A 130,000-nucleotide genomic window follows, 5' to 3' on the forward strand; every position below is an offset into this window, starting at 1 on the left:
CTGTCTGTCACCCTGTTCTGTCTGTCACCCTGTTCTGTCTGTCACCCTGTTCTGTCTGTCTGTCTGTCTGTCACCCTGTTCTGTCTGTCACCCGTTTCTGTCTGTCACCCTTCTATCTGTCTGTCACCCTTCTATCTGTCTGTCACCCTGTTCTGTCTGTCACCCTGTTCTGTCTGTCGTCCTGATCTGTCTGTCACCCTGTTCTGTCTGTCACCCTGTTCTCCTGTTCTGTCTGTCACCCTGTTCTGTCTGTCACCCTGTTCTGTCTGTCACCCTTCTATCTGTCTGTCATCCTGATCTGTCTGTCACCGTGTTCTGTCTGTCGCCCTGATCTGTCTGTCGCCCTGTTCTGTCTGTCGTCCTGATCTGTCTGTCACCCTGTTCTGTCTGTCACCCTGTTCTGTCTGTCACCCTGTTCTGTCTGTCACCGTGTTCTGTCTGTCACCCTGTTCTGTCTGTCGCCCTGTTCTGTCTGTCAACCTGTTCTGTCTGTCACCCTTCTATCTGTCTGTCACCCTTCTATCTGTCTGTCACCCTGTTCTGTCTGTCACCCTGTTCTGTCTGTCGTCCTGATCTGTCTGTCACCCTGTTCTGTCTGTCACCCTGTTCTCCTATTCTGTATGTCACCCTGTTCTGTTTGTCACCCTGTTCTGTCTGTCACCCTTCTATCTGTCTGTCACCCTGTTCTGTCTGTTGTCCTGATTTGTCTGTCACCGTGTTCTGTCTGTCAACCTGTTTGTTCTGTCACCCTGTTCTGTCTGTCACCGTGTTCTGTCTGTCACCCTGTTTGTTCTGTCACCCTGTTCTGTCTGTCACCGTGTTCTGCCTGTCACCCTGTTTGTTCTGTCACCCTGTTTATTCTGTCACCCTGCTTGTTCTGTACCCTGTTCCGTCTGTCACCCTGTTCTGTCTGTCACTCTGTTCTGTCTGTCACCCTGTTCTGTCTGTCACCCTTCTATCTGTCTGTCACCCTGTTCTGTCTGTCGCCCTGTTCTGTCTGTCGCCCTGTTCTGTCTATCACCGTGTTCTGTCTGTCACCCTGTTTGTTCTGTCACCCTGTTTTGTCTGTCACCCTGATCTGTCTGTCACCCTGTTCGTTCTGTCATCCTGTTCTGTCTGTCACCCTGATCTGTCTGTCGCCCTGTTCTGTCTGTCGCCCTGATCTGTCTGTCACCCTGTTCTGTCTGTCACCCTGTTTGTTCTGTCACCTTGTTCTGTCTGGCACCCTGTTCTGTCTGTTACCCTGTTCTGTCTGTCGCCCTGTTCTGTCTGTCGCCCTGTTCTGTCTGTCGTCCTGATCTGTCTATCACTGTGTTCTGTCTGTCGCCCTGTTCTGTCTGTCACCCTGTTCTGTTTGTCACCCTGTTCTGTCTGTCACCGTGTTCTGTCTGTCACCCTGTTCTGTCTGTCGCCCTGTTCTGTCTGTCACCTTGTTTGTTCTGTCACCCTGTTCCGTCTGTCGCCCTGTTCTGTCTGTCACCCTGTTTGTTCTGTCACCCTGTTCTGTCTGTCACCCTGTTCCGTCTGTCACCCTGTTCTGTCTGTCACCGTGTTCTGTCTGTCACCGTGTTCTGTCTGTCACCCTGTTTGTTCTGTCACCCTGTTCTGTCTATCGTCCTGATCTGTCTGTCACCCTGTTCTGTCTGTCACCCTGTTCTGTCTGTCACCCTGTTCTGTCTGTCACCCTGTTTGTTCTGTAACCCTGTTCTGTCTGTCGTCCTGATCTGTCTGTCACCCTGTTCTGTCTGTCACCCTGTTTGTTCTGTCACCGTGTTCTGCCTGTCACCCTGTTTGTTCTGTCACCCTGTTTATTCTGTAACCCTGTTTGTTCTGTCACCCTGTTCTGTCTGTCACCCTGTTCTGTCTGTCACCCTGTTCTGTCTGTCACCCTTCTATCTGTCTGTCACCCTGTTCTGTCTGTCGCCCTGTTCTGTCTGTCGTCCTGATCTATCTGTCACCGTGTTCTGTCTGTCACCCTGTTTGTTCTGTCACCCTGTTTTGTCTGTCACCCTGATCTGTCTGTCACCCTGTTCGTTCTGTCACCCTTTTCTGTCTGTCGCCCTGTTCTGTCTGTCGCCCTGTTCTGTCTGTCACCCTGTTCTGTCTATCGCCCTGTTTGTTCTGTCACCCTGTTTGTTCTGTCACCCTGTTCTGTCTATCACCCTGTTCTGTCTGTCGCCCTGTTCTGTCTGTCGCCCTGTTCTGTCTGTCGCCCTGTTCTGTCTGTCGTCCTGATCTGTCTGTCACCGTGTTCTGTCTGTCGCCCTGTTCTGTCTGTCACCCTGTTCTGTCTGTCACCCTGTTTGTTCTGTCACCCTGATCTGTCTGTCACCGTGTTCTGTCTGTCACCCTGTTAGTTCTGTCACCCTGTTCTGTCTATCGTCCTGATCTGTCTGTCACTATGTTCTGTCTGTCACTGTGTTCTGTCTGTCACCTGTCCTGTCTGTCACCCTGACCTGTCTGTCACCCTGTTCTGTCTGTCACTGTGTTTGTTCTTGCACCCTGTTCTGTCTGTCACCCTGTTCTATCTGTCACCCTGTTCTGTATGTCACCCTGTTCTGTATGTCACCCTGTTTGTTCTGTCACCCTGTTCTGTCTGTCACCCTGTTCTGTATGTCACCCTGTTCGTTCGGTCACTGTGTTCATCCTGTTCTGTCTGTCACCCTGTTTGTTCTGTCACCCTGTTTGTTCTGTCACCCTGTTCTGTCTGTCACCCTGTTCTGTCTGTCACCCTGATCTGTCTGTCACCCTGTTCTGTCTGTCACCCTGTTTGTTCTGTCACCCTGTTCTGTCTGTCACCCTGTTCTGTCTGTCACCCTGATCTGTCTGTCACCCTGTTCTGTCTGTCACCCTGTTTGTTCTGTCACCCTGTTTGTTCTGTCACCCTGTTTGTTCTGTCACCCTGATCTGTCTGTCACCCTATTCGTTCTGTCACCCTGTTCTGTCTGTCACCCTGTTCTGTCTGTTGCCCTGATCTGTCTGTCGCCCTGTTTGTTCTGTCACCCTGTTTGTTCTGTCACCCTGTTTGTTCTGTCACCCTGTTCTGTCTGTCACCCTGTTTGTTCTGTCACCCTGTTTGTTCTGTCACCCTGTTCTGTCACCCTGTTCTGTCTGTCACCCTGTTCTGTCTGTCGCCCTGTTCTGTCTGTCACCCTGTTCTGTCTGTCACCCTGTTTGTTCTGTCACCCCGTTCTGTCTGTCACGCTGTTCTGTCACCCTGTTCTGTCTGTCACCCTGTTCTGTCACCCTGTTCTGTCTGTCACCCTGTTCTGTCTGTCACCCTGTTTGTTCTGTCACCCTGTTCTGTCTGTCACCCTGTTCTGTCTGTCACCCTGTTTGTTCTGTCACCCTGTTTGTTCTGTCACCCTGTTCTGTCTGTCACCCTGTTCTGTCTGTCACCCTGTTTGTTCTGTCACCCTGTTCTGTCTGTCACCCTTTTTGTTCTGTCACCCTTTTTGTTCTGTCACCCTGTTCAGTCTGTCACCATGTTTGTTCTGTCTGTCACCTGATCTGTCTGTCACCCTGTTCTGTCTGTCACCCTGTTCTGTCTGTCACCGTGTTCTGTCTGTCACCGTGTTCTGTCTGTCACCCTGTTCTATCTGTCACCCTGTTCTGTATGTCACCCTGTTCTGTATGTCACCCTGTTCGTTCGGTCACTGTGTTCATCCTGTTCTGTCTGGCACCCTGTTCTGTCTGTCACTCTGTTCTGTATGTCACCCTGTTCTGTCTGGCACCCTGTTCTGTCTGTCACTCTGTTCTGTATGTCACCCTGTTCTGTCTGTCACCCTGTTCTATCTGTCACCCTGTTCTGTATGTCATCCTGTTCTGTATGTCACCCTGTTTTTTCTGTCACCCTGTTCTGTCTGTCACCCTGTTCTGTATGTCACCCTGTTCTGTATGTCACCCTGTTTGTTCTGTCACCCTGTTCTGTCTGTCACCCTGTTCTGTCTGTCACCCTGATCTGTCTGTCACCCTGTTCTGTCTGTCACCCTGTTTGTTCTGTCACCCTGTTCTGTCTGTCATCCTGTTCTGTCTGTCACCCTGTTCTGTCTGTCATCCTGTTCTGTCTGTCACCCTGTTCTGTCTGTCACCCTGATCTGTCTGTCACCCTGTTCTGTCTGTCACCCTGTTTGTTCTGTCACCCTGTTCTGTCTGTCATCCTGTTCTGTCTGTCACCCTGTTCTGTCTGTCACCCTGTTTGTTCTGTCACCCTGTTCTGTCTGTCACCCTGATCTGTCTGTCACCCTGTTCTGTCTGTCACCCTGTTTGTTCTGTCACCCTGTTCTGTCTGTCACCCTGTTCTGTCTGTCATCCTGTTCGTTCGGTCACTGTGTTCAGTCTGGTCTGTCTGTCTGTCTGTCTGTCTGTCTGTCTGTCTGTCTGTCTGTCTGTCTGTCTGTCTGTCTGTCTGTCTGGTCTGTATGTCTGGTCTTTCAGATCTGTCTGGTCTGGTCTTTCAGATCTGTCTGGTCTGGTCTTTCAGATCTGTCTGGTCTGTCTGGTCTGTTGTCATGGCAGAAGAGAAGACCTGGAACATTCAGAATCAGCTGCAGATGGTTGTCAAGGAAACAGTGGGGCTGAAACTTCTCTTGTCTTCACGTAGTTTTTCTCCCTCCCTGCGTCTGTCTGTGTCCTATCTCTTTTTGGACTTTTTGGTGTAGATAGCATGTTTGGATAACAATGAGCTACTACTGTGTGTGTGTGTGTGTGTGTGTGTGTGTGTGTGTGTGTGTGTGTGTGTGTGTGTGTGTGTGTGTGTGTGTGTGTGTGTGTGTGTGTGTGTGTGTGTGTGTGTGTGTGTGTGTGTGTGTGTGTGTGTGTGTGTGTGTGTGTTGGATGGAGCCATGTTATCAGCCTCACACCGTCCCCAGATCACATGTGGAAACCAATTATATTGATATTTGTTACAGAATAAACGTGTCCACTGGACTGAGGAAGAGTCCATTTGGGATAGTGCTTAAACTAGTGCAACAGTGTGACATAGAACCTGTGGGAAAATACTGAAATATTGATCATCACATATCAATCATCACATATTGATCATCACATATCAATCATCACATATTGATCATCACATATTGATCATCACATATTGATCATCACATATTGATCATCACATATCAATCATCACATATTGATCATCACATATCAATCATCACATATTGATCATCACATATTGATCATCACATATTGATCATCACATATCGATCATCACATATTGATCACCACATATTGATCACCACATATTGATCATCACATATCGATCATCACATATTGATCATATTGATCACATATTGATCACCACATATTGATCATCACATATTTTACAGTGAAACAGTGAATTTTCATCACATATGTAGTTTATCATTACATAATGCATAAGACTGACTGAGTCTCGTGTGAGTCTGTTTGTGAGTCTGTTTGTGAGTCTGTTTGTGAGTCTGTTTGTGAGTCTGTTTGTGAGTCTGTTTGTGAGTCTGTTTGTGAGTCTGTTTGTGAGTCTGTTTTTGAGCCTGTTTGTGAGTCTGTTTGTGAGTCTGTTTGTGAGTCTGTTTGTGAGTCTGTTTGTGAGTCTGTTTGTGAGTCTGTTTGTGAGTCTGTTTGTGAGTCTGTTTGTGAGCCTCGTATGAGTCTGTTTGTGAGCCATGCGGGCTCCAATTAGCCTGTAGAGGAGAGAGAGACAGAGAGCCACAGTTAAAGGGCATGGTATTAGTGCAGAACCAGCTCAGAGGTCACTGGTGACCCAGGGGAGAAAGCTTTCACTTACTGTACCCATCAGTCCCTTCTGCTACTGTCAACAAACGCTGCCTCTCTCAACAACAGACTGGTTATGACCCAAATGAAACCCTATTCCCTATTTAGTGCACTACTTTAGACCAGGAGCCCTGGTTAGTACACTACTTTAGACCAGGGACCCTGGTAGTACACTACTTTAGACCAGGGACCCTGGTAGTACACTACTTTAGACAGGGACCCTGTTAGGGCACTACTTTAGACCAGGGACCCTGGTTAGTACACTACTTTACACCAGGGGCCCTGGTTAGTACACTACTGTACACCAGGGGCCCTGGTTAGTACACTAAATAGGGAATAGGGTGCCATTTGGGATGCAGACAATCATTTCCTTAAAATAAAAGTGTACTTGTCATATGCTCCGAATACAACAAGTGTAGACCTTACCGTGAAATGCTCACTTCCTTGGCGTCCACATCACCAACAAACTAGAAAAAGAGAGTTGTGAAGAGGGCACTATGCACTAAATAGGGTTCGTACACTGAGCCCTCTTCACAACTCTCTTGTTGGTGACGTGGACGCCAAGGAACTTGAAGCCCTCAACCTGCTCTACTCCAGCCTCATCAATGAGAATGAGGGTGTGCCCGGCCCTGCTTTCACTGTGGTCCACGAACATCTCCTTTTTCTTGATCATATTGAGGGAGAGGTTGTTGTCCTGGCACCACACTGCCAGGTCTCTGACCTCCCTATAGGCTTCCTCATTGTTGAGGGAGAGGGTGTTGTCCTGGCACCACACTGCCAGATCTCTGACCTCCCTATAGGCTTCCTCATTGTTGAGGGAGAGGTTGTTGTCCTGGCACCACACTGCCAGGTCTCTGACCTCCCTATGTTGTTGTTTATATGTTGTTATGTTGTTGTTTATATGTTGTTATGTTGTTGTTTATATGTTGTTATGTTGTTGTTTATGTGTTGTTATGTTGTTGTTTATATGTTGTTATGTTGTTGTTTATGTGTTGTTATGTTGTTGTTTATATGTTGTTATGTTGTTGTTTATATGTTGTTCTGTAATGGGTCTGTAAGGGCTATGGCCATTCTAGTGGTTGTATTTCTATTTCTGTCTAATATACTCTGTCCTCTGCCCTCTGTCCCCTGTCCTGTATGTCCTCTGTCCCCTGCTCTGTCTGTCCCCTGCCCTGTCTGTCCCCTGCCCTGTTTGTCCCCTGCCCTGTCTGTCCCCTGCCCTGTCTGTCCCCTGCTCTGTCTGTCCCCTGCCCTGTCTGTCCCCTGCCCTGTCTGTCCCCTGCTCTGTCTGTCCCCTGCCATGTCTGTCCCCTGCCCTGTCTGTCCCCTGCTCTGTCTGTCCCCTGCCCTGTCTGTCCCCTGTCCTCTGTTCTGTCTGTCCCCTGCCCTGTCTGTCTGTCCCCTCCCCTGCCCTGTCTGTCCCCTGCTCTGTCTGTCCCCTGCCCTGTCTGTCCCCTGCCCTGTCTGTCCCCTGCCCTGTCTGTCCCCTGCCCTGTCTGTCCCCTGCTCTGTCTGTCCCCTGCCCTGTCTGTCCCCTGCTCTGTCTGTCCCCTGCCATGTCTGTCCCCTGCCCTGTCTGTCCCCTGCCCTGTCTGTCCCCTGCTCTGTCTGTCCCCTGCCCTGTCTGTCCCCTGCTCTGTCTGTCCCCTGCCCTGTCTGTCCCCTGTCCTCTGTCCTGTCTGTCCCCTGCCCTGTCTGTCCCCTGCCCTGTCTGTCCCCTGCTCTGTCTGTCCCCTGCCCTGTCTGTCCCCTGCCCTGTCTGTCCCCTGCCCTGTCTGTCCCCTGCTCTGTCTGTCCCCTGCCCTGTCTGTCCCCTGCCCTGTCTGTCCCCTGCCCTGTCTGTCCCCTGCTCTGTCTGTCCCCTGCCCTGTCTGTCCCCTGCTCTGTCTGTCCCCTGCTCTGTCTGTCCCCTGTCCTCTGCCCTGTCTGTCCCCTCCCAGCACATCCTGATAGTCCAGAGACAGCTGAATGTGTTGGAGGAGGAGCTGGAGGAGTTCCGCCTGGCTCTCAGGCAGTACATGGAGTGTGCCTGCGCCCAGACGGGCTGTCTGCAGTAAGAGCTCATACACTACAACTCTGTGTTTGCATAACAACTTCCTGTAATAAATATAAAGAGTTTAGTTTTTCAGAGCCATTAAACCTCATACTGGGGTTTAAAAGCCTGTTTAATAGCTTGGTGGGTGTTTATATGCTACTTCACACGTGTACATTGTAAATGTGTTTTTTCATATCCCAACTCCACCTGAGACACAAAGCAACAGATTCTTTTCACCTTGTTTGGCTCGGGGATTCAAACTAGCGACCTTTGGGTTACTGGCCGGACACCCCTCGTCGGTACACTCAGAGAGATACGTGGTGTTTAAACAGTAAAGGTGAGCAGAGGACAGCGTGCTGCTTCTCACTGATCAGTGGGAGAGTATGTATAGTATAATCTGTGTATAGAGGAGGCAGGAGAGAGGGGAAATACAGATGGGATGTGTTGTGTTGTATAGCCACAGAGCCTTTAGAAAAGCCATGAGGCACAGCAGGGTGACTCAGTCTCACTGACAGGCATCTCTCTCTCTACTGCACCTGCTGTCTCAAACTCTGAACGCTCGGCTTTGAAAAGCCAACTGACATTTACTCTTGAGGTGCTGACCTGTTACATCCTCTACAACCACTGTGATTATTATTATTTGACCCTGCTGGTCATCTATGAACGTCTGAACATCTTGAAGAATGAGGACTGGCCGTTCCTCATAGCCTGGTTGCTCTCTAGGTTTCTATCCTAGGTTCTGGCCTTTCTAGGGAGTTTTTCCTAGCCACCGTGCTTCTACACCTGCATTGCTTGCTGTTTGGGGTTTTAGGCTGGGTTTCTGTACAGCACTTTGAGATATCAGCTGATGTAAAATGTTGATTGATTGAGAGAGAGAGAGAGAGAGAGCGCATGTAGAGGTCTGTAAAATATTTGTTTGTGATTTTCTGGATTTTTGTTTTAGATTCCGTCTCTCACAGTTGAAGTGTACCTATGATAAAAAAATTACAGACCTCTACATGCTTTGTAAGTAGGAAAACCTGCAAAATCGGCATTGTATCAAATACTTGTTCTCCCCACTGTATATATATATATATATATAGAGAGAGAGAGACACACAGAGACACACAGAGACACACAGACACACAGAGACACACAGAGAGACACAGAGACACACAGAGAGACAGAGACACACAGAGACACACAGAGACACACAGAGACACAGAGAGACACACAGAGACACACAGAGACACACACAGAGACACACACAGAGACGCAGCGAGAGACACACAGAGACACACTGAGACACACAGAGAGACACACAGAGACACACAGAGACACACAGAGACACACAGAGACACACAGAGACACACAGAGAGACAGACTGTGAGTGAGTAGCCTACAGGATGGAATGACATTAAAGAAGTCTTGTCATTAACAACAAGAATCCTGCCAATGTTTCAATCGGTAGTTTGAGTAAATCTAATGAATAAAACACTGGAAGGAACCTGGAAGGAAAACATAGTTGATGAACATGTTGACAGATCTACTTAGTACCTGAACAAAGAAGCTAAGTGTTCTTAAAGGTACAGGCTGTATAACCGTTACATATATATATATATATATATATATATATATATATATATATATATATATATATGTTCTTAAAGGTACAGGCTGTATAACCGTTACATATATATATATATATATATATATATATATATATATATATATATATATATATATATATATATATATATATGTTCTTAAAGGTACAGGCTGTATAACCGTTACATATATATATATATATATATATGTTCTTAAAGGTACAGGCTGTATAACCGTTACATATATATATATATATATATATATATATATATGTTATTAAAGGTACAGGCTGTATAACCGTTACATATATTTACATTTACATTTAAGTCATTTAGCAGACGCTCTTGTCCAGAGCGACTTACAAATTGGTGCATTCACCTTATGACATCCAGTGGAACAGCCACTTTACAATAGTGCATCTAAATCTATTAGGGGGGGGTGAGAAGGATTACTTTATCCTATGCTAGGTATTCCTTAAAGAGGTGGGGTTTCTTAAAGGTACAGGCTGTATAACCGTTACATATATATATATATATATATATATATATGTTATTAAAGGTACAGGCTGTATAACCGTTACATATATATATATATATATGTTATTAAAGGTACAGGCTGTATAACCGTTACATATATATATATATATATATATGTTCTTAAAGGTACAGGCTGTATAACCGTTACATATATATATATATATATATGTTCTTAAAGGTACAGGCTGTATAACCGTTACATATATATATATATATATATATATATATATGTTCTTAAAGGTACAGGCTGTATAACCGTTACATATATATATATATATATATATATATATATATATATATATATATATATATATATATATATATATATGTTCTTAAAGCCTGTACAGGTAACTTATACAGCCTGTACAGGTACAGGCTGTATAACCGTTACATATATATATATATATATATATATATATATATATATATATATATATATATATATATATATATATATATATATATATATATATGTTCTTAAAGGTACAGGCTGTATAACCGTTACATATATGTCACTTACTTGCTAATTAGACACATTTTATTTTTGTTGTTGCTTTTGTTAGCGTGGCAGTTCAGCGACTGGCTAATGAGTCCCGTTTCATCCTGTACGAGTTCTGGGAACACAACCACGTGTGGAAGAAGTAAGTTTCTGTCTGGCTGACAATCATTATCAGTGGAAACTAAATTAGATCACTTGACGTGTTTTGACTCTCCAGCTTTTGTCCCCAACTGTGACACTTCCTCTGAGGAAGAGGAAGGCATCATTTGAAGTTGAAACATCAGTTCAACTGCTCATTAAATAAAACCTGAGATAAGAACATATGTCTCTCGGCTCCAACTTGTTTACCAGGAATTCATCCTTTTTTTTTGGGGGGGGGTTGTTATTGGGTAAACCCTAAACCCTATGACTTGAATGTAAAAGCACTTGGAAAATGGAAGTGTGTTTCTGTCTTTTCTATGTGCAGCCATCTCCAGACAAACTACAGTAAGACTTTCCAGAGAGGGAACGTGGACTTCCTGGAGACACCAGAGCTCATGACCACCATGCTGGTGCCTGGTACGTCAATCAATAACACACCTGGGGTTTCACACACACACACACACACACACACACACACACACACACACACACACACACACACACACACACACACACACACACACACACACACACACACACACACACACACACACACACACACACACACACACACACACACACACACACACACACACACACACACACACACACTTCACATGTTCTGAACATTGTCTTAAAGGTCCAATGCATCAGTTTTTACATCAATATCAAATCCTTTTTTGACAATTTAGTTCCTTATTACCCAGATATCCATCCAACCATTTCATGTGGCCGGCTACCTGACGAAACAATGTTACGACTGGGGCTGATGGAAACATGAAAGGCCGGTACAATTATATTACAAGCCTGACAATTTGTTCATTTGACACGATGGAATCTTTTTGTGTCGGTACAATGAATTAGTCGTAATTAATGCGTAAATATTGATATAATAACCATCAAAATCAAAGGAAACTTGGAGTCACTAAGACTTGGGATGCAGATGATTAGATTACAGAGGAAATAAATGATGACCTTCCCAGGGTGGTGAAAGGTGATGAGCTTGATGCTTCCAATAAATATTGAGAGTCTTATTCTGGTGACAGGATGATGAATTGCTTGGCTGCCATTTTGACAAATACAAATAATATCGCTCTCATCCATAATAATGTCATAGTGTGGAATCCTGAGTGGGCACAAAATCTTTGTGACAAAACTAGAGGAAACCCATCTAAATTCTGTTTTTAATTTGGTACATGGGCAATGCAAAAAGTTATTTTATGTGTATCACAGCCTTTTATCTGCAAAAAGTCAGTTTGATGGATACCCATCTCTGGTGGGAAGATTCGCATATTTTTGAATATTCGCATGAAAATCTGTCGCATATTATATGGAACCTAGCTACCCTAATATTTTTCCATTAAAACTGGACAAAATATATTTTTAGCAAAATACTATTTCTCAAGTAAGAATTTTGCTAGGACTGTGGGGAGCGAAAAAACTGAACGTTAGCTGTTATTGGCAGAGAGGTTTGGAACTCTCTTTGTTATTGGCAGAGAGGTTTAGAACTCTCTTTGTTATTGGCAGAGAGGTTTAGAACTCTCTTTGTTATTGGCAGAGAGGTTTGGAACTCTCTTTGTTATTGGCAGAGAGGTTTAGAACTCTCTTTGTTATTGGCAGAGAGGTTTGGAACTCTCTTTGTTATTGGCAGAGAGGTTTAGAACTCTCTTTGTTATTGGCAGAGAGGTTTGGAACTCTCTTTGTTATTGGCAGAGAGGTTTAGAACTCTCTTTGTTATTGGCAGAGCAGAACTCTCTTTGTTATTGGCAGAGTTTAGAACTCTCTTTGTTATTGGCAGAGAGGTTTGGAACTCTCTTTGTTATTGGCAGAGAGGTTTGGAACTCTCTTTGTTATTGGCAGAGAGGTTTGGAACTCTCTTTGTTATTGGCAGAGAGGTTTGGAACTCTCTTTGTTATTGGCAGAGAGGTTTGGAACTCTCTTTGTTATTGGCAGAGAGGTTTGGAACTCTCTTTGTTATTGGCAGAGAGGTTTAGAACTCTCTTTGTTATTGGCAGAGAGGTTTGGAACTCTCTTTGTTATTGGCAGAGAGGTTTAGAACTCTCTTTGTTATTGGCAGAGAGGTTTGGAACTCTCTTTGTTATTGGCAGAGAGGTTTAGAACTCTCTTTGTTATTGGCAGAGAGGTTTGGAACTCTCTTTGTTATTGGCAGAGAGGTTTGGAACTCTCTTTGTTATTGGCAGAGAGGTTTGGAACTCTCTTTGTTATTGGCAGAAAGGTTTGGAACTCTCTTTGTTATTGGCAGAGAGGTTTGGAACTCATTTACATTTACATTTAAGTCATTTAGCAGACGCTCTTATCCAGAGCGACTTACAAATTGGTGCATTCACCTTATGACATCCAGTGGGACAGTCACTTAACAATAGAGCATCTAAAACTTAGGGGGGGTGGGGTGAGAGGGATTACTTAACCTATCCTAGGTATTCCTTAAAGAGGTGGGGTTTCAGGTGTCTCCGGAAGGTGGTGATTGACTCCGCTGTCCTGGCGTCGTGAGGGAGTTTGTTCCACCATTGGGGGGCCAGGGCAGCGAACAGTTTTGACTGGGCTGAGCGGGAGCTGTACTTCCTCAGTGGTAGGGAGGCGAGCAGGCCAGAGGTGGATGAACGCAGTGCCCTTGTTTGGGTGTAGGGCCTGATCAGAGCCTGGAGGTACTGAGGTGCCGTTCCCCTCACAGCTCCGTAGGCAAGCACCATGGTCTTGTAGCGGATGCGAGCTTCAACTGGAAGCCAGTGGAGAGAACGGAGGAGCGGGGTGACGTGAGAGAACTTGGGAAGGTTGAACACCAGACGGGCTGCGGCGTTCTGGATGAGTTGAAGGGGTTTAATGGCACAGGCAGGGAGCCCAGCCAACAGCGAGTTGCAGTAATCCAGACGGGAGATGACAAGTGCCTGGATTAGGACCTGTGCCGCTTCCTGTGTGAGGCAGGGTCGTACTCTGCGGATGTTGTAGAGCATGAACCTACAGGAACGGGCCACCGCCTTGATGTTAGTTGAGAACGACAGGGTGTTATCCAGGATCACGCCAAGGTTCTTGGCGCTCTGGGAGGAGGACACAATGGAGTTGTCAACCGTGATGGCGAGATCATGGAACGGGCAGTCCTTCCCCGGGAGGAAGAGCAGCTCCGTCTTGCCGAGGTTCAGCTTGAGGTGGTGATCCGTCATCCACACTGATATGTCTGCCAGACATGCAGAGATGCGATTCGCCACCTGGTCATCAGAAGGGGGAAAGGAGAAGATTAATTGTGTGTCGTCTGCATAGCAATGATAAGAGAGACCATGTGAGGTTATGACAGAGCCAAGTGACTTGGTGTATAGCGAGAATAGGAGAGGGCCAAGAACAGAGCCCTGGGGACACCAGTGGTGAGAGCGCGTGGTGAGGAGACAGATTCTCGCCACGCCACCTGGTAGGAGCGACCTGTCAGGTAGGACGCAATCCAAGCGTGGGCCGCGCCGGAGATGCCCAACTCGGAGAGGGTGGAGAGGAGGATCTGATGGTTCACAGTATCGAAGGCAGCCGATAGATCTAGAAGGATGAGAGCAGAGGAGAGAGAGTTAGCTTTAGCAGTGCGGAGCGCCTCCGTGATACAGAGGAGAGCAGTCTCAGTTGAATGACTAGTCTTGAAACCTGACTGATTTGGATCAAGAAGGTCATTCAGAGAGAGATAGCGGGAGAGCTGGCCAAGGACGGCACGTTCAAGAGTTTTGGAGAGAAAAGAAAGAAGGGATACTGGTCTGTAATTGTTGACATCGGAGGGATCGAGTGTAGGTTTTTTCAGAAGGGGTGCAACTCTCGCTCTCTTGAAGACGGAAGGGACGTAGCCAACGGTCAGGGATGAGTTGATGAGCGAGGTGAGGTAAGGGAGAAGGTCTCCGGAAATGGTCTGGAGAAGAGAGGAGGGGATAGGGTCAAGCGGGCAGGTTGTTGGGCGGCCGGCCGTCACAAGACGCGAGATTTCATCTGGAGAGAGAGGGGAGAAAGAGGTCAGAGCACAGGGTAGGGCAGTGTGAGCAGAACCAGCGGTGTCGTTTGACTTAGCAAACGAGGATCGGATGTCGTCGACCTTCTTTTCAAAATGGTTGACGAAGTCATCTGCAGAGAGGGAGGAGGGGGGAGGGGGCGGAGGATTCAGGAGGGAGGAGAAGGTGGCAAAGAGCTTCCTAGGGTTAGAGGCAGATGCTTGGAATTTAGCGTGGTAGAAAGTGGCTTTAGCAGCAGAGACAGAGGAGGAAAATGTAGAGAGGAGGGAGTGAAAGGATGCCAGGTCCGCAGGGAGGCGAGTTTTCCTCCATTTCCGCTCGGCTGCCCGGAGCCCTGTTCTGTGAGCTCGCAATGAGTCATCGAGCCACGGAGCGGGAGGGGAGGACCGAGCCGGCCTGGAGGATAGGGGACATAGAGAGTCAAGGGATGCAGAGAGGGAGGAGAGGAGGGTTGAGGAGGCAGAATCAGGAGATAGGTGGGAGAAGGTTTGAGCGGAGGGAAGAGATGATAGGATGGAAGAGGAGAGAGTAGCGGGGGAGAGAGAGCGAAGGTTGGGACGGCGCGATACCATCCGAGTAGGGGCAGTGTGGGAGGAGTTGGATGAGAGCGAGAGGGAAAAGGATACAAGGCAGTGGTCGGAGACTTGGAGGGGAGTTGCAGTGAGGTTAGTGGAAGAACAGCATCTAGTAAAGATGAGGTCGAGCGTATTGCCTGCCTTGTGAGTAGGGGGAAGGTGAGAGGGTGAGGTCAAAAGAGGAGAGGAGTGGAAAGAAGGAGGCAGAGAGGAAAGAGTCAAAGGTAGACGTGGGGAGGTTAAAGTCGCCCAGAACTGTGAGAGGTGAGCCGTCCTCAGGAAAGGAGCTTATCAAGGCATCAAGCTCATTGATGAACTCTCCGAGGGAACCTGGAGGGCGATAAATGATAAGGATGTTAAGCTTGAAAGGGCTAGTAACTGTGACAGCATGGAATTCAAAGGAGGCGATAGACAGATGGGTAAGGGGAGAAAGAGAGAATGACCACTTGGGAGAGATGAGGATCCCGGTGCCACCACCCCGCTGACCAGACGCTCTCGGGGTGTGCGAGAACACGTGGGCGGACGAAGAGAGAGCAGTAGGAGTAGCAGTGTTGTCTGTGGTGATCCATGTTTCCGTCAGTGCCAAGAAGTCGAGGGACTGGAGGGAGGCATAGGCTGAGATGAACTCTGCCTTGTTGACCGCAGATTGGCAGTTCCAGAGGCTACCGGAGACCTGGAACTCCACGTGGGTCGTGCGCGCTGGGACCACCAGAGTAGGGTGGCCGCGGCCACGCGGTGAGGAGCGTTTGTATGGTCTGTGCAGAGAGGAGAGAACAGGGATAAACAGACACATAGTTGACAGGCTACAGAAGAGGCTACGCTAATGCAAAGGAGATTGGAATGACAAGTGGACTACACGTCTCGAATGTTCAGAAAGTTAAGCTACGTAGCAAGAATCTTATTGACTAAAATGATTAAAATGATACAGTACTGCTGAAGTAGGCCAGCTGGCAGTGGGTGCGTTGTTGACACTACACTAATCAAGTCGTTCCGTTGAGTGTAATAGTTTCTGCAGTGTTGCTATTCGGGGGCTAGCAGGCTAGCTAGCAGTGTTGATTACGTTACGTTGCGTTAAAAGAACGACAATAGATGGCTAGCGAACCTAGAAAATCGCTCTAGACTCTCTTTGTTATTGGCAGAGAGGTTTGGAACTCTCTTTGTTATTGGCAGAGAGGTTTGGAACTCTCTTTGTTATTGGCAGAGAGGTTTGGAACTCTCTTTGTTATTGGCAGAGAGGTTTGGAACTCTCTTTGTTATTGGCAGAAAGGTTTGGAACTCTCTTTGTTATTGGCAGAAAGGTTTAGAACTCTCTTTGTTATTGGCAGAGAGGTTTGGAACTCTCTTTGTTATTGGCAGAGAGGTTTGGAACTCTCTTTGTTATTGGCAGAAAGGTTTAGAACTCTCTTTGTTATTGGCAGAGAGGTTTGGAACTCTCTTTGTTATTGGCAGAAAGGTTTAGAACTCTCTTTGTTATTGGCAGAGAGGTTTGGAACTCTCTTTGTTATTGGCAGAGAGGTTTGGAACTCTCTTTGTTATTGGCAGAAAGGTTTAGAACTCTCTTTGTTATTGGCAGAGAGGTTTGGAACTCTCTTTGTTATTGGCAGAAAGGTTTAGAACTCTGTTATTGGCAGAGAGATTTAGAACTCTCTTTGTTATTGGCAGAGAGGTTTGGAACTCTCTTTGTTATTGGCAGAAAGGTTTGGAACTCTCTTTGTTATTGGCAGAGAGGTTTGGAACTCTCTTTGTTATTGGCAGAGAGGTTTGGAACTCTCTTTGTTATTGGCAGAGAGGTTTGGAACTCTCTTTGTTATTGGCAGAAAGGTTTAGAACTCTCTTTGTTATTGGCAGAGAGGTTTGGAACTCTCTTTGTTATTGGCAGAAAGGTTTAGAACTCTCTTTGTTATTGGCAGAGAGGTTTGGAACTCTCTTTGTTATTGGCAGAGAGGTTTGGAACTCTCTTTGTTATTGGCAGAGAGGTTTGGAACTCTTTGTTATTGGCAGAGAGGTTTGGAACTCTTTGTTATTGGCAGAGAGGTTTGGAACTCTCTTTGTTATTGGCAGAGAGGTTTGGAACTCTTTGTTATTGGCAGAGAGGTTTGGAACTCTCTTTGTTATTGGCAGAGAGGTTTGGAACTCTCTTTGTTATTGGCAGAGAGGTTTGGAACTCTCTTTGTTATTGGCAGAGAGGTTTGGAACTCTCTTTGTTATTGGCAGAGAGGTTTGGAACTCTCTTTGTTATTGGCAGAGAGGTTTGGAACTCTTTGTTATTGGCAGAGAGGTTTGGAACTCTTTGTTATTGGCAGAGAGGTTTGGAACTCTCTTTGTTATTGGCAGAGAGGTTTGGAACTCTTTGTTATTGGCAGAGAGGTTTGGAACTCTCTTTGTTATTGGCAGAAAGGTTTGGAACTCTCTTTGTTATTGGCAGAGAGGTTTGGAACTCTCTTTGTTATTGGCAGAGAGGTTTGGAACTCTCTTTGTTATTGGCAGAGAGGTTTGGAACTCTCTTTGTTATTGGCAGAGAGGTTTGGAACTCTCTTTGTTATTGGCAGAGAGGTTTGGAACTCTTTGTTATTGGCAGAGAGGTTTAGAACTCTCTTTGTTATTGGCAGAGAGGTTTAGAACTCTCTTTGTTATTGGCAGAGAGGTTTGGAACTCTCTTTGTTATTGGCAGAGAGGTTTAGAACTCTCTTTGTTATTGGCAGAGAGGTTTAGAACTCTCTTTGTTATTGGCAGAGAGGTTTAGAACTCTCTTTGTTATTGGCAGAGTGGTTTAGAACTCTGTTATTGGCAGAGAGGTTTAGAACTCTCTTTGTTATTGGCAGAGAGGTTTAGAACTCTCTTTGTTATTGGCAGAGAGGTTTAGAACTCTCTTTGTTATTGGCAGAGAGGTTTGGAACTCTCTTTGCTATTGGTCTATTAACCAATTTACCGCATGATGATGTCACCAGGCAAACTGTAACTCCCGCCCCATGTAAACCTGCTGATTAGAAGGTCCTGAGTAGATTGTATTTTCAACCAATCAACTATCAGGAAATAAACACTAATCAAATGTTTTCACACTTTTACAGTGTTTAGTTTTATCAGCTGTTGTACAATATGGACTGCAATTGAACGTTAAGCCTGCCTGGGGTATCATGTTGATTGAGTTAGCACTTCTGGGACAAATATTGGAAGTGAGCGACCTGGCTCTACGTTTTAGACTGGTTTGTGAATAAAACAGCCTAAGAATTAACACACAGGAAGTTAATTTAAACACACTGAGGAAGATGAACATGGGGATGAAGTATTCTCACACATCTTATGTACAAAACAACAAACAGTTCTGGGCAATATTTACTCCCTTTGAGAGCCTGGGTCAGGCTGGCTAGCCAATCAGGACCTGGAGAGACTGCATGGCTAGAGTGTGCACAGGGGTGGAGACACATGGCTATTGACTAACTATATGCCATTAACCAGACACTTTTATACAAAGCAAGTTCCAGGGAATTGAACCCACTACTCTGGCATTTCAAGTGCCATCCTCTACCTACTGAGCTACAGAGGACCTCCATTGGTTCCATCTTGCCAGCTCAATCAATATAGTCTTTTCTTTTCTTGAACACGATCTCCTTCGCCCTCCGGCCTCCCAGGGAGTTGATTCTGAGGAGGACAATGTAGACCTGTTGATCTGGAAGTGGTTTATTATGTAATGGATCAGTGTTTGTGAGTTAGTGTGTCTTTTCTCCCTCTTTTCTCTCCCTCTCTTCTCACTTCTCTCCCTCCCTCCTCTCCCTATTTTCTCTCTTCTCTCCCTCCTCTCTCTCTCTTCTCTCCATCCCTACTCTCCCTCTCTTCTCTCCCTCCTCTCTCTCTCTTCTCTCCATCCCTACTCTCCCTCTCTTCTCTCCCTCCCTCCTCTCCCTATTTTCTCTCTTCTCTCCCTCTTTTCTCTCCCTCTCTTCTCTCTTCTCTCCCTCCCTCCTCTCCCTATTTTCTCTCTTCTCTCCCTCCTCTCTCTCTCTTCTCTCCATCCCTACTCTCCCTCTCTTCTCTCCCTCCTCTCTCTCTCTTCTCTCCCTCCCTTCTCTCTTATCTGCATCCCTCCTCTCCCTATTTTCTCTCCCTCTCTTCTCTCCCTCCTCTCTCTCTCTTCTCTCCCTCTCTTCTCTCTTCTCTCCCTCCTCTCTCTCTCTTCTCTCCCTCTATTCTCAGCCTCCTGGTGGGTCCTAAACAACAACTAAATGACATCACGCCAGGCCGACTGAGGACCGCTATCGATCAGAAACGTAGTTTGTAGTCTATCGTCTATCATTAGCATTGGGAAGAAGTGCACACACACACACACACACACACACACACACACACACACACACACACACACACACACACACACACACACACACACACACACACACACACACACACACACACACACACACACACACACACACACACACACACACACACACACACACACTGTCAACTTGTACTGTGAAGTCATTCTGAATTATTATGTATCAGACCTTTGTGTCCCTTCCTCATTAGCTGTGTTTTGATGATGCTGTTCATGCTCCTAGATGTTCACTGTTAGGATGATGCTGTGTCATGCTCCTAGATGTTCACTGTTAGGATGATGCTGTGTCATGCTCCTAGATGTTCACCCTGTTAGGATGATGCTGTTTCATGCTCCTAGATGTTTACCATGTTAGGATGATGCTGTTTCATGCTCCTAGATGTTCACCCTGTTAGGATGATGCTGTTTCATGCTCCTAGATGTTTACCATGTTAGGATGATGCTGTGTCATGCTCCTAGATGTTTACCCTGTTTTGATGATGCTGTGTCATGCTCCTAGATGTTCACTGTTAGGATGATGCTGTTCCACGCTCCTAGATGTTCACCCTGTTAGGATGATGCTGTTTCATGCTCCTAGATGTTTACCATGTTAGGATGATGCTGTTTCATGCTCCTAGATGTTTACCATGTTAGGATGATGCTGTGTCATGCTCCTAGATGTTTACCCTGTTAGGAGGATGCTGTTTCATGCTCCTAGATGTTTACCCTGTTAGGATGATGCTGTTTCATGCTCCTAGATGTTTACCATGTTAGGATGATGCTGTGTCATGCTCCTAGATGTTTACCCTGTTAGGATGATGCTGTTTCATGCTCTGAGATGTTTACATCAGCAGAGATTCCAGGCATGTGTCTCAAATGGCACCCTATTCCCTATATAGTGCACTACTTTAGACCAGAGCCCTATAGAGCCCTATTCCCTATATAGTGCACTACTTTGGACCAGAGCCCTATAGAGCCATATTCCCTATATAGTGCACTACTTTAGACCAGAGCCCTATAGAGCCCTATTCCCAATATAGTGCACTACTTTAGACCAGAGCCCTATTCCCTATATACTGCACTACTTTAGACCAGTACTGGCACCCTATTCCCTATATAGTGCACTACTTTAGACCAGAGGCCTTCCTCTGCAGGGAATATTGTGTCATTTGGAATGCATGCCACCTGTCAGTAGTAGTATGTCCTCCACACTACCGGTCACAAGTTTTAGAAAACAACGGGGTTTTCTTTATTTTTACTATTTTCTACATTGTAGAATAATAGTGAAGACATCAAAACTATGAAATAACACATATAGAATCATGTAGTAACCAAGAATGTGGTAAATTAAAATATATTTTGTATTTAAGACTCTTCAAAGTAGCCACCTTTTGCCTTGATGACAGAGTTGCACAATCGTGGCATTCTCTCAACCAGATTCATGAGGTAATCACCTGGAATGCATTTCAATTAACAGGTGTGACTTCTTAAAAGTGAATTTGTGGAATTTATTTCCTTCTTAATGCATTTGAGCCAATCAGTTGAGTTGTGACAAGTTAGGGGTGGTATACAGAACATAACCCTATTTGGTAAAAGACCAAGTTCATATTATGGCAAAAACAGCTCAAATAAGCAAAGAGAAACAACAGTCTATCATTACTTTAAGACATGAAGGTCAGTCAATCCGGAACATTTCAAGAACTTTGAACGTTTCTTCAAGTGCAGTCGCAAAAACCACCAAGCGCCACAGGAAAGGAAAACCCAGTTCATTAGAGTTACCTCTGCTGCAGAGGGTAAGTTCATTAGAGTTACCTCTGCTGCAGAGGATAAGTTCATTAGAGTTAACTGGCTCTCATGAGGACCACCACAGGAAAGGAAGACCCAGAGTTACCTCTGATGCAGAGGATAAGTTCATTAGAGATAACTGGCTCTCATGAGGACCGCCACAGCAAAGGAAGACCCAGAGTTACCTCTGCTGCAGAGGATAAGTTCATTAGAGTTAACTGGCTCTCATGAGGACCACCACAGGAAAGAAAGACCCAGAGTTACCTCTGCTGCAGAGGATAAGTTCATTAGTTACCTCTGCTGCAGAGGATAAGTTCATTAGAGTTACCAGCCTCAGAAATGGCAAAATAAAATAAATGCTTCAGAGAGTTTATTAAGTAACAGACACATCTCCATCTGTTCAGAGGAGACTGTGTGAATCAGGCCTTCTTGGTCAAATTGCTGCAAGGAAACCACTACTAAAGGACACCAACAGGAAGAAGAGACTTGCTTGGGCCAAGAAACATAAGCATGGATATTAGACCGGTGGAAATGTGTCTTTTGGTCTGGAGTCCAAATTGGAGATTTTTGGTTCCAACCGCCGTGTCTTTGTGAGACACGATGTGGGTGAACGGACGGTCTCCGCGTGTGTTTTTCCCACCGTAAAGCATGGCGGAGGAGGTGTTATGGTGTGATGGTGTGGGGGTGTGATGGTGCCACTGTCTGTGATTTATTTAGAATTCAAGGAATACTTAACCAGCATGGCTATTCTGCAGGGATACGCCATCCTATCTGGTTTGTGTTTAGTAGGACTATCATTTGTTTTTCAACAGGACAATGACCCAACACATCTCCAGGCTGTGTAAGGGCTATTTGACCAAGGAGAGTGATGGAGTGCTGCATCAGATGACCTGGCCTCCACAATCACCCAACCTCAACACAATTGAGATGGTTTGGGATGAGTTGGATTGCAGAGTGAAGGAAAAGCAGCCAACAAGTGCTCAGCATATGAGGGAACTCCTGTTGGAAAAGCATTCCAGCTGAATATGGTTAATAGAACGCCAAAGCTGTCATCAAGGCAAAGGGCGGCTATTTGAAGATTAAAAAAAAAATGTTACCTTTATTTATTAACCAGGTAAGCTGGTTGAGAACCAGTTCTCATTTACAACTGCGGCCTGGCCAAGATAAAGCAAAGCAGTGCGACACAAACAACAACACAGAGTTACACATGGAGTAAAGAAGCGTACAGTCAACAACACAATAGAAAAGTAGAAAGTCCATATATAGTGTGTATAACATATAGTTTGACACTTTTTTGGTTACTAATGATTCCATATGTGTTATTTCATTGTTTTGATGTCTTCACTATTATTCTACAATGTAGAAATTAGTAAAAATAAAGAAAAACCCGTGAACGAGTAGGTGCTGTAACACTTTTGACTGGTACTGGACATGGCTGTACTGTACAGTGAGGGTTTGTGTCTGTGGGTTTTTCTCTGCGTGTGTGTCCGTGTGTGTCTGTGTGTTAGAGGCTATCCCTGTGTAGTATCAGTGCTTGGGAGGATGAGAACAACCCAAGCTAACCAACAGGTCACCGTACATTTCTGGACAAGATGGATTCTATAGTTATTGGATGTATTTTAATGTGTGTAAATCATTCAGTGGTAAGAAATAAAGATAATATATTGTTGTCTGTCTCTGTATCTTATTTCAATCAGGTTGTACAATGCTCATACTGTCACTGAGAGTTAACCTACCGTTAGCCTGAAATGATCTGTCACTGAGAGTTAACCTACCGTTAGCCTGAAATGACCTGTCACTGAGAGTTAACCTACCGTTAGCCTGAAATGACCTGTCACTGAGAGTTAACCTACCGTTAGCCTGAAATGACCTGTCACTGAGAGTTAACCTACCGTTAGCCTGAAATGACCTGTCACTGAGAGTTAACCTACCGTTAGCCTGAAATGACCTGTCACTGAGAGTTAACCTACCGTTAGCCTGAAATGACCTGTCACTGAGAGTTAACCTACCGTTAGCCTGAAATTACCTGTCACTGAGAGTTAACCTACCGTTAGCCTGAAATGACCTGTCACTGAGAGTTAACCTACCGTTAGCCTGAAATGACCTGTCACTGAGAGTTATCCTACCGTTAGCCTGAAATGACCTGTCACTGAGAGTTAACCTACCGTTAGCCTGAAATGACCTGTCACTGAGAGTTAACCTACCGTTAGCCTGAAATGACCTGTCACTGAGAGTTAACCTACCGTTAGCCTGAAATGACCTGTCACTGAGAGTTAACCTACCGTTAGCCTGAAATGACCTGTCACTGAGAGTTACCGTTAGCCTGAAATGACCTGTCACCCTTGAAATGACCTGTCACTGAGAGTTAACTGAAATGACCTGTCACTGAGAGTTAACCTACCGTTAGCCTGAAATGACCTGTCACTGAGAGTTAACCTACCGTTAGCCTGAAATGACCTGTCACTGAGAGTTAACCTACCGTTAGCCTGAAATGACCTGTCACTGAGAGTTATCCTACCGTTAGCCTGAAATGACCTGTCACTGAGAGTTATCCTACCGTTAGCCTGAAATGACCTGTCACTGAGAGTTAACCTACCGTTAGCCTGAAATGACCTGTCACTGAGAGTTATCCTACCGTTAGCCTGAAATGACCTGTCACTGAGAGTTATCCTACCGTTAGCCTGAAATGACCTGTCACTGAGAGTTATCCTACCGTTAGCCTGAAATGACCTGTCACTGAGAGTTATCCTACCGTTAGCCTGAAATGACCTGTCACTGAGAGTTATCCTACCGTTAGCCTGAAATGACCTGTCACTGAGAGTTATCCTACCGTTAGCCTGAAATGACCTGTCACTGAGAGTTATCCTACCGTTAGCCTGAAATGACCTGTCACTGAGAGTTAACCTACCGTTAGCCTGAAATGACCTGTCACTGAGAGTTATCCTACCGTTAGCCTGAAATGACCTGTCACTGAGAGTTATCCTACCGTTAGCCTGAAATGACCTGTCACTGAGAGTTAACCTACCGTTAGCCTGAAATGACCTGTCACTGAGAGTTATCCTACCGTTAGCCTGAAATGACCTGTCACTGAAATGACCTGTCACTGAGAGTTATCCTACCGTTAGCCTGAAATGACCTGTCACTGAGAGTTATCCTACCGTTAGCCTGAAATGACCTGTCACTGAGAGTTATCCTACCGTTAGCCTGAAATGACCTGTCACTGAGAGTTATCCTACCGTTAGCCTGAAATGACCTGTCACTGAGAGTTAACCTACCGTTAGCCTGACCTGTCACTGAATTACCTGTGACCTGTCACTGAGTTATCCTACCGTTAGCCTGAAATGACCTGTCACTGAGAGTTATCCTACCGTTAGCCTGAAATGACCTGTCAAATGACCTGTCACTGAGAGTTATCCTACCGTTAGCCTGAAATGACCTGTCACTGAGAGTTATCCTACCGTTAGCCTGAAATGACCTGTCACTGAGAGTTAACCTACCGTTAGCCTGAAATGACCTGTCACTGAGAGTTATCCTACCGTTAGCCTGAAATGACCTGTCACTGAGAGTTAACCTACCGTTAGCCTGAAATGACCTGTCACTGAGAGTTAACCTACCGTTAGCCTGAAATGACCTGTCACTGAGAGTTATCCTACCGTTAGCCTGAAATGACCTGTCACTGAGAGTTAACCTACCGTTAGCCTGAAATGACCTGTCACTGAGAGTTATCCTACCGTTAGCCTGAAATGACCTGTCACTGAGAGTTATCCTACCGTTAGCCTGAAATGACCTGTCACTGAGAGTTAACCTACCGTTAGCCTGAAATGACCTGTCACTGAGAGTTATCCTACCGTTAGCCTGAAATGACCTGTCACTGAGAGTTAACCTACCGTGACCTAGCCTTAGCCTGAAATGACCTGTCACTGAGAGTTAACCTACCGTTAGCCTGAAATGACCTGTCACTGAGAGTTAACCTACCTAGCCTGTGACCTGTCACTGCCTGAAATGACCTGTCACTGAGAGTTAACCTACCGTTAGCCTGAAATGACCTGTCACTGAGAGTTAACCTCCTAGCCTTAGCCTGAAATGACCTGTCACTGAGAGTTAACCTACCGTTAGCCTGAAATGACCTGTCACTGAGAGTTAACCTACCGTTAGCCTGAAATGACCTGTCACTGAGAGTTAACCTACCGTTAGCCTGAAATGACCTGTCACTGAGAGTTATCCTACCGTTAGCCTGAAATGACCTGTCACTGAGAGTTATCCTACCGTTAGCCTGAAATGACCTGTCACTGAGAGTTAACCTACCGTTAGCCTGAAATGACCTGTCACTGAGAGTTAACCTACCGTTAGCCTGAAATGACCTGTCACTGAGAGTTAACCTACCGTTAGCCTGAAATGACCTGTCACTGAGAGTTAACCTACCGTTAGCCTGAAATGACCTGTCACTGAGAGTTAACCTACCGTTAGCCTGAAATGACCTGTCACTGAGAGTTAACCTACCGTTAGCCTGAAATGACCTGTCACTGAGAGTTAACCTACCGTTAGCCTGAAATGACCTGTCACTGAGAGTTAACCTACCGTTAGCCTGAAATGACCTGTCACTGAGAGTTAACCTACCGTTAGCCTGAAATGACCTGTCACTGAGAGTTAACCTACCGTTAGCCTGAAATGACCTGTCACTGAGAGTTAACCTACCGTTAGCCTGAAATGACCTGTCACTGAGAGTTAACCTACCGTTAGCCTGAAATGACCTGTCACTGAGAGTTAACCTACCGTTAGCCTGAAATGACCTGTCACTGAGAGTTATCCTACCGTTAGCCTGAAATGACCTGTCACTGAGAGTTATCCTACCGTTAGCCTGAAATGACCTGTCACTGAGAGTTATCCTACCGTTAGCCTGAAATGACCTGTCACTGAGAGTTATCCTACCGTTAGCCTGAAATGACCTGTCACTGAGAGTTATCCTACCGTTAGCCTGAAATGACCTGTCACTGAGAGTTATCCTACCGTTAGCCTGAAATGACCTGTCACTGAGAGTTATCCTACCGTTAGCCTGAAATGACCTGTCACTGAGAGTTATCCTACCGTTAGCCTGAAATGACCTGTCACTGAGAGTTATCCTACCGTTAGCCTGAAATGACCTGTCACTGAGAGTTATCCTACCGTTAGCCTGAAATGACCTGTCACTGAGAGTTAACCTACCGTTAGCCTGAAATGACCTGTCACTGAGAGTTAACCTACCGTTAGCCTGAAATGACCTGTCACTGAGAGTTAACCTACCGTTAGCCTGAAATGACCTGTCACTGAGAGTTAACCTACCGTTAGCCTGAAATGACCTGTCACTGAGAGTTATCCTACCGTTAGCCTGAAATGACCTGTCACTGAGAGTTATCCTACCGTTAGCCTGAAATGACCTGTCACTGAGAGTTATCCTACCGTTAGCCTGAAATGACCTGTCACTGAGAGTTATCCTAAATGACCTGTTAGCCTGAAATGACCTGTCACTGAGAGTTAACCTACCGTTAGCCTGAAATGACCTGTCACTGAGAGTTATCCTACCGTTAGCCTGAAATGACCTGTCACTGAGAGTTATCCTACCGTTAGCCTGAAATGACCTGTCACTGAGAGTTAACCTACCGTTAGCCTGAAATGACCTGTCACTGAGAGTTAACCTACCGTTAGCCTGAAATGACCTGTCACTGAGAGTTAACCTACCGTTAGCCTGAAATGACCTGTCACTGAGAGTTAACCTACCGTTAGCCTGAAATGACCTGTCACTGAGAGTTAACCTACCGTTAGCCTGAAATGACCTGTCACTGAGAGTTAACCTACCGTTAGCCTGAAATGACCTGTCACTGAGAGTTAACCTACCGTTAGCCTGAAATGACCTGTCACTGAGAGTTAACCTACCGTTAGCCTGAAATGACCTGTCACTGAGAGTTATCCTACCGTTAGCCTGAAATGACCTGTCACTGAGTTAGTTATCCTACCGTTAGCCTGAAATGACCTGTCACTGAGAGTTATCCTACCGTTAGCCTGAAATGACCTGTCACTGAGAGTTATCCTACCGTTAGCCTGAAATGACCTGTCACTGAGAGTTATCCTACCGTTAGCCTGAAATGACCTGTCACTGAGAGTTATCCTACCGTTAGCCTGAAATGACCTGTCACTGAGAGTTATCCTACCGTTAGCCTGAAATGACCTGTCACTGAGAGTTATCCTACCGTTAGCCTGAAATGACCTGTCACTGAGAGTTATCCTAAATGACCGTTAGCCTGAAATGACCTGTCACTGAGAGTTAACCTACCGTTAGCCTGAAATGACCTGTCACTGAGAGTTAACCTACCGTTAGCCTGAAATGACCTGTCACTGAGAGTTAACCTACCGTTAGCCTGAAATGACCTGTCACTGAGAGTTAACCTACCGTTAGCCTGAAATGACCTGTCACTGAGAGTTAACCTACCGTTAGCCTGAAATGACCTGTCACTGAGAGTTATCCTACCGTTAGCCTGAAATGACCTGTCACTGAGAGTTATCCTACCGTTAGCCTGAAATGACCTGTCACTGAGAGTTATCCTACCGTTAGCCTGAAATGACCTGTCACTGAGAGTTATCCTACCGTTAGCCTGAAATGACCTGTCACTGAGAGTTATCCTACCGTTAGCCTGAAATGACCTGTCACTGAGAGTTATCCTACCGTTACCTGTCACTGAGAGTTATCCTACCGTTAGCCTGAAATGACCTGTCACTGAGAGTTATCCTACCGTTAGCCTGAAATGACCTGTCACTGAGAGTTATCCTACCGTTAGCCTGAAATGACCTGTCACTGAGAGTTAACCTACCGTTAGCCTGAAATGACCTGTCACTGAGAGTTAACCTACCGTTAGCCTGAAATGACCTGTCACTGAGAGTTAACCTACCGTTAGCCTGAAATGACCTGTCACTGAGAGTTAACCTACCGTTAGCCTGAAATGACCTGTCACTGAGAGTTAACCTACCGTTAGCCTGAAATGACCTGTCACTGAGAGTTAACCTACCGTTAGCCTGAAATGACCTGTCACTGAGAGTTAACCTACCGTTAGCCTGAAATGACCTGTCACTGAGAGTTATCCTACCGTTAGCCTGAAATGACCTGTCACTGAGAGTTATCCTACCGTTAGCCTGAAATGACCTGTCACTGAGAGTTATCCTACCGTTAGCCTGAAATGACCTGTCACTGAGAGTTAACCTACCGTTAGCCTGAAATGACCTGTCACTGAGAGTTAACCTACCGTTAGCCTGAAATTACCTGTCACTGAGAGTTATCCTACCGTTAGCCTGAAATGACCTGTCACTGAGAGTTAACCTACCGTTAGCCTGAAATGACCTGTCACTGAGAGTTAACCTACCGTTAGCCTGAAATGACCTGTCACTGAGAGTTAACCTACCGTTAGCCTGAAATGACCTGTCACTGAGAGTTAACCCCCAAAATGACCTGTTGAGCACTTACCCCAAATGACCTGTCACTGAGAGTTAACCTACCCCAAAATGACCTGTCACTGAGAGTTAACCTGACCTGTTAGCCTGAAATTACCTGTCACTGAGAGTTATCCTACCGTTAGCCTGAAATGACCTGTCACAGAGTTATCAATCCCAGCCTGAAATGACCTGTCACTGAGAGTTATCCTACCTGTCACTAGCCTGAAATGACCTGTCACTGAGAGTTAACCTACCGTTAGCCTGAAATGACCTGTCACTGAGAGTTATCCTGACCGTTAGCCTCCCCAAATGACCTGTCACTGAGAGTTAACCTACCCCCTGAAATGACCTGTCACTGAGAGTTAACCTACCCCCTGAAATGACCTGTCACTGAGAGTCACATTACCCCAAAAATGACCTGTCACTGAGCGTCACATTACCCCAAAAATGACCTGTCACTGAGAGTTATCCTACCGTTAGCCTGAAATTACCTGTCACTGAGAGTTAACCTACCGTTAGCCCGAAATTACCTGTCACTGAGAGTTAACCTACCGTTAGCCTGAAATTACCTGTCACTGAGAGTTAACCTACCGTTAGCCCGAAATTACCTGTCCCTGAGAGTTACGTTAGCCTGAAATGACCTGTCACTGAGAGTTATCCTACCGCTACCCCCAAAATGACCTGACACTGAGAGTCAGATTACCCCAAAAATTACCTGTCACTGAGAGTCACAATCCCCCAAAATGACCTGTCACTGAGAGTCACAATCCCCAAAATGACCTGTCACTGAGAGTCACATTACCCCAAAATGTCCTGTCACTGAGAGTCACATTACCCCAAAATGACCTGTCACTGAGAGTCACATTATCCCCAAATGACCTGTCACTGAGAGTCACATTATCCCAAAATGACCTGTCACTGAGAGTCACATTACCCCAAAATGTCCTGTCACTGAGAGTCACAATCCCCCAAAATGACCTGTCACTGAGATTCACAATCCCCCAAAATGACCTGTCACTGAGAGTCACAATCCCCCAAAATGACCTGTCACTGAGAGTCACAATCCCCCATATGACCTGTCACTGAGAGTCACAATCCCCCAAATGACCTGTCACTGAGAGTCACATTATCCCCAAATGACCTGTCACTGAGAGTCACATTACCCCAAAATGACCTGTCACTGAGAGTCACATTACCCCAAAATGTTGGGTTATCCCATTATCCCCAAATCCAAACATTGGTGAATTAGGACACAGAACCATTGGTGAATTAGGACACAGAACCATTGGTGAATTAGGACACAGAACCATTGGTGAATTAGGACACAGAACCATTGGTGAATTAGGACACAGAACCATTGGTGAATTAGGACACAGAACCATTGGTGAATTAGGACACAGAACCATTGGTGAATTAGGACACAGAACCATTGGTGAATTAGGACACAGAACCATTGGTGAATTAGGACACAGAACCATTGGTGAATTAGGACACAGAACCATTGGTGAATTAGGACACAGAACCATTGGATTCTGATGATTGAACACTTATTATGTATAATCCTCAACATGTCATTTCATATGATGCCAAAGGTGATAGGTTAAGTGTTACATTCCATTTCATATGATGCCAAAGGTGATAGGTTAAGTGTTACATTCCATTTCATATGATGCCAAAGGTGATAGGTTAAGTGTTACATTCCATTTCATATGATGCCAAAGGTGATAGGTTAAGTGTTACATTCCATTTCATATGATGCCAAAGGTGATAGGTTAAGTGTTACATTCCATTTCCTATGATGCCAAAGGTGATAGGTTAAGTGTTACATTCCATTTCATATGATGCCAAAGGTGATAGGTTAAGTGTTACATTCCATTTTGATGATGTCTGGTAATATGTATTTTAGGAAGTATTGTTATGTAAACATCGTCTGTGTGTTGGTGTCGGCTCACCACTCAGATGTCATTTTGACTCGCCGAGCCAAAATGTTTGGGAACCCCTTCTGTGGGCTACAACGTGAGACTTAGTGAAAGGCTTGGGAATTGCTCTTCCTCCATTTTCTAAGAGTGATCTAGCTAGCTACCACTTTGTCACACCGTAATGTTATGGCCAGTTGTAGGAGCTGTTCCATGTCCTCTCAAATGTTACATAAAGCCTGTTCAAACATGAGTCATTCAGTCACTGACAGGGCAGGCGTCATTCAAAAAGAGATCCCTCACTGCCACCTGGTGGACACTGGAAATACAACACCCACTAATGGCAAGGACAGACTGCCTAATGTTTATATTCAGCACAAGCAGTCAAGGCGTGCAGTGATATTTAGTAACGGGTAAATACTGTACATTACCAAAAGGTAAATGAATATCAAGATAATGTTGTTAAGACAGACTGATAAGAGAACATCTTGGCTTGTGATAATGGGACATTTAGTGATTTCCATGTCTGTCTGATATTTAATGTAGCAAACTGAATACATGTTGAAATACAGATAATATTTCAGAAGTCAAAATAATGACATGCAGCATTTCTTCACTCTGTCCTCTCTACCTCTTTTCATTAGAATAAACCTTCATGGCACGGCCCTTCACTGGTGTCTATTAATAATAATAATATAATAATAATAATAATAATAATAATAATAATAATATAATAATAATAATAATATATGCCATTTAAACCCTAACCCTTCACTGGTGTCTAGACGCTTTTATCCAATTATAGCGACTTACAGTTATGTGTGCATACATTCTACGGTGTCTATGGGTGGTCCCCTTCACTGGGTCTATTATAGATCGAACCCACTTCCCTGGCGTAGAGCTACACTGGTGTCTATTATAGCGCCATGCTCTACCAACTGAGCTACAGGTATTATAAACCCTTCACTGGTGTCTATTATAGAGAGATAGGGCTGGTATTATAAACCCTTCACTGGTGTCTATTATAGAGAGATAGGGCTGGTATTATAAACCCTTCACTGGTGTCCATTATAGAGAGATAGAGCTGGTATTATAAACCCTTCACTGGTGTCTATTATAGAGATAGAGCTGGTTCATTATAAACCCTTCACTGGTGTCTATTATTAGAGAGATAGAGCTGGTATTATAAACCCTTCACTGGTGTCTATTATAGAGAGATAGGGCTGGTATTATAAACCCTTCACTGGTGTCTATTATAGAGATAGAGCTGGTATTATAAACCCTTCACTGGTGTCTATTATAGAGATAGAGCTGGTATTATAAACCCTTCACTGGTGTCTATTATAGAGAGATAGAGCTGGTATTATAAACCCTTCACTGGTGTCTATTATAGAGAGATAGGGCTGGTATTATAAACCCTTCACTGGTGTCTATTATAGAGATAGAGCTGGTATTATAAACCCTTCACTGGTGTCTATTATAGAGATAGAGCTGGTATTATAAACCCTTCACTTCACTGGTGTCTATTATAGAGAGATAGAGCTGGTATTATAAACCCTTCACTGGTGTCTATTATAGAGATAGAGCTGGTATTATAAACCCTTCACTGGTGTCTATTATAGAGATAGAGCTGGTATTATAAACCCTAACCCTTCACTGGTGTCTATTATAGAGAGATAGGGCTGGTATTATAAACCCTAACCCTTCACTGGTGTCTATTATAGAGAGATAGGGCTGGTATTATAAACCCTTCACTGGTGTCTATTATAGAGATAGAGCTGGTATTATAAACCCACTGTCACTGGTGTCTATTATAGAGATAGAGCTGGTATTATAAACCCTTCACTGGTGTCTATTATAGAGAGATAGAGCTGGTATTATAAACCCTTCACTGGTGTCTATTATAGAGAGATAGAGCTGGTATTATAAACCCTTCACTGGTGTCTATTATAGAGATAGAGCTGGTATTATAAACCCTTCACTGGTGTCTATTATAGAGAGATAGAGCTGGTATTATAAACCCTTCACTGGTGTCTAAACTGGTATTATAAACCTTCACTGGTGTCTATTATAGAGATAGAGCTGGTATTATAAACCCTTCACTGGTGTCTATTATAGAGAGATAGAGCTGGTATTATAAACCCTTCACTGGTGTCTATTATAGAGATAGAGCTGGTATTATAAACCCTTCACTGGTGTCTATTATAGAGAGATAGAGCTGGTATTATAAACCCTTCACTGGTGTCTATTATAGAGATAGAGCTGGTATTATAAACCCTTCACTGGTGTCTATTATAGAGAGATAGAGCTGGTATTATAAACCCTAACCCTTCACTGGTGTCTATTATAGAGATAGAGCTGGTATTATAAACCCTTCACTGGTGTCTATTATAGAGATAGAGCTGGTATTATAAACCCTAACCCTTCACTGGTGTCTATTATAGAGAGATAGGGCTGGTATTATAAACCCTAACCCTTCACTGGTGTCTATTATAGAGAGATAGGGCTGGTATTATAAACCCTTCACTGGTGTCTATTATAGAGATAGAGCTGGTATTATAAACCCTTCACTGGTGTCTATTATAGAGATAGGGCTGGTATTATAAACCCTTCACTGGTGTCTATTATAGAGAGATAGAGCTGGTATTATAAACCCTTCACTGGTGTCTATTATAGAGAGATAGAGCTGGTATTATAAACCCTTCACTGGTGTCTATTATAGAGATAGAGCTGGTATTATAAACCCTTCACTGGTGTCTATTATAGAGAGATAGAGCTGGTATTATAAACCCTTCACTGGTGTCTATTATAGAGATAGAGCTGGTATTATAAACACTTCACTGGTGTCTATTATAGAGAGATAGAGCTGGCATTATAAACCCTTCACTGGTGTCTATTATAGAGATAGAGCTGGTATTATAAACCCTTCACTGGTGTCTATTATAGAGAGATAGAGCTGGTATTATAAACCCTTCACTGGTGTCTATTATAGAGATAGAGCTGGTATTATAAACCCTTCACTGGTGTCTATTATAGAGATAGAGCTGGTATTATAAACCCTTCACTGGTGTCTATTATAGAGATAGAGCTGGTATTATAAACCCTTCACTGGTGTCTATTATAGAGATAGAGCTGGTATTATAAACCCTTCACTGGTGTCTATTATAGAGATAGAGCTGGTATTATAAACCCTTCACTGGTGTCTATTATAGAGATAGGGCTGGTATTATAAACCCTTCACTGGTGTCTATTATAGAGATAGAGCTGGTATTATAAACCCTAACCCTTCACTGGTGTCTATTATAGAGAGATAGAGCTGGTATTATAAACCCTTCACTGGTGTCTATTATAGAGAGATAGAGCTGGTATTATAAACCCTTCACTGGTGTCTATTATAGAGATAGAGCTGGTATTATAAACCCTTCACTGGTGTCTATTATAGAGATAGAGCTGGTATTATAAACCCTAACCCTTCACTGGTGTCTATTATAGAGATAGAGCTGGTATTATAAACCCTTCACTGGTGTCTATTATAGAGATAGAGCTGGTATTATAAACCCTTCACTGGTGTCTATTATAGAGATAGAGCTGGTATTATAAACCCTTCACTGGTGTCTATTATAGAGATAGAGCTGGTATTATAAACCCTTCACTGGTGTCTATTATAGAGATAGAGCTGGTATTATAAACCCTTCACTGGTGTCTATTATAGAGAGATAGAGCTGGTATTATAAACCCTTCACTGGTGTCTATTATAGAGATAGAGCTGGTATTATAAACCCTTCACTGGTGTCTATTATAGAGATAAAGCTGGTATTATAAACCCTTCACTGGTGTCTATTATAGAGAGATAGAGCTGGTATTATAAACCCTAACCCTTCACTGGTGTCTATTATAGAGAGATAGAGCTGGTATTATAAACCCTTCACTGGTGTCTATTATAGAGATAGAGCTGGTATTATAAACCCTTCACTGGTGTCTATTATAGAGATAGAGCTGGTATTATAAACCCTTCACTGGTGTCTATTATAGAGAGATAGAGCTGGTATTATAAACCCTTCACTGGTGTCTATTATAGAGAGATAGAGCTGGTATTATAAACCCTTCACTGGTGTCTATTATAGAGATAGAGCTGGTATTATAAACCCTAACCCTTCACTGGTGTCTATTATAGAGATAGAGCTGGTATTATAAACCCTTCACTGGTGTCTATTATAGAGATAGAGCTGGTATTTTAGTTTGTGCCAAAAACAATGAGCCATCAGAAACAGAAACGGAGAATGAGTTTAACATTTGTTAATTTTATTGATAAATTATGTTTTTTAAATGTTTTATTATTCCAAGCCTCAGTTTCAATGCGCTGAATTAACTATGTACAAGAAGAGACTTCTGTTTCATCATCACATTCAGAACAAGATTAGTTAAAGAGATTTTTATTATTTTGTCTAGACAGGATTGCATATATACCGCAACACTAGCTAGGTTTCACTGGCTTCAGGAAACAATCAGGCAATAAGCAGGAAGTCAGCGACATTCTAGGAGCAGAGAGCTGGACAGGTAAGGAGAACGATAAGGGGCCAGGTTTACCAAAAGCATCCTATGGTTCTAACCATGAACTAAATCCTTAGGGTGTTTTTGGGCCCAGAATCTTTCAACAGTACCTTTCCTTTCTGAATCAGACACCTAATGTAAAACTAGAACATGTATAGTGTGTTTAAAACAACATCTCACGATGAGAACAGCCAATGATGAGAAGGCTATTGACGATGGTGAAGAAGTAGTGAGGTATGCTGTGAAACACTAGGACAGTAACAGTATAGTGAAGGCAGACTGAAACACTAGGACATGATAACAGTATAGTGAAGGTAGAGTGAAACACTAGGACATGATAACAGTATAGTGAAGGTAGAGTGAAACACTAGGACCTGATAACAGTATAGTGAAGGTAGAGTGAAACACTAGGACATGATAACAGTATAGTGAAGGCAGACTGAAACACTAGGACATGATAACAGTATAGTGAAGGTAGAGTGGAACACTAGGACATGATAACAGTATAGTGAAGGTAGAGTGAAACACTAGGACATGATAACAGTATAGTGAAGGTAGAGTGAAACACTAGGACCTGATAACAGTATAGTGAAGGTAAAGACTGAAACACTAGGACATGATAACAGTATAGTGAAGGTAGAGTGAAACACTAGGACATGATAACAGTATAGTGAAGGTAGAGTGAAACACTAGGACATGATAACAGTATAGTGAAGGTAAAGCAGAGTGAAACACTAGGACATGATAACAGTATAGTGAAGGTAAAACACTAGGACATGATAACAGTATAGTGAAGGTAAAGCAGAGTGAAACACTAGGACCTGATAACAGTATAGTGAAGGTAAAGAGTGAAACACTAGGACATGATAACAGTATAGTGAAGGTAGAGTGAAACACTAGGACATGATAACAGTATAGTGAAGGTAAAGCAGAGTGAAACACTAGGACATGATAACAGTATAGTGAAGGTAGAGTGAAACACTAGGACATGATAACAGTATAGTGAAGGTAGAGTGAAACACTAGGACATGATAACAGTATAGTGAAGGTAGAGTGAAACACTAGGACCTGATAACAGTATAGTGAAGGTAGACTGAAACACTAGGACCTGATAACAGTATAGTGAAGGTAGACTGAAACACTAGGACATGATAACAGTATAGAGAAGGTAGAGTGAAACACTAGGACCTGATAACAGTATAGTGAAGGTAGACTGAAACACTAGGACATGATAACAGTATAGTGAAGGTAAAGCAGAGTGAAACACTAGGACATGATAACAGTATAGTGAAGGTAGAGTGAAACACTAGGACATGATAACAGTATAGTGAAGGTAGAGTGAAACACTAGGACATGATAACAGTATAGTGAAGGTAGACTGAAACACTAGGACATGATAACAGTATAGTGAAGGTAGAGTGGAACACTAGGACATGATAACAGTATAGTGAAGGTAGAGTGAAACACTAGGACAGTAACAGTATAGTGAAGGTAGACTGAAACACTAGGACCTGATAACAGTATAGTGAAGGTAGAGTGAAACACTAGGACATGATAACAGTATAGTGAAGGTAGACTGAAACACTAGGACATGATAACAGTATAGTGAAGGTAGACTGAAACACTAGGACCTGATAACAGTATAGTGAAGGTAGAGTGAAACACTAGGACATGATAACAGTATAGTGAAGGTAGACTGAAACACTAGGACATGATAACAGTATAGTGAAGTTAGAGTGAAACACTAGGACATGATAACAGTATAGTGAAGGTAGACTGAAACACTAGGACATGATAACAGTATAGTGAAGGTAGACTGAAACACTAGGACATGATAACAGTATAGTGAAGGTAGAGTGAAACACTAGGACCTGATAACAGTATAGTGAAGGTAGAGTGAAACACTAGGACATGATAACAGTATAGTGAAGGTAGACTGAAACACTAGGACATGATAACAGTATAGTGAAGGTAGACTGAAACACTAGGACATGATAACAGTATAGTGAAGGTAGAGTGAAACACTAGGACATGATAACAGTATAGTGAAGGCAGACTGAAACACTAGGACATGATAACAGTATAGTGAAGGTAGACTGAAACACTAGGACATGATAACAGTATAGTGAAGGTAGACTGAAACACTAGGACATGATAACAGTATAGTGAAGGTAGAGTGAAACACTAGGACATGATAACAGTATAGTGAAGGTAAAGCAGAGTGAAACACTAGGACATGATAACAGTATAGTGAAGGTAGACTTAAACACTAGGACCTGATAACAGTATAGTGAAGGTAGAGTGAAACACTAGGACATGATAACAGTATAGAGAAGGTAGAGTGAAACACTAGGACATGATAACAGTATAGTGAAGGTAGAGTGAAACACTAGGACCTGATAACAGTATAGTGAAGGTAGAGTGAAACACTAGGACATGATAACAGTATAGTGAAGGTAAAGCAGAGTGAAACACTAGGACAGTAACAGTATAGTGAAGGTAGAGTGAAACACTAGGACCTGATAACAGTATAGTGAAGGTAGACTGAAACACTAGGACCTGATAACAGTATAGTGAAGGTAGACTGAAACACTAGGACCTGATAACAGTATAGTGAAGGTAGAGTGAAACACTAGGACCTGATAACAGTATAGAGAAGGTAGACTGAAACACTAGGACATGATAACAGTATAATGAAGGTAGAGTGAAACACTAGGACCTGATAACAGTATAGTGAAGGTAGACTGAAACACTAGGACCTGATAACAGTATAGTGAAGGTAGAGTGAAACACTAGGACCTGATAACAGTATAGTGAAGGTAGACTGAAACACTAGGACATGATAACAGTATAGTGAAGGTAGACTGAAACACTAGGACATGATAACAGTATAGTGAAGGCAGACTGAAACACTAGGACATGATAACAGTATAGTGAAGGCAGACTGAAACACTAGGACATGATAACAGTATAGTGAAGGCAGACTGAAACACTAGGACCTGATAACAGTATAGTGAAGGTAGACTGAAACACTAGGACCTGATAACAGTATAGTGAAGGTAGACTGAAACACTAGGACCTGATAACAGTATAGTGAAGGTAAAGCAGAGTGAAACACTAGGACATGATAACAGTATAGTGAAGGTAGAGTGAAACACTAGGACATGATAACAGTATAGTGAAGGTAGACTGAAACACTAGGACATGATAACAGTATAGTGAAGGTAGAGTGAAACACTAGGACCTGATAACAGTATAGTGAAGGTAGAGTGAAACACTAGGACATGATAACAGTATAGAGAAGGTAAAAACACTAGGACCTGATAACAGTATAGTGAAGGTAAAACACTAGGACCTGATAACAGTATAGTGAAGGTAAAACACTAGGACCTGATAACAGTATAGTGAAGGCAGAGTAAAACACTAGGACCTGATAACAGTATAGTGAAGGCAGAGTTACTTGGGAAATGTACTTGGTCAGCAGCGTTAGCACACACGGCTTGAAGGAGGAAGATGTAAAAGCATTAAACATCAGGACCAGTACTGTGTATTATACCGGCAGGGCGTTACTAGGGTTACATACAGTATGGAGAGAGAGTGAGGAGGACAGCTTTTGGAGCTGGGGTAACTAGCAGCAACTGAACAGAATCATTGAATATAATTGTAGTGCAATTGTAAAAATTGTTGTTAATTTAATTTGGTCTGGTTGGGAACGCCATGTCTGTCAGTCAGTCAAATCCTTTACCTGGTCCAGGAGAGAGACAGCCCAGCTGTCCGGCTTCCGATTAAAATCATATTTATCAAAGTCCAGTTTCAATGTTAATTACATCACTATATATGATAAATCAAACCAATTAAACAATTATAAAGATCTCAATTCCTGATCTGCATAAAAAAAAAAAAAGTTTTCAGAGTTAATTACAAAACCAGGACTGGATTCTGTTTTCTCCTGGATCAGGACTGGACCAGACTGACCTCCGTCTTCATCTGAATAATAACAACATAAACAATTAAAAGGTAGAAACACAGTACAACGGTCTGTCTGTCTGTCTAGGAAAAGCTGTTCTCTGGATAGCTGACTTCGATGGTCTGTCTGTCTAGGAAAAGCTGTTCTCTGGATAGCTGACTTTAATGGCGCCCCAGTAACAAGCTCGTATCAGACAGATCAGACCGAGGAGGTAGGAGAACGCCCAGGACACATAGGTGGCATGGTAACGACTGGCAAAGTCCTGAGTCCCCACCTAGAGAGGCAGAGAGAGGGGGAGAGAGAGAGAGACAGAGATAGAGAGAGGGGGGGACAGAGAGAGAGAGAGGGGGTGGGAGAGACAGAGAGAGAGAGAGAGAGAGAGAGAGAGAGAGAGAGAGAGAGAGAGAGAGAGACAGAGAGAGAGACAGAGAGAGAGAGAGAGAGAGAGAGAGAGAGAGAGAGAGAGAGAGAGAGAGAGAGAGAGAGAGAGAGACAGAGAGAGAGACAGAGAGAGAGACAGAGAGAGAGACAGACAGACAGAGAGAGAGAGAGAGAGACAGACAGACAGAGAGCATGAGGAAGAGAACGAGAAAGGGAGAGAGGGAGCGAGGGAGAGAAAGAGAGAGAGAGAAAGAGGGAGAGAGTGAGAGGGAGAGAACGAGAAAGGGAGAGGTAGGGAGGGAGAGAGAGAGAGAGAGAGAGAGAGAGAGAGAGAGAGAGAGAGAGAGACAGAGAGAGAGACAGAGAGAGAGACAGAGAGAGAGACAGAGAGAGAGACAGACAGACAGACAGACAGACAGACAGACAGACAGACAGACAGACAGACAGACAGACAGACAGAGAGCATGAGGAAGAGAACGAGAAAGGGAGAGAGGGAGCGAGGGAGAGACAGAGATAGAGAGAGGGGGGGGGACAGAGAGAGAGAGAGGGGTGGGAGAGACAGAGAGAGAGAGAGAGAGAGAGAGAGAGAGAGAGAGAGAGAGAGAGAGAGAGAGAGAGAGAGAGAGAGAGAGAGAGAGAAAGAGAGACAGAGAGAGAGACAGAGAGAGAGAGAGAGAGAGAGAGAGAGAGAGAGAGAGAGAGAGAGACAGAGAGAGAGACAGAGAGAGAGACAGAGAGAGAGACAGAGAGAGAGACAGACAGACAGACAGACAGACAGACAGACAGACAGACAGACAGAGAGAGAGAGCGAGAGAGAGAGCGAGAGGAAGAGAATGAGAAAGGGAGAGAGTGAGAGGGAGAGAACGAGAAAGGGAGAGGTAGGGAGGGAGAGAGGTAGAGAGGGTGAGAGGGAGAGAAAGAGAGAGAGAGAAAGAGGGAGAGAGTGAGAGGGAGAGAACGAGAAAGGGAGAGAGGTAGGGAGGGAGAGAGGTAGAGAGGGAGAGAGAGAAAGGGAGAGAGGTAGGGAGGGAGAGGTAGAGAGGGTGAGAGGGAGAGGGAGAGGGAGAGAAAGGGAGAGAGGTAGGGAGGGAGAGGTAGAGAGGTAGAGAGGGTGAGAGGGAGAGAGAGAAAGGGAGAGAGGGAGAGGGAGAGGGAGAGAGGTTCATCACAGCTCTGACAGAACAGAATGATCTATTCCTGTATTAACACTGTTCCTGGTGATTAGTTAAGTGTAGATTGAGGTGATGTTGTCACGGTAACTCTGATATCACCTTTACATTATTATCATCTGAGTAATAATATGTTGTATGGGTTAGTCAGCATCACACATGTCCTAGTCTGGTAAATATGGGTTAGTCAGCATCACATGTCCTAGTCTGGTAAATATGGGTTAGTCAACATCACATGTCCTAGTCTGGTAAATATGGGTTAGTCAGCATCACACATGTCCTAGTCTGGTAAATATGGGTTAGTCAGCATCACAAATGGCACCCCATGTCCCTTATAGTGCACTACTTTTGATAAGAGCCCTATGGCCCCCGGCACCCTATTCCCTATGGGCCCTATTTCCTATGGGCTCTGGAACCCTATTCCCTATTGGCCCTATTTCCTATGGGCCCTGGAACCCTATTCCCTATGGGCCCTATTTCCTATGGGCCCTGGAACCCTATTCCCTATGGGCCCTATTTCATATGGGCTCTGGAACCCTATTCCCTATGGGCCCTATTTCCTATGGGCCCTGGAACCCTATTCCCTATGGGCCCTGGAACCCTATTCCCTATGGGCTCTGGAACCCTATTCCCTATGGGCCCTATTTCCTATGGGCCCTGGAACCCTATTCCCTATGGGGACTCTAGCACTGAGATGCAGTACATTAGACCTCTGAACCAGGGTCTGTAGTGACTCCTCTAGCACTGAGAGGCAGTGCCTTAGACCACTGAACCAGGGTCTGTAGTGACTCCTCTAGCACTGAGAGGCAGTGCCTTAGACCACTGAACCAGGGTCTGTAGTGACGCCTCTAGCACTGAGATGCAGTGCCTTAGACCTCTGAACCAGGGTCTGTAGTGACTCCTCTACCACTGAGATGCAGTGTCTTAGACCTCTGTGCCACTCAAGGAACTCTAATACGGTTGTACTCACTGTTAATCCCACTCCGATAAAGATGCAGATCATTCCCACAGTGATGTAGGCACAACAACGCCTCCTTGGAAGAGCACTACCCACAGACGATCTGTAGGGTGGAGGGCACAAAGACATCGGTTAGGTTAGCACTGAGTGGTCAAAGAAGGGCACTACCAAGGTAACTACCGACAGATGAGGGAGGGAGGGAGAAAGGAGAGAGAGCGACAGATGAGGGAGGGAGGGAGGGAGGGAGGGAGGGAGAAAGAGAGGAGAGAGAGCGACAGATGAGGGAGGGAGGGAGGGAGAAAGAGGAGAGAGAGCGACAGATGAGGGAGGGAGGGAGAAAGAGAGGAGAGAGAGCGACAGATGAGGGAGGGAGGGAGAAAGAGAGGAGAGAGAGCGACAGATGAGGGAGGGAGGGAGGGAGAAAGAGAGGAGAGAGAGCGACAGATGAGGGAGGGAGAGGGAAAGAGAGGAGAGTGACAGATGAGGGAGGGAGGGAGGGAGGGAGGGAGGGAGGGAGGGAGGGAGGAGAGAGAGAGAGACAGAGTTAGGGAGAGACTCAGAGAGACTCTGTCTGTCTGCCTGTCTGTCTGTCTGTCTGTCTGTCTGTCTGTCTGTCTGTCTGTCTGTCTGTCTCTCTCTCTCTCTCTCTCTCTCTCTCTCTCTCTCTCTCTCTCTCTCTCTGTCTCTCTCTCTCTTTCTCTCTCTTTCTCTCTCTTTCTCTCTCTCTAACTAAGGACTAGAGTCTGAGAAGCAGCTGCTGAAGTCCCTAGTGGAGTCTGGGTAAACTCCAACCACCAAGTAACCAAACAGAATGTTGAATGATCTTGGACATAAACTGGTCCAGCGTAGTTGAATGATTTGAAGTTTGAGGAATTTACATTTTTTTGCAGTGAGGGCATTTTGCTAGCGTGTTAAATCGGAGCTCCATCCACTGCAGAGGAAAAGACAAGAACAGTTTGTGTTAGACAGTATACAGTTTTCAGACCTCTCTCTCAAACAAACACACACACACACACACACACACACACTGAATTCTACTCGACAGTCAACTTTATCTCGACAAACATAATCCACCATTTTTCTTTTTGTTGTCTGTGATGCCACCGTAAAGTGGCACTATTAGATTACTATTACATTAGGGACCTGACGAACCCATTACATTAGGGACCTGACGAACCCATTACATTAGGGACCTGACGAACCCATTACATTAGGGACCTGACGAACCCATTACATTAGGGACCTGACGAACCCATTACATTAGGGACCTGACGAACCCATTACATTAGGGACCTGACGAACCCATTACATTAGGGACCTGACGAACCCATTACATTAGGGACCTGACGAACCCATTACATTAGGGACCTGACGAACCCATTACATTAGGGACCTGACGAACCCATTACATTAGGGACCTGACGAACCCATTACATTAGGGACCTGACGAACCCATTACATTAGGGACCTGACGAACCCATTACATTAGGGACCTGACGAACCCATTACATTAGGGACCTGACGAACCCATTACATTAGGGACCTGACGAACCCATTACATTAGGGACCTGACGAACCCATTACATTAGGGACCTGACGAACCCATTACATTAGGGACCTGACGAACCCATTACATGATGGACATTACATTAGGGACCTGACGAACCCATTACATTAGGGACCTGACGAACCCATTACATGATGGACATTACATTAGGGACCTGACGAACCCATTACATGATGGACATTACATTAGGGACCTGACGAACCCATTACATGATGGACATTACATTAGGGACCTGACGAACCCATTACATTAGGGACCTGACGAACCCATTACATTAGGGACCTGACGAATCCATTACATTAGGGACCTGACGAACCCATTACATTAGGGACCTGACGAACCCATTACATTAGGGACCTGACGAACCCATTACATTAGGGACCCATTACATGATGGACATTACATTAGGGACCTGACGAACCCATTACATGATGGACATTACATTAGGGACCTGACGAACCCATTACATGATGGACATTACATTAGGGACCTGACGAACCCATTACATGATGGACATTACATGATGGACATTACATTAGGGACCTGACGAACCCATTACATGATGGACATTACATTAGGGACCTGACGAACCCATTACATGATGGACATTACATTAGGGACCTGACGAACCCATTACATGATGGACATTACATTAGGGACCTGACGAACCCATTACATGATGGACATTACATTAGGGACCTGACGAACCCATTACATGATGGACATTACATTAGGGACCTGACGAACCCATTACATGATGGACATTACATTAGGGACCTGACGAACCCATTACATGATGGACATTACATTAGGGACCTGACGAACCCATTACATGATGGACATTACATTAGGGACCTGACGAACCCATTACATGATGGACATTACATTAGGGACCTGACGAACCCATTACATGATGGACATTACATTAGGGACCTGACGAACCCATTACATGATGGACATTACATTAGGGACCTGACGAACCCATTACATGATGGACATTACATTAGGGACCTGACGAACCCATTACATGATGGACATTACATTAGGGACCTGACGAACCCATTACATGATGGACATTACATTAGGGACCTGACGAACCCATTACATGATGGACATTACATTAGGGACCTGACGAACCCATTACATGATGGACATTACATTAGGGACCTGACGAACCCATTACATGATGGACATTACATTAGGGACCTGACGAACCCATTACATGATGGACATTACATTAGGGACATTACATTAGGGACCTGACGAACCCATTACATGATGGACATTACATTAGGGACATTACATTAGGGACCTGACGAACCCATTACATGATGGACATTACATTAGGGACCTGACGAACCCATTACATGATGGACATTACATTAGGGACCTGACGAACCCATTACATGATGGACATTACATGATGGACATTACATTAGGGACCTGACGAACCCATTACATGATGGACATTACATTAGGGACCTGACGAACCCATTACATGATGGACATTACATTAGGGACCTGACGAACCCATTACATGATGGACATTACATTAGGGACCTGACGAACCCATTACATGATGGACATTACATTAGGGACATTACATTAGGGACCTGACGAACCCATTACATGATGGACATTACATTAGGGACATTACATTAGGGACCTGACGAACCCATTACATGATGGACATTACATTATGGACATTACATTAGGGACCTGACGAACCCATTACATGATGGACATTACATTAGGGACCTGACGAACCCATTACATGATGGACATTACATTAGGGACATTACATTAGGGACCTGACGAACCCATTACATGATGGACATTACATTAGGGACATTACATTAGGGACCTGACGAACCCATTACATGATGGACATTACATTAGGGACATTACATTAGGGACCTGACGAACCCATTACATGATGGACATTACATGATGGACATTACATTAGGGACCTGACGAACCCATTACATGATGGACATTACATGATGGACATTACATTAGGGACCTGACGAACCCATTACATGATGGACATTACATTAGGGACCTGACGAACCCATTACATGATGGACATTACATTAGGGACCTGACGAACCCATTACATGATGGACATTACATTAGGGACCTGACGAACCCATTACATGATGGACATTACATTAGGGACCTGACGAATCCATTACATGATGGACATTACATTAGGGACCTGACGAACCCATTACATGATGGACATTACATTAGGGACCTGACGAACCCATTACATGATGGACATTACTTTAGGGACCTGACGAACCCCTGACGAACCCACATGATGGACATTACATTAGGGACCTGACGAACCCATTACATGATGGACATTACATTAGGGACCTGACGAACCCATTACATGATGGACATTACATTAGGGACCTGACGAACCCATTACATGATGGACATTACATTAGGGACCTGACGAACCCATTACATGATGGACATTACATTAGGGACCTGACGAACCCATTACATGATGGACATTACATTAGGGACCTGACGAACCCATTACATGATGGACATTACATTAGGGACCTGACGAACCCATTACATGATGGACATTACATGATGGACATTACATTAGGGACCTGACGAACCCATTACATGATGGACATTACATGATGGACATTACATTAGGGACCTGACGAACCCATTACATGATGGACATTACATGATGGACATTACATGATGGACATTACATGATGGACATTACATTAGGGACCTGACGAACCCATTACATGATGGACATTACATGATGGACATTACATGATGGACATTACATTAGGGACCTGACGAACCCATTACATGATGGACATTACATGATGGACATTACATTAGGGACCTGACGAACCCATTACATGATGGACATTACATGATGGACATTACATTAGGGACCTGACGAACCCATTACATGATGGACATTACATTAGGGACCTGACGAACCCATTACATGATGGACATTACATGATGGACATTACATGATGGACATTACATTAGGGACCTGACGAACCCATTACATGATGGACATTACATGATGGACATTACATTAGGGACCTGACGAACCCATTACATGATGGACATTACATGATGGACATTACATTAGGGACCTGACGAACCCATTACATGATGGACATTACATGATGGACATTACATGATGGACATTACATTAGGGACCTGACGAACCCATTACATGATGGACATTACATGATGGACATTACATTAGGGACCTGACGAACCCATTACATGATGGACATTACATGATGGACATTACATGATGGACATTACATGATGGACATTAGTATGAGGCTCAGGCGTTCCATGTTGCTCATCAATTTGACTTGATTGATTAGGGGTCAGACAAAGGGTGTTATTAGCTGAATTAGTTATTATTATTATTGTGTATTGTTTATGTTAGCCCCAAGGTGCCGTGGTAACCCCCAGCTCATAGAGACCTGGTCTGTGGAGGTGCTGTTGTCATGGAGATCAGAAGGGGCCGTGGCAGAGTCCTCGTTACCCTAGACGCCAAGACGCATAACAGGCAACAACCTTAACACACCAGGGTACCGCTACTGTAGGTAGGTTGTGTCACAAATGGCACCCTATGGGTTCTGATCAAGGTAGTGCACTATGTAGGGAATATGGTGCCATTAGGGTAGTGAACTATGTAGGGAATAGGGTGCCTGGTCAAGGTAGTGCACTATGTAGGGAATAGGGTGCCTGGTCAAGGTAGTGCACTATGTAGGGAATAGGGTGCCATTAGGGTAGTGAACTATGTAGGGAATAGGGTGCCTGGTCAAGGTAGTGCACTATGTAGGGAATAGGGTGCCTGGTCAAGGTAGTGCACTATGTAGGGAATAGGGTGCCATTAGGGTAGTGAACTATGTAGGGAATAGGGTGCCTGGTCAAGGTAGTGCACTATGTAGGGAATAGGGTGCCTGGTCAAGGTAGTGCACTATATAGGGAATAGGGTGCCATTATGGTAGTGCACTATGTAGGGAATAGGGTGCCTGGTCAAGGTAGTGCACTATGTAGGGAATAGGGTGCCTGGTCAAGGTAGTGCACTATATAGGGAATAGGGTGCCATTAGGGTAGTGCACTATGTAGGGAATAGGGTGCCTGGTCAAGGTAGTGCACTATGTAGGGAATAGGGTGCCTGGTCAAGGTCACTATGTAGGGAATAGGGTGCCATTAGGGTAGTGAACTATGTAGGGAATAGGGTGCCTGGTCAAGGTAGTGCACTATGTAGGGAATAGGGTGCCTGGTCAAGGTAGTGCACTATATAGGGAATAGGGTGCCATTAGGGTAGTGCACTATGTAGGGAATAGGGTGCCTGGTCAAGGTAGTGCACTATGTAGGGAATAGGGTGACTGGTCAAGGTAGTGCACTATGTAGGGAATAGGGTGCCTGGTCAAGGTAGTGCACTATGTAGGGAATAGGGTGCCTGGTCAAGGTAGTGCACTATGTAGGGAATAGGGTGCCTGGTCAAGGTAGTGCACTATGTAGGGAATAGGGTGCCTGGTCAAGGTAGTGCACTATATAGGGAATAGGGTGCCATTAGGGTAGTGCACTATGTAGGGAATAGGGTGCCATTAGGGATGCATACCAACTGCATGTATCACTACGACCTGCTACAAAGTACCAACTACCCTACTGCAAGAGGTCAAATAGGTAGTACTTATATTGGTCCATTATTGAAACACGTGTGTTTGGTGTACTACACTCTAAGCATTCACAACCCACCCAACCCACCCAACCCACCAACCCACCCAACCCAACCCACCCAACCCCGTCCAACCCACCCCACCCAACCAACCCACCCAACCCAACCCAACCCAGTCTCTGACTAGCCTGGTCCCAGATCAGTTTGTTCTGTCTTGCCAAACTTCTATGACCACTGTCGTTGGCAAGACTGCACAACACATTCATTAAGTGTCTCAGTTTAGTAGTCCTGGTTTAGGATCAGTTGTGCCTTTTCAATTATAAGGAATGGACACGGGAGACCTGATCCTGGGCCAGCACTACCACTCTGAGACACCTGAATACAGGCTAGTCTCTGACAGGCCAGAAGGTGCTGACTGCTGCTCAGAGGGCACACTGATTGGCCACATACGAGGAAGGTGTTTCCACAGTGGCCACAGACCACCCTCGTGCCCTCAGGCTGGACTGGCAGGGCTGGCTGGGCCGGCTGCTCCTCTGGAATCACCATCACCGGGCTCAGGTTGATGATGCGTCTGCTGTAGAGGGCGGGGCACACAGAGGGGGAGGGGTTACCATACAGGTTGATGAGGTTGTTCTTATCACTACCAGTTGGGTCTGGGGCATCCTATCACCTCCCAGTTGGGTCTGGGGCATCCTATCACCTACCAGTTGGGTCTGGGGCATCCTATCACCTACCAGTTGGGTCTGGGGCATCTTATCCCCTCCCAGTTGGGTCTGGGGCATCCTATCACCTACCAGTTGGGTATGGGGCATCCTATCACCTACCAGTTGGGTCAGGGGCATCCTATCACCTACCAGTTGGGTCTGGGGCATCCTATCACCTACCAGTTGGGTCTGGGGCATCCTATCACCTACCAGTTGGGTCTGGGGCATCCTATCACCTCCCAGTTGGGTCTGGGGCATCCTATCACCTACCAGTTGGGTCTGGGGCATCCTATCCTCCTAGATGAGTCTTTGCAGATGAGGAGGCAGTTACAGGGACAGCGTACATACTTCTTCCCAGTCGGGGGGTTTTTGATGGGCTGAAAGAAAGAGAACAACCCTAAGGGTGATTGAAATAAATGTTTATGTAAACTTCAACAATTCCTTTGGTTTGCATCAAAGCTCAACATTTGACAAATGGAGGATTTCACACCAAGTGGATACTTTCGCACCAAATGGAGACATTCACACCAAGTGGAGACCTTCACACCAAGTGGAGACCTTCACACCAAGTGGAGACCTTCACACCAAGTGGAGACCTTCACACCAAGTGGAGACCTTCACACCAAGTGGAGACCTTCACACCAAGTGGAGACCTTCACACCAAGTGGAGACCTTCACACCAAGTGGAGACCTTCACACCAAGTGGAGACCTTCACACCAAGTGGAGACCTTCACACCAAGTGGAGACCTTCACACCAAGTGGAGACCTTCACACCAAGTGGAGACCTTCACACCAAGTGGAGACCTTCACACCAAGTGGAGACCTTCACACCAAGTGGAGACCTTCACACCAAGTGGAGACCTTCACACCAAATGGAGACATTCACACCAAATGGAGACATTCACACCAAGTGGAGACCTTCACACCAAGTGGAGACCTTCACACCAAGTGGAGACCTTCACACCAAGTGGAGACCTTCACATCAAGTGGAGACCTTCACACCAAGTGGAGACTTTCACACCAAGTGGAGACCTTCACACCAAGTGGAGACCTTCACACCAAGTGGAGACATTCACACCAAATGGAGACCTTCACACCAAGTGGAGACATTCACACCAAATGGAGACCTTCACACCAAGTGGAGACTTTCACACCAAGTGGAGACCTTCACACCAAGTGGAGACTTTCACACCAAATGGAGACCTTCACACCAAATGGAGACCTTCACACCAAGTGGAGACCTTCACACCAAGTGGAGACCTTCACACCAAATGTCATTGAATAAATACAGCTGCTGTAGCTACAGAGCCGTCAGAAGGTTTTCACACCCCTTGACTTTTTCCATATTTTGTTGTGTTAAAACCTGTAATTAAAATGTATTAAATTGAGCTTTTGTTTGACACTTGGCCTACAACCAATACCCCACAATGTCAAATTAGAATTCTGTTTTTTAAAAATGTTTTACAAATTAATTGAAAAAAAGAAAAGCTGAAATGTCTTGGGTCAATAAAGCCCTTTGTTTATGGCAAGGAGCCTAAATAAGTTCAGGAGTAAAGAATGTGCCTAACAAGTCACATAATAAGTTGCATGGACTCACTCTGTGTGCAATAATAGTGTTGAACATGGTTTTTGAATGACTACCTCATCTCTGTACCTATACAATTATCTGTAGTCCCTCAGTTGAGCAGTGAATTTCAAACACAGATTCATCCACAAAGACCAGGAAGGTTTTCCAATGCCTCGGAAGGAAGGGCACCTATTGGTAGATGGGTAAAAAAAAAAGAAAACAGACATTGAATATCCTTTTGAGCATGGTGATAATGCCTGTCCTGACCTCTTAGTCTGCCTGCCACTCTGTATGTTATGCAGGTGAATGAGGACCCAAAAGCGACTTGGCGAAAACAGAGTTTTTAATCCAGTAAGAAACTTTACAAAACAAAAAGCATAATACTACTCGTAAAGACGAGAACAGACAGGAGACTTGATCGAGAACTGCAGGTTGCCTCGGGAAGGCACTTGAACCTAGCAGACTCAGACACCTGCTCACCACGCAGCATCTGAGGGAAACACGACACGACAGGGCAAAACATAGACACAGCACGGTGAATTATAGATGAGGATCCGACAGGGCAGGTACGGAAAACAAGGAGAGAAATAGGGACTCTAATCAGGGAAAAGGATCGGGAACAGGTGTGGGAAGACTAAATGATGATTAGGGGAATAGGAACAGCTGGGAGCAGGAACGGAACGATAGAGAGAAGAGAGAGCGGGAGAGTGAGAGAGGGAGGGGGAGAGAGAGGGATAGAAAGAGGGAAAGAACCTAATAAGACCAGCAGAGGGAAACGAATAGAAGGGGAAGCACAGGGACAAGACATGATAATTAATGACAAAACATGACAGTACCCCCCACTCACCGAGCGCCTCCTGGCGCACTCGAGGAGGAATCCTGGCGGCAACGGAGGAAATCATCAATGAGTGAACGGTCCAGCACGTCCCGAGACGGAACCCAACTCCTCTCCTCAGGACCGTAACCCTCCCAATCCACTAAGTATTGGTGACCCCGTCCCCGAGAACGCATGTCCATGATCTTATGTACCTTGTAAATAGGTGCGCTCTCGACAAGGACGGGAGGGGGAGGGAAGACGAACGGGGGTGCGAAGAAAGGGCTTGACACAGGAGACATGGAAGACAGGATGGACGCGACGAAGATGTCGCGGAAGAAGCAGTCGCACAGCGACAGGATTGACGACCTGGGAGACACGGAACGGACCAATGAACCGCGGAGTCAACTTACGAGAAGCTGTCGTAAGAGGAAGGTTGTGAGTGGAAAGCCACACTCTCTGGCCGCAACAATACCTTGGACTCTTAATCCTGCGTTTATTGGCGGCTCTCACAGTCTGTGCCCTGTAGCGGCAAAGTGCAGACCTCACCCTCCTCCAGGTGCGCTCACAACGTTGGACAAACGCTTGAGCGGAGGGAACGCTGGACTCGGCAAGCTGGGATGAGAACAGAGGAGGCTGGTAACCCAGACTACTCTGAAACGGAGATAACCCGGTAGAAGACGAAGGAAGCGAGTTGTGAGCGTATTCTGCCCAGGGGAGCTGTTCTGCCCAAGACGCAGGGTTTCTGAAAGAAAGGCTGCGTAGTATGCGACCAATCGTCTGATTGGCCCTCTCTGCTTGACCGTTAGACTGGGGATGAAACCCGGAAGAGAGACTGACGGACGCACCAATCAAACGACAGAACTCCCTCAAAAACTGTGACGTGAATTGCGGGCCTCTGTCTGAAACGGCGTCTAACGGGAGGCCATGAATTCTGAACACATTCTCGATAATGATTTGTGCCGTCTCCTTAGCGGAAGGAAGTTTAGCGAGGGGAATGAAATGTGCCGCCTTAGAGAACCTATCGACAACCGTAAGAATCACAGTCTTCCCCGCAGACAAAGGCAGACCGGTAATGAAGTCTAGGGCGATGTGAGACCATGGTCGAGAAGGAATGGGGAGCGGTCTGAGACGACCGGCAGGAGGAGAGTTACCCGACTTAGTCTGCGCGCAGTCCGAACAAGCAGCCACGAAACGGCGCGTGTCACGCTCCTGAGTCGGCCACCAAAAGCGCTGGCGAATAGACGCAAGAGTGCCTCGAACACCGGGATGACCAGCTAACTTGGCAGAGTGAGCCCACTGAAGAACAGCCAGACGAGTGGAAACAGGAACGAAAAGGAGGTTACTAGGACAAGCGCGCGGCGACGCAGTGTGCGTGAGTGCTTGCTTAACCTGTCTTTCAATTCCCCAGACTGTCAACCCGACAACACGCCCATAAGGAAGAATCCCCTCGGGATCAGTAGAAGCCACAGAAGAACTAAACAGACGGGATAAGGCATCAGGCTTGGTGTTCTTGCTACCCGGACGGTAAGAAATCACAAACTCGAAACGAGCGAAAAACAACGCCCAACGAGCTTGACGGGCATTAAGTCGTTTGGCAGAACGGATGTACTCAAGGTTCTTATGGTCTGTCCAAACGACAAAAGGAACGGTCGCCCCCTCCAACCACTGTCGCCATTCGCCTAGGGCTAAGCGGATGGCGAGCAGTTCACGGTTACCCACATCATAGTTGCGCTCAGATGGCGACAGGCGATGAGAAAAATAAGCGCAAGGATGAACCTTATCGTCAGACTGGAAGCGCTGGGATAGAATGGCTCCCACGCCTACCTCTGAAGCGTCAACCTCGACAATGAATTGTCTAGTGACGTCAGGAGTAACGAGGATAGGAGCGGACGTAAAACGTTCTTTTAGAAGATCAAAAGCTCCCTGGGCGGAACCGGACCACTTAAAACACGTCTTGACAGAAGTAAGAGCTGTGAGAGGGGCAGCAACTTGACCAAAATTACGAATGAAACGCCGATAGAAATTAGCGAAACCTAAAAAGCGCTGCAACTCGACACGTGACCTTGGAACGGGCCAATCACTGACAGCTTGGACCTTAGCGGAATCCATCTGAATGCCTTCAGCGGAAATAACGGAACCGAGAAAAGTAACGGAGGAGACATGAAAAGAGCACTTCTCAGCCTTTACGTAGAGACAATTCTCTAAAAGGCGCTGTAGAACACGTCGAACGTGCTGAACATGAATCTCGAGTGACGGTGAAAAAATCAGGATATCGTCAAGATAGACAAAAACAAAGATGTTCAGCATGTCTCTCAGAACATCATTAACTAATGCCTGAAAAACAGCTGGCGCATTGGCGAGACCAAACGGAAGAACCCGGTACTCAAAATGCCCTAACGGAGTGTTAAACGCCGTTTTCCACTCGTCCCCCTCTCTGATGCGCACGAGATGGTAAGCGTTACGAAGGTCCAACTTAGTAAAGCACCTGGCTCCCTGCAGAATCTCGAAGGCTGATGACATAAGGGGAAGCGGATAACGATTCTTAACCGTTATGTCATTCAGCCCTCGATAATCCACGCAGGGGCGCAGAGTACCGTCCTTCTTCTTAACAAAAAAGAACCCCGCCCCGGCCAGAGAGGAAGAAGGCACTATGGTACCGGCGTCAAGAGACACAGATAAATAATCCTCGAGAGCCTTCCGTTCGGGAGCCGACAGAGAGTATAGTCTACCCCGAGGAGGAGTGGTCCCCGGAAGGAGATCAATACTACAATCATACGACCGGTGAGGAGGAAGGGAGTTGGCTCGGGACCGACTGAAGACCGTGCGCAGATCATGATATTCCTCCGGCACTCCTGTCAAATCGCCAGGTTCCTCCTGAGAAGTGGGGACAGAAGAAATGGGAGGGATGGCAGACATTAAGCACTTCACATGACAAGATACGTTCCAGGATAGGATAGAATTACAAGACCAATTAATAGAAGGATTATGACATACTAGCCAGGGATGACCCAAAACAACAGGTGTGAAAGGTGAACGAAAAATCAAAAAAGAAATAGTCTCACTGTGGTTACCAGATACTGTGAGAGTTAAAGGTAGTGTCTCAAATCTGATACTGGGAAGATGACTACCATCTAAGGCAAACATGGGCGTAGGCTTGTCTAACTGTCTGAAAGGAATGTTCTGTTTCCGAACCCATGCTTCGTCCATGAAACAACCCTCAGCCCCAGAGTCAATCAAGGCACTGCATGTAGCACCCGAACCGGTCCAGCGTAGATGGACCGACATAGTAGTACAGGATCTAGATGAAGAGACCTGAGTAGTAGCGCTCACCAGTAGCCCTCCGCTTACTGATGGGCTCTGGCCTCTTACTGGACATGAATTAACAAAATGTCCATCAAATCCGCAATAGAGGCACAGGCGGTTGGTGATCCTCCGTTCCCTCTCCTTAGTCGAGATGCGAATCCCTCCCAGCTGCATGGGCTCAGTCTCAGAGCCAGAGGAGGGAGATGGTTGCGATGCGGAGCAGGGAAACACCGTTGATGCGAACTCTCTTCCACGAGCCTGGTGACGAAGATCTACCCGTCGTTCTATGCGGATGGCGAGAGCAATCAAAGAGTCCACACTGGAAGGAACCTCCCGAGAGAGAATCTCATCTTTGACCACTGTGTGGAGTCCCTCCAGAAAACGAGCGAGCAGCGCCGGCTCGTTCCAGTCACTAGAGGCAGCAAGAGTACGAAACTCTATAGAGTAATCCGTTATGGATCGATCACCTTGGCATAGGGAAGCCAGGGCCCTAGAAGCCTCCCCACCAAAAACTGAACGGTCAAAAACCCGAATCATCTCCTCTTTAAAGTTCTGGTAATTGTTAGAACAATCAGCCCTTGCCTCCCAGATAGCTGTGCCCCACTCTCGGGCCCGGCCAGTAAGGAGTGAAATGACGTAAGCAACCCGAGCTCTCTCTCTAGAGTATGTGTTGGGTTGGAGAGAGAACACAATATCACACTGGGTGAGAAAGGAGCGGCACTCCGTGGGCTGCCCGGAGTAGCAAGGTGGGTTATTAACCCTAGGTTCCGGAGGCTCGGCAGGCCAGGAAGTAACAGGTGGCACGAGACGAAGACTCTGGAACTGTCCAGAGAGGTCGGAAACCTGAGCGGCCAGGTTCTCCACGGCATGGCGAGCAGCAGACAATTCCTGCTCGTGTCTGCCGAGCATGGCTCCTTGGATCTTGACGGCAGTGTTACGAGCCTCTGTAGTCGCTGGGTCCATTCCTTGGTCGGATCCTTCTGTTATGCAGGTGAATGAGGACCCAAAAGCGACTTGGCGAAAACAGAGTTTTTAATCCAGTAAGAAACTTTACAAAACAAAAAGCATAATACTACTCGTAAAGACGAGAACAGACAGGAGACTTGATCGAGAACTGCAGGTTGCCTCGGGAAGGCACTTGAACCTAGCAGACTCAGACACCTGCTCACCACGCAGCATCTGAGGGAAACACGACACGACAGGGCAAAACATAGACACAGCACGGTGAATTATAGATGAGGATCCGACAGGGCAGGTACGGAAAACAAGGAGAGAAATAGGGACTCTAATCAGGGAAAAGGATCGGGAACAGGTGTGGGAAGACTAAATGATGATTAGGGGAATAGGAACAGCTGGGAGCAGGAACGGAACGATAGAGAGAAGAGAGAGCGAGAGTGAGAGAGGGAGGGGGAGAGAGAGGGATAGAAAGAGGGAAAGAACCTAATAAGACCAGCAGAGGGAAACGAATAGAAGGGGAAGCACAGGGACAAGACATGATAATTAATGACAAAACATGACACTGTACCTCCTGAACTCTGACCTTGTCATGATATATTGTCTGTCCACAACCTGTCTCTTGCCTGCCCCTTGGATACTAATAAATATCAGAGACTTGAACCATCTGCCTCCCGTGTCTGCATCTGGATCTCGTCCTGTGCCCTTATAAATACACCCAGTCACTAAAAAGATACAGGTATCCTACCAAACTCAGTTGCCGGAGAAGAAGGAAACCGCTCAGCGATTTAACCATGAGGCCATTGGTGACTTTAAAACAGCAACAGAGTTGAATGGCTGTGATAAGAGAAAACTGAGGATGGATCAACAACATTGTAGTTATATAACTAACATATAATATATATAACAACTAACATATATATAACTCCACATAACTAACTGAGGATGGATCAACAACATTGTAGTTACTCCACATAACTAACCTAACTGACAGCATGAAAAGAAGGAAGCCTGACGGAAAAATATATATATTCCAAAACATACATCCTGTTTGCAACTAGGCCCTAAATGAATACCACAAACCGTTTGCCAAAGCAATTCACTTTTTATGTTTGGGGCAATACATTATTGAGTACCACTCTCCATATTTTCAAGCATAGTGGTGGCTGCATCATGTTATGGGTATGCTTGTAATCAAATTTAAATGTAAATGAAATGTTCAGGATGAAAAAATAAATGGAATGGAGCTAAGCACAGTCAAAATCTTAGAGGAAAACCTGCTTCAGTCTGCTTTCCACCAGATGATGGGAGATGAATTCACCTTTCAGCAGGACAAAAACCTACAACACAAGGCCACATCTACACGGGAGTTACTTATCAAGAAGACAGTGAATGTTCTTCAGTGGCCATGTTTACAGGTTGACTTAAATCTACTTGGAAATCTTTGACAAGGCCTGAAAATGGTTGTCTAGTAATGAACAACAACCAATTGGACAGAGCTTGAAGAATTTAGAAAATAATACACGGGCAAATGTTGCACAATCCAGGTGTGGAACGCTCTTAGAGAATTACCCAGAAAGACTCACAGCTCTTAGACTTACCCAGAAAGACTCACAGCTCTTAGAGAATTACCCAGAAAGACTCACAGCTCTTAGAGAATTACCCAGAAAGACTCACAGCTCTTAGAGAATTACCCAGAAAGACTCACAGCTCATTGAGGCTGACCCAGAAAGACTCACAGCTCTTAGAGACTGACCCAGAAAGACTCACAGCTCTTAGAGATTTACCCAGAAAGACTCACAGCTCTTAGAGAATTACCCAGAAAGACTCACAGCTCATTGAGACTGACCCAGAAAGACTCACAGCTCTTAGAGAATTACCCAGAAAGACTCACAGCTCTTAGAGATTTACCCAGAAACACTCACAGCTCTTAGAGACTGACCAAGAAAGACTCGCTGTCACGCCCTGACCTTAGAGGGCCTTTTTATTCTCTATTTGATTAGGTCAGGGTGTGACTAGGGTGGGCAATCTATGTTGTATTTTCTATGTTGGCCTGTTATGATTCCCAATCAGAGGCAGCTGTCTATAGTTGTCTCTGATTAGGGATCCTACTTAGGCAGCCTTTTTCCCCACCTTAGTTTGTGGGATGTTGATTTTGTATAGTTACTGTGTAGCCTGCAGAACGTTCCGGTCGTTTATACTTTTTTTTTTTTTTTGGTGTTCATCTATTAAAGAAAGATGTACGCTTACCACGCTGCACCTTGGTCTCCTCATTCCGACGACGAGCGAAACACTCACAGCTGTAATCACTGCCAAAGGTGATTCTACAGTACAAGGTATTGACTCAGGAGTGTGAATAGTTATGTACAGTAAGTGAGATATTTCTGCAATTCTTTTTCAAAAGTTTTGAAAAATGTCTACAGACATGTTTGTCATTATGGGGTATTGTGATGTCATTACGGGGAATTGTGATGTCATTATGGGGTATTGTGATGTCATTACGGGGAATTGTGATGTCATTATGGGGTATTGTGATGTCATTACGGGGAATTGTGATGTCATTATGGGGTATTGTGATGTCATTATGGGGAATTATGATGTCATTATGGGGTATTGTGATGTCATTATGGGGTATTGTGATGTCATTATGGGGAATTATGTGTAGATGGGTGAGAAATATTTAATATTTTATTTTATTCAGGCTGTTACAACAAAATGTTGAATAAGTCAAGGGGTATGAATACTTTCTTTAAGGCATTTCACATCCCATTTGTATACATTTGGGACACATCCAGTCCCATTCTGATTAGTCCAAATTCTGCCCAGTCATGGCTATGGATTTAAGTGTATCAATCCCAGCAGGTTTCGGTTGAGTCTAGACAGAGCAGAGCAGAGCAGTACAGCACTGCTACTAATAGCCTCTTATTGAGGTCAGCCCCAGGCCGATGGGATCGACTGACAGACAATCCTTCTCAGCTGAGACGTAGTATTGTAGGGTCTGTAGTACTGTAGGGTCTGTAGTACTGTAGTACTGTAGGGTCTGTAGAGTCTGTAGTACTGTAGGGTCTGTAGTACTGTAGTACTGTAGGGTCTGTAGTACTGTAGAGTCTGTAGTACTGTAGGGTCTGTAGTACTGTAGTATTGTAGGGTCTGTAGTACTGTAGGGTCTGTAGTACTGTAGTTCTGTAGGGTCTGTAGTACTGTAGGGTCTGTAGTACAGTAGTACTGTAGGGTCTGTAGTACTGTAGAGTCTGTAGTACTGTAGGGTCTGTAGTACTGTAGTACTGTAGGGTCTGTAGTACTGTAGAGTCTGTAGTACTGTAGGGTCTGTAGTACCGTAGGGTCTGTAGTTCTGTAGTACTGTAGTACTGTAGGGTCTGTAGTACTGTAGGGTCTGTAGTACTGTAGTACTGTAGGGTATGTAGTACTGTAGGGTCTGTAGGGTCTGTAGTACTGTAGGGTCTGTAGTTCAGTATGGTCTGTAGTACTGTAGGGTCTGTAGTACTGTAGGGTCTGTAGTACTGTAGTACTGTAGTGTCTGTAGTTCTGTAGTACTGTAGTGTCTGTAGTACTGTAGGGTCTGTAGTACTGTAGGGTCTGTAGTACTGTAGTACTGTAGGGTCTGTAGTACTGTAGGGTCTGTAGTACTGTAGGGTCTGTAGTACAGTAGGGTCTGTAGTACAGTAGGGTCTGTAGTTCAGTATGGTCTGTAGTACTGTAGGGTCTGTAGTACTGTAGGGTCTGTAGTACTGTAGTACTGTAGGGTCTGTAGTACTGTAGTGTCTGTAGTGCTGTAGTACTGTAGTGTCTGTAGTACTGTAGGGTCTGTAGTACTGTAGGGTCTGTAGTACTGTAGTACTGTAGGGTCTGTAGTACTGTAGTACAGTAGGGTCTGTAGTACTGTAGGGTCTGTAGTACTGTAGTACTGTAGGGTCTGTAGTACTGTAGGGTCTGTAGTACTGTAGTACTGTAGGGTCTGTAGTACTGTAGGGTCTGTAGTACTGTAGGGCCTGTAGTACTGTAGTTCTGTAGGGTCTGTAGTTCTGTAGGGCCTGTAGTTCTGTAGGGCCTGTAGTACTGTAGGGTCTGTAGTACTGTAGTTCTGTAGGGTCTGTAGTACTGTAGGGCCTGTAGTACTGTAGGGTCTGTAGTTCTGTAGGGTCTGTAGTACTGTAGGGTCTGTAGTACTGTAGGGTCTGTAGTACTGTAGGGTCTGTAGTACTGTAGGGTCTGTAGTACTGTAGGGTCTGTAGTTCTGTAGGGTCTGTAGTTCTGTAGGGTCTGTAGTACTGTAGGGTCTGTAGTACTGTAGAGTCTTTAGTTCTGTAGGGTCTGTAGTACTGTAGGGTCTGTAGTACTGTAGGGTCTGTAGTACTGTAGGGTCTGTAGGGTCTGTAGTTCTGTAGGGTCTGTAGTACTGTAGGGTCTGTAGTACTGTAGGGTCTGTAGTTCTGTAGGGTCTGTAGTTCTGTAGGGTCTGTAGTACTGTAGGGTCTGTAGGGTCTGTAGTACTCCCTCACGACGCCAGGACAGCGGAGTCAATCACCACCTTCCGGAGACACCTGAAACCCCACCTCTTTAAGGAATACCTAGGATAGGTTAAGTAATCCCTCTCACCCCACCCCCCCTAAGTTTTAGATGCACTATTGTTAAGTGACTGTCCCACTGGATGTCATAAGGTGAATGCACCAATTTGTAAGTCGCTCTGGATAAGAGCGTCTGCTAAATGACTTAAATGTAAATGTAATGTAAATGGGTCTGTAGTACTGTAGGGTCTGTAGTACTGTAGGGTCTGTAGTACTGTAGTACTGTAGGTCTGTAGTACTGTAGGGTCTGTAGTACTGTAGGGTCTGTAGTACTGTAGTACTGTAGGGTCTGTAGTACTGTAGGGTCTGTAGTACTGTAGTACTGTAGGGTCTGTAGTTCTGTAGGGTCTGTAGTTCTGTAGGGTCTGTAGTACTGTAGTACTGTAGGGTCTGTAGTACTGTAGGGTCTGTAGTACTGTAGGGTCTGTAGTACTGTAGTACTGTAGGGTCTGTAGTACTGTAGGGTCTGTAGTACTGTAGTACTGTAGGGTCTGTAGTACTGTAGGGTCTGTAGTACTGTAGGGTCTGTAGTACTGTAGTACTGTAGGGTCTGTAGTACTGTAGTACTGTAGGGCCTGTAGTACTGTAGTACTGTAGGGTCTGTAGTACTGTAGTACTGTAGGGCCTGTAGTACTGTAGTACTGTAGGGCCTGTAGTACTGTAGGGTCTGTAGTACTGTAGGGTCTGTAGTACAGTAGTACTGTAGGGTCTGTAGTACTGTAGGGTCTGTAGTACTGTAGGGTCTGTAGTACTGTAGGGCCTGTAGTACTGTAGGGTCTGTAGTACTGTAGTACTGTAGTACTGTAGTACTGTAGGGTCTGTAGTACAGTAGTACTGTAGGGTCTGTAGTACTGTAGGGTCTGTAGTACTGTAGGGTCTGTAGTACTGTAGGGTCTGTAGTACTGTAGTACTGTAGGGCCTGTAGTACTGTAGTACTGTAGGGTCTGTAGTACTGTAGGGTCTGTAGTACTGTAGGGTCTGTAGTACTGTAGTACTGTAGGGTCTGTAGTACTGTAGGGTCTGTAGTACAGTAGTACTGTAGGGTCTGTAGTACTGTAGGGTCTGTAGTACTGTAGGGTCTGTAGTACTGTAGTTCTGTAGGGTCTGTAGTACTGTAGGGTCTGTAGTACTGTAGGGTCTGTAGTACTGTAGGGTCTGTAGTTCTGTAGGGTCTGTAGTACTGTAGGGTCTGTAGTACTGTAGTTCTGTAGTACTGTAGTACTGTAGGGTCTGTAGTACAGTAGTACTGTAGGGTCTGTAGTTCTGTAGGGTCTGTAGTACTGTAGGGTCTGTAGTACTGTACTGAAGTGGAAACATCTAGGAGGAACAATGGCAAAGTGAAGTTGTAGGCCACAGAAGCTCACAGAACAGGACCACCGAGTACTGAAGCGGGTAAAAATTATCTGTCCTCAGTTGCAACACTCACTACCGAGTTCCAAACTGCCTCTGGGAGCAACATCAGCACAAGAACTGTTCGTCGGGAGCTTCATCAAATTGGTTCTGTGGCCGAGCAGCCGCACACAAGCCTCAGATCACCATGCGCAATGCCAAGTGTCGGCTGGAGTGGTGTAATACTCTTCGTCATTGGAAACACGTTCTCTGGAATTATGAATCACGCATCACCATCTGGCAGTCCGACGGACGAAAATGGGTTTGGAGGATGCCTGGAGAACACTACGTGCCCCAATGCATAGTGCCAGCTGTAACATTTGGTGGAGGAGGAATCATGTTCTGGGGCTGTTTTTCATGATTCGGGCCCAGTAGTTCCAGTGAAGGGAAATCTTAACGCTACAACATACAATGACATTCCAGATGATTCTGTGCTTCCAACTTTGTGGCAACAGTTTGGGGAAAGCCCTTTACTGTTTCAGCATGACAATGACCCCGTGCAACAAAGCGAGGTCCATACAGAAATGGTTTGTCGAGATCGGTGTGGAAGAACTTGACTGGTATACACAGAGTCCTGACCTCAACCCCATCGAACACCTTTGGGATGAATTGGAACGCCGACTGCGAGCCAGGCCTAATCGCCCAACATCACTGCCCAACCTCATGAATGCTCTTGTGGCTGAATGGAAGCAAGTCCCCCTGCAGCAATGTTCCAACATCTAGTGGAAAGCCTTCCCAGAAGAGTGGAGGCTGTTATAGCAGCAATGTTCCAACATCTAGTGGAAAGCCTTCCCAAATCAAATCAAATCAAATTTTATTTGTCACATACACATGGTTAGCAGATGTTAATGCGAGTGTAGCGAAATGCTTGTGCTTCTAGTTCCGACAATGCAGTGATAACCAACAAGTAATCTAACTAACAATTCCAAAACTACTGTCTTATACACAGTGTAAGGGGATAAGGAACATGTACATAAGGATATATGAATGAGTGATGGTACAGAGCAGCATACAGTAGATGGTATCGAGTACAGTATATACATATGAGATGAGTGTGTAGACAAAGTAAACAAAGTGACATAGTTAAAGTGGCTAGTGATACATGTGTTACATAAGGATGCAGTCGATGATGTAGAGTGTAGTGTGTTCTGTAGCTCAGTTGGTAGAGCATGGCGCTTGTAACGCCAGGGTAGTGGGTTCGATCCCCGGGACCACCCATACGTAGAATGTATGCACACATGACTGTAAGTCGCTTTGGATAAAAGCGTCTGCTAAGTGGCATATATTATTATATTATTATTATATGCATATGAGATGAATAATGTAGGGTAAGTAACATTATATAAGGTAGCATTGTTTAAAGTGGCTAGTGATATATTTACATCATTTCCCATCAATTCCCATTATTAAAATGGCTGGAGTTGGGTCAGTGTCAATGACAGTGTGTTGGCAGCAGCCACTCAATGTTAGTGGTGGCTGTTTAACAGTCTGATGGCCTTGAGATAGAAGCTGTTTTTCAGTCTCTCTGTCCCAGCTTTGATGCACCTGTACTGACCTCGCCTTCTGGATGATAGCGGGGTGATAGCCACTTTAACTATGCCACTTTGTTTACTTTGTCTACATACTCATCTCATATGTATATACTGTACTCGATACCATCTACTGTATGCTGCTCTGTACCATCACTCATTCATATATCCTTATGTACATGTTCCTTATCCCCTTACACTGTGTATAAGACAGTAGTTTTGGAATTGTTAGTTAGATTACTTGTTGGTTATCACTGCATTGTCGGAACTAGAAGCACAAGCATTTCGCTACACTCGCATTAACATCTGCTAACCATGTGTATGTGACAAATACAATTTGATTTGATTTGATTTGACACAGAGAGACACACGCACACAGAGACACACACACACAGAGACACACGCACACAGAGAGAGACACACACAGACACACACACACACACACAGAGACACACACACACAGAGACACACACACACAGAGACCCACACACACAGAGACACACACACACACACACACACACACACACACACACACACAGAGACACACACACACAGAGACCCACACACACAGAGACACACACACACACAGAGACACACACACACACAGAGACACACACACACAGAGACACACACACACACAGAGAGACACACACACAGAGAGACACACACACAGAGAGACACACACGCACACAGAGACACACACACACACAGAGACACAGACACACACACACAGAGACACACACACAGGTGCAGGTGAGTCTTACCGTGGCCTCGTTGCACACAGTGCACTTCACCACGTGCTGCTGCAGCTTGCCATCCAGGTTAATGAGAGACTGACACACCCGGCAGTTGATGACGGGTACCCCCCCAGGGTCGGGACTGGCGATGGCTGTGTAGGGGGGAGGGAGTTCAGCTGGAGGGGAGAGACACAGCAGCTGGTTCATGATGTATGTTCAGCCCTACAGGCACATTAGATACACTCACAGTGCAAATATTAGACAGGTCACATATGATCCATTACTCTATAATACAAAGAGACAAAGAGTTAGACTCTGGGCACACTAGACTTTGGGCCACACCAGACTCTGGGTCACACCAGACTCTGGGCCACACTAGACTCTGGGCCACACTAGACTCTGGGCCACACTAGACTCTGGGTCACAACAGACTCTGGGCCACACTAGACTCTGGGTCACACCAGACTCTGGGCCACACCAGACTCTGGGCCACACCAGACTCTGGGCCACACCAGACCCTGGGCCACACTAGACCCCACTAGACCCTGGGCCACACTAGACCCTGGGCCACACTAGACCCCACTAGACCCTGGGCCACGCTAGACCCTGGGCCACACTAGACCCCACTAGACTCTGAGCCACACTAGACCCCACTAGACCCTGGGCCACACGAGACCCCACTAGACCCTGGGCCACACTAGACCCTGGGCCACACTAGACCCTGGGCCACACTGAACCCTAGACCCCACTAGACCCTGAGCCACACGAAACCGCACTAGACCCTGGGCCACACTGGACCCTAGACCCCACTAGACCCCACTAGACTCTGAGCCACACGAGACCCCACTAGACCCTGGGCCACACTAGACCCTGGGCCACACTAGACCCTAGACCCCACTAGACTCTCTCTCTCTCTCTCTGTTTCTGTCTCTGTATCTCTCTGTATCTCTCTCTCTCTGTCTCGGTATCTCTCTGTCTCTGTATCTCACCTCTTTAAGGAATACCTAGGATAGGATAAGTAATCCTTCTCACCCCCCCCCCCCCCTTTAAGATTTAGATGCACTATTGTAAAGTGACTGTTCCACTGGATGTCATAAGGTGAATGCACCAATTTGTAAGTCACTCTGGATAAGAGCGTCTGCTAAATGACTTAAATTTAAATGTATCTCTCTGTCTCTGTATCTCTCTGTCTCTCTCTCTCTGTATCTCTCTGTATCTCTCTGTCTCTCTCTGTCTCTCTCTGTATCTCTCTCTGTCTCTCTCTCTCTCTCTGTATCTCTCTGTATCTCTCTGTCTCTCTCTGTATCTCTCTCTGTATCTCTCTCTCTCTGTCTCTCTGTATCTCTCTCTCTCTGTCTCTGTATTTCTCTGTCTCTGTGGTGGTGTGCGCCACAAGCGCGCACCACCGCTAACTAGCTAGCCATTTCACATCGGCTACACTAGCTCATGGTTAGCAACTTTAGACTGGCTAGATGGCTACATTAGCCGGTCAATTAGTCTAGTTATTTAAACGCGTGAGAAATTAATTGGAATTCACATGTTTGTTTTTGAGGTAGAACTACGATCATGTTATTGATGCCGAACGGCAAACCTTATTTTCAGCTTCTCTATTCTATAATGATCTAATAGAGGTGCAGAAGCACCCCATGTTATGTTAATCCCACGGCCAACCATCCCTCTAGACAGAAGCACCCCATGTTATGTTAATCCCACGGCCAACCATCCCTCTAGACAGAAGCACCCCATGTTATGTTAATCCCACGGCCAACCATCCCTCTAGTTACCCCTTATTCCACACTAAGCCTTTTATGCCCCGTGGTCCCTCAACTTCAGTCACTGTGGAACTCTCCATCTTGTCTTTATAAACCCACCCCACCTTCCCCTATGCTGCTTCCTTCGCTTGTTCTTCTCCTGATGTGATAACATCTTGACTCAGTAACACGTTAAAAATCAATCAAATGTATTTATAAAGCCCTGATCAGCTTACATCAGCTGATGTCACAAAGTGCTGTACAGAAACCCAACCTAAAACCCCAAACAGCAAGCAATGCAGGTGTAGAAGCACGGTGGCTAGGAAAACCTACCTAGAAAGGTGAGAACCGAGGAAGAAACCTAGAGGAACCAGGCTCTGAGGGGTGGCTAGGAAAAACTCCCTAGAAAGGCCAAAACCTAGGAAGAAACCTAGAGGAACCAGGCTGAGGGGTGGCTAGGAGAAACTCTCTAGAAAGGCCAAAACCTAGGAAGAAACCTAGAGTAACCAGGCTCTGAGTGGTGGCTCGGAAAAACTCCCTAGAAAGGCCAAAACCTAGGAAGAAACCTAGAGGAACCAGGCTTTGAGGGTTGGCTAGGAAAAACACCCTAGAAAGACAGAACCGAGGAAGAAACCTGGAGAGGAACCAGGCTCTGAGGGGTGGCTAGGAAAAACACCCTAGAAAGACAGAACCGAGGAAGAAACCTGGAGAGGAACCATGCTCTGAGGGGTGGCAAGGAACAACTCCCTAGAAAGACAGAACCGAGGAAGAAACCTAGAGGAACCAGGCTCTGAGGGGTGGCTAGGAAAAACACCCTAGAAAGGCCAAAACCTAGGAAGAAACCTAGAGGAACCAGGCTCTGAGGGGTGGCTCGGAAAAACACCCTAGAAAGACAGAACCTAGGAAGAAACCTAGAGGAACCAGGCTCTGAGGGGTGGCTAGGAAAAACTCCCTAGAAAGACAGAACCTAGGAAGAAACCTAGAGAGGAACCAGGCTCTGAGGGTGGCTAGGAAAAACACCCTAGAAAGACAGAACCTAGGAAGAAACCTAGAGGAACCAGGCTCTGAGGGGTGGCTAGGAAAAACTCCCTAGAAAGACAGAACCTAGGAAGAAACCTAGAGGAACCAGGCTCTGAGGGGTGGCTAGGAAAAACTCCCTAGAAAGACAGAACCTAGGAAGAAACCTGGAGGAACCAGGCTCTGAGGGGTGGCTAGGAAAAACTCCCTAGAAAGACAGAACCTAGGAAGAAACCTGGAGGAACCAGGCTCTGAGGGGTGGCTAGGAAAAACTCTCTAGAAAGACAGAACCTAGGAAGAAACCTGGAGAGGAACCAGGCTCTGAGGGGTGGCTAGGAAAAACTCCCTAGAAAGACAGAACCTAGGAAGAAACCTGGAGAGGAACCAGGCTCTGAGGGGTGGCTAGGAAAAACTCCCTAGAAAGACAGAACCTAGGAAGAAACCTGGAGAGGAACCAGGCTCTGAGGGGTGGCTAGGAAAAACTCCCTAGAAAGACAGAACCGAGGAAGAAACCTGGAGAGGAACCAGGCTCTGAGGGGTGGCTAGGAAAAACTCCCTAGAAAGACAGAACCGAGGAAGAAACCTAGAGGAACCAGGTTCTGAGGGGTGGCTAGGAAAAACTCCCTAGAAAGACAGAACCTAGGAAGAAACCTAGAGGAACCAGGCTCTGAGGGGTGGCTAGGAAAAACTCCCTAGAAAGACAGAACCTAGGAAGAAACCTGGAGGAACCAGGCTCTGAGGGGTGGCTAGGAAAAACTCCCTAGAAAGACAGAACCTAGGAAGAAACCTGGAGGAACCAGGCTCTGAGGAGTGGCTAGGAAAAACTCTCTAGAAAGACAGAACCTAGGAAGAAACCTGGAGAGGAACCAGGCTCTGAGGGGTGGCTAGGAAAAACTCCCTAGAAAGACAGAACCTAGGAAGAAACATGGAGAGGAACCAGGCTCTGAGGGGTGGCTAGGAAAAACTCCCTAGAAAGACAGAACCTAGGAAGAAACCTGGAGAGGAACCAGGCTCTGAGGGGTGGCTAGGAAAAACTCCCTAGAAAGACAGAACCGAGGAAGAAACCTGAAGAGGAACCAGGCTCTGAGGGGTGGCTAGGAAAAACTCTCTAGAAAGACAGAACCTAGGAAGACCCCTGGAGAGGAACCAGGCTCTGAGGGGTGGCTAGGAAAAACTCCCTAGAAAGACAGAACCTAGGAAGAAACCTAGAGGAACCAGGCTCTGAGGGGTGGCTAGGAAAAACTCCCTAGAAAGACAGAACCTAGGAAGAAACCTAGAGGAACCAGGCTCTGAGGGGTGGCTAGGAAAAACTCTCTAGAAAGACAGAACCTAGGAAGAAACCTGGAGAGGAACCAGGCTCTGAGGGGTGGCTAGGAAAAACTCCCTAGAAAGACAGAACCGAGGAAGAAACCTGGAGAGGAACCATGCTCTGAGGGGTGGCAAGGAACAACTCCCTAGAAAGACAGAACCGAGGAAGAAACCTAGAGGAACCAGGCTCTGAGGGGTGGCTAGGAAAAACACCCTAGAAAGGCCAAAACCTAGGAAGAAACCTAGAGGAACCAGGCTCTGAGGGGTGGCTAGGAAAAACTCCCTAGAAAGACAGAACCGAGGAAGAAACCTAGAGGAACCAGGTTCTGAGGGGTGGCTAGGAAAAACTCCCTAGAAAGACAGAACCTAGGAAGAAACCTAGAGGAACCAGGCTCTGAGGGGTGGCTAGGAAAAACTCCCTAGAAAGACAGAACCTAGGAAGAAACCTGGAGGAACCAGGCTCTGAGGGGTGGCTAGGAAAAACTCCCTAGAAAGACAGAACCTAGGAAGAAACCTGGAGGAACCAGGCTCTGAGGAGTGGCTAGGAAAAACTCTCTAGAAAGACAGAACCTAGGAAGAAACCTGGAGAGGAACCAGGCTCTGAGGGGTGGCTAGGAAAAACTCCCTAGAAAGACAGAACCTAGGAAGAAACATGGAGAGGAACCAGGCTCTGAGGGGTGGCTAGGAAAAACTCCCTAGAAAGACAGAACCTAGGAAGAAACCTGGAGAGGAACCAGGCTCTGAGGGGTGGCTAGGAAAAACTCCCTAGAAAGACAGAACCGAGGAAGAAACCTGAAGAGGAACCAGGCTCTGAGGGGTGGCTAGGAAAAACTCTCTAGAAAGACAGAACCTAGGAAGACCCCTGGAGAGGAACCAGGCTCTGAGGGGTGGCTAGGAAAACTCCCTAGAAAGACAGAACCTAGGAAGAAACCTAGAGGAACCAGGCTCTGAGGGGTGGCTAGGAAAAACTCCCTAGAAAGACAGAACCTAGGAAGAAACCTAGAGGAACCAGGCTCTGAGGGGTGGCTAGGAAAAACTCTCTAGAAAGACAGAACCTAGGAAGAAACCTGGAGAGGAACCAGGCTCTGAGGGGTGGCTAGGAAAAACTCCCTAGAAAGACAGAACCGAGGAAGAAACCTGGAGAGGAACCATGCTCTGAGGGGTGGCAAGGAACAACTCCCTAGAAAGACAGAACCGAGGAAGAAACCTAGAGGAACCAGGCTCTGAGGGGTGGCTAGGAAAAACACCCTAGAAAGGCCAAAACCTAGGAAGAAACCTAGAGGAACCAGGCTCTGAGGGGTGGCTCGGAAAAACACCCTAGAAAGACAGAACCTAGGAAGAAACCTAGAGGAACCAGGCTCTGAGGGGTGGCTAGGAAAAACTCCCTAGAAAGACAGAACCTAGGAAGAAACCTAGAGAGGAACCAGGCTCTGAGGGTGGCTAGGAAAAACACCCTAGAAAGACAGAACCTAGGAAGAAACCTAGAGGAACCAGGCTCTGAGGGGTGGCTAGGAAAAACTCCCTAGAAAGACAGAACCTAGGAAGAAACCTAGAGGAACCAGGCTCTGAGGGGTGGCTAGGAAAAACTCCCTAGAAAGACAGAACCTAGGAAGAAACCTGGAGGAACCAGGCTCTGAGGGGTGGCTAGGAAAAACTCCCTAGAAAGACAGAACCTAGGAAGAAACCTGGAGGAACCAGGCTCTGAGGGGTGGCTAGGAAAAACTCTCTAGAAAGACAGAACCTAGGAAGAAACCTGGAGAGGAACCAGGCTCTGAGGGGTGGCTAGGAAAAACTCCCTAGAAAGACAGAACCTAGGAAGAAACCTGGAGAGGAACCAGGCTCTGAGGGGTGGCTAGGAAAAACTCCCTAGAAAGACAGAACCTAGGAAGAAACCTGGAGAGGAACCAGGCTCTGAGGGGTGGCTAGGAAAAACTCCCTAGAAAGACAGAACCGAGGAAGAAACCTGGAGAGGAACCAGGCTCTGAGGGGTGGCTAGGAAAAACTCCCTAGAAAGACAGAACCGAGGAAGAAACCTAGAGGAACCAGGTTCTGAGGGGTGGCTAGGAAAAACTCCCTAGAAAGACAGAACCTAGGAAGAAACCTAGAGGAACCAGGCTCTGAGGGGTGGCTAGGAAAAACTCCCTAGAAAGACAGAACCTAGGAAGAAACCTGGAGGAACCAGGCTCTGAGGGGTGGCTAGGAAAAACTCCCTAGAAAGACAGAACCTAGGAAGAAACCTGGAGGAACCAGGCTCTGAGGAGTGGCTAGGAAAAACTCTCTAGAAAGACAGAACCTAGGAAGAAACCTGGAGAGGAACCAGGCTCTGAGGGGTGGCTAGGAAAAACTCCCTAGAAAGACAGAACCTAGGAAGAAACATGGAGAGGAACCAGGCTCTGAGGGGTGGCTAGGAAAAACTCCCTAGAAAGACAGAACCTAGGAAGAAACCTGGAGAGGAACCAGGCTCTGAGGGGTGGCTAGGAAAAACTCCCTAGAAAGACAGAACCGAGGAAGAAACCTGAAGAGGAACCAGGCTCTGAGGGGTGGCTAGGAAAAACTCTCTAGAAAGACAGAACCTAGGAAGACCCCTGGAGAGGAACCAGGCTCTGAGGGGTGGCTAGGAAAAACTCCCTAGAAAGACAGAACCTAGGAAGAAACCTAGAGGAACCAGGCTCTGAGGGGTGGCTAGGAAAAACTCCCTAGAAAGACAGAACCTAGGAAGAAACCTAGAGGAACCAGGCTCTGAGGGGTGGCTAGGAAAAACTCCCTAGAAAGACAGAACCGAGGAAGAAACCTAGAGGAACCAGGCTCTGAGGGGTGGCTAGGAAAAACTCCCTAGAAAGACAGAACCTAGGAAGAAACCTAGAGGAACCAGGCTCTGAGGGGTGGCTAGGAGAAACTCCCTAGAAAGACAGAACCTAGGAAGAAACCTAGAGGAACCAGGCTCTGAGGGGTGGCTAGGAGAAACTCCCTAGAAAGACAGAACCTAGGAAGAAACCTAGAGGAACCAGGCTCTTAGGGGTGGCTAGGAGAAACTCCCTAGAAAGACAGAACCTAGGAAGAAACCTAGAGAGGAACCAGGCTCTGAGGGGTGGCTCGGAAAAACACCCTAGAAAGACAGAACCTAGGAAGAAACCTAGAGAGGAACCAGGCTCTGAGGGGTGGCTCGGAAAAACTCCCTAGAAAGACAGAACCTAGGAAGAAACCTGGAGAGGAACCAGGCTCTGAGGGGTGGCTAGGAAAAACTCCCTAGAAAGACAGAACCTAGGAAGAAACCTGGAGAGGAACCAGGCTCTGAGGGGTGGCTAGGAAAAACTCCCTAGAAAGACAGAACCGAGGAAGAAACCTGGAGAGGAACCAGGCTCTGAGGGGTGGCTAGGAAAAACTCCCTAGAAAGACAGAACCGAGGAAGAAACCTAGAGGAACCAGGCTCTGAGGGGTGGCTAGGAAAAACTCCCTAGAAAGACAGAACCTAGGAAGAAACCTGGAGAGGAACCAGGCTCTGAGGGGTGGCTAGGAAAAACTCCCTAGAAAGACAGAACCGAGGAAGAAACCTGGAGAGGAACCAGGCTCTGAGGGGTGGCTAGGAAAAACTCCCTAGAAAGACAGAACCGAGGAAGAAACCTAGAGGAACCAGGTTCTGAGGGGTGGCTAGGAAAAACTCCCTAGAAAGACAGAACCTAGGAAGAAACCTAGAGGAACCAGGCTCTGAGGGGTGGCTAGGAAAAACTCCCTAGAAAGACAGAACCTAGGAAGAAACCTGGAGGAACCAGGCTCTGAGGGGTGGCTAGGAAAAACTCCCTAGAAAGACAGAACCTAGGAAGAAACCTGGAGGAACCAGGCTCTGAGGGGTGGCTAGGAAAAACTCTCTAGAAAGACAGAACCTAGGAAGAAACCTGGAGAGGAACCAGGCTCTGAGGGGTGGCTAGGAAAAACTCCCTAGAAAGACAGAATCGAGGAAGAAACCTGAAACCAGAGGAACCAGGCTCTGAGGGAACCAGGCTGGCTAGGAAAAACTCCCTAGAAAGACAGAATCGAGGAAGAAACCTGAAGAGGAACCAGGCTCTGAGGGGTGGCTAGGAAAAACTCCCTAGAAAGACAGAACCTAGGAAGAAACCTGGAGAGGAACCAGGCTCTGAGGGGTGGCTAGGAAAAACTCCCTAGAAAGACAGAACCTAGGAAGAAACCTAGAGGAACCAGGCTCTGAGGGGTGGCTAGGAGAAACTCCCTAGAAAGACAGAACCTAGGAAGAAACCTAGAGAGGAACCAGGCTCTGAGGGGTGGCTAGGAAAAACTCCCTAGAAAGACAGAACCGAGGAAGAAACCTAGAGGAACCAGGCTCTGAGGGGTGGCTAGGAAAAACTCCCTAGAAAGACAGAACCTAGGAAGAAACCTAGAGGAACCAGGCTCTGAGGGGTGGCTAGGAGAAACTCCCTAGAAAGACAGAACCTAGGAAGAAACCTAGAGGAACCAGGCTCTGAGGGGTGGCTAGGAAAAACTCCCTAGAAAGACAGAACCTAGGAAGAAACCTAGAGGAACCAGGCTCTGAGGGGTGGCTAGGAGAAACTCCCTAGAAAGACAGAACCTAGGAAGAAACCTAGAGAGGAACCAGGCTCTGAGGGGTGGCTCGGAAAAACACCCTAGAAAGACAGAACCTAGGAAGAAACCTAGAGAGGAACCAGGCTCTGAGGGGTGGCTCGGAAAAACTCCCTAGAAAGACAGAACCTAGGAAGAAACCTGGAGAGGAACCAGGCTCTGAGGGGTGGCTAGGAAAAACTCCCTAGAAAGACAGAACCTAGGAAGAAACCTGGAGAGGAACCAGGCTCTGAGGGGTGGCTAGGAAAAACTCCCCAGAAAGACAGAACCGAGGAAGAAACCTGGAGAGGAACCAGGCTCTGAGGGGTGGCTAGGAAAAACTCCCTAAAAAGACAGAACCGAGGAAGAAACCTAGAGGAACCAGGCTCTGAGGGGTGGCTAGGAAAAACTCCCTAGAAAGACAGAACCTAGGAAGAAACCTAGAGGAACCAGGCTCTGAGGGGTGGCTAGGAAAAACTCCCTAGAAAGACAGAACCTAGGAAGAAACCTGGAGGAACCAGGCTCTGAGGGGTGGCTAGGAAAAACTCCCTAGAAAGACAGAACCTAGGAAGAAACCTGGAGGAACCAGGCTCTGAGGGGTGGCTAGGAAAAACTCTCTAGAAAGACAGAACCTAGGAAGAAACCTGGAGAGGAACCAGGCTCTGAGGGGTGGCTAGGAAAAACTCCCTAGAAAGACAGAACCTAGGAAGAAACCTGGAGAGGAACCAGGCTCTGAGGGGTGGCTAGGAAAAACTCCCTAGAAAGACAGAACCTAGGAAGAAACCTGGAGAGGAACCAGGCTCTGAGGGGTGGCTAGGAAAAACTCCCTAGAAAGACAGAACCGAGGAAGAAACCTGGAGAGGAACCAGGCTCTGAGGGGTGGCTAGGAAAAACTCTCTAGAAAGACAGAACCTAGGAAGAAACCTGGAGAGGAACCAGGCTCTGAGGGGTGGCTAGGAAAAACTCCCTAGAAAGACAGAACCTAGGAAGAAACCTAGAGGAACCAGGCTCTGAGGGGTGGCTAGGAAAAACTCCCTAGAAAGACAGAACCTTGGAAGAAACCTAGAGGAACCAGGCTCTGAGGGGTGGCTAGGAAAAACTCCCTAGAAAGACAGAACCTAGGAAGAAACCTAGAGGAACCAGGCTCTGAGGGGTGGCTAGGAGAAACTCCCTAGAAAGAGAGAACCTAGGAAGAAACCTAGAGGAACCAGGCTCTGAGGGGTGGCTAGGAGAAACTCCCTAGAAAGACAGAACCTAGGAAGAAACCTAGAGGAACCAGGCTCTGAGGGGTGGCTAGGAGAAACTCCCTAGAAAGACAGAACCTAGGAAGAAACCTAGAGAGGAACCAGGCTCTGAGGGGTGGCTCGGAAAAACACCCTAGAAATACAGAACCTAGGAAGAAACCTAGAGAGGAACCAGGCTCTGAGGGGTGGCTCGGAAAAACTCCCTAGAAAGACAGAACCTAGGAAGAAACCTGGAGAGGAACCAGGCTCTGAGGGGTGGCTAGGAAGAAACCTGGAGAGGAACCAGGCTCTGAGGGGTGGCTAGGAAGAAACCTGGAGAGGAACCAGGCTCTGAGGGGTGGCTAGGAAGAAACCTGGAGAGGAACCAGGCTCTGAGGGGTGGCTAGGAAGAAACCTAGAGGAACCAGGCTCTGAGTGGTGGCTAGGAAGAAACCTGGAGAGGAACCAGGCTCTGAGGGGTGGCTAGGAAGAAACCTGGAGAGGAACAGTGTATATCAACCTGTGTAATGCTGTCCTCCTCCTCATTCTGAGGTTCAGACTCCATGCAGTGGTAAATGTGCTGCTCACAATTGACAGCAGCAACATGTGTTGATATAGGATATTTATATAGTGTGTTGATATAGTGTTGATATAGGGTGTTGGCATAGTGTGTTGATATAGTGTTGATATAGGTTGTTGTCATTGTGTGTTGATATAGTGTGTTGTTATAGTGTTGATATAGGGTGTTGACATAGTGTTGATATAGGGTGTAGATATAGGGTTGATATAGGGTGTTGATATAGAGTATTTGATATAGGGTGTTGATATAGGGTGTTGGTATAGAGTATTTGATATAGGGTGTTGGTATAGGGTGTTGGTATAGAGTATTTGATATAGTGTGTTGGTATAGAGTTGATATAGGGTGTTGATATAGTTTTTATATAGGGTGTTGATATAGAGTATTTGATATAGGGTGTTGATATAGGGTGTTTATATAGCGTGTTGATATAGGGTGTTGATATAGTTTTTATATAGGGTGTTGATATAGGGTGTTGATAGTTTTTATATAGGGTGTTTATATAGAGTATTTGATATAGGGTGTTGGTATAGAGTATTTGATATAGGGTGTTGATATAGGGTGTTGATATAGAGTATTTGATATAGAGTATTTGACATAGGGTGTTGGTATAGGGTACTTGATATAGAGTATTTGATATAGGGTGTTGGTATAGGGTATTTGATATAGAGTATTTGATATAGGGTGTTGATATAGTGTGTTGGTATAGGGTGTTGATATAGTTTTTATATAGGGTGTTGATATAGGGTGTTGATATAGTTTTTATATAGAGTATTTGATATAGGGTGTTGATATAGAGTATTTGATATAGGGTGTTGATATAGAGTATTTGATATAGGGTGTTGATATAGAGTATTTGATATAGGGTGTTGATATAGAGTATTTGATATAGAGTATTTGATATAGGGTGTTGGTATAGGGTATTTGATATAGAGTATTTGATATAGGGTGTTGGTATAGGGTATTTGATATAGGGTGTTGATATAGGGTGTTGATATAGAGTATTTGATATAGGGTGTTGATATAGTGTGTTGGTATAGGGTGTTGATATAGTTTTTATATAGGGTGTTGATATAGTTTTTATATAGAGTATTTGATATAGGGTGTTGATAGAGTATTTGATATAGGGTGTTGATATAGAGTATTTGATATAGGGTGTTGGTATAGAGTATTTGATATAGGGTGTTGATATAGGGTGTTGATATAGAGTATTTGATATAGAGTATTTGATATAGGGTGTTGGTATAGGGTGTTAGTATAGCTGTGTTGAGACATGAATACATTTTACATGCTGTGTTATTTGTGCTGGTCTAATTCCTCAAATGGAAAAGCAAAATAATCTGTGCTCTCTCTGATAGTAATAATAGGTAATGTCCCAGGATAGTAATCACAGATCATCTGGTAATCTCCAATGTCCCAGGATAGTAATCACAGATCATCTGGTAATCTCCAATGTCCCAGGTTTGTGGCAATGATGAATAAATCATTTTATCTTTACTTCAAGGTCAAATGTCTATATGTTATGTATAAATGGCATACTGTGTGTATGCATTGTTTAGGTTTTTGACGCGATTGATGGGTGACTAGGTACATTATTGACAAATAAATATGCTTATTCATTCATGATTATGGATACAATGAGTTAATCTGGCATTGAACCTGCAACAGAACATGTCAAGTTAGTTCTGAATCGCTTTAATGCAGCAGTGCATTCTGACACAGAAATTAAAATACATTTCACCTTGTTCAGAGTGCTTAGCATATGTGGGAACTCCTTCAAGACTGTTGGAATAGCATTCCAGGTGAAGCTGGTTGAGAGAATGCCAAGAGTGTGCAAAAATGTCATCGAAGCAAAGGGTGGCCTTTGAAGAAACTAAAATATTTTTTTATTTGTTTAATACTTTTTGGGTTACTACATGATTCCATGTGTGTTATTTCATAGTTTTGATGTCTTCACTATTATTATACAATGTAGCCATTTTTTCAAATAAAGAAAAACTCTTCAATGAGTATGTGTAGCCAAACTTCTGACTGGTACTCTAGTTCTCACCATATGGAAACTCATAGCTAGCTACATAGTTCTCCCACATATCAACTCATAGATTACATTTTACATTACATTTTAGTCATTTAGCAGACGCTCTTATCCAGAGCGACTTACAAATTGGTGCATTCACCTTATGACATCCAGTAGAAGTCACTTTACAATAGTGCATCTAAATCTTAAAGGGGGAGGGGGGGGAATACGTATCCTATCCTAGGTATTCCTTAAAGAGGTGGGGTTTCAGGTGTCTCCGGAAGGTGGTGATTGACTCCGCTGTCCTGGCGTCGTGAGGGAGTTTGTTCCACCATTGGGGGGCCAGAGCAGCGAACAGTTTTGACTGGGCTGAGCGGGAGCTGTACTTCCTCAGTGGTAGGGAGGCGAGCAGGCCAGAGGTGGATGAACGCAGTGCCCTTGTTTGGGTGTAGGGCCTGATCAGAGCCTGGAGGTACTGAGGTGCCGTTCCCCTCACAGCTCCGTAGGCAAGCACCATGGTCTTGTAGCGGATGCGAGCTTCAACTGGAAGCCAGTGGAGAGAACGGAGCTAGTTACATAGTTACGGAGGAACTAGTTACATAGTTCTCACCATATGGCAACTCATAGCTAGTTACATAGTTCTCCCACATGGCAACTCATAGCTAGTTACATAGTTCTCACCATATGGCAACTCATAGCTAGCTACATAGTTCTCCCACATGGCAACTCATAGCTAGCTACATAGTTCTCCCACATGGCAACTCATAGCTAGTTACATAGTTCTCACCATGTGGCAACTCATAGCTAGTTACATAGTTCTCCCCATGTGGCAACTCATAGCTAGTTACATAGTTCTCCCACATATCAACTCATAGCTAGTTACATAGTTCTCCCACATGGCAACTCATAGCTAGTTACATAGTTCTCCCACATATCAACTCATAGCTAGTTACATAGTTCTCCCACATATCAACTCATAGCTAGTTACATAGTTCTCCCACATATCAACTCATAGCTAGTTACATAGTTCTCCCACATGGCAACTCATAGCTAGTTACATAGTTCTCCCACATATCAACTCATAGCTAGCTACATAGTTCTCCCACATATCAACTCATAGCTAGTTACATAGTTCTCACCATATGGCAACTCATAGCTAGCTACATAGTTCTCACCATATGGCAACTCGTAGCTAGTTACATAGTTCTCACCACATATCAACTCATAACTAGCTACATAGCTCTTCCATGTGGCAACTCAACTCTTGCTGAAACATTTTTGCTAAACCTGGGAACCCTGGTTGAGACGAGTCCTTGCCGTCATGCCATGCTGTTTACTCTGTCCACGTGGTAACACAACATGGTGTTGGTGACAACGATGCCGAATCCACTTTGCTTAATATAAATCCACAAGCGTCTACACTATGGTTGTGTCGTACTGTCCACAAACAGCAAGTTGGACTTTTCTGCGCTATCTAAGCAAGGGAGAACACGTAATGTAACATCTAATTAGGGTTCTCTGAAAACACTGACTAACACTTCGGTTCCTACCCTGTCACAATCATTCCTCCCTGGCTTTTTCCATGTGTTGTCATGTCAAACAACAATGTATTCAAAGTGCAGCCCACTATATTCCAACAATAGAATTAGAATATACATTACATTTTCATGATTACAACAGTTCAGCAATTCATTTACTCCATATTATGCAGCCCTAGGTGGCACAGTTTGGAAATGATGACAAACAAGTGAAATGCTTTAATGGAGGGCAGCTAGCCAGGTAGTAGTCTCAGTATAATGGAGGGCAGCTAGCCAGCTGGTATTCTCAGTATAATGGAGGGCAGCTAGCCAGCTGGTAGTCTCAGTCTCATGGAGGGCAGCTAGCCAGCTGGTAGTCTCAGTCTCATGGAGGGCAGCTAGCCAGCTAGTAGTCTCAGTATAATGGAGGGCAGCTAGCCAGCTGGTAGTCTCAGTCTCATGGAGGGCAGCTAGTTGGCTGAATAGCTTTAATGGAGGGCAGCTAGCCAGCTGGTAGTCTCAGTCTCATGGAGGGCAGCTAGCCAGCTGGTAGTCTCAGTCTCATGGAGGGCAGCTAGCCAGCTGGTAGTCTCAGTCTCATGGAGGGCAGCTAGTTGGCTGAATAGCTTTAATGGAGGGCAGCTAGCCAGCTGGTAGTCTCAGTCTCATGGAGGGCAGCTAGTTGGCTGAATAGCTTTAATTGAGGGCAGCTAGCCAGCTGGTAGTCTCAGTCTCATGGAGGGCAGCTAGCCAGCTGGTAGTCTCAGTCTCATGGAGGGCAGCTAGTTGGCTGAATAGCTTTAATGGAGGGCAGCTAGCCAGCTGGTAGTCTCAGTCTCATGGAGGGCAGCTAGCCAGCTAGTAGTCTCAGTCTCATAGAGGGCTGCTAGCCACCTGGGACACTCATGGTGGGCAGCTAGCCACCTGGTAGTCTCAGTCTCATGGAGGGCAGCTAGCCAGCTAGTAGTCTCAGTCTCATGGAGGGCAGCTAGCCAGCTGGTAGTCTCAGTCTCATGGAGGGCAGCTAGTTGGCTGAATAGCTTTAATGGAGGGCAGCTAGCCAGCTGGTAGTCTCAGTCTCATGGAGGGCAGCTAGCCAGCTGGTAGTCTCAGTCTCATGGAGGGCAGCTAGTTGGCTGAATAGCTTTAATGGAGGGCAGCTAGCCAGCTGGTAGTCTCAGTCTCATGGAGGGCAGCTAGCCAGCTGGTAGTCTCAGTCTCATGGAGGGCAGCTAGTTGGCTGAATAGCTTTAATTGAGGGCAGCTAGCCAGCTGGTAGTCTCAGTCTCATGGAGGGCAGCTAGTTGGCTGAATAGCTTTAATGGAGGGCAGCTAGCCAGCTGGTAGTCTCAGTCTCATGGAGGGCAGCTAGCCAGCTAGTAGTCTCAGTCTCATGGAGGGCTGCTAGCCACCTGGGACACTCATGGTGGGCAGCTAGCCACCTGGTAGTCTCAGTCTCATGGAGGGCAGCTAGCCAGCTAGTAGTCTCAGTCTCATGGAGGGCAGCTAGCCAGCTGGTAGTCTCAGTCTCATGGGGGGCAGCTAGCCAGCTAGTAGTCTCAGTCTCATGGAGGGCTGCTAGCCACCTGGGACACTCATGGTGGGCAGCTAGCCACCTGGTAGTCTCAGTCTCATGGAGGGCAGCTAGCCAGCTAGTAGTCTCAGTCTCATGGAGGGCAGCTAGCCAGCTGGTAGTCTCAGTCTCATGGAGGGCAGATAGCCAGCTAGTAGTTTCAGTCTCATGGAGGGTAAATAGCCGGTTGGTACTCTCAGTCACAAGGAGGACAGCTAGCCAGCTGGTATTCTCAGTCTAATGGAGGGCAGCTGGCCACCTGGTATTCTCAGTCTAATGGAGGGCAGCTAGCCAGCTGGTAGTCTCAGTCTAATGGAGGGCAGCTAGCCAGCTGGTAGTCTCAGTCCAATGGAGGGCAGCTAGCCAGCTGGTATTCTCAGTCTAATGGAGGGCAGCTAGCCAGCTGGTAGTCTCAGCCTAATGGAGGGCAGCTGGCCGGCTGGTAGTCTCAGTCCAATGGTGGACAGCTTGCCAGCTGGCAGTCTCAGTCCAATGGAGGGCAGCTAGCCAGCTGGTAGTCTCAGTCTAATGGAGGGCAGCTAGCCAGTGTGTTATTATATTATTATTATTATTAGTCTCAGTCTAATGGAGGGCGGCTGGCCAGCTGGTAGTCTCAGTCTACTGGAGGGCAGCTAGCCAGCTGGTAGTCTCAGTCTAATGGAGGGCAGCTAGCCAGTGTGTAGTCTCAGTATCATGGAGGGCAGCTAGCCAGTGTGTAGTCTCAGCCTAATGGAGGGTAGCTAGCCAGCTGGTAGTCTCAGTCTACTGGAGGGCAGCTAGCCAGCTGGTAGTCTCAGTCTAATGGAGGGCAGCTAGCCAGCTGGTAGTCTCAGTCTAATGGAGGGCAGCTAGCCAGCTGGTAGTCTCAGTCTAATGGAGGGCAGCTAGCCAGCTGGTAGTCTCAGTCTACTGGAGGGCAGCTAGCCAGCTGGTAGTCTCAGTCTACTGGAGGGCAGCTAGCCACCTGGTAGTCTCAGTCTAATGGAGGGCAGATAGCCAGGTAGTAGTCTCAGTCTCATGGAGGGCAGATAGCCAGCTACATTTACATTTAAGTCATTTAGCAGATGCTCTTATCCAGAGCGACTTACAAATTGGTGCATTCACCTTATGATATCCAGTGGAACAGTCACTTTACAATAGTGCATCTAAATCTTAAAGCTAGTAGTCTCAGTCTCATGGAGGGCAGATAGCCAGCTAGTAGTCTCAGTCTCATGGAGGGCAGATAGCCAGCTGGTAGTCTCAGTCTCATGGAGGGCAGATAGCCAGCTAGTAGTCTCAGTTTCATGGAGGGCAGCTAGCCAGCTGGTAGTCTCAGTCTCATGGAGGGCAGATAGCCAGCTAGTAGTCTCAGTCTCATGGAGGGCAGCTAGTTGGCTGAATAGCTTTAATGGAGGGCAGCTAGCCAGCTAGTAGTCTCAGTCTCATGGAGGGCAGATAGCCGGCTGGGAGTCTCAGTCTCATGGAGGGCAGCTAGCATCTTGGGCCACTCATGGTGGGCAGCTAGCCAGCTAGTAGTCTCAGTCACAAGGAGGACAGCTAGCCAGCTGGTAGTCTCAGTCCAATGGAGGGCAGCAAGCCAGCTGGTAGTCTCAGCCTAATGGAGGGCAGCTAACCAGTTGGTAGTCTCAGTCCAATGGAGGGCAGCTAGCCAGCTGGTATTCTCAGTCTAATGGAGGGCAGCTAGCCAGCTGGTAGTCTCAGTATCATGGAGGGCAGCTGGCCGGCTGGTAGTCTCAGTCTAATGGAGGGCAGCTAGCCAGTGTGTAGTCTCAGCCTAATGGAGGGCAGCTAGCCAGCTGGTAGTCTCCGTCCAATGGAGGGCAGCTGGCCGGCTGGTAGTCTCAGCCTAATGGAGGGCAGCTGGCCGGCTGGTAGTCTCAGCCTAATGGAGGGCAGCTGGCCGGCTGGTAGTCTCAGCCTAATGGAGGGCAGCTGGCCGGCTGGTAGTCTCAGCCTAATGGAGGGCAGCTAGCCAGCTGGTAGTCTCAGCCTTATGGAGGGCAGCTGGCCGGCTGGTAGTCTCAGCCTAATGGAGGGCAGCTGGCCGGCTGGTAGTCTCAGCCTAATGGAGGGCAGCTAGCCAGTGTGTAGTCTCAGTCTCATGGAGGGCAGCTAGCCAGTGTGTAGTCTCAGTCTACTGGAGGGCAGCTAGCCAGTGTGTAGTCTCAGTCCAATGGAGGGCAGCTAGCCAGCTGGTAATCTCAGTCTCATGGAGGGCAGCTAGCCAGCTGGTAGTCTCAGTCTAATGGAGGGCAGCTAGCCAGCTGGTAGTCTCAGTCTAATGGAGGGCAGCTAGCCATCTGGTAGTCTCAGTCTAATGGAGGACAGCTAGCTAGCTGTTAGTTAGTTTTTTTGTACCTTTATTTAACAAGGCAAGTCAGTTAAGAACATTCTTATTTTCAATGACGGCCTAGGAACAGTGGGTTAACTGCCTGTTCAGGGGCAGAACGACAGATTTGTACCTTGTCAGCTCGGGGGTTTGAACTTGCAACCTTCCGGTTACTAGTCCAACACTCTAACCACTAGGCTACCCTGGCGCCCCATGGAGGGCAGCTAGCCAGCTGGCAGTCTCAGTATCATGGAGGGCAGCTAGCCAGCTGGTAGTCTCAGTATCATGGAGGGCAGCTAGCCATCTGGTATTCTCAGTCACAAGGAGGGCAGCTAGACAGCTGGGAGTCTCAGTCTCATGGGGGGCAGCTGGTAGTCTCAGTCTCATGGAGGTTAGCTAGCCAGCTGGTGGTTTCAGTCTCATGGAGGGCAGCTAGCCAGCTGGTGGTCTCAGTCTCATGGAGGGCATCTGGTAGTCTCAGTCTAATGGTGGACAGCTAGCCAGCTGATAGTCTCAGTCTAATGGAGGGAAGCTAGCCAGTTGGTAGTCTCAGTATCATGGAGGGAAGCTAGCCAGCTGGTATTCTCAGTCACAAGGAGGGCAGCTGGTAGTCTCAGTCTAATGGTGGACAGCTAGCAAGCTGGAAGTTTCATGGAGGGCAGCTAGCCAGCTGGTGGTCTCAGTCTCATGGAGGGCAGCTAGCCTGCTGGTAGTCTCAGTCTCATGGAGGGCAGCTAGCCAGCTGGTGGTCTCAGTCTCATGGAGGGCAGCTAGCCAGCTGGTATTCTCAGTCTCATGGAGGACAGCTAGCCAGCTGGTAGTCTCAGTATCATTGAGGGCAGCTAGCCAGCTGGTAGCTCCAGTATCATTGAGGGCAGCTAGCCAGCTGGTAGTCTCAGTATCATTGAGGGCAGCTAGCCAGCTGGTATTCCCAGTCTCATCGAGGACAGCTAGCCAGCTGGTGGTCTCAGTCTCATGGAGGGCAGCTAGTCAGCTGGTGGTCTCAGTCTCATGGAGGTTAGCTAGCCAGCTGGTGGTTTCAGTCTCATGGAGGGCAGCTAGCCAGCTGGTAGTCTCAGTCTAATGGAGGGCAGCTGGTAGTCTCAGTCTAATGGAGGGAAGCTAGCCAGCTGGTAGTCTGAGTATCATTTCTACTCAGTATTCTATTCTGTTCTATTCTACAGGGTATTCTATTCTGTTCTATTCTACAGGGTATTCTATTCTGTTCTATTCTACAGGGTATTCTATTCTGTTCTATTCTACTGGGTATTCTATTCTGTTCTATTCTACTGGGTATTCTATTCTACTGGGTATTCTATTCTGTTCTATTCTACTGGGTATTCTATTCTGTTCTATTCTACTGGGTATTCTATTCTGTTCTATTCTACTGGGTATTCTATTCTGTTCTATTCTACTGGGTATTCTATTCTGTTCTATTCTACTGGGTATTCTATTCTACTGGGTATTCTATTCTGTTCTATTCTACTGGGTATTCTATTCTACTGGGTATTCTATTCTACTGGGTATTCTATTCTGTTCTATTCTACTGGGTATTCTATTCTGTTCTATTCTACAGGGTATTCTATTCTGTTCTATTATACTGGGTATTCTATTATGTTCTATTCTACTGGGTATTCTATTATGTTCTATTCTACTGGGTATTCTATTCTGTTCTATTCTACTGGGTATTCTATTCTACTGGGTATTCTATTCTGTTATATTCTACTGGGTATTCTATTCTACTGGGTATTCGATTCTGTTCTATTCTACTGGGTATTCTATTCTATTCTATTCTACTGGGTATTCTATTCTACTGGGTATTCTATTCTGTTCTATTCTACTGGGTATTCTATTCTACAGGGTATTCTATTCTGTTCTATTCTACAGGGTATTCTATTATGTTCTATTCTACTGGTTATTCTATTATGTTCTATTCTACTGGGTATTCTATTATGTTCTATTCTACTGGGTATTCTATTCTGTTCTATTCTACTGGGTATTCTATTCTGTTCTATTCTACTGGGTATTCTATTCTGTTCTATTCTACTGGGTATTCTATTCTACTGGGTATTCTATTCTGTTCTATTCTACTGGGTATTCTATTCTACTGGGTATTCTATTCTGTTCTATTCTACTGGGTATTCTATTCTACTGGGTATTCTATTCTGTTCTATTCTACTGGGTATTCTATTCTATGCTGTTCTATTCTACTGGGTATTCTATTCTACAGGGTATTCTATTCTGTTCTATTCTACATGGTATTCTATTCTACTGGGTATTCTATTCTGTTCTATTCTACTGGGTATTCTATTATGTTCTATTCTACTGGGTATTCTATTCTACCAGGTATTCTATTCTGTTCTATTCTACTATTCTGTTCTATTCTACTGGGTATTCTATTCTACTGGGTATTCTATTCTGTTCTATTCTACTGGGTATTCTATTCTGTTCTATTCTACTGGGTATTCTATTCTGTTCTATTCTACTGGGTATTCTATTCTGTTCTATTCTACTGGGTATTCTATTCTGTTCTATTCTACTGGGTATTCTATTCTGTTCTATTCTACTGGGTATTCTATTCTGTTCTATTCTACTGGGTATTCTATTCTGTTCTATTCTACTGGGTATTCTATTCTGTTCTATTCTACTGGGTATTCTATTCTGTTCTATTCTACTGGGTATTCTATTCTACTGGGTATTCTATTCTGTTCTATTCTACAGGGTATTATATTCTGTTCTATTCTACAGGGTTGTAGAAAAGGCCCATGGAGTTGGTGGAATACTCCTTTAATTCATTGCCATTTACTCAGCTGGGCCAGGGGCGCTTTAATTAGGTCAGGTGGAAATGTCCTACAGATCTCAACTCCACAAAAGGAGGAAATTGCCATCGCCTGATCTCGCTGCTTTCTCTTCCCTAACTCCATCTGATCCAGAAGTTCTGTGCGTCCATGAATCCACGTAAGTCCACCGACTCTTACCTTTCATCTGAATGATCTGTGGTGATCGGGAGAGTGGGCCATTCAGTTATTGTTTATAGTTATCACCGCGGAGCGCGGCTTGGAGCGCACGCTTCAAACATATTGTGTAATGTGAATTGTCAATGATCACGGCCCTACAGATCCTCATAGGCCAATTACACAATCGATATGGTTCATGTGTATTGAAATTAATTATATGTACACATGAAGACTATTGAAAGAGTGAAATGAGAAACGTCATTGTTTGCTAACTGATTGACTTTGATAATGGGGATAGATTGTATAACCATTCACTGTTTGTATTCTTTCATGATTTATGATAAATAGTTATGAGCCTAAATGACTCTCGGATGATTACTATTGACATCTTAATGAACTGGACTGTTGAATTCCCTAAATTATGTTAATAATGACTGCTATGATTTGATCTTTGATTATGAATTTGATTGTATACATGTTATTTGTTTCCTTTGTGATGCAGCACAGACTACCCAGTAAATATACCACTTTATGGTTAAAGGAATTCCTGCCTCAGTCTCATACATTCCTCTGTCACCTGACACGTGACCACCTGTTCACCTTCACTGTCAGTCATCCTACCTGTCCAGCAACCCACACAGATTCCACTAATCTTTCAAGGGTATTATATTCGGTTCTATTCTACTGGGTATTCTATTCTGTTCTATTCTACTGGGTATTCTATTCTGTTCTATTCTATTCTGTTCTATTCTACAGGGTATTCTATTCTGTTCTATTCCAGAGGGTATTCTATTCTGTTCTATTCTACTGGGTATTCTATTCTGTTCTATTCTACTGGGTATTCTATTCTGTTCTATTCTACTGGGTATTCTATTCTGTTCTATTCTACTGGGTATTCTATTCTGTTCTATTCTACTGGGTATTCTATTCTGTTCTATTCTACAGGGTATTCTATTATGTTCTATTCTACTGGGTATTCTATTCTACAGGGTATTCTATTCTGTTCTATTCTACAGGGTATTCTATTCTGTTCTATTCTACAGGGTATTCTATTCTGTTCTATTCTACAGGGTATTCTATTCTGTTCTATTCTACTGGGTATTCTATTCTGTTCTATTCTACTGGGTATTCTATTCTGTTCTATTCTACTGGGTATTCTATTCTGTTCTATTCTACTGGGTATTCTATTCTGTTCTATTCTACTGGGTATTCTATTCTGTTCTATTCTACTGGGTATTCTATTCTGTTCTATTCTACTGGGTATTCTATTCTGTTCTATTCTACTGGGTATTCTATTCTACTGGGTATTCTATTCTGTTCTATTCTACTGGGTATTCTATTCTGTTCTATTCTACTGGGTATTCTATTCTGTTCTATTCTACTGGGTATTCTGTTCTGTTCTATTCTACTGGGTATTCTATTCTGTTCTATTCTACAGGGTATTCTATTCTGTTCTACAGGGTATTCTATTCTATTCTATTCTACTGGGTATTCTATTCTATTCTATTCTACAGGGTATTCTATTCTACTGGGTATTCTATTCTACTGGGTATTCTATTCTACTGGGTATTATATTCTACTGGGTATTATATTCTACTGGGTATTCTATTCTACTGGGTATTCTACTCTATCGGTTATTCTATTGTTGTTTTCTAGGGTTGTCATGATTCCAGTATGGTGACAGATACCATGATACCTGATCTTCCATGGCAAAAAGGAAAACCCAAAGCAGACTAAACTCTTTGGTCCTTTACAACCTTGCGTATGTAACAGTGTGTGTTATAGGTTGGAATACAAACGTGAATCTGGGTGACAACATAAGGCTGCTTGTTTACAACATTAGGAGTGTTTTCCACAGGAAATTAAGTTCTCTATATGTTTTCTTTCCAAGCCACAATACCTTATAATATCGCAATACTGTTTGTGTCAACCCTATAAACGGTTATATTCTAGAATCACAACCTTTAAATAACCCAGCTGTGTAGTCACTACAACAACCATTAAATAACCCAGCTGTGTAGTCACTACAACAACCATTAAATAACCCAGCTGTGTAGTCACGACAACAACCATTAAATAACCCAGCTGTGTAGTCATGACAACAACCATTAAATAACCCGGCTGTGTAGTCATGACAACAACCATTAAATAACCCAGCTGTGTAGTCACTACATCAACCATTAAATAACCCAGTCCAGATAACCACCAATCAGCTGTGTATTCACTAACCTACAGACTAGAGCCTAGTTCAGCAGTCCTACCCTCTCTGACCCGTGCCAATCCCTGTTGCGAATGATAGAGGTTTGTAGTTAACCAGAAGCCAATAAACCCGGAGAATGTGCCATAATCCCGAGTAAGGATTGGGGAAATAACTAGGCCATCACTATACGCTGGGAATGTCTGACAAATTCCGGATCAACTTTTTTTTTTTATGGTCTTCAAGCGCGAAAACAAATGAAAAGTCTGTTCAGAAACAGTATGGAACTGGATCCAGGAAGTTTGTTTTTTCATTTTACCTTTATTAAACTAGGCAAGTCAGTTAAGAACAAATTCTTATTTTCAATGACGGCCTGGGAACAGTGGGTTAACTGCCTGTTCAGGGGCAGAACGACAGATTTGTACCTTGTCAGCTCGGGGATTTGAACTTGCAACCTTTCGGTTACGAACGCTCTAACCACTAGGCCATCCTGGAGAAGGCAGTCACTTCCCCCAGTGCACTACAGATCAGCTCAACGTCTACCGTTAATCCATGGTGAAATATGGATTACACATCAGATTTAAATCTCACGCCGTACAAAAGGTAGATAACAAAACCCATTCAGTCTACATTAAAATAAACCCATGCAGTCTACATTAAAATAAACCCATGCAGTCTGCATTAAAATAAACCCATTCAGTCTACATTAAAATAAACCCATTCAGTCTACATTAAAATAAACCCATGCAGTCTACATTAAAATAAACCCATTCAGTCTGCATTAAAATAAACCCATTCAGTCTACATTAAAATAAACCCATTCAGTCTACATTAAAATAAACCCATGCAGTCTACATTAAAATAAACCCATGCAGTCTGCATTAAAATAAACCCATTCAGTCTACATTAAAATAAACCCATGCAGTCTACATTAAAATAAACCCATGCAGTCTACATTAAAATAAACCCATTCAGTCTACATTAAAATAAACCCATGCAGTCTACATTAAAATAAACCCATTCAGTCTACATTAAAATAAACCCATTCAGTCTACATTAAAATAAACCCATTCAGTCTGCATTAAATGGCTGTTGGCTGGCTAGGCGCTCCAGAAATTACCGAAGGTGCATTATGTCTGACTCTCAGTTCCCTATATAGTGCACTACTTTTCACCAGGACTCATAGGGCTCTGGTAGAAAGTAGTGCACTACATGTATGAAATGGGGTGCTATTTGGGATGCATCCCTGGTGTCAGTAAATCAGTTTACACTCCTTTTCCTGAAGAATATCTCGTTTTGTTGAAGAAAACGAGCAGGGCAGAACAATGTTACGACAAATGACGACATGACCTGGAGCCAATCCAAACTATACCCAGAAATATACACTGCTCCAAAAAAATAACACTAAACACTAACTAACACTAAAATAACACATCCTAGATCTGAATGAATGAAATATTCTTATTAGATACTTTTTTCTTTACATAGTTGAATGTGCTGACAACAAAATCACACTAGAATTATCAATGGAAATCAAATTTATCAACCCATGGAGGTCTGGATTTGGAGTCACACTCAAAATTAAAGAGGAACGTAGCCTCTGTTCTGTCTAGGAGGAACGTAGCCTCTGTTCTAACTGAGAGGAACGTAGCCTCTGTCCTGTCTGAGAGGAACGTAGCCTCTGTCCTGTCTGAGAGGAACGTAGCCTCTGTCCTGTCTGAGAGGAACGTAGCCTCTGTCCTGTCTGAGAGGAACGTAGCCTCTGTCCTGTCTGAGAGGAACGTAGCCTCTGTCCTGTCTGAGAGGAACGTAGCCTCTGTCCTGTCTGAGAGGAACGTAGCCTCTGTCCTGTCTGAGAGGAACGTAGCCTCTGTCCTGTCTGAGAGGAACGTAGCCTCTGTCCTGTCTGAGAGGAACGTAGCCTCTGTCCTGTCTGAGAGGAACGTAGCCTCTGTCCTGTCTGAGAGGAACGTAGCCTCTGTCCTGTCTGAGAGGAACGTAGCCTCTGTCCTGTCTGAGAGGAACGTAGCCTCTGTCCTGTCTGAGAGGAACGTAGCCTCTGTCCTAACTGAGAGGAACGTAGCCTCTGTCCTAACTGAGAGGAACGTAGCCTCTGTCCTAACTGAGAGGAACGTAGCCTCTGTCCTGTCTGAGAGGAACGTAGCCTCTGTTCTAACTGAGAGGAACGTAGCCTCTGCTCTAACTGAGAGGAACGTAGCCTCTGCTCTAACTGAGAGGAACGTAGCCTCTGCTCTAACTGAGAGGAACGTAGCCTCTGCTCTAACTGAGAGGAACGTAGCCTCTGCTCTAACTGAGAGGAACGTAGCCTCTGCTCTAACTGAGAGGAACGTAGCCTCTGTGTTCTGAGATTTGATCAAGCCAGCTCAGTAGAAAAGCTTTCTTGACAAAGATGTGTGGTTTACTGTAGGTCAGTAGACTGTCCAGTCATTCCAGCTGGAACAACAGGGACGTGTATAGTACTGTATCATGGCTCTATAGGCTCATCATCTGAATATCACTGTGATAAACAGGGTGAATGATGGGAGCATTCACACCCCCCCCCCCAAACATCTGAAAAACATCCGTATATTACAACACTATACGGGGGTATTGTGTTTCCAGAAAGCACACAGTGAAATGATCCTCAACAACATGCACTACTGGCTCTATGGGTCTGGGTCTATGGGTCTGGGTCTATGGGTCTGGGTCTATGGGTCTATGGGTCTGGGTCTATGGGTCTGGGTCTATGGGTCTGGGTCTATGGGTCTGGGTCTATGGGTCTGGGTCTATGGGTCTGGGTCTATGGGTCTATGGGTCTATGGGTCTGGGTCTATGGGTCTGGGTCTATGGGTCTGGGTCTATGGGTCTGGGTCTATGGGTCTATGGGTCTGGGTCTATGGGTCTGGGTATATGGGTCTGGGTCTATGGGTCTATGGGTCTGGGTCTATGGGTCTATGGGTCTATGGGTCTGGGTCTATGGGTCTGGGTCTATGGGTCTGGGTCTATGGGTCTGGGTCTATGGGTATGGGTCTATGGGTATGGGTCTATGGGTCTATGGGTCTGGGTCTATGGGTCTGGGTCTATGGGTCTGGGTCTATGGGTCTGGGTCTATGGGTCTATGGGTCTATGGGTCTATGGGTCTGGGTCTATGGGTCTGGGTCTATGGGTCTGGGTCTATGGGTCTGGGTCTATGGGTCTGGGTCTATGGGTCTATGGGTCTGGGTCTATGGGTCTGGGTCTATGGGTCTGGGTCTATGGGTCTGGGTCTATGGGTCTGGGTCTATGGGTCTATGGGTCTGGGTCTATGGGTCTGGGTCTATGGGTCTATGGGTCTATGGGTCTATGGGTCTATGGGTCTGGGTCTATGGGTCTGGGTCTATGGGTCTGGGTCTATGGGTCTGGGTCTATGGGTCTATGGGTCTATGGGTCTGGGTCTATGGGTCTGGGTCTATGGGTCTGGGTCTATGGGTCTATGGGTCTATGGGTCTATGGGTCTATGGGTCTATGGGTCTGGGTCTATGGGTCTGGGTCTATGGGTCTATGTCTATGGGTCTGGGTCTATGGGTCTGGGTCTATGGGTCTGGGTCTATGGGTCTTTGGGTCTATGGGTCTGGGTCTATGGGTCTGGGTCTATGGGTCTGGGTCTGGGTCTATGGGTCTGGGTCTATGGGTCTATGGGTCTGGGTCTATGGGTCTATGGGTCTATGGGTCTATGGGTCTATGGGTCTATGGGTCTGGGTCTATGGGTCTGGGTCTATGGGTCTATGGGTCTATGGGTCTGGGTCTATGGGTCTATGGGTCTGGGTCTATGGGTCTGGGTCTATGGGTCTGGGTCTATGGGTCTATGGGTCTATGGGTCTATGGGTCTATGGGTCTGGGTCTATGGGTCTGGGTCTATGGGTCTGGGTCTGGGTCTATGGGTCTGGGTCTATGGGTCTGGGTCTATGGGTCTGGGTCTATGGGTCTGGGTCTATGGGTCTGGGTCTATGGGTCTATGGGTCTGGGTCTATGGGTCTGGGTCTATGGGTCTGGGTCTATGGGTCTATGGGTCTGGGTCTATGGGTCTGGGTCTATGGGTCTATGGGTCTGGGTCTATGGGTCTGGGTCTATGGGTCTGGGTCTATGGGTCTGGGTCTATGGGTCTATGGGTCTATGGGTCTATGGGTCTGGGTCTATGGGTCTGGGTCTATGGGTCTGGGTCTATGGGTCTATGGGTCTGGGTCTATGGGTCTGGGTCTATGGGTCTGGGTCTATGGGTCTGGGTCTATGGGTCTATGGGTCTATGGGTCTGGGTCTATGGGTCTATGGGTCTGGGTCTATGGGTCTGGGTCTATGGGTCTATGGGTCTATGGGTCTGGGTCTATGGGTCTGGGTCTATGGGTCTGGGTCTATGGGTCTGGGTCTATGGGTCTATGGGTCTGGGTCTATGGGTCTATGGGTCTATGGGTCTGGGTCTATGGGTCTGGGTCTGGGTCTATGGGTCTGGGTCTATGGGTCTGGGTCTAAGGGTCTGGGTCTATGGGTCTGGGTCTATGGGTCTGGGTCTATGGGTCTGGGTCTATGGGTCTGGGTCTATGGGTCTATGGGTCTGGGTCTATGGGTCTGGGTCTATGGCTATGGGTCTGGGTCTATGGGTCTATGGGTCTGGGTCTATGGGTCTATGGGTCTGGGTCTATGGGTCTGGGTCTATGGGTCTGGGTCTATGGGTCTGGGTCTATGGGTCTATGGGTCTATGGGTCTGGGTCTATGGGTCTGGGTCTATGGGTCTGGGTCTATGGGTCTGGGTCTATGGGTCTGGGTCTATGGGTCTGGGTCTATGGGTCTATGGGTCTATGGGTCTGGGTCTATGGGTCTATGGGTCTGGGTCTATGGGTCTGGGTCTATGGGTCTGGGTCTATGGGTCTGGGTCTATGGGTCTATGGGTCTGGGTCTATGGGTCTATGGGTCTGGGTCTGGGTCTATGGGTCTGGGTCTATGGGTCTGGGTCTATGGGTCTATGGGTCTGGGTCTATGGGTCTGGGTCTATGGGTCTGGGTCTATGGGTCTATGGGTCTATGGGTCTGGGTCTATGGGTCTATTGGTCTATGGGTCTGGGTCTATGGGTCTGGGTCTATGGGTCTGGGTCTATGGGTCTGGGTCTATGGGTCTATGGGTCTATGGGTCTGGGTCTGGGTCTATGGGTCTGGGTCTATGGGTCTGGGTCTATGGGTCTGGGTATATGGGTCTGGGTCTATGGGTCTATGGGTCTGGGTCTATGGGTCTGGGTCTATGGGTCTGGGTCTATGGGTCTGGGTCTATGGGTCTATGGGTCTATGGGTCTGGGTCTATGGGTCTGGGTCTATGGGTCTGGGTCTATGGGTCTGGGTCTATGGGTCTATGGGTCTATGGGTCTATGGGTCTGGGTCTATGGGTCTGGGTCTATGGGTCTGGGTCTATGGGTCTGGGTCTATGGGTCTGGGTCTATGGGTCTGGGTCTATGGGTCTATGGGTCTGGGTCTATGGGTCTGGGTCTATGGGTCTATGGGTCTGGGTCTATGGGTCTGGGTCTATGGGTCTGGGTCTATGGGTCTATGGGTCTGGGTCTATGGGTCTATGGGTCTGGGTCTATGGGTCTGGGTCTATGGGTCTGGGTCTATGGGTCTGGGTCTATGGGTCTGGGTCTATGGGTCTGGGTCTATGGGTCTGGGTCTATGGGTCTGGGTCTATGGGTCTGGGTCTATGGGTCTATGGATCTGGGTCTATGGGTCTGGGTCTATGGGTCTGGGTCTGGGTCTATGGGTCTGGGTCTATGTCTATGGGTCTATGGGTCTATGGGTCTATGGGTCTATGGGTCTATGGGTCTGGGTCTATGGGTCTGGGTCTATGGGTCTATGGGTCTGGGTCTATGGGTCTGGGTCTATGGGTCTGGGTCTATGGGTCTGGGTCTATGGGTCTATGGGTCTGGGTCTATGGGTCTGGGTCTATGGGTCTGGGTCTATGGGTCTGGGTCTATGGGTCTGGGTCTATGGGTCTATGGGTCTGGGTCTGGGTCTATGGGTCTGGGTCTATGGGTCTGGGTCTATGGGTCTATGGGTCTATGGGTCTGGGTCTATGGGTCTGGGTCTATGGGTCTGGGTCTATGGGTCTATGGGTCTGGGTCTATGGGTCTGGGTCTATGGGTCTGGGTCTATGGGTCTGGGTCTGGGTCTGGGTCTATGGGTCTGGGTCTATGGGTCTATGGGTCTATGGGTCTGGGTCTATGGGTCTGGGTCTATGGGTCTGGGTCTATGGGTCTGGGTCTATGGGTCTATGGGTCTATGGGTCTGGGTCTATGGGTCTATGGGTCTATGGGTCTGGGTCTATGGGTCTGGGTCTATGGGTCTGGGTCTATGGGTCTATGGGTCTGGGTCTATGGGTCTGGGTCTATGGGTCTATGGGTCTATGGGTCTGGGTCTATGGGTCTATGGGTCTGGGTCTATGGGTCTGGGTCTATGGGTCTGGGTCTATGGGTCTGGGTCTATGGGTCTGGGTCTATGGGTCTATTGGTCTATGGGTCTGGGTCTATGGGTCTGGGTCTATTGGTCTATGGGTCTGGGTCTATGGGTCTGCACACTGCCCTAACCCACCTGGACAAGAGGAATACCTATGTGAGAATGCTGTTCATCGACTACAGCTCGGCATTCAACACCATAGTACCCTCCAAGCTCGTCATCAAGCTCGAGACCCTGGGTCTCGACCCCGCCCTGTGCAACTGGGTACTGGACTTCCTGACGGGCCGCCCCCAGGTGGTGAGGGTAGGCAACAACATCTCCTCCCCGCTGATCCTCAACACGGGGGCCCCACAAGGGTGCGTTCTGAGCCCTCTCCTGTACTCCCTGTTCACCCACGACTGCGTGGCCACGCACGCCTCCAACTCAATCATCAAGTTTGCGGACGACACAACAGTGGTAGGCTTGATTACCAACAACGACGAGACGGCCTACAGGGAGGAGGTGAGGGCCCTTGGAGTGTGGTGTCAGGAAAATAACCTCACACTCAACGTCAACAAAACTAAGGAGATGATTGTGGACTTCAGGAAACAGCAGAGGGAACACCCCCTATCCACATCGATGGAACAGTAGTGGAGAGGGTAGCTAGTTTTAAGTTCCTCGGCATACACATCACAGACAAACTGAATTGGTCCACTCACACTGACAGCGTCGTGAAGAAGGCGCAGCAGCGCCTATTCAACCTCAGGAGGCTGAAGAAATTCGGCTTGTCACCAAAAGCACTCACAAACTTCTACAGATGCACAATCGAGAGCATCCTGGCGGGCTGTATCACCGCCTGGTACGGCAACTGCTCCGCCCTCAACCGTAAGGCTCTCCAGAGGGTAGTGAGGACTGCACAACGCATCACCGGGGGCAAACTACCTGCCCTCCAGGACACCTACACCACCCGTTGTTACAGGAAGGCCATAAAGATCATCAAGGACATCAACCACCCGAACCACTGCCTGTTCACCCCGCTATCATCCAGAAGGCGAGGTCAGTACAGGTGCATCAAAGCTGGGACCGAGAGACTGAAAAACAGCTTCTATCTCAAGGCCATCAGACTGTTAAATAGCCACCACTAACATTGAGTGGCTGCTGCCAACACACTGTCATTGACACTGACCCAACTCCAGCCATTTTAATAATGGGAATTGATGGGAAATGATGTAAATATATCACTAGCCACTTTAAACAATGCTACCTTATATAATGTTACTTACCCTACATTATTCATCTCATATACATATGTATATACTGTACTCTACAACATCGACTGCATCCTTATGTAACACATGTATCACTAGCCACTTTAACTATGCCACTTTGTTTACTTTGTCTACATACTCATCTCATATGTATATACTGTACTCGATACCATCTACTGTATGCTGCTCTGTACCATCACTCATTCATATATCCTTATGTACATGTTCCTTATCCCCTTACACTGTGTATAAGACAGTAGTTTTGGAATTGTTAGTTAGATTACTTGTTGGTTATCACTGCATTGTCGGAACTAGAAGCACAAGCATTTCGCTACACTCGCATTAACATCTGCTAACCATGTGTATGTGACAAATAAAATTTGATTTGATTTGGGTCTGGGTCTATGGGTCTATGGGTCTGGGTCTATGGGTCTGGGTCTATGGGTCTGGGTCTATGGGTCTATGGGTCTATGGGTCTGGGTCTATGGGTCTGGGTCTATGGGTCTATGGGTCTGGGTCTATGGGTCTGGGTCTATGGGTCTGGGTCTATGGGTCTATGGGTCTATTGGTCTATGGGTCTGGGTCTATGGGTCTATGGGTCTATGGGTCTGGGTCTATGGGTCTGGGTCTATGGGTCATGCATGGATAGGAATACTGTACTAAACACATCTATTTCATATCCGTTTTATGGTCCAATCAAATGGATGGAAAGCACTGAATGATACATGGGTTATAAAACAGACTCAGGTATAACCTGCCATGTTAAATGTGAATGGGCCTCGTGTCTTACAACCACAGACTCAGGTATAACCTGCCATGTTAAATGTGAATGGGCCTCGTGTCTTACAACCACAGACTCAGGTATAACCTGCCATGTTAAATGTGAATGGGCCTCGTGTCTTACAACCACAGACTCAGGTATAACCTGCCATGTTAAATGTGAATGGGCCTCGTGTCTTACAACCACAGACTCAGGTATAACCTGCCATGTTAAATGTGAATGGGCCTCGTGTCTTACAACCACAGACTCAGGTATAACCTGCCATGTTAAATGTGAATGGGCCTCGTGTCTTACAACCACAGACTCAGGTATAACCTGCCATGTTAAATGTGAATGGGCCTCGTGTCTTACAACCACAGACTCAGGTATAACCTGCCATGTTAAATGTGAATGGGCCTCGTGTCTTACAACCACAGACTCAGGTATAACCTGCCATGTTAAATGTGAATGGGCCTCGTGTCTTACAACCACAGACTCAGGTATAACCTGCCATGTTAAATGTGAATGGGCCTCGTGTCTTACAACCACAGACTCAGGTATAACCTGCCATGTTAAATGTGAATGGGCCTCGTGTCTTACAACCACAGACTCAGGTATAACCTGCCATGTTAAATGTGAATGGGCCTCGTGTCTTACAACCACAGACTCAGGTATAACCTGCCATGTTAAATGTGAATGGGCCTCGTGTCTTACAACCACAGACTCAGGTATAACCTGCCATGTTAAATGTGAATGGGCCGAGTGTCTTACAACCACAGACTCAGGTATAACCTGCCATGTTAAATGTGAATGGGCCGAGTGTCTTACAGACCTACAACAAACACAATGTTCAGAGGGGATTGTAAATTATAATTGTATCCTCTGATTTGGTAACGTCCTTCTTGCTCATCTCAAGTCATGGCTACATTGTTTATGTTCTGACAACATCACTTATATCCTTATAGATATTTGTAGAAAGGGGGGGGTGTAAACAGTATTACCCAGCAACAACAACAGATCGTGATCCATCACTACAGAATACACAACTACAACAGGAATTGTTGTGCAATTATTCGATTAGGCCTTCTCCTGCGTTGTTCTTCTAAACACTGCAAACTCCACCTTCTGATTTCGGTTTTTCTGCCGGTCGGATTGATTTTTTTAGACTGATGCTGGTGTCTTCCCCGTTATAATTTAACGCACCATGCAAAACATTGCTCAACACGATACGCCCAAAAACGATTCAGCACACATGGGGGGAGTCATAGCCTAACGTCGGTTTACCTCTTGGACTCGTGTCCTGCAGGTATGCCGGCGGTTCCAACGGTGAGACATTCCCGGAGTTCGGTGCTGAGAGCAGCGGAGACCGTTCATCCATGCCTTCGTCGGCCATGGCGGCAACAGTTCACCCAACCCAGACGAATAAACAACGAGCTGAACGGCGGCAGAGCCTCTCTTCTGGCCAGTGTTTCCTTGGGAGGGGGGCGGCCAGCTAATCGGCGGTAGCCTACTGTTCTGGCGAGGCCAGTTCGTCGGAGGTGGAGCTACAGAGACCTAAACCGGACCCGCTGTGGGAGGGATATGAGCAACGGAATGCAGAGAGAGCGAAATCCCCCCAAACCAACCCGTTACCCTCATGCACAGTGGTGACATGACATTTAGTAGGCCTGCATCTTATAATAATTCTCATTTAAACAGTTTGCATCCTCCAAAAGATCGATTGTAGGTCTAATAAACTACTGTTGATAGCCTTGATTCTATTCTCTGTTTTAAAATATTCAACAAAACTATCTAAGAATCTACAATGTTATATTCTGATCTTGGTGATAGACGAGGAGAATTCCCTTGTAAAAAAAAAACATGTGGTAAGTGTCTAGAAAAAAACTCGCTATATAAATCCAATCAATTCATGAGCCATTCTATTTGATTCTATTCTCGTCTGATATATGTTCTATGTTTAACAGATGAAACGACACTGAACGTTATGCTGCAGGGAGAAGGGCCAAACCTCCCTAAAAGAGGCCTCGTCCCCCGTATCCATGAATCTCTAGTGACGTCCCTGGTATGCTGTCTGAGTGATATAGGTGTGTTTTCTAAAACAATGAGGTTTGGTTGATGACCAGGGATGTTCTGTGTTTAGTGAGTCCTCCAGATCAGAGGCAGTAGGGATGACCAGGGATGTTCTCTGTTTAGTGAGTCCTCCAGATCAGAGGCAGTAGGGATGACCAGGGATGTTCTCTGTTTAGTGAGTCCTCCAGATCAGAGGCAGTAGGGATGACCAGGGATGTTCACTGTTTAGTGAGTCCTCCAGATCAGAGGCAGTAGGGATGACCAGGGATGTTCTCTGTTTAGTGAGTCCTCCAGATCAGAGGCAGTAGGGATGACCAGGGATGTTCTCTGTTTAGTGAGTCCTCCAGATCAGAGGCAGTAGGGATGACCAGGGATGTTCTCTGTTTAGTGAGTCCTCCAGATCAGAGGCAGTAGGGATGACCAAGGATGTTCTCTGTTTCTCACCTAAAAAACTGAGCGAAATTGTAATTGTTTTTGGGGAGAATTATGTGAGTTTTTGTGTTGTTCGAGGTGCGTCTTGGTCAGTTTAGCTCAGAAAACGCCGCAGTCTTCAACCCTGCCTAAAATGCGCCCCTCTTCCCAGTCATGTCCATCAAGGGCCATATCTATTTATTTTAATTGACAGATCTCTTTATATGATCTGAAACTCAGTTAAATGTTCAGTATATTGTACTTAAGTACGACCATATATCTACCAACCATGAAGAACGATACATTAAAATCAATCATTCTGTGATTGATGTTGAAGACAGTCTTCGAACGGTGAAAACATTTCTGGGCAATGAAGTTTTTGGACATATTTGTTATTTAGTTAAAGCTTCACTGGCGTTTTGTTCATTGCCAATCCCATATAATCGGTCTTTGAGAATCTAACGTTTTAAAGAGTCCTGAAAATAAGAATATCAACTTTAAATTGAACGTGAATTTGGACTGAACGTCAAGTTAAAACGAACTCCGTCAACTAGAATCTAAGACCTGACCAATCAACTAAGGAGCCTGTTGTGATGTGATGACCAATGAAAATCGCGATATTTCAATAACCGGAAGTATGCAGCGCAACACGTTTAATTTGTTCTTGTTGTTGTTGCATTTATGAGTTTTTATTCACAAATGTCAATGAAAACAAGGTTCACCAAGCAAAAACCGTATAGAAAATGAATTTATAAAATTGCTGTAAGTATAGAAATTGTTTTCTCAGTTGGAAATAAATATCCAACTATTCAGTGACAGCTGTGTGGAATTTGTGGCAGCAACTGTGAGTTTATCACAGTATTATAGACACTATGTCCTGGGATGTCCAATCAATGTAGAAGTCCCTTTACCTTCTAACGACTATTTTGGCTTGTGTGCAAAACAGTGCATATTTGTAGGTATCTCAAGAGTTTCATAGTGGAGTCATAAGTTTGTAGTCAAACCGTTCAGACTTTAGACATTTTTGTGAGAACTGTCTTCCTTGTCTCACAAACACAGCTCCAGCTCAGCCGCTGTTAATCGCAGAAGAAATAGACGAATCCAATGCAAAAACCCAGAAGCCTGTTTTAAAAGGGGTTGAGGCACTAAAACACACCAGCTTTACCGTGATACTCAACACATTTTAATGTCTATATAAATCCCATGTTACCATTGAGCATAAACATATTTGTGGTTCTACACCTGCATTGCTTGCTGTTTGGGGTTTTAGGCTGGGTTTCCGTACAGCACTTTGAGATATCAGCTGATGTACGAAGGGCGATATAAATACATTTGATTTGATATTTCATCATGTGTTCTGCTGAAACTCTATATCCCTATACGTATGTATATCACCCAAATGTGTCATCTGCTCACAAGTAATTATTATCCTTTACTGGTCATTCAGTGGTAGAGAAATTCCTTCTGAAATGAATGTCCCTCTTTCACGCAGAAGTATGGAAGCGTTTTGGGGGCAAATGTTGAGGAAGAAAGATGAGGGTTGCTTCATTTCTGCTGAAGGTCTGAGATCTCTCTTTATGAGCTATAAGCCTGGATAAAACACGTGCCATTTTACCCTTATTAACTGTTTTGGATTTGTCTGTGTACTGACAAAATAACCCATTCTGTTAATAAAAACCTTTCTTTATTTCCAACTTTAATAAGCTCAAAAATCATCATCGTATTTACAGGTTCTGTTCTTTCAGCAGTTACTTCACTGTTCTTAACCATTTAGGAAATCACTGCACAGGGATTACAAGGCTAGTTCTCTGGGAAACTAGGCTTTGTTAGCTTTCACTTAGCCACTTGATTCACTGTACTGTGGACTGAAAGGATTGTGTATATATATATATATATATATATATATATATATATATATATATATATATATATATATATATATATGAGAACTTCTGCCCAAGTTACTTGATGGCAATGGATTTACCATGTCTCAACCCTGATTATATAATAAATTATAAACTGGGTGGTTTGTGCCATGAATGCTGAAAGCCGTGGATATATTCTTATATCAGCAACACGTTTAAATTGTACTGGGCGGCCAGCTGACGTTCAATGTGAACTGATTATACATAACAACAAAGTCATAGCGTTAACATGGATATGTTTCATATACAGTCATGGAGAAGGTAGAGACAGACGAGCATCTCTTAGCCAAGCAACATCGCAAGGAGAAGAAGGATCTGCAAGGTTGGCAATTAGATGGAGGTTTAAGATTTACAATGATATCGTTGCTGTAACGTTGTTAGTAGTTTGCGTTCAACTTATACTCACGTTGTAACACCCTGAGTGGGATAGATATTTGTTTAGAAAAAATAACAAGTCTTAACTTTTTGAAAATCAAAACAGCAGTTTAGTTTAGGCAAATATACCTTTATCTGTGTTAAGGTTAGCTAGTTAGATAATTATTATTATTGTAGTATGACTACTGTAGACTATTGTTATGGCCATGTGACTACTGTAGACTAGTGTTATGGAGGTTTGACTACTGTAGACTATTGTTATGGCCATGTGACTACTGTAGACTGTTATGGAGGTTTGACTACTGTAGACTATTGTTATAGAGGTTTGACTACTGTAGACTTGTTATAGAGGTTTGACTACTGTAGACTATTGTTATGGAGGTTTGACTACTGTAGACTAGTGTTATAGAGGTTTGACTACTGTAGACTATTGTTATAGAGGTTTGACTACTGTAGACTAGTGTTATGGCCATATGACTACTATAAAAATGGGGTGGCGAGAGACAGATTTAAAAATGGGGTGGCAAGAGACAGATTTAAAAATGGGGTGGCGAGAGAACCTCTGAAATAAAATAAATGAAGTCACGCTTGGTTCATAGTACCGGGGTTACGTCAGTAACCTCCAGAAGATGTGGTTGTAATAAAGAGCTTTCTGTTTTCTTTTAAACTGTTTAAACTTTATACTGTTGTTTCCCAATGTCCACAAGCTGCGGAGGACTCGGAGTGGGCACGTCTCGGCACCACATCAGACTGGGGGAAAAATAACATAATGATGATATTTTCTACACAGAAGATCAAACTGATGATGTCTGATTTGTAATTATCCTGTCATTAGTCCAAATGAAAAAAAGTCAACATTGTTCGTTGATTACTTCACTTTTTTCACATGGTGGGTTCTGATTTTTTTTTTAAATATCAAAATGGGTTCGCGGGCCTTAAAAGTTTAGGAACCCCTGGGTTACATACTGTAATAGTAAGGCTACTTGGTTATAACCGAATGTCCACTGGTTCGAATCCCGGAGTCGACAAGATTAAAAATCTGCGCTCACATGACTGTGTTGTGGGTACCGAACAGGCACCGACAGAGCTAGGGAATTCTTTTTGTCCAGTTCTCTGGGAAAAAGTACTAAAATTACAGGACATTGTCCCTTTAAATTGGAACTGACAGCATTTTAGCAATTAATACCTGTAACACCCCCAGGAGAACTTCATAATCCTATTGATCAAACAACCATAAAAAGGTAGGGTCTCTCTCCCTCGGTTATGCACATCAACAACAACAAGATCAACAACTAACGTTAGCCAGAACAATATGAGCTAAAATCTAATTAAGGAACATTAGAAAAACCCTCTCAAACTGTTTCAGCTAGTTGCCCGTCAAAATTGCACTTATAAACGATGGGGAATAGTAGACTGCTCATCCTTCTGCAGCTTGCCTGCCAACGCAAGCCTGTCCCAACCAAGCACCCAAGATAACTGTTGGCTAGCTAGCTACACTACCGATCACAACTGAGGAAAATGGGCCAAGCTGCTACTGCTTCCATTAGAATGTTCAGTTCTGTGTCATGGGCCAAGCTGCTACTGCTTCCATTAGAATGTTCAGTTCTGTGGAATGGGCCAAGCTGCTACTGCTTCCATTAGAATGTTCAGGTCTGTGGAATGGGCCAAGCTGCTACTGCTATTGTTTTTGTTACTGCTACTGTTATTTTGAGCTTTGATGCATACAACTTTTTTAAATAATGCACTTTCTATAATGAAAATATGAAGCTATTAAACGTGTAATTAACACTGTAGACATCAATTGTTATGTCCAGAACAATCCTCCCTCGCCTTCATGTGTTTTTTGTTTGTCTGATTCCTTTTCAATGCCTTGTACTGTCCTTCCTACTGTCTTTCCTACTGTCTTTCCTACTGTCCTTCCTACTGTCTTTCCAAATCAATTCCATACCTTTTGGTTTTGTCCTCTATTTCTTCTCGTTTTCCTGATGTCCTAGTCCCTCAGTCCTGCCCTCCTTCTCATTCTCCTGATGTCCTAGTCTCTCAGTCCTGCCCTCCTTCTCGTTCTCCTGATGTCCTAGTCCCTCAGTCCTGCCCTCCTTCTCGTTCTCCTGATGTCCTAGTCTCTCAGTCCTGCCCTCCTTCTCGTTCTCCTGATGTCCTAGTCTCTCAGTCCTGCCCTCCTTCTTGTTCTCCTGATGTCCTAGTCCCTCAGTCCTGCCCTCCTTCTCGTTCTCCTGATGTCCTAGTCCCTCAGTCCTGCCCTCCTTCTCGTTCTCCTGATGTCCTAGTCTCTCAGTCCTGCCCTCCTTCTCGTTCTCCTGATGTCCTAGTCTCAGTCCTGCCCTCCTTCTCGTTCTCCTGATGTCCTAGTCCCTCAGTCCTGCCCTCCTTCTCGTTCTCTTGATGTCCTAGTCCCTCAGTCCTGCCCTCCTTCTCGTTCTCCTGATGTCCTAGTCCCTCAGTCCTGCCCTCCTTCTCATTCTCCTGATGTCCTAGTCCCCCAGTCCTGCCCTCCTTCTCGTTCTCCTGATGTCCTAGTCCCTCAGTCCTGCCCTCCTTCTCGTTGTCCTGATGTCCTGCCCTTCTTTCTGCTCGTTGTCCTGATGTCCTAGTCTCTGTCCTGCCCTTCTTTCTTCTCGTTGTCCTGATGTCCTAGTCTCTGTCCTGCCCTTCTTTCTTCTCGTTGTCCTGATGTCCTAGTCTCTGTCCTGCCCTTCTTTCTTGTCGTTGTCCTGATGTCCTAGTCTCTGTCCTGCCCTTCTTTCTTCTCGTTGTCCTGATGTCCTGCCCTTCTTCCTCCTCGTTGTCCTGATGTCCTGCCCTTCTTCCTCCTCGTTGTCCTGATGTCCTGCCCTTCTTGCTTCTCGTTGTCCTGATGTCCTGCCCTTCTTCCTTCTCGTTGTCCTGATGTCCTGCCCTTCTTCCTTCTCGTTGTCCTGATGTCCTGCCCTCCTTCTCGTTGTCCTGCCCTCCTTCTCGTTGTCCTGATGTCCTGCCCTCCTCGTTGTCCCTCAGTCCTGCCCTTCTTGCTTCTTGAAGAAGCAATTAATCACATTCTAGGTGGAGCTCTCCCTTACTGATACTGCTCAGTTAGATGATGTCACAATCTGTATGAAATGGGCTTTATAACGATCAGAGTTCCTCCTCTGTAATGTTGATATTCCCGTACGATCAGAGTAACGTTGATATTCCCGTACGATCAGAGTAACGTTGATATTCCCATACGATCAGAGTAACGTTGATATTCCCGTACGATCAGAGTAACGTTGATATTCCCGTACGATCAGAGTAACGTTGATATTCCCGTACGATCAGAGTCACGTTGATATTCCCGTACGATCAGAGTCACGTTGATATTCCCGTACGATCAGAGTCACGTTGATATTCTCGTACGATCAGAGTAACGTTGATATTCCCGTACGATCAGAGTAACGTTGATATTCCCGTACGATCAGAGTCACGTTGATATTCCCGTACGATCAGAGTAACGTTGATATTCCCGTACGATCAGAGTAACGTTGATATTCACGTACGATCAGAGTAACGTTGATATTCCCGTACGATCAGAGTAACGTTGATATTCCCGTACGATCAGAGTAACGTTGATATTCCCGTACGATCAGAGTCACGTTGATATTCCCGTACGATCAGAGTCACGTTGATATTCCCGTACGATCAGAGTAACGTTGATATTCCCGTACGATCATTATTTCGAAAGGAAATTCAGTATCACTTGTGGTCCACACTGCAGTGTCACTCCAGGGTGTGTATAAAATATCACCCGTGTGTGATCACCCCTCTCTGGGTGTGTTTTCAGATGGGTTTGAGAAGTATTACAGTGACGGACTCCCAATCACGGCCTGGATTCGAACCAGGGTGTCTGTAGTGACGCCTCTAGCACTGAGATGCAGTGTCTTAGACCGCTGCGCCACTCGGGAGCACTCGTATAAGGAAATCAGTCAATTGAAAATAATTCATTAAGCCCTAATCTATGTATTTCACATGACTGGGAATACAGATATGCATCTGTTGGTCACAGATACCTTTTTAAAAAAAGTAGGGGTGACCACCGCGCCACTCGGGAGCCCATTCATGTAGGATGATTCTGTGTCTCCTAACAGCTGAGAGCTCATTGGAGAGGAGGTCCTTCAACGGCCAATAGAAGTGCTCCAAGCTGATTCTCCATAATCATTGGAGAGGAGTTTGTCAAGTCTCCCATTATGTTAGTACCGTGTCACCTCTACACTTCCCCAGCTTCGTCTACCAATGAATTTGAGTGGTTACAATTCTCCAACCTCATTCTTCAGCCTTTTAGATAAACAGGTGACGAGGGCTGCCATTTTGTTGGAAAACAAAGGAAGCCAATTTGTGCCTTTTTTAATTGTTAATATTGTTTTTCAGTTACGTGCATCGTGCGTATGGACTGGGAGAACAAACGTCTGAAGGAACTCAAGAAGAAAGCTGACACTCATTGAGTTCAATTATAACAAACTATAAAGTCAAGCATGGGTGGAAATTGACTAAAATGTGGTAACCCACCAATGTAAAAACCTATGCATTCACAAAATCAAATGACAAAATCATTTCACTCCCGGAGACTCCCTTGCATACACACAGAGAGAAAGGCAGAGAGACTGAAGGAGAGAAAGGCAGAGAGACTGAAAATAATACTACCACCTAACTATGTCAGGACTGAGAGAATAGTTACCATCACAGTGACAAATTGGAAGTAACTTTGTACATCCTTCATCAGTGTTTATGAATACTTCTGAAATCACCATGGAAAAGTTGTCTATTAAATATATATTTTGGTGGTGATGTGCTGTTATTTCCTATGACTGCAATATCAAAGGCCGATGGTCTTTTCTGTGTGTATTGTAATGAAACAGCAGGTCTCGAACCCTCGACCTTCTGTCCCGAAGACCAGCGCCCCCAAAACGGCAGTCGGTATCCGAGTTTATAAACCAAGGGTCGTTAAACCCAGGGTCGCTGATGGACAATATTGTCTCATACAATAAAATGTTTTTCAATTCCAGTTTCACCTCCCGTTGGAAAGACATTCATGCAAAAAAACGTTACAGCATATTATCCTGTTGAATGTCCATTTTATTTACATTCAACGCGTGCGCTGAGATTAGGGATATGCTTTTATAGTAGCTAGAATGGTTCTGAAGTTCACACGATACATTTGTTAAAAGATTTCCAGAAGGAAATAGAAAACCAGACAGGTTTCCAGGAGAGACCGCCAGAGTTCACTAAAGTGTCGCAAATGGGATTACCGTCAACTGACCAGCATCTCGTTTCCATGGGAACCTGCCTACCTTGTAGGGACGCGGTGTTTTTATTCTGTGTAACAAAAATCATGGCTAACAATCTGGTTATCAGAGCTTTGAAAGCTAACTCAAAGTCGTTCAATTTGAGCTCCAAGAAAATGACCGAGGTTCCCAAATCGGTTTCGAGATTAACAAATATTATAACCCTTCATTTGAACAATAACTCTCTTACTTCTCTGCCTGTGGAACTGCAGACCTTACGAAACGTGAGTATAGACAGACGTCTATACAAACACCTTGTTAGCTATTAGTACGGTTATGTCTTAGGTTATTTGACTTGCCTGCTAGCTATTTAACCAATGCATTTATCTCGCTTTTTGTTCTCTTTTCGCATACTGCAAAGTTGACAGAACTCAATTTGGGAAATAATTCTCTGGAGGAGATCCCAGGTGTTCTGAGGTACCTGAACACCTTGACAAAACTTTATTTGTTTGGAAACCACATTACAAGATTGTCACCTGAGGTGTTAGGTAAACGATGCTGCTGTCGATAGGTACCGTACAGAACCATGATAACCACTCATCGGCATCACACACACGCTCAGATTCATCACTATATATTTTATCTTGCAGAAGGACTTGATAACCTCACTCTCCTCAATCTGAACCACAATCACATCACAGTCCTTCCACCAGAGATAAAAAGGTACCATTTAGTTGACTAATAGCCTAATTGTGATTCATACAGTAAACCTGTATATGACTGAAGAATAGACAATGTAGGTTGTATTTACACAGGCAGCTCAATTAAAAATAAAACAAAGTCCCACGAACCTAATTGGTCTTTTGACCAATCACATCAGCTCCTTTTCAGAGTTTACCTGGCTACCCAGACTCCTTGCTCTGGCCAAACACTACGCTATGCCCACAGACGTTAGTTGCTTCTCATCAATAAATCTGGATCTGAGTACCTCCCAGACCCTTCACTGAATGCAAGCACATACGGGCCATCTGATTGGTCCAGATACCAATGGGTTAAACACGTGGGTAATGCAGCGGTTAGAAAATCCCTCATTGATACTCTGATTGGTTAGAGACGATCCAATCGCTGATGACTTTGTTTTGTACATGCTCCTCCTCACCACAAACGACATCATTGAAGTCAGTCTCAGACTGAAGTATGTAGCGAACCACAGACTCCTTTAGAGTCGTCAGGCTACTGCAGAGCTGATCTGATTGGTAAAAAAAAGCCCAATTTAGTGAAATCTCGATGAACCCAGAACTAAAATCTCGAGTCATTTGGTCAGATGCTCAATATTGTTTACACTATTTAGTCTTTTGACCAATCACATCAGATATTTTCGAACCAGTGTAAAAACAAAATATCAGAATTGGGCTGCATATCTAAACACATTGAGCATCTGACCAAATTACTGTTAGAATTGCATCAATTCGAATCTGGTATCAGGATAAATATGACAATAAGTCACCGATTGTATACTATGTATTTTTTATTAGCTAAGCAATAAGTGGTAAATGCATCTTTCGTATATACGGCTCTCTGTCCCACCTCGCAGGGCAAAACAGAGAACTGACAGGATGTATGTAAACACTATTCTTATACTGTGATAGACATTGTCCCAACCTGTCTTGTTGGCCTATCACAGTAGAGACTGGGCGTGGTTTAGACTTGCTCAGCCTATTGCAGGCGCTCAGCGGGTGCCCGCCTCTTGGCGCTTCTGTTGATAGATGTAACTTGCTGTGAAGAACATCCAGGCTCTCATGCTCCATACCGTTATCTCGCACCTGGCTCCTGTTATCTAACAAAAGACCGCTTGTTCTCGCAACACCCCGCTCTGAATGTGCCCCCCTCCCAACTCATTGAACAGTTCCTGTCTTCATGCTACTTTTCCATCAGGAGAAAGGCCCATGGCCCTGATACTTTTAACAATGTTTCAAGTCAGCTATGTTGCATAACATAGCTGACTTGTCTTATACATACATCCACACAAGCAACAGCAGATGATATTCAATCACATATATGGTAACGGGCTATAGTGCGTTCTGGATTAACTGAGATTAGGCTAAATACAGAATTATCTCGTAACCACGTCTTCTTTTCTCAGTCTTTCTAACCTAGAAACCCTCAGCTTACTGGACAACCAGTTGGAGGAACTTCCTGTAGAAATAGGTTTTCTCAAGAAGATGGTTGAGATGAATTTAACGAACAACAAACTGTCCAGACTGCCCAAACAGATATACAGTTTGTCACAACTGGCCAGATTATATCTGGCCAGAAACAACCTCACAGAACTGCCAGAGGTGGGTGTTGTTCAGGCTCTACTTAATGTTTCATCTTTCTTAGGTTTCATTCTTCATATTTGTTCCTGTGCCACTTTCACTGGCTTTGCTTCAAATGAGGTTACCGATCCTCCACTTTCTTAGGTTTCATTGTTAGTCGGCTTTGCTGAATGATATTGTTTCATGAACTGATGGTTTACTGTCCTGAAAGCTGTCCTCTTTTCCTTCAGGGTGTTATTGGGCTGATGAAGCTCAGAGTGCTGGATGTGGCTGGAAACCGTTTATCCATGTTTCCTGTCGACGTGTGTACCGTTTGTCTTCACCACAATATTATTTACAACAACAACAAGATATAGCGAAATATGAAGAGGTTATTGCTAGAGGAGGGAGGACTGACGGTGTTGTCTTCTACAGTTGGTAGAGGAGGGAGGCCTGACGGTGTTGTCTTCTACAGTTGGTAGAGGAGGGAGGACTGACGGTGTTGTCTTCTACAGTTGCTAGAGGAGGGAGGACTGACGGTGTTGTCTTCTACAGTTGGTAGAGGAGGGAGGACTGACGGTGTTGTCTTCTACAGTTGGTAGAGGAGGGAGGACTGACGGTGTTGTCTTCTACAGTTGGTAGAGGAGGGAGGACTGACGGTGTTGTCTTCTACAGTTGGTAGAGGAGGGAGGACTGACGGTGTTGTCTTCTACAGTTGCTAGAGGAGGGAGGACTGACGGTGTTGTCTTCTACAGTTGCTAGAGGAGGGAGGACTGACGGTGTTGTCTTCTACAGTTGCTAGAGGAGGGAGGACTGACGGTGTTGTCTTCTACAGTTGGTAGAGGAGGGAGGACTGACGGTGTTGTCTTCTACAGTTGGTAGAGGAGGGAGGACTGACGGTGTTGTCTTCTACAGTTGGTAGAGGAGGGAGGACTGATGGTGTTGTCTTCTACAGTTGCTAGAGGAGGGAGGACTGACGGTGTTGTCTTCTACAGTTGGTAGAGGAGGGAGGACTGACGGTGTTGTCTTCTACAGTTGGTAGAGGAGGGAGGACTGACGGTGTTGTCTTCTACAGTTGGTAGAGGAGGGAGGACTGACGGTGTTGTCTTCTACAGTTGGTAGAGGAGGGAGGACTGACGGTGTTGTCTTCTACAGTTGGTAGAGGAGGGAGGACTGACGGTGTTGTCTTCTACAGTTGGTAGAGGAGGGAGGACTGACGGTGTTGTCTTCTACAGTTGCTAGAGGAGGGAGGACTGACGGTGTTGCTTTCTACAGTTGGTAGAGGAGGGAGGCCTGACGGTGTTGTCTTCTACAGTTGGTAGAGGAGGGAGGACTGACGGTGTTGTCTTCTACAGTTGGTAGAGGAGGGAGGCCTGACGGTGTTGTCTTCTACAGTTGGTAGAGGAGGGAGGACTGACGGTGTTGTCTTCTACAGTTGGTAGAGGAGGGAGGACTGACGGTGTTGTCGTCTACAGTTGGTAGAGGAGGGAGGACTGACGGTGTTGTCTTCTACAGTTGGTAAAGGAGGGAGGACTGACGGTGTTGTCGTCTACAGTTGGTAGACGAGGGAGGACTGACGGTGTTGTCTTCTACAGTTGATAAAGGAGGGAGGACTGACGGTGTTGTCGTCTACAGTTGGTAGAGGAGGGAGGACTGACGGTGTTGTCTTCTACAGTTGCTAGAGGAGGGAGGACTGACGGTTTTGCTTCTACAGTTGGTAGAGGAGGGAGGACTGACGGTGTTGTCTTCTTGCTAGACGAGGGAGGACTGACGGTGTTGTCGTCTACAGTTGGTAAAGGAGGGAGGACTGACGGTGTTGTCTTCTACAGTTGCTAGAGGAGGGAGGACTGACGGTGTTGTCTTCTACAGTTGGTAGAGGAGGGAGGACTGACGGTGTTGTCTTCTACAGTTGGTAGAGGAGGGAGGACTGACGGTTTTGTCGTCTACAGTTGGTAGAGGAGGGAGGACTGACGGTGTTGTCTTCTACAGTTGGTAGAGGAGGGAGGACTGACGGTGTTGTCATCTACAGTTGGTAGAGGAGGGAGGACTGATGGTGTTGTCGTCTACAGTTGGTAGAGGAGGGAGGACTGACGGTGTTGCTTTCTACAGTTCCAGCTTCTGAGCCTGAATGAGCTGCTCTGCGAAGGAAACACATTTGTGAAGAATAAGCTGATGGAATCTGTTCAAGCTGTGGAGGTGCTGTCATTGAAGGTACAATCTTTAAGCTCTCGTCATTATAGGTGACATCAGGGGTCTGTCAGGGGTACAGGGTGGTATATAGACTACATCAGGGGTACAGGGTGGTATATAGACTACATCAGGGGTACAGGGTGGTATATAGACTACATAAGGGGTACAGGGTGGTATATAGACTACATCAGGGGTACAGGGTGGTATATAGACTACATCAGGGGCACAGGGTGGTATATAGACTACATCAGGGGTCTGTCAGAGGTACAGGGTGGTATATAGACTACATCAGGGGTACAGGGTGGTATATAGACTACATCAGGGGTACAGGGTGGTATATAGACTACATCAGGGGTCTGTCAGGGGTACAGGGTGGTATATAGACTACATCAGGGGTACAGGGTGGTATATAGACTACATCAGGGGTACAGGGTGGTATATAGACTACATCAGGGGTCTGTCAGGGGTACAGGGTGGTATATAGACTACATCAGGGGTACAGGGTGGTATATAGACTACATCAGGGGTACAGGGTGGTATATAGACTACATCAGGGGTCTGTCAGGGGTACAGGGTGGTATATAGACTACATCAGGGGTACAGGGTGGCATATAGACTACATCAGGGGCACAGGGTGGTATATAGACTACATCAGGGGTACAGGGTGGCATATAGACTACATCAGGGGTACAGGGTGGTATATAGACTACATCAGGGGTACAGGGTGGTATATAGACTACATCAGGGGTACAGGGTGGTATATAGACTACATCAGGGGTACAGGGTGGTATATAGACTACATCAGGGGTACAGGGTGGTATATAGACTACATCAGGGGTACAGGGTGGTATATAGACTACATCAGGGGTCTGTCAGGGGTACAGGGTGGTATATAGACTACATCAGGGGTACATGGTGGTATATAGACTACATCAGGGGTACAGGGTGGTATATAGACTACATCAGGGTCTGTCAGGGGTACAGGGTGGCATATAGACTACATCAGGGGTACAGGGTGGTATATAGACTACGTCAGGGGTACAGGGTGGTATATAGACTACATCAGGGTTACAGGGTGGTATATAGACTACGTCAGGGGTACAGGGTGGTATATAGACTACATCAGGGGTACAGGGTGGTATATAGACTACATCAGGGGTCTGTCAGGGGTACAGGGTGGTATATAGACTACATCAGGGGTACAGGGTGGTATATAGACTACATCAGGGGTACAGGGTGGTATATAGACTACATCAGGGGTACAGGGTGGCATATAGACTACATCAGGGGTCTGTCAGGGGTACAGGGTGGTATATAGACTACATCAGGGGTACAGGGTGGTATATAGACTACATCAGGGGTACAGGGTGGTATATAGACTACATCAGGGGTCTGTCAGGGGTACAGGGTGGTATATAGACTACATCAGGGGTCTGTCAGGGGTACAGGGTGGTATATAGACTACATCAGGGGTACAGGGTGGTATATAGACTACATCAGGGGTCTGTCAGGGGTACAGGGTGGTATATAGACTACATCAGGGGTACAGGGTGGTATATAGACTACATCAAGGGTCTGTCAGGGGTACAGGGTGGTATATAGACTACATCAGGGGTACAGGGTGGTATATAGACTACATCAGGGGTACAGGGTGGTATATAGACTACATCAGGGGTACAGGGTGGTATATAGACTACATCAGGGGTACAGGGTGGTATATAGACTACATCAGGGGCACAGGGTGGTATATAGACTACATCAGGGGTACAGGGTGGTATATAGACTACATCAGGGGTACAGGGTGGTATATAGACTACATCAGGGGCACAGGGTGGTATATAGACTACATCAGGGGTCTGTCAGAGGTACAGGGTGGTATATAGACTACATCAGGGGTACAGGGTGGTATATAGACTACATCAGGGGTACAGGGTGGTATATAGACTACATCAGGGGTCTGTCAGGGGTACAGGGTGGTATATAGACTACATCAGGGGTACAGGGTGGTATATAGACTACATCAGGGGTACAGGGTGGTATATAGACTACATCAGGGGTCTGTCAGGGGTACAGGGTGGTATATAGACTACATCAGGGGTACAGGGTGGTATATAGACTACATCAGGGGTACAGGGTGGTATATAGACTACATCAGGGGTCTGTCAGGGGTACAGGGTGGTATATAGACTACATCAGGGGTACAGGGTGGCATATAGACTACATCAGGGGCACAGGGTGGTATATAGACTACATCAGGGGTACAGGGTGGCATATAGACTACATCAGGGGTACAGGGTGGTATATAGACTACATCAGGGGTACAGGGTGGTATATAGACTACATCAGGGGTACAGGGTGGTATATAGACTACATCAGGGGTACAGGGTGGTATATAGACTACATCAGGGGTACAGGGTGGTATATAGACTACATCAGGGGTACAGGGTGGTATATAGACTACATCAGGGGTACAGGGTGGTATATAGACTACATCAGGGGTCTGTCAGGGGTACAGGGTGGTATATAGACTACATCAGGGGTACATGGTGGTATATAGACTACATCAGGGGTACAGGGTGGTATATAGACTACATCAGGGGTCTGTCAGGGGTACAGGGTGGCATATAGACTACATCAGGGGTACAGGGTGGTATATAGACTACGTCAGGGGTACAGGGTGGTATATAGACTACATCAGGGTTACAGGGTGGTATATAGACTACGTCAGGGGTACAGGGTGGTATATAGACTACATCAGGGGTACAGGGTGGTATATAGACTACATCAGGGGTCTGTCAGGGGTACAGGGTGGTATATAGACTACATCAGGGGTACAGGGTGGTATATAGACTACATCAGGGGTACAGGGTGGTATATAGACTACATCAGGGGTACAGGGTGGCATATAGACTACATCAGGGGTCTGTCAGGGGTACAGGGTGGTATATAGACTACATCAGGGGTACAGGGTGGTATATAGACTACATCAGGGGTACAGGGTGGTATATAGACTACATCAGGGGTCTGTCAGGGGTACAGGGTGGTATATAGACTACATCAGGGGTCTGTCAGGGGTACAGGGTGGTATATAGACTACATCAGGGGTACAGGGTGGTATATAGACTACATCAGGGGTCTGTCAGGGGTACAGGGTGGTATATAGACTACATCAGGGGTACAGGGTGGTATATAGACTACATCAAGGGTCTGTCAGGGGTACAGGGTGGTATGTAGACTACATCAGGGGTACAGGGTGGTATATAGACTACGTCAGGGGTACAGGGTGGTATATAGACTACATCAGGGGTACAGGGTCGTATATAGACTACATCAGGGGTACAGGGTGGTATATAGACTACATCAGGGGTCTGTCAGGGGTACAGGGTGGCATATAGACTACATCAGGGGTACAGGGTGGTATATAGACTACGTCAAGGGTACAGGGTGGTATATAGACTACATCAGGGGTACAGGGTGGTATATAGACTACATCAGGGGTACAGGGTGGCATATAGACTACATCAGGGGTCTGTCAGGGGTACAGGGTGGTATATAGACTACATCAGGGGTACAGGGTGGTATATAGACTACATCAGGGGTACAGGGTGGCATATAGACTACATCAGGGGTCTGTCAGGGGTACAGGGTGGTATATAGACTACATCAGGGGTACAGGGTGGTATATAGACTACATCAGGGGTACAGGGTGGTATATAGACTACATCAGGGGCACAGGGTGGTATATAGACTACATCAGGGGTCTGTCAGAGGTACAGGGTGGTATATAGACTACATCAGGGGTACAGGGTGGTATATAGACTACATCAGGGGTACAGGGTGGTATATAGACTACATCAGGGGTACAGGGTGGTATATAGACTACATCAGGGGTCTGTCAGGGGTACAGGGTGGTATATAGACTACATCAGGGGTACAGGGTGGTATATAGACTACATCAGGGGTACAGGGTGGTATATAGACTACATCAGGGGTCTGTCAGGGGTACAGGGTGGTATATAGACTACATCAGGGGTACAGGGTGGTATATAGACTACATCAGGGGTACAGGGTGGTATATAGACTACATCAGGGGTCTGTCAGGGGTACAGGGTGGTATATAGACTACATCAGGGGTACAGGGTGGCATATAGACTACATCAGGGGCACAGGGTGGTATATAGACTACATCAGGGGTACAGGGTGGCATATAGACTACATCAGCGGGACAGGGTGGTATATAGACTACATCAGGGGTACAGGGTGGTATATAGACTACATCAGGGGTACAGGGTGGTATATAGACTACATCAGGGGTACAGGGTGGTATATAGACTACATCAGGGGTACAGGGTGGTATATAGACTACATCAGGGGTACAGGGTGGTATATAGACTACATCAGGGGTACAGGGTGGTATATAGACTACATCAGGGGTCTGTCAGGGTACAGGGTGGTATATAGACTACATCAGGGGTACATGGTGGTATATAGACTACATCAGGGGTACAGGGTGGTATATAGACTACATCAGGGGTCTGTCAGGGTACAGGGTGGCATATAGACTACATCAGGGGTACAGGGTGGTATATAGACTACGTCAGGGGTACAGGGTGGTATATAGACTACATCAGGGTTACAGGGTGGTATATAGACTACGTCAGGGGTACAGGGTGGTATATAGACTACATCAGGGGTACAGGGTGGTATATAGACTACATCAGGGGTCTGTCAGGGGTACAGGGTGGTATATAGACTACATCAGGGTACAGGGTGGTATATAGACTACATCAGGGGTACAGGGTGGTATATAGACTACATCAGGGGTACAGGGTGGCATATAGACTACATCAGGGGTCTGTCAGGGGTACAGGGTGGTATATAGACTACATCAGGGGTACAGGGTGGTATATAGACTACATCAGGGGTACAGGGTGGTATATAGACTACATCAGGGGTCTGTCAGGGGTACAGGGTGGTATATAGACTACATCAGGGGTCTGTCAGGGGTACAGGGTGGTATATAGACTACATCAGGGGTACAGGGTGGTATATAGACTACATCAGGGGTCTGTCAGGGGTACAGGGTGGTATATAGACTACATCAGGGGTACAGGGTGGTATATAGACTACATCAAGGGTCTGTCAGGGGTACAGGGTGGTATGTAGACTACATCAGGGGTACAGGGTGGTATATAGACTACGTCAGGGGTACAGGGTGGTATATAGACTACATCAGGGGTACAGGGTCGTATATAGACTACATCAGGGGTACAGGGTGGTATATAGACTACATCAGGGGTCTGTCAGGGGTACAGGGTGGCATATAGACTACATCAGGGGTACAGGGTGGTATATAGACTACGTCAGGGGTACAGGGTGGTATATAGACTACATCAGGGGTACAGGGTGGTATATAGACTACATCAGGGGTACAGGGTGGCATATAGACTACATCAGGGGTCTGTCAGGGGTACAGGGTGGTATATAGACTACATCAGGGGTACAGGGTGGTATATAGTGTCATGCAGGTGAAAGAGGACCCAAACGCGACTTAACAGAAACAGAGTTTATTAATGTTCAAAACGGAATAACCGAAATCCTCTAGATTGTAGAGGGGAAAACAACTGGAGAAGCGGCCACAGACTGCAGGTCGCTTCGGGTAGGCGCAGGCCGTAGTCGACTGAGACACCTGCTCACACGCAGCGTCTGATGAAGGCACAAAACACGACAGGACAGGGTGATACACAATCACGGCAAAAACACGACAGGACAGGGCGAAACGCAATCACAGCATGGTGAATACAATACAAGGAACCGACGGCACAGGAACGGATCACAAAGGAATAAATAGGGACTCTAATCAGGGGAAAGGATCGGGAACAGGTGTGGGAAGACTAAATGATGATTAGGGGAATAGGAACAGCTGGGAGCAGGAACGGAACGATAGAGAGAAGAGAGAGCGAGAGAGTGAGAGAGGGAGGGGGAGAGAGAGGGATAGGAGGGAAAGAACCAAATAAGACCAGCAGAGGGAAACGAATAGCATGGGGAGCACAGGGACAAGACATGATAATAAATGACAAACATGACAGTACCCCCACTCACCGAGCGCCTCCTGGCGCTCTCGAGGAGGAACACTGGCAGCAACGGAGGAAATCATAGATCAAACGGTCCAGCACGTCCCGAGAAAGAACCCAACTCCTCTCCTCAGGACCGTAACGAAAACGATAAAAAGGGAAACTAGGGTACTACTCTAAAAAAAAAAAATGAGAACTAGGGACAGACTGAGACACAGCAAGGGCAGGGACAAGAACAGGAGAGATGCGATGGCAGGGAACAGACTGAGACCCAGCAAGACCAGGAGCAGAAGCAGAAAAAAAATTACCAGACTTCTTCTGCGCGCAGTCTGAACAAGCAGCCACGAACGGCGCGTGTCACGCTCCTGAGTCGGCCACCAAAAGCGCTGGCGAATAGACGCAAGAGTGCCTCGAACACCGGGATGACCAGCTAACTTGGCAGAGTGAGCCCACTGAAGAACAGCCAGACGAGTGGAAACAGGAACGAAAAGGAGGTTATTAGGACAAGCGCGCGGCGACGCAGTGTGCGTGAGTGCTTGCTTAACCTGTCTTTCAATTCCCCAGACTGTCAACCCGACAACACGCCCATAAGGAAGAATCCCCTCGAGATCAGTAGAAGCCACAGAAGAACTAAACAGACGGGATAAGGCATCAGGCTTGGTGTTCTTGCTACCCGGACGGTAAGAAATCACAAACTCGAAACGAGCGAAAAACAACGCCCAACGAGCTTGACGGGCATTAAGTCGTTTGGCAGAACGGATGTACTCAAGGTTCTTATGGTCTGTCCAAACGACAAAAGGAACGGTCGCCCCCTCCAACCACTGTCGCCATTCGCCTAGGGCTAAGCGGATGGCGAGCAGTTCACGGTTACCCACATCATAGTTGCGCTCAGATGGCGACAGGCGATGAGAAAAATAAGCGCAAGGATGAACCTTATCGTCAGACTGGAAGCGCTGGGATAGAATGGCTCCCACGCCTACCTCTGAAGCGTCAACCTCGACAATAAATTGTCTAGTGACGTCAGGAGTAACGAGGATAGGAGCGGACGTAAAACGTTCTTTTAGAAGATCAAAAGCTCCCTGGGCGGAACCGGACCACTTAAAACACGTCTTGACAGAAGTAAGAGCTGTGAGAGGGGCAGCAACTTGACCGAAATTACGAATGAAACGCCGATAGAAATTAGCGAAACCTAAAAAGCGCTGCAACTCGACACGTGACCTTGGAACGGGCCAATCACTGACAGCTTGGACCTTAGCGGAATCCATCTGAATGCCTTCAGCGGAAATAACGGAACCGAGAAAAGTAACGGAGGAGACATGAAAAGAGCACTTCTCAGCCTTTACGTAGAGACAATTCTCTAAAAGGCGCTGTAGAACACGTCGAACGTGCTGAACATGAATCTCGAGTGACGGAGAAAAAATCAGGATATCGTCAAGATAGACAAAAACAAAAATGTTCAGCATGTCTCTCAGAACATCATTAACTAATGCCTGAAAAACAGCTGGCGCATTGGCGAGACCGAACGGCAGAACCCGGTACTCAAAATGCCCTAACGGAGTGTTAAACGCCGTTTTCCACTCGTCCCCCTCTCTGATGCGCACGAGATGGTAAGCGTTACGAAGGTCCAACTTAGTAAAGCACCTGGCTCCCTGCAGAATCTCGAAGGCTGATGACATAAGGGGAAGCGGATAACGATTCTTAACCGTTATGTCATTCAGCCCTCGATAATCCACGCAGGGCGCAGAGTACCGTCCTTCTTCTTAACAAAAAGAACCCCGCCCCGGCCGGAGAAGAAGAAGGCACTATGGTACCGGCGTCAAGAGACACAGACAAATAATCCTCGAGAGCCTTACGTTCGGGAGCCGACAGAGAGTATAGTCTACCTCGAGGAGGCGTGGTCCCTGGAAGGAGATCAATACTACAATCATACGACCGGTGAGGAGGAAGGGAGTTGGCTCGGGACCGACTGAAGACCGTGCGCAGATCATGATATTCCTCCGGCACTCCTGTCAAATCGCCAGGTTCCTCCTGAGAAGTAGGGAGAGAAGAAACGGGAGGGATGGCAGACATTAAACACTTCACATGACAAGAAACGTTCCAGGATAGGATAGAATTACTAGACCAATTAATAGAAGGATTATGACATACTAGCCAGGGATGACCCAAAACAACAGGTGTAAACGGTGAACGGAAAATCAAAAAGAAATAGTCTCACTGTGGTTACCAGATACTGTGAGAGTTAAAGGTAGTGTCTCAAATTTGATACTGGGAAGATGACTACCATCTAAGGCAAACATGGGCGTAGGCTTGTCTAACGGTCTGAAAGGAATGTTATGTTTCCGAACCCATGCTTCGTCCATGAAACAACCCTCAGCCCCAGAGTCAATCAAGGCACTGCATGTAGCACCCGAACCGGTCCAGCGTAGATGGACCGACATAGTAGTACAAGATCTAGATGAAGAGGACTGAGTAGTAGCGCTCACCAGTAGCCCTCCGCTTACTGATGGGCTCTGGCCTCTTACTGGACATGAATTAACAAAATGTCCAGCAACTCCGCAATAGAGGCACAGGCGGTTGGTGATCCTCCGTTCCCTCTCCTTATTCGAGATGCGAATCCCTCCCAGCTGCATGGGCTCAGTCTCAAAGCCAGAGGAGGGAGATGGTTGCGATGCGGAGCAGGGAAACACCGTTGATGCGAGCTCTCTTCCACGAGCCCGGTGACGAAGATCTACCCGTCGTTCTATGCGGATGGCGAGAGCAATCAAAGAGTCCACATCTGAAGGAACCTCCCGGGAGAGAATCTCATCCTTAACCACTGCGTGGAGTCCCTCCAGAAAACGAGCGAGCAGCGCCGGCTCGTTCCACTCACTAGAGGCAGCAAGAGTGCGAAACTCAATGGAATAATCCGTTATGGACCGTTCACCTTGGCATAAGGAAGCCAGGGCCCTAGAAGCCTCCCCACCAAAAACTGAACGGTCAAAAACCCGAATCATCTCCTCTTTAAAGTTCTGGAATTTGATAGAGCAATCAGCCCTTGCCTCCCAGATAGCTGTGCCCCATTCTCGAGCCCGGCCAGTAAGGAGTGAAATGACGTAAGCAACCCGAGCTCTCTCTCTAGAGTATGTGTTGGGTTGGAGAGAGAACACAATCTCACACTGCGTGAGAAAGGAGCGGCACTCAGTGGGCTGCCCGGAGTAGCAAGGTGGGTTATTAACCCTGGGTTCTGGAGGCTCGGCAGGCCAGGGAGTAACAGGTGGCACGAGACGTAGACTCTGGAACTGTCCAGAGAGGTCGGAAACCTGAGCGGCCAGGTTCTCCACGGCATGGCGAGCAGCAGACAATTCCTGCTCGTGTCTGCCGAGCATGGCTCCTTGGATCTCGACGGCAGTGTAACGAGCGTCTGAAGTCGCTGGGTCCATTCCTTGGTCGGTTCCTTCTGTCATGCAGGTGAAAGAGGACCCAAACGCGACTTAACAGAAACAGAGTTTATTAATGTTCAAAACGGAATAACCGAAATCCTCTAGATTGTAGAGGGGAAAACAACTGGAGAAGCGGCCACAGACTGCAGGTCGCTTCGGGTAGGCGCAGGCCGTAGTCGACTGAGACACCTGCTCACACGCAGCGTCTGATGAAGGCACAAAACACGACAGGACAGGGTGATACACAATCACGGCAAAAACACGACAGGACAGGGCGAAACGCAATCACAGCATGGTGAATACAATACAAGGAACCGACGGCACAGGAACGGATCACAAAGGAATAAATAGGGACTCTAATCAGGGGAAAGGATCGGGAACAGGTGTGGGAAGACTAAATGATGATTAGGGGAATAGGAACAGCTGGGAGCAGGAACGGAACGATAGAGAGAAGAGAGAGCGAGAGAGTGAGAGAGGGAGGGGGAGAGAGAGGGATAGGAGGGAAAGAACCAAATAAGACCAGCAGAGGGAAACGAATAGCATGGGGAGCACAGGGACAAGACATGATAATAAATGACAAACATGACATATAGACTACATCAGGGGTACAGGGTGGCATATAGACTACATCAGGGGTCTGTCAGGGGTACAGGGTGGTATATAGACTACATCAGGGGTACAGGGTGGTATATAGACTACATCAGGGGTACAGGGTGGTATATAGACTACATCAGGGGTCTGTCAGGGGTACAGGGTGGTATATAGACTACATCAGGGGTACAGGGTGGTATATAGACTACATCAGGGGTACAGGGTGGTATATAGACTACATCAGGGGTCTGCCAGGGGTACAGGGTGGTATATAGACTACATCAGGGGTACAGGGTGGCATATAGACTACATCAGGGGTCTGTCAGAGGTACAGGGTGGTATATAGACTACATCAGGGGTACAGGGTGGTATATAGACTACATCAGGGGTACAGGGTGGTATATAGACTACATCAGGGGTACAGGGTGGTATATAGACTACATCAGGGGTACAGGGTGGTATATAGACTACATCAGGGGTCTGTCAGGGGTACAGGGTGGTATATAGACTACATCAGGGGTACAAGGTGGTATATAGACTACATCAGGGGTCTGTCAGGGGTACAGGGTGGCATATAGACTACATCAGGGGTACAGGGTGGTATATAGACTACATCAGGGGTACATGGTGGTATATAGACTACATCAGGGGTACAGGGTGGCATATAGACTACATCAGGGGTACAGGGTGGTATATAGACTACATCAGGGGTACAGGGTGGCATATAGACTACATCAGGGGTCTGTCAGGGGTACAGGGTGTGCAGGCTTTCGTTCCAGCCCTTCAGTGTGTTATATTCGATTCAGTTGGTTTTATTTGTACTTCCTATTTCTTATTGCTATGGCATTATGGAGAGGGAACCTGCATCAGCATGTCATTGGACTGGGTACACACAACACCTGATTCAACTGGTCAGCCCACCACAACACAACACCACAACACACACCACAACACCACACCACCAAAACATAACACACCACAACACCAAAACATAACACACCAGAACACACACCACAACACCACAACACCACACCACCAAAACATAACACACCACAACACACATTGGACTGGGTACAGAACACACTGAACACACACCACCAGAACACACCACATCACACACCACCACAACACACACCACACACACAGAACACACAACACACACCACAACACACACCACAAACACACCACAACACACACACACCACACAAAACACAACACACACACACAACACCACCACAACATAACACACCACAACACCACAACACCAACACACCACAACACACACCACAACACCACAACACAACACACACCACAACACACCACAAACACACAACACCCACAACACAAAACACACACACACACACCACCACAACACAACACAACACACACCACATCACAACACCAAAACACACACACAACACACACCACAACACACACACACAAAACACACCACATCACACACCACCAGACACACACCAGAACACACACACCAGAACACACCACAACACACACACCACCAGAACACACACACCACAACACACACCACACACACCACACACACACCAGAACACACCAACACACACACCACCCAGAACACACCACACACACACCACAACACACACCACCACAACACCAAAACATAACACACACACACACAGAACACAACAGAACACACCACAACACACACACACACACCACCAAACACACCACAACACACACCACCAGAACACACCACAACACACACCACAGAACACACCACATCACACACCACCAGAACACAACAGAGACCACAGGGCTACACACCACCACACACCACAACACACACACCAAAACACACCACATCACACACAACCTCAGAACACACCAGAACACACACCCTATCAGTAGTACTACCTTGACCCATTCCCTACATAGTGCACATTCCATAAAGGAGCTAACACCAGATCCACCCTATTGGACATAGGACACCTTTACCAGGCACCCTATTCCCTACACACACCACAGGCACCCTACACCACCACCCTGGTCTGACAACACTACACTGGCTACCTGGGGCAGGCACACCCTAACACCAACCCTTCCTCACCACCTGGCTGGACCACACCCTACATAGTGCACTACCTTGACCAGAGACCCTATTCCCTACATAGTGCACACACCTAATGGCACCCTATTCCCTACATAGTGCACTACCTTGACACACCCTATTCCCTACATAGTGCACTACCTTGACCAGGCACCCTATTCCCTACATAGTGCACTACCTTGACCAGGCACCCTATTCCCTACATAGTGCACTACCTTGACCAGAACACCCTACATAGTGCACTACCTTTACCAGGCACCCTATTCACATACACTACCTTGACCAGGCACCCTATTCCCTACATAGTGCACTACCTTGACCAGGCACCCTATTCCCTACATAGTGCACACCAGGCACCCTATTCCCTACAAGTGCACTACCTTGACCAGGCACCCTATTCCCTACATAGTGCACTACCTTGACCAGGCACCCTATTCCCTACATAGTGCCACTACCAGACTACACCAGGCACCCTATTCCCTACATAGTGCACTACCTTGACCAGGCACCCTATTCCCTACATAGTGCACTACCTTGACCAGGCACCCTATTCCCTACATAGTGCACTACCTTGACCAGGCACCCTATTCCCTACATAGTGCACTACCTTGACCAGGCACCCTATTCCCTACATAGTGCACTACCTTGACCAGGCACCCTATTCCCTACATAGACCAGGCACCCTGCCTACTGTGCACCTTGACCAGGCACCCTATTCCCTACATAGTGCACTACCTTGACCAGGCACCCTATTCCCTACATAGTGCACTACCTGGACCAGGCACCCTATTCCCTACATAGTGCACTACCTTGACCAGGCACCCTATTCCCTACATAGTGCACTACCTTACCAGGCACCCTATTCCCTACACCAGGCACCCTATTCCCTAGTGCACTACCTTGACCAGGCACCCTATTCCCTACATAGTGCACTACCTTTACCAGGCACCCTATTCCCTACATAGTGCACTACCTTGACGAGGCACCCTATTCCCTACATAGTGCACTACCTTGACCAGGCACCCTATTCCCTACGTAGTGCACTACCTTGACCAGGTACCCTATTCCCTACGTAGTGCACTACCTTGACCAGGCACCCTATTCCCTACATAGTGCACTACCTTGACCAGGCACCCTATTCCCTACATAGTGCACTACCTTGACCAGGCACCCTATTCCCTACACTAGTGCACTACCTTGACCAGGCACCCTATTCCCTACATAGTGCACTACCTTGACCAGGCACCCTATTCCCTACATAGTGCACTACCTTGACCAGGCACCCTATTCCCTACATAGTGCACTACCTTGACCAGGCACCCTATTCCCTACATAGTGCACTACCTTGACCAGGCACCCTATTCCCTACATAGTGCACTACCTTGACCAGGCACCCTATTCCCTACATAGTGCACTACCTTGACCAGGCACCCTATTCCCTACATAGTGCACTACCTTGACCAGGCACCCTATTCCCTACGTAGTGCACTACCTTGACCAGGTACCCTATTCCCTACGTAGTGCACTACCTTGACCAGGTACCCTATTCCCTACGTAGTGCACTACCTTGACCAGGTACCCTATTCCCTACGTAGTGCACTACCTTGACCAGGTACCTTATTCCCTACGTAGTGCACTACCTTGACCAGGCACCCCATTCCCTACCTAGTACACTACTTTGACAGTAATGCAGAACATGGTTGAAGACAGAGAGACTAAGGTCATAGGGGATACCAGGCACCCCATTCCCTACCTAGTACACTACTTTGACAGTATACAGAACATAGTTGAAGACAGAGATAGTGCACTACAAATCAAATCAACACTTTTTTTGGTCGCGTTTTCAGATGTTATCGTAGGTGATGTAAAAAAATATATTCAAAAAATTATATTTATATATATATATATATCTCAGGATGGCACGCTAACTGAGATTAACCGCGTCCCTTACCTAGTACACTACTTTGACAGTAATGCAGAACATGGTTGAAGACAGAGAGACTAAGGTCATAGGGGATACCAGTAGCCAGCTGTCCCAAACATCTACAGACACTATGTAGCTATGTAACAGACACTATGTAGCTATGTAACAGACACTATGTAGCTATGTAACAGACACTATGTAGCTATAACAGACACTATGTAGCTATGTAACAGACACTATGTAGCTATGTAACAGACACTATGTAGCTATGTAACAGACACTATGTAGCTATGTAACAGACACTATGTAGCTATATAACAGACACTATGTAGCTATATAACAGACACTATGTAGCTATGTAACAGACACTATGTAGCTATGTAACAGACACTATGTAGCTATGTAACAGACACTATGTAGCTATGTAACAGACACTATGTAGCTATGTAACAGACACTATGTAGCTATGTAACAGACACTATGTAGCTATGTAACAGACACTATGTAGCTATGTAACAGACACTATGTAGCTATGTAACAGACACTATGTAGCTATGTAACAGACACTATGTAGCTATGTAACAGACACTATGTAGCTATGTAACAGACACTATGTAGCTATATAACAGACACTATGTAGCTATGTAACAGACACTATGTAGCTATGTAACAGACACTATGTAGCTATGTAACAGACACTATGTAGCTATGTAACAGACACTATGTAGCTATATAACAGACACTATGTAGCCTACACTACAGCTCATTTAAGCATCAAATAATTTATACTTCATTCTGATACAAATACGGACTCAAAACATTATATTTCAAGTCATCTAGAAATGAACTTACTCTGTGCCTATGGTTCCAATCGTTGGTATAGTGAAAGGTAAACACATCTTCCTAATACATCACTGGTTTCAATGATATACAATCTGTAGACACATAGCAGCACGTATAAAGCCAAGCAACTGTCTCACTGATCTCTCCTTCAGGACATGAAGATGAGCCGTCCTCAGACCGTCCCTGTACGCGTTCTCCTCTGTTCCTACAAGTGCTTCAATAAGAGCGGACATTCATACTATGGTGTCGCGTCTCTATGAAGAGGTACTTCTATTAAAACATGTGTTTGATGTAATTATAAGGAAGTGGACCCTGTTCTTTCAATCCAATATGTATTGTCTGCTTGTCCACCAGGTGGCAGCAGAGGACCATAGTAAGAGACCAGACTCCTGACACAATATCATAAGGCCAAAACAATGAACTAGGTTGGCCAGACAGCTAGGTTGGCCAGAGAGCTAGGTTGGCCAGACAGCTAGGTTGGCCAGAGAGCTAGGTTGGACAGAGAGCTAGGTTGGAGAGAGAGCTAGGTTGGCCAGACAGCTAGGTTGGCCAGAGAGCTAGGTTGGCCAGAGAGCTAGGTTGGCCAGAGAGCTAGGTTGGATAAAGAGTATAGAGAGTTCAACATTGTTCACTATTAAACAGTATAATACTACAAGTAACACTATAAGTATATATGACATATGATATATATATGTATGACATGTTATTACCAGGATGGTCCATTGATCTGTTCAGTTATAGACATGTTATTACCAGGATGGTCCATTGATCTGTTCAGTTATAGATATGTTATTACCAGGATGGTCCATTGATCTGTTCAGTTATAGACATGTTATTACCAGGATGGTCCATTGATCTGTGTGTTCAGTTATAGACATGTTATTACCAGGATGGTCCATTGATCTGTTCAGTTATAGACATGTTATTACCAGGATGGTCCATTGATCTGTTCAGTTATAGACATGTTATTACCAGGATGGTCCATTGATCTGTTCAGTTATAGACATGTTATTACCAGGATGGTCCATTGATCTGTTCAGTTATAGACATGTTATTACCAGGATGGTCCATTGATCTGTTCAGTTATAGACATGTTATTACCAGGATGGTCCATTGATCTGTGTGTTCAGTTATAGACATGTTATTACCAGGATGGTCCATTGATCTGTTCAGTTATAGACATGTTATTACCAGGATGGTCCATTGATCTGTTCAGTTATAGACATGTTATTACCAGGATGGTCCATTGATCTGTTCAGTTATAGACATGTTATTACCAGGATGGTCCATTGATCTGTGTGTTCAGTTATAGACATGTTATTACCAGGATGGTCCATTGATCTGTGTGTTCAGTTATAGACATGTTATTACCAGGATGGTCCATTGATCTGTGTGTTCAGTTATAGACATGTTATTACCAGGATGGTCCATTGATCTGTTCAGTTATAGACATGTTATTACCAGGATGGTCCATTGATCTGTGTGTTCAGTTATAGACATGTTATTACCAGGATGGTCCATTGATCTGTTCAGTTATAGACATGTTATTACCAGGATGGTCCATTGATCTGTGTGTTCAGTTATAGATATGTTATTACCAGGATGGTCCATTGATCTGTGTGTTCAGTTATAGACATGTTATTACCAGGATGGTCCATTGATCTGTGTGTTCAGTTATAGACATGTTATTACCAGGATGGTCCATTGATCTGTGTGTTCAGTTATAGACATGTTATTACCAGGATGGTCCATTGATCTGTGTGTTCAGTTATAGACATGTTATTACCAGGATGGTCCATTGATCTGTTCAGTTATAGTTCAGTTATCTGTTCAGTTATAGATGTTATTACATGTTATTACCAGGATGGTCCATTGATCTGTGTGTTCAGTTATAGACATGTTATTACCAGGATGGTCCATTGATCTGTTCAGTTATAGACATGTTATTACCAGGATGGTCCATTGATCTGTGTGTTCAGTTATAGACATGTTATTACCAGGATGGTCCATTGATCTGTTGTTCAGTTATAGACATGTTATTACCAGGATGGTCCATTGATCTGTGTGTTCAGTTATAGACATGTTATTACCAGGATGGTCCATTGATCTGTGTTATAGTTTATTACAGTTATAGACATGTTATTACCAGGATGGTCCATTGATCTGTGTGTTCAGTTATAGACATGTTATTACCAGGATGGTCCATTGATCTGTGTGTTCAGTTATAGACATGTTATTACCAGGATGGTCCATTGATCTGTTCAGTTATAGATATGTTATTACCAGGATGGTCCATTGATCTGTTCAGTTATAGACATGTTATTACCAGGATGGTCCATTGATCTGTTCAGTTATAGACATGTTATTACCAGGATGGTCCATTGATCTGTGTGTTCAGTTATAGACATGTTATTACCAGGATGGTCCATTGATCTGTGTGTTCAGTTATAGACATGTTATTACCAGGATGGTCCATTGATCTGTTCAGTTATAGACATGTTATTACCAGGATGGTCCATTGATCTGTTCAGTTATAGACATGTTATTACCAGGATGGTCCATTGATCTGTTCAGTTATAGACATGTTATTACCAGGATGGTCCATTGATCTGTTCAGTTATAGATATGTTATTACCAGGATGGTCCATTGATCTGTTCAGTTATAGACATGTTATTACCAGGATGGTCCATTGATCTGTTCAGTTATAGATATGTTATTACCAGGATGGTCCATTGATCTGTTCAGTTATAGACATGTTATTACCAGGATGGTCCATTGATCTGTGTGTTCAGTTATAGACATGTTATTACCAGGATGGTCCATTGATCTGTGTGTTCAGTTATAGACATGTTATTACCAGGATGGTCCATTGATCTGTGTGTTCAGTTATAGACATGTTATTACCAGGATGGTCCATTGATCTGTTCAGTTATAGACATGTTATTACCAGGATGGTCCATTGATCTGTTCAGTTATAGACATGTTATTACCAGGATGGTCCATTGATCTGTGTGTTCAGTTATAGACATGTTATTACCAGGATGGTCCATTGATCTGTGTGTTCAGTTATAGACATGTTATTACCAGGATGGTCCATTGATCTGTGTGTTCAGTTATAGACATGTTATTACCAGGATGGTCCATTGATCTGTGTGTTCAGTTATAGACATGTTATTACCAGGATGGTCCATTGATCTGTGTGTTCAGTTATAGACATGTTATTACCAGGATGGTCCATTGATCTGTGTGTTCAGTTATAGATATGTTATTACCAGGATGGTCCATTGATCTGTGTGTTCAGTTATAGATATGTTATTACCAGGATGGTCCATTGATCTGTGTGTTCAGTTATAGACATGTTATTACCAGGATGGTCCATTGATCTGTGTGTTCAGTTATAGACATGTTATTACCAGGATGGTCCATTGATCTGTGTGTTCAGTTATAGACATGTTATTACCAGGATGGTCCATTGATCTGTGTGTTCAGTTATAGACATGTTATTACCAGGATGGTCCATTGATCTGTGTGTTCAGTTATAGACATGTTATTACCAGGATGGTCCATTGATCTGTTCAGTTATAGACATGTTATTACCAGGATGGTCCATTGATCTGTTCAGTTATAGACATGTTATTACCAGGATGGTCCATTGATCTGTGTGTTCAGTTATAGACATGTTATTACCAGGATGGTCCATTGATCTGTGTGTTCAGTTATAGACATGTTATTACCAGGATGGTCCATTGATCTGTTCAGTTATAGACATGTTGCTCTGGATAAGAGTGTCTGCTAAATGACTTAAATGTAAATGTAAATGTTATTATCAGGATGGTCCATTGATCTTATTACCATATTATAATTACAGACTTGAGAAATGTACTTCTAGGCTATTGCATTAATAATTTGGTTAAAATATGTTCCACAATTAAATATAAATTAAATATATTTTAATACTTTATACATGTTTACTAGATTTGTACACTTCCATCTGTTCACTGAGTCCTATTGTGTTATTCTCAGTGTACGGTGATCTATTCATCTGTTCTCAGTGTACGGTGATCTATCCATCTGTTCTCAGTGTACGGTGATCTATCCATCTGTCCTCAGTGTACGGTGATCTATCCATCTGTTCTCAGTGTAGACATGTGATCTATCCATCTGTTCTCAGTGTATTACGGTGATCTATCCATCTGTTCTCAGTGTACGGTGATCTATCCATCTGTTTATTCTCAGTGTACGGATGATCTATCCATCTGTTCTCAGTGTACGGTGATCTATCCATCTGTTCTCAGTGTACGGTGATCTATCCATCTGTTCTCAGTGTACGGTGATCTATCCATCTGTTCTCAGTGTACGGTGATCTATCCATCTGTTCTCAGTGTACGGTGATCTATCCATCTGTTCTCAGTGTACGGTGATCTATCCATCTGTTCTCAGTGTACGGTGATCTATCCATCTGTTTATTCTCAGTGTACGGTGATCTATCCATCTGTTCTCAGTGTACGGTGATCTATCCATCTGTTCTCAGTGTATTACCAGGATGATCTATCCATCTGTTTATTCTCAGTGTACGGTGATCTATCCATCTGTTTATTCTCAGTGTACGGTGATCTATCCATCTGTTCTCAGTGATGGTCCATTGATCTGTCCATCTGTTCTCAGTGTTACCAGGATGATCTATCCATCTGTTTATTCTCAGTGTTACGGTGATCTATCCATCTGTTTATTCTCAGTGTATAGGTGATCTATCCATCTGTTCTCAGTGTACGGTGATCTATCCATCTGTTCTCAGTGTATGTTATTACCAGTGATCTATCCATCTGTTCTCAGTGTACGGTGATCTATCCATCTGTTCTTAGTGTTCAGTTATAGTGATCTATCCATCTGTTCTCAGTGTACGGTGATCTATCCATCTGTTCTCAGTGTTCGGTGATCTATCCATCTGTTCTCAGTGTACGGTGATCTATCCATCTGTTCTCAGTGTCCATTGATCTATCCATCTGTTCTCAGTGTACATGATCTATTCATCTGTTTATTCTCAGTGTACGGTGATCTATCCATCTGTTTATTCTCAGTGTACGGTGATCTATCCATCTGTTTATTCTCAGTGTACGGTGATCTATCCATCTGTTCTCAGTGTACGGTGATCTATCCATCTGTTTATTCTCAGTGTACGGTGATCTATCCATCTGTTTATTCTCAGTGTACGGTGATCTATCCATCTGTTTATTCTCAGTGTACGGTGATCTATCCATCTGTTTATTCTCAGTGTACGGTGATCTATCCATCTGTTTATTCTCAGTGTACGGTGATCTATCCATCTGTTCTCAGTGTACGGTGATCTATCCATCTGTTTATTCTCAGTGTACGGTGATCTATCCATCTGTTTATTCTCAGTGTACGGTGATCTATCCATCTGTTTATTCTCAGTGTACGGTGATCTATCCATCTGTTCTCAGTGTACGGTGATCTATCCATCTGTTTATTCTCAGTGTACGGTGATCTATCCATCTGTTCTCAGTGTACGGTGATCTGTCCATCTGTTT

General features: G+C 45.7%; 2 protein-coding genes and 2 long non-coding RNA genes across 7 annotated transcripts in view; 3 read left to right on the forward strand and 1 right to left on the reverse strand.

The window, feature by feature from the left end:
• necab1 (N-terminal EF-hand calcium binding protein 1) overlaps window positions 1-20,424 on the forward strand; it is a 152,482-nt gene extending 132,058 nt beyond the window's left edge. The window contains exons 10-13 of the mRNA XM_046327275.1: window positions 7,695-7,807; window positions 10,476-10,553; window positions 10,878-10,969; window positions 19,314-20,424. Of these exons, the coding sequence (XP_046183231.1) occupies window positions 7,695-7,807; window positions 10,476-10,553; window positions 10,878-10,969; window positions 19,314-19,342 (312 nt within the window). The 3' untranslated portion in view covers window positions 19,343-20,424. The remainder of the gene's footprint in view (window positions 1-7,694; window positions 7,808-10,475; window positions 10,554-10,877; window positions 10,970-19,313) is intronic.
• Window positions 20,425-34,888: 14,464 nt separating this feature from the next.
• LOC124013190 (type 2 phosphatidylinositol 4,5-bisphosphate 4-phosphatase-like) lies at window positions 34,889-96,746 on the reverse strand. 4 transcript variants are annotated; one of them, XR_006834833.1, is made up of 9 exons: window positions 96,275-96,746; window positions 63,503-63,651; window positions 48,863-48,969; window positions 48,339-48,462; window positions 46,681-46,743; window positions 42,498-42,550; window positions 41,632-41,722; window positions 36,008-39,385; window positions 34,889-35,718 (listed from the first exon to the last, which is right to left on the reverse strand). XR_006834833.1 is itself a non-coding variant. In XM_046327419.1 (8 exons), the coding sequence occupies exons 1-8, from the start codon at window positions 96,381-96,383 to the stop codon at window positions 39,242-39,244; spliced, it is 840 nt and encodes a 279-aa protein (XP_046183375.1). In that variant the 5' UTR covers window positions 96,384-96,746; the 3' UTR covers window positions 35,749-39,241. The 4 variants fall into 4 exon arrangements, 2 of the variants coding, with proteins under 2 accessions (XP_046183375.1, XP_046183376.1); XR_006834832.1 differs by lacking the exon at window positions 34,889-35,718 and adding an exon at window positions 35,749-35,965; XM_046327419.1 differs by lacking the exon at window positions 34,889-35,718 and having other exon boundaries at window positions 35,749-39,385.
• LOC124013192 lies at window positions 96,310-104,473 on the forward strand. Its single transcript, XR_006834834.1, has 3 exons — window positions 96,310-96,855; window positions 96,955-97,074; window positions 104,173-104,473. It is a non-coding gene; the product is annotated as an uncharacterized LOC124013192 (long non-coding RNA).
• Window positions 104,474-105,139: 666 nt separating this feature from the next.
• Window positions 105,140-109,535, forward strand: LOC124012165. The gene is made up of 6 exons (XR_006834674.1): window positions 105,140-105,310; window positions 105,448-105,503; window positions 105,677-105,749; window positions 107,170-107,365; window positions 107,575-107,646; window positions 109,433-109,535. It is a non-coding gene; the product is annotated as an uncharacterized LOC124012165 (long non-coding RNA).
• The last annotated feature ends 20,465 nt before the right edge of the window (window positions 109,536-130,000 follow it).

The sequence above is a fragment of the Oncorhynchus gorbuscha genome, linkage group LG24 (genome assembly GCF_021184085.1).
Source record: "Oncorhynchus gorbuscha isolate QuinsamMale2020 ecotype Even-year linkage group LG24, OgorEven_v1.0, whole genome shotgun sequence".
Taxonomy (NCBI): domain Eukaryota; kingdom Metazoa; phylum Chordata; class Actinopteri; order Salmoniformes; family Salmonidae; genus Oncorhynchus; species Oncorhynchus gorbuscha.

Coding starts and splice junctions, on each gene's coding strand:
- LOC124013190 (XM_046327419.1), bottom strand. CDS start 96,383: ATGGCCGACGAAGGCATGGATGAACGGTCTCCGCTGCTCTCAGCACCG. Junction 48,970..63,502: donor CTGTGTGCAACGAGGCCACG/GTAAGACTCACC, acceptor TCTTTCTTTCAG/CCCATCAAAAACCCCCCGAC. Junction 39,386..41,631: donor TTATCGGAGTGGGATTAACA/GTGAGTACAACC, acceptor CTGCCTCTCTAG/GTGGGGACTCAGGACTTTGC.